Below are 144,179 nucleotides of genomic sequence, written 5' to 3'. Positions count from 1 at the left end.
ATTATGCCTGCAAATATTGGAGTGTTATCCATAATTCACGAAATAATAATAATAATAATAATAATAATAATAATAATAAGGAATGGAATGGAATGGAATAAGAATATGTTATGCCTGCAAAGGAGTGGTGACGGCCGACAGGGAGCTCTGGCATGGGCTGGTCCATGAGGTCACGAAGAGTCGGAGACGACTGAACGAATGAAGGCAAAAGTCTGATGGTGCAGATGGGACTTGCCGAAGGATCAGCCCCCGAAGAACAAAGCAGCGAGGAGGAGGAGGAGGACCCAGAAGAAGGGTCTTCTCAGAGTCTCGAGGGACTTGCTTTGCAAAAGAAAATGGTGGTTGCTCACAGCATATTATTTGAGAACACAGAAATGCTGGACCACACCAACAACCACCATGTCAGACTACACAGAGAAGCCATTGAAATCCACAGCAAAACAGCAGAGAGGAAACAACCAGGCACATCTTAACACATCTTAACAAAAGATTTTCCCAGGCTCAGCCAGGCCTTCAAATGCTAATGAAGGTGGTCAGTTGAAACATTCACACCTAGCTCCAGCAGAGAAGAGCTCTTTGCCCCACCCCAGCTATTCCACAGATATATAAACCCATTGTCCTATTTCCAACAGACCTCATTACCTCTGAGGATGCTTGCCATAGATGCAGGCGAAACGTCAGGAGAAATGCCTCTGGAACATGGCCCTATAGCCCGAAAAAACCCACAAGAACCTAGTAGCAAAATGACAGTTATGAAGTAGCAACAAAAATAACTTCATGGTTGCGGGTCACCACAACACGAGGAACTATATTAAGGGGTTGCGGCATTAGGAAGGTTGGGAACCACTGGTGTAGATGAATCGTTTGGCAGTGAGGACTCAAGGTCTTGTAATCCATAGCATTGAGTAATGGCAGACCAAGTGATGTCAAACAGCATTAAATCAACAGTAGATGCCCCTTAAGTGTAGGACATCCATTCCGTGTACAGGATTGAGAGAAAATCAAAGGTCAAATCAAATCTCTCTGATTAAATGAGTTGGGAGTTTTAAAAAAATGTAGACAGAAACTATGGAGTCAAATCACTGTGTTCTTTGGAGGCAAGAACTTGCTCATTAAGGAATCAAGGAGCATACATTCACTTCAAATTCCAGCCAGCTTTCTGTTCCAAGTGGCTGTAATCAGGTTATATATTCGTGGCAGAGCATAAGAAATGAGTAATTCATCATTGGCTCAAAACTTTACTGCAAGGTCTTGTTGCTATACGGCTGGAGTGGGAACTGTGCCGCATTCTTGACCGTCGGCTACGCTAGTTAGGACATAGTTTATAGTCCAATGATTTTTGGCAGGCTTGTCATTCCCATTCCTGCTTTACTGGGAAGTCTTAAGGCACTCGGTGATTTTGATGCACTGAAAAAATCCTCATTCTTGATCTAATGTGGTAACATGGAAATCATGCAAATTCCACATCAATGGATAGAGCAAAAAACATTGGGATGTCTCTGTAGTGGAGGAAACATGTAATTTTTTTATTGGAACCTGCCAGGGTACAGTTCCATCTTGTCTCCTGCATATGTCATCAGCTGGGGATCCTTCCCCCCCAGCACCAAGCACCACTCTGAGTCAGACTGAAGAGAGAGGGGGCCAGGGGACAGTTCCATCTTGTCTCTTGCATATGTCATCAGTTGGGGACCCCCCCCCCCCCCCGCACCAACTGCTGCTCTGGACCAGAGTGAAGAAAGAAGGGGCCAGGGGACAGTTCCATGTTGTCTCCTGCATATGTCATAAGTTGGGGACCCCTCCCCCCAACAGTCGCTGTGGGCCAGACTGAAGAGAGAGGGGGCCAGGGGACAGTTCCACCGTGTCTCCTGCATATGTCATCAGTTGGGGACCCCCTTCCTCCAACACCAACCGCTGCTCTGAGCCAGAGTGAAGAGAGAGGGGAGAAGGGGACAGTTCCATCTTGTCACCTGCATATGTAATCAGTTGGGGACCCCTCCCCCCAACACCAACCATTGCTGTGGGCCAGAGTGAAGAGAGAGGGGGCCAGGGAGCAGTTCCACCTTGTCTCCTGCATATGTCATCAATTGGGGACCCCTCCCCCCAACACCAACCGCCGCTCTGGGCCAGAGTGAAGAGAAAGGGGGCCAGGAGACAGTCCCATGTTGTCTCCTGCATATGTCATCAGATGGGGACCCTTCCCCCCAGCACCAACCGCCACTCTGGGCCAGAGTGGAGAGAGAGGGGGCCAAGGGAGAGTTCCATGTTGTCTCCTGCATATGTCATCACTTGGGGACCCCTCCCCCAAGCACCAACCGTCGCTCTGAGCCAGAGTGAAGAGAGAGGGGGCCAGAAGACAGTTCCACTTTGTCTTCTGTACTATGCAAATAATATAATATAATATAATATAATATAATATAATATAATATAATATAATATAATATAATATATTGTATATACATATAATATGTATAATATTATAATGTAATACAATATAAAACTATTAATTATAATATGATATTATAATTATATATATTATATTACATGTAATATTACTGATAATATTACAATATAATGGTGTAGTGCAATATAGTAATGTATAATACTGATATTGTACTATGCTAATAATATAATATATTGTGCCTGGTGTGTGTGTGTGTGTGTGTGTGTGTGTGTGTGTATATATATATATATATATATATATATATATATTGTAAGCTGCTCTGAGTCCCCTTCAGGGTGAGAAGGGCAGTATATAAATGTCGTAAATCTATGTATATAATAAAAGTCAGTGTCTGTATGCGGAGGGAGGACAGGAGGTGTATGTGGCAGCGTTCTGATTGGCTGCCACTGTGGTACAATTTGCATATGGTCCCTGATTGGCCAACCTCAACATTCTGAAGTAGCAAAGGAAATAGGAAAGGGGCCTAAAGCTGTTAGGAATGGTTGGTGTTGAAGTCCAAAACACCTTGTGGTCCCCAACAATGACAGAACAAGACCAAACCTGGCACACAGACCCACTCTACATTCTGGTGCATTTTTAGCGAGGATGGACCATGTATGATGGGACTTGCAGTAGTTTAACTCACTTCCTTAGAGCACTGTGGCCCACACCAATAACGGATCAGGACCAAACTTGGTGCGGTTTAGGGCAGGATGGGCCATGAATGATGGGATTTGCAGTACCTTCACCCAATTCACTTCCCACAGAACATTGTAGCCCCTACGAATCACAGACCAGGCCCAAACTTGGCACACAGAGTGCTCATCCTGATGCAGTTCTAAGGGGGATGGACCATGGATGATGGGACTTGTAGTACCTTTACTCACTTACTGAAACCACTGCGACTCTCATCCAATGACTGATCAAGACCAAACTTGGCACACAGAGCCTTCATGACTCACTCTACATCCTGCTACAGTTTGTAGGAGGATGGACCATAGATGATGGGACTTGCAGTACCTTTACTCACTTACTGAAACCACTGCGACCCTCATCCAATGACTGATCAAGACCAAACTTGGCACACAGAGCCTTCATGACCCACTCTACATCCTGCTGCAGTTTGTAGGAGGATGGACCATGGATGATGGGACTTCAAGTACCTTCACTCACTTCCTGAAAACAATGCAACTGTCATCCAATGACCAATAAAGACCAAACTTGGCATACAGAACCCCTGTTACCCACTTTCTCTAATAACCTGGGCAGCGCTGGGTCCCCAAGCTAGTAAATAAATAAAATCTAGAATGAAATTGTTCCCAAATGAAAGCATTCCTTGGGTAGTGGGCAGTATGTTGTTTGGGGAGGACATTGCCACTGATTGGGCTACATGTTCGTGGTACCCGCTGTAACGTGATATGTCTTTGGAGGGAGGGCCTTTCGTGGCTCTTCAGCACTGTGGGTTATAGCTGTTTGTGGAGGTGGGAGGCTGTCTATGTAAGTGGACACCCGCCACATACATATATACACATTTTCACTTTTATTATGTGCATAGAGTTGTAATGATTTTGTGCTTGAAACAAATCTGTGTATGTTGAACCATCAGAAAGCGAAGGTGCCACTCCCAAAATTATCTGGATTTCAAAATTCCAGATGAGGGATGTTCAACCTGCAGCAACAGAATGCAGTACTCAGAATGCATCTCTCCCAAAGAGGAGGGTAATGCACTGGGTAGAGTGAGAGGACAGCAATTTCCGACACCTCTCCTCCAACTGGCTTCTCCAGTCACAATAAATTAGCTTGCTTTCTTTGCCAATTCCATTATGAAACTTGGCACCATGGTCTTTTTTAATAAAGTGACTATGAGAGGATGGAGGTTGATAAAAGAGGTGTCACTTCTAATCATGGTTAATGACGTTGAAAACTTGATGTCCTGCCTGGAGCTTAAGTGAAGGGTTAGTTAGTCGCCATCATTCATGGTGCTGATAACAGTGGCATGGAATGAATATACAGAGATATATATGTACATACTTGGACTGTGCAAAAATGTTGTTTGTGCCTCTCATGTTGTATTGGCCATGATGGTCTGCACTCTGGTTACATCCTGTATAGACTACTGCTATGCGCTCTACGTGGGGTTGCCTTTGGAGACTGTTCGGAAGCTTTTTGGTTGCTCTTTGTAGGTGAACTATAACTCCCAAATGTCAATGTCTATTTTCCCCAAACTTTACCAGTGTTCACATTTGGGCATATGGAGTATTTGTGCCATTTTTGGTCCAGATCTATAATTGTTTGAGTCCAGAGTACTCTCTGGATGTAGAAGAACTACAACTCCAAAACTCAAGGTCAATTCCCATCAAAACCTTCCAGTATTTTCTGTTGGTCATGGGAGTTCTGTGTGCCAAGTTTGGTTCAATTCCATCATTGCTGGAGTCCAGAATGCTCTTTGATTGTAGGTGAACTATAAATCCCAGCAACCACAACTCCCAAATGTCAAGGTCTGTTTCCCTCAAACTTTAACAGACTCAAATATCCTGTGTCCAATGAATTATCCTATTAGAGTCCCCCTTAGGGGTGAGAAAAGTGGTATAGAAATACTGTAAATAAATATTAGACTCTAATAGTTGTAAAAGTTGGTAATGAATTTGTGAATTATTAAAATAATCATCTTCATTGATAATTGAAATGATAACATATCATCTATTTTTCCCAAACTCCAGCAATGCTAACTTTTGGGCATATTGAGTATCAATGCCAAGGTTGGTCCAGATCCATCACTGTTTGATTCCACAGTCCTCTCTGGATGTAAGTGAACTACAACTCCAAAAGTCAAGGTTAATGCCCACCAAACCCTTCCAGTATTTTCTGTTGGTCATGGGAGTTCTATGTGCCAAGATTGGTTCGATTCCATCGTTGGTGGAGTTCAGTATGCTCTTAGATTGTAGATGAACTATAAATCCCAGCAACGGCAACTCCCAAATGCCAGTGTCTGTTTTCCCCAAACTCCACTAGTGTTCACATTTGGGCATATAGAGTATTTGTGCCAAGTTTGGTCCAGATCTATCATTGTTTGAGTCCAGAGTACTCTCTGGATGTAGATGAACTACAACTCCAAAACTCAAGGTCAATTCCCACCAAAGCCTTCCAGTAGTTTCTGTTGGTCATTGGAGTTCTGTGTACCAAGTTTGGTTCAGTTCCATCACTGGTGGAGTTCAGAATGCTATTTGATTGTACGTGAACTATCAATCCCAGCAACTACAACTCCCAAAGGACAAAATCAATCCCCCCCCCCCCCAAACCCCACCAGTGTTCCAATTTGGGCAAATTGGGTATTTGTGCCAAATTTAGTCCAGTGAATGAAAATACATCCTTGTGCAGGTACAGCTGTACCAGGAGCTCCAATTTTGTTTGCTTTCCATTGAATGTTTGTTGTAGTCCTAAGTTTCAAGGACTCTGCAGAGAAGTGGCTTCTTTTGGCTGCAGTCATAGGGCAAGCCACCTGTCAATTATAGTTAGGTTCCCTGGTCCTGCCCCCTTTTGGGTTTTGGAGGGAATAGGAGCCTTTTTGGGTGAATCCACATAGAGAAGCTTTCTATGCAGGACATAATACCAAGAGCTCCTGTAGAAAGCTTCGTCTTCTACGGCTTGGCCGGGGAGATATACAGCCCACAGTTTGGCCGGGGTTATACAGCCTTACAGCTCCTTTGCTGAGGGAATCCAATCTCACAGCACTTCAGCCAGCCATCTCTGAAACCTGAACTCCTTTTCCCCCTGGAAGTCTACAAAGCTCTGCTTGGTAAGGGTCACTCGCGGAAGCCAGAAGCAGTTGGTACCGGGTGCAGGGGCTCCACGCCAACAGAGGCAAAGACAGACTGCCCAGATTAGAAGTTAAGGATTTCCCCATTAGTTAATGTACAGTTTATGAAGATAGTGCCTGTTCCCTGTGGACAAGATTGAGAGAGAGAGCCAACAGACTATTAAGAAAGCCTTAAAGTACCTGTTCGTTTTCATTAATAAAGAGCATACAACTCCTCTGTTGCACCAGCTCCACTGGCTACCAATTTGCTACCGGGCACAATTCAAAGTGCTGGCATTGGCCTATAAAGCCCTAAACGGTTCTGGCCCAAGTTACCTATCTGAACGCATCTCTGCCTACGAACCCACTAGGACTTTAAGATCTTCTGGAGAGGCCCTGCTCTCGATCTCGCCTGCAAGGCACGTTTGGTGGGGACGAGGGACAGGGCCTTCTCAGTGGTGGCCCTCAGCTGTGGAACGCCCTTCCTACGGACATTAGATGGCCCCCCTCATTAATGGTATTTCGGAGAAAAGTGAAAACCTGGTTATTTGAACAGGCGTTTGGATAGGCAGTGCAATGAATATAGGAAAACGGAACTACGGATGACAAGCTGGATCATGATTCTAGTTATGAGATGCTAATGAGTTGTTTACTGATGTGTAATTACTTCGTATATTATTGTGTTAATTGTTTTTAAATGCTTTGTATGATGCTAGCATTGAATTTTTGCTCCTGCTGTTGTTAGCCTATGGGCTGAGAAACTGCGGTAGACAAATAAAATAAATAAATAAAGAACTTTGTTGAACCTTTAAGCAATCTAAAGACACCGTTTTAAGGAAATCCAAGGGCCTTTAGTCTGAGGCAGCCCCGGCGTCCCATTGGGCACACAGAAGTTATGTCCTGTCTACAGTCTTATGCACAGGCCCAGCGTGCGACAGCACAATCTTGCATATCAGATATTTACATTACAATTCATGTTGTTCATTCGTTCAGGCGTCTCTGACTCTTCGTGACCTCATGGACCAGCCCACGCCAGAGCTCCCTGTCGGCCGTCACCACCCCCAGCTCCTTCAAGGTCAGTCCAGTCACTTCAAGGATGCCATCCATCCATCTTGCCCTTGGTCGGCCCCTCTTCCTTTTGCCTTCCACTTTCCCCAGCATCATTCCCTTCTCCAGGCTTTCCTGTCTCCTCATGATGTGGCCAAAGGACTTCAACTTTGTCTCTAGTATCTTTCCCTCTAACGAGCAGCCGGGCTTTCTTTCCTGGAGGATGGACTGGTTGGATCTTCTCGCAGTCCAAGGCACTCTCAGAACTTTCCTCCAGCTCCACAGTTCAAAAGTGCCTCTCTTCCTTGGCTCAGCCTTCCCTAAGGTCCAGCTCTCACCTTCGTAGGTGACTACAGGGAATACCATGGCTTTGACTATGCGGATCTTTGTTGCCAGTGTGATGTCTCTACTCTTTACTATTTTATCGAGACTGGACATTGCTCTCCTCCCAAGAAGGAAGCGTCTTCTGATTTCCTGGCCACAGTCTGCATCTGCAGTCATCTTTGCGCCTAGAAATACAAACCCTGTCACGGCCTCCACATTTTCTCCCTCTATTTTCCAGTTGTCAATCATTCTTGTTGCCATAATCTTGGTTTTTTTGACATTTAGCTGCAACCCGGCTTTTGCGCTTTCTTCTTTCACCTTGATTAGAAGGCTCCTCAGCTCCTCCTCGCTTTCGGCCATTAGAGTGGTGTCATCTGCATATCTGAGGTTGTTCATGTTTCTTCCAGCCATTTTCACCCCAGCTTTGCATTCCTCATGCCCCGCACGTCGCATTACAATTCATAACATGAGCAAAATTACAGTTATGAAGTAGCAATGATAATAATGTTATGGTTGGGGGTCACCACAACATGAGGAACTGCATTAAGGGGTTGTGGCATTAGGAAGGTTGAGAACCACTGGTCTAGCCTTTTGTGAGCTTTCTTGTACACAGCTGAGTCTTTCCCGTGCAATGGTCCATGCCCTTCCACATATTGAAACAGAGCTTGTAAATGCCTTGCATTCTCTCTGCCTTTCATTGGTAATTATTAAATGCAAAGTTAGAGATCCGAGGAGAGTTTACTTTCCTGCCTGCCTATTTTCCTCATTTTCTTTGTCCAGGGGAAAATTAAATATATGTTAATTGAAAGTAAGCAAATCATTCTGAAAGAGGTTTTACGAAACAGGTCGTTCATGAATCATGCCGCGGTTTGCATGTGACTAAACTATAGATTCTGTGAGAGAGAATGTAAGTGCCTGCCTATAAAAAAGGAATGGAAGGATAAAATAAACGAATGGATGCAATAAAAAGGGAAGGCAATATTAAGCCAGGGCGTAATTTATAACAACAGCAATTTGTGAAATGAAAATCGTGTCTTGTGTGAATTTGTGGAATAATATACGCAATTGCCAACATTTTTATTTTTTACTAGCCGTCCCCTGCCACGCGTTCCTGTGGCCCACATGGGGGTTCTGTGTGGGAGGTTTGGCCCAATTCTATCATTGGTGGGGTTCAGAATGCTCTGTGATTGTAGGAGAACTATAAATCCCAGCAACTACAACTCCTGAATGTCAAGATTCTATTTTCCCCAAACTTCCACCAGTGTTCACATTTGGGCATCTTGAGTATTCCTACTGGTCCTACTGGTCAGTCGTAAGGCCGAACAGGGTATAGGGTTACAGCCTGTGCTGGACGGGGTGACACTCCCCCTGAAGACGCAGGTTCGCAGCTTGGGAGTGATCCTGGACTCATCGCTGAGCCTGGAACCCCAGGTCTCAGCGGTGGCCGGGAGAGCTTTTGCGCAATTAAAACTTGTGCACCCGTACCTCGGGAAGTCTGATCTGGCCACGGTGGTCCACGCTCTTGTTACATTCCGAATAGACTACTGCAATGTGCTCTATGTGGGGTTGCCCTTGAAGACTGTTCGGAAACTTCAACTAGTCCAGCGAGCGGCAGCCAGATTGCTCACCGGAGCGACATACAGGGAGCATACCACCCCCCTGCTGTGCCAGCTCCACTGGCTGCCGATTCAGTTCCGAGCACAATTCAAGGTGCTGGTTTTGACCTACAAAACCTTGTACGGTTCCGGTCCAGTGTATCTGTCCGAACGTATCTCCCTCTACGTCCCACCCCGGAGTCTGAGATCATCTGGGGAGGCCCTGCTATCGACCCCACCACTGTCACAAGTGAGGCTGGTGGGGACGAGGAGCAGGGCTTTCTCAGTGGTGGCCCCTCACCTGTGGAACTCACTCCCGGGGGAAATCAGGGCATCACCATCCCTCCTCGCCTTTAGGAGAAGGGTGAAGACTTGGTTATGGGACCAGGCCTTTGGGCAGTCCGGCAACTAAATCAGACAATCAGGCGAGTAAGACCAGCAGGATTGATGAAGTGGAACGTAAAACTAGATCTATGAGTAGCGAACGCTGACCATGTAAGAGGAGAAATTGGGTTTGTATTTGGTTTTATTGATTTTATTGATTTTATGGTTATAATGTATATCTGTTGTTAACTGTGTATTGATGTAACTCTGTGTTTGATTGTTTTTATGATTCAGGCAGCCAGATTGCTCCTTTGTGCCTTTGCTTTTGTAAGCCGCCCTGAGTCCCCTTCGGGGTGAGAAGGGCGGGACAAAAGAACCCCAAAATAAATAAATAAATAAATAAATATTCGTGTGGAGCAGTGATTCTCAACCTTTCTCCTGCCGTGACCCCTTAGTGCAGTTCCTCCTGTTGTGGTGACCCCCAACCATAACATTATTTTCGTTGGTACTTCATAACTGTAATTTTGCAACTGTTATGAATTGTTGCCTTCGGGCTGAAATGGGCGGGATAGAAATAACGTAAATAAATAAATAAATAATGTAAATATCTGATACGCAGGATATATTTTCATTCTTTGGACCAAATTTGGCACAAATGCCTCCACATAAGGACCCCACAAAATGCCCAATACGCCCAAATTTGATTACTGGTGGGGTTGGGGGGATTGATTTTGTCATTTAGGAGTTGTAGTTGTTGGGATTTTAAGTTCACCTACAACCAAATGATGGAATTGAACCAAACTTGGCACACAGAACTGGGAGGGTCTGGTGGGCATTGACCTTGAGTTTTTGGAGTTGCCGTTCACCTATATCCAGAGAGCACCGTGGACTCAAACCATGATGGATCTGGACCAAACTTGGCATGAATACTCAATATGCCCAAATGTGAACACTGGAGGAGTTTGGGGAAAATAGACCTGCATATTTCGGAGTTGTAGTTTCTTGGATTTATAGTTCACCCACAATGAAATAACATTCTGAACCCCACCAACGATAGAATTGGACCAAACTTCCCACACAGGACCCCCGTGGCCAACAAAAAATATTATGTTTTCTGATGCTCTTTGGCGACCCCCCTGATACCCCCTTGCGACCCCCACAGAGGTCCCAACCCCCAGGTTGAGAAACACTGGTGTAGAGTTTAGTCCAGATCCATCTGTTTGAGTCCACAATGTGAAAATTGCCTCTTTTGTATTGTATCTTAAAAGAGAAGACCTGGGGGAACGGGCCATTTTTGAGGGGAAGAATTAGGACTTAAAAGCCAAGTGTCACATATGTAACACTTCCCATTGAGGGATCTCGACACGATGGTGTCGGAGTGTATATCAGAGAGCAGGGACATGTCCAATGTTTTCCTATACTATTTGTCATGGTAAATCTTTGGATGTAGGTGAACTACAACTCCAAAACCAAAGGACACTGCCCACCAAACCCTTCCAGTATTTTCTGTTGGTCACGGGAGAACTGTGTACCAAGTTTGGTTCAATTCCATCGTTGGTGGGTTCAGAACGCTCTTTGGTTGTTGGTGAACTATAAATCCCAGCAACTACAACTCCCAAATGACAAAATCATATTTTTTTTAGTGAAGGACATACCTTGGGTTGTTAGTAGGGCTGGGCGGTTTCGTTTCGTTAATTCGTAATTCGTTAATAATTCGTTAATTTTTTTTAATTACAAAACGATAACGAACCATTCTGGAGCAATTTTTTAAAAAAATGAATTTTTAAATAGTTTTGTAAATGCTTCGTATTTTGTTATTGTATTCGTTTCGTTATTGTTTTGAGGTCGTTTCGTTATTATTTCCGCATGTCTGGGGCAAGTTTTATGGTTGTTTTTTGTTTAATTAGTGAAAAAAAATTATAATATCACACCAACAGTCAACAACAGAGGGAGAGGGAAGCTTCAGAAGTTTTTGGAGGTTTTTTTAGCGTATTTCGCGGTCGCGTCCGCCATTAACGAATCGATTCGTTATTGTTTCGGAAATCAATTCGTTAATGTTTTGTAATTTTTTTCACATTTACGAAATTTCGTAAATATCAAACTTTTTAAAAGGAAAATTTTGTAATTATTTTAAATAACAAAACGCAAAACCCCCCAAAAAATGAATCGATTTTAGAAACAAATTTTTCCGTTGTTACCCAGGCCTAGTTGTTAGGTGTCTTGTGTCCAAATTTGGTTTCAATTCGTCCAGTGGTTTTTGAGTTCTGTTAATCCCACAAATGAACATTACCTTTTTATTTATATAGATGAAAAAATATTTAATAAAGTTTGCAAAATTCATATACACTTTGCATTGTAAGCCTTACAAACATATGTGTTTATGAAGCAAAATGTGTTCTGTTGGGCTAACAGAATGTAAACATTAACAACAATATGCAACGACAATACTATTGATAGCATCTCTACTTTTGTACCATGCTTCCTTCTCCGTTACATAAAATTATTTTTATTAAGGAGTAATGGGATATGATAATGGGATAGAATATGGAAGGCAATGTCTTTATTGATCTATAATCCTCTTCTATAACTCAATTCCTTCATGGCTACATAAAACGATATTGCCATATGCTGTTTATAGCAAGAGAACTACCTTTCCCGCATTATTGAACCCAATGTATCTCGAAAAAGATCTGATATAAATCACTTTTTGAAGAAAAAGGAATCCTATTGACCCTGAACCTTCTGGCAAAATCATTTTTGCTGACATTATTTATGTTTTCCCTCGTTGACCTTTCTCCATAGTTTTCCTGCAAGTGGCAAAAGACAGATGACTGCTCCAGAAATGCAGAGCTTAGGATGCTGTCATATTGGTCTGTCTAGAAAGAAAGAAAGAAAGAAAGAAAGAAAGAAAGAAAGAAAGAAAGAAAGCAGGGCATATTGCAGTGTCTTATCTGCAATTAATACTGCATTATTTTATTTTATTTTATTAATTATTTAATTATTTCCAGTATTTATATTCCGCCCTTCTCACCCCGCAGGGGACTCAGGGCGGATTACAGTGAACACATATATGGCAAACATTCAATGCCAATTTTTGACATACAAACATATACAGACATAGTAAAGGTAAAGGTAGTCCCCTGACATTAAGTCCAGTCATGTCTGACTCTGGGGTGTGGTGCTCATCTCCATTTCTAAGCCGAAGAGCCAGCGTTGTCCGTAGACACCTCCAAGGTCATGTGGCTGGCATGACTGCATGGAGCGCCGTTACCTTCCCGCCGGAGCGGTACCTATTGATCTACTCACATTTGCATGTTTTCGAACTGCTAGGTTGGCAGAAGCTAGGGCTGACAGCGGAAGCTCATGCCGCTCCCCGGAATCGAACCTGTGACCTTTTGATCAACAAGTTGAGCAGCTCAGTGCTTTAACCCACTGCTCCACCGGGGGCTACACAGAGGCTATTTAAGTTTTTCTGGCCACCAGGGGAGCTGTCTCATTCATCGTCCATCTGCGATGCTGATGAAGTACTTCCGCATTCCCCTCATGCTTCCCCGCTGGAATGCTCTGCTGGAGTTTCTTTATGGCCTCATAAATCATAAATTTAGCCTCCCCACACTTTAAGGTGGTACCTAATTTTCCTACTTGACAGATGCAACTGTCTTTCGGGTTGCAAAGATCGACAACAGGCTACACAATTGGTTGGAAACCCACTCCAATCCGGGCTGGCTTCGAACTCATGACCTTTTGGTCAGAGTGATCTTAATGCAGCTGACACTCAGCCAGCTGTGCCACAATCCCGGTGCATTATTCACAATAAATACACATAGTTGCCCCATTGAGCAAGGGAAATTCAGCATGCAGACAAACTTCTCATTTCCCAGCTTTGGTGGATCGGAGACAGGCGGCAGATCAACAATTGGGTCACACCGTTTACAGAAAAACCCACACACACAGATAGATATCTACAGAAAAACTCCAACCATCACCCAAGTCAGGGATGTAGCCGGGGGGGGGGGGGAGGCTTCAGCCCCCCCCCTCCCCGAAATTCTCATGGTGGTTCGCGAAAAGGCCTTTCTGGTGGATTATTTAAACTGTTATGTTTATTCATATCATGATCTGATCACCCTACTCAATATATCCCATATGCATGGGGGTATTGGGGTAACGATACAAAAGGTTTGCTAGGGTAGACCCTCTTTCACTCGGACTCAGCCCCCCCTCGAAACAAACTCAGCCCCCCCCCCCCCCCCGAATTGAAATCCTGGCAACAGGCCTGATCAGAGATATATATCCTTCTGTGTAATTTATGTTTCGATTATGTTTTGGATGTTTCTAGATAAATCTTTGCAAAAACTTGGTACATGAAACTCAGAGCACTTGAAAGCCAGACTGTGATAAAATAACAATGATGACCCCAACTTTTAGGCATCTTTTAGTTAAATTATCTTCTGATCCAGAAAGCAGGGCACAATCCTACCTGGGCGTTTTAGTCACACAAAACAAGAAAGCCAGACCGTGATAAAATAACAACGTTGACTCGACTGAGGCAACTTTCAGGCATCTTTTAGTTAAATTATCTTCTGATCTAGAAAACTAGACACAATCCTATCTGGGCCTTTTAGTCACACAAAACGAGCATTGTATTATTTTTTAAACAGTGGCAAATATGCTGTCAAATAATAATATAATGATATACTTTATTTATATTCAGTTTTGTATTCCCGGAGGGATTCAGAGTGGATTACAATACACATATACTGCAACCGTTCAATGCCTTTTTATGCACACAGTGAACAACGACATAACACCAAGGCAGGAACACGTCTGACCTTAAACACCAGCTTGGTAAAATCAGCAAACAGTTTATTGAAGATTATACGTAGGCAAAGCAGTAAAAAAAGGGGGGGGGGCAAAAACAGTGCAGTTCCAATATGAGAAATAGTCCATAAGCTTCAAAGGAAAACAAGATTCATGAGTACATAAAAATCCATGAACCTAAGCATATGAATCCATGAAACAAGACAGCAGGAAAATCTCATAGACAAATCTTGAGCTTGGCAAAAACTTGGTACATGAAACTCAGAGCACTTGAAAGCCATACCATGATAAAATAACAACGTTGACCCGACTGAGGCAACACTCTCCCATGAATCATTATAAAGCTTTCCCAGATCCCAAAACTGAAAGGAAAGTATTCTTCTTGAACTTCTGACTAGATAAAGGTTTGTTATCTCTCTTTTGTTGTAGCCAAATGGATCACATCAGCCACTAAAGACTTTGCCTCTGTTTACTAAAGCTTTCATTATCTTCATCCTCATTGACTCCTGCCCCTGACAAAGTATCGTCACACAGTTGTTCTGAGAAAAGTGGCGAAGGGCCTCTCTCAAGATTGTGGCCTTGTGAATGTTTCTGAGATAGCTCAGGCCTCTCTTCTGAACTCAACTCAGACCCAAGCAAACCCTCATCCCCAGGCCCATCATCAGGAACATCATCCCCATTCCCATCATGAACATCAACATGTACATTAGGCACAATCACAGGCTGAACAGGCTGACATACAACACAGACAAAGGTAAAGGGGTTCTCCTTTTTCCATCTCCGGCATCTGGAGGCAATGCTCAACTCTGGCCATGGGGAGGTGCTATTGCTCAATTTTTCCATGCTGAGGAGCCTGTTGTCCATGGACATCTCCAATTGTGTTGCTGGCATGTCTGCATATCTGCATGGGGCACCCTTTTACCTTCCCACCAAGGCGGTACTTATTGATTTACTCGCATCGTATTCTTTCGAACTGCTAGGTCAGCAGGCGCTAGGACTGACAGTCAAGAGCTCACCTGACTTGTGGCTTTGAACTGCCAACCTTCTGGTTAGCAGCTTTTCTGCAGTTATGGGTTTAACGCGCTGTGCTACCATTGTCTTATTTCTCTCTTATTTCTCATCCAAGACTGAAACCTCCCTCCTAAAAATATATCATAGCCACAGCTTTTATAATTGATGGAGGCAGAGTCTCTTCCTTCTTGGGTTTTTGAAAGGCTTAAATTTAGTAGCACTCTTCTTCCATCTAAAGAGCATTTAGCTGTTGTGAGAATAGGAGAGAGGTCTTCAGCGGAAGGATTATTTGCAGGCAGAATGGAATAAGATTGGAGTAGCCTTTCTTTTTGTGTCCTCCCAAGTGAATGCCATCACCAAAGAGACTGAAATATATCTCGAGGAAAAGAAAATCCATTCTGGCTTCCATCTTTTAAATAAATAATGAGGTGCTTCAATTCCCTTCCTTCCATTGCTTCTGTGTAGGGCAGGGGTTCCTTGTGCTGCACCTGAAGATGAGCTGGAAATGGAGTTTTTAAATTGGATGTGCAAGTTTTAATGGAACGAGGAGCAGAAGCAGAAGAATGGCTTCCATCCTAGATTTCATGTGTTTCCTCCAATAGAAAGCTCTGGCATGGGTGGTCCACGAGGTCACAAAGAGTCAGAAGCGACTGAATGAATAAACAACAAAGTGTAATGGGGACAATGCATTGTCGAAGGCTTTCATGGCTGGAAGAATCTGCGAAGCCCATCTCCTCCAAGATGAACTGAACCACCTCAACTGGGCTCTCCAGGCCAAGGGAGACTCCACCTCAGACATCAGAAGAGCTGCAAGACCACCGAGAAGAAGCCACGAGAGTGAAGATGAAGATCCACCCAGAGGAAAAGTGTTCCTGCCATACATCAAGGGAACCACTGACTGCATAGGGAAGCTGATGAGGAAACACAACATACAAACAATCTACAAACCCACCAAGAAAATCCAACAAATGCTCCGTTCAGCAAAGGACAAGAGGGATCCTCTCCCCTCTGCAGGAGTCTACCATTGTATTCCATGCAGCTGTGGACAAGAAGTCTCCATAGGGATCCCCAAACGCAGCAGCAGCATTGCCGAGACACGAATCAAGGAACATGAAAGGCACTGCAGACTACTTCAACCAGAGAAGTCAGCCATAGCAGAGCACCTGATGAACCAGCCTGGACACAGCATTTTATTGGAGAACACAGAAATGCTGGACCACACCAACAACCACCACGTCAGACTACACAGAGAAGCCATTGAAATCCACAAGCATGTGGACAATTTCAACAGAAAGGAAGAGACCATGAAAATGAACAAAATCTGGCTACCAGTATTAAAAAACTCTAAAATTATAACAGCAAAACAACAGAGAGGAAAAAACAAGGCACAGATTAACACCTCCCAGCAACAGATTTTCCCAGGCTCAGGCAGGCCTTCAAATGCTAATGAAGGTGATCAGCTAAACATTCACACCTAACTGCAGCAGGGAAGAGCTCCTTGCCCCACCCCAGCCATTCCACAGATATATAAACCCATTTTTCCTACTTCCAACAGACCTCACAACCTCTGAGGATGCTTGCCATAGATGCAGGCGAAACGTCAGGAGAAATGCCTCTAGAACATGGCTCTATAGCCCGAAAAAACCCACAAGAACCTTGTAATGGGGACACTTGGAAGTCGAGCATGCTCCCCCCCCCCCCCCGCCTCAATAAGGGATGGTAGCTTATAGTTCTGCAAAGGGCAAGGGTACCAGATTGCACAAAGGGGTTAAGTCTTGGTCAATTTGCCAAGACACTAACAACAACAAGGACCCAATGAGGCTTTCAGGGAAGAGCCTGGCCTTGGGGTCCCAGTCCTTGGAGGAAGTTATAGTTTCCCAAGGACCAAGGACCAGCTCAATCTTGGCACTGCAGGAATCCATTCCTTGGCTCAGTGGAAATCACCAGGCTCCTTTTATGACCATTGAACTTTCTACTAGGGCTGGGCGGTTTCGTTTTGTTAATTCGTAATTCGTTAAAAATTCGTTATTTTTTGATAACGAAGCGATAACGAACCATTCTGGAGCAACTTAAAAACGAAAGAAATTTTTCAATTCGTTTCGTAATTGTTTCGGATTCGTTATGTATTCGTTTCGTTATCGTTTTGAAGTCGTTTCGTTATTATTTCCGCATGTCTGGGGCAAGTTTTATAGGTGTTTTTTGTTTAATTAGTGAAAAAAATTATAATATCACACCAACAGTCAACAACAGAGGGAGAGGGAAGCTTCAGAAGTTCCCCCTGTCCCATTTGGAGGTTTTTTAGCATATTTCGCGGTCGCGTCCGCCATTAACGAATTGATTCGTTATTGTTTCGAAATCGATTCGTTATTGTTTCATAATTTTTTTTACATTTACGAAATTTTGTAAATATCGAACTTTTTAAAAGAAAAATTTCGGAATTCTTTTTAAAATCGAAACGCAAAAACCCCCCCAAAACGAATCGATTTTAGAAACAATTTTTTTCCGTTGTTACCCATTTTTTCCGTTGTTACACATAATTTTTGGCTCTAATGAACTCATTTTTACATATGAATTTCCCCAGTTTGAACTATGGACACATGCTTTATTAAAATTATTATTTTAATCAATTTCTCTGGCGGGTGGGGGGAGGGAGGGGAGGCTTGATATGAATTTCTTGTGATTCCTATATTTCCCCATGTATTCTTCCCTCGTATTTTCTGACCTGACTCTGAACTCCTTGCTCCCTCCCCCCCCCCCCCTTGGGGGAAATCAATCAAGAAACTGCCAGCTGTACGGAAAGGACAATTAGCAGTCACAAAGAACTTTTGTCATGATACTCGTGCATGGAAAGAAGAAAGCCTTTTGTTGCGTCTCGGAGTCGGCCCACCTGATGAAAGCATTTCTCTTGGCATCTTTAATCACATCACACTGGGGGGGGGGGGTGCAAGGACACTAGGAAAGTCTCTTCCCCTCCAAAACTGTTTTCATTCAAGGTTCTACATAGCAAACATCCACCCCAGTGTCTTCATTGTGTCATATCTGATGGCGACAGGAAAGACTGGATAAAGCAATCAACAGACCCATCAAAACACAATAGACTGGGCATCCTTTGCAGGCCGGATTTCTTGGACTCAGGATCATGAAATTCATTAATCCGCTCACAAACCCATTGTTTCTTCTTCGTCCCGCCTCCCCTTCTCCTGATTCGCCAGAGCGCTGAGGCAGTAGGAGCTTTCTGATTGGCTCCTGCACAGCGGAGGAGCTCTGTAATTGGCTTTGGTGCAGGGCAGACAGCCAAGCCTCCTCCCACCTGTTATCGCGTCAGCCAATCCCCTTCGATCAGGGAGGAGGGCGGAGAGTGGGAATTTTGAAACTTCTGAGCCTGTTTTTCCTATAAAAATGCCTCTGATTTCTGTAACCACATGCTCTGTAGGCGAATGATTGCTACATTGCATCCTTTTCAGCTGAATTGCTAATAAAACACCTCGGTGCCGCTTCTTCAACTTTGGTGAGATTTATTGGAATTTTTAAAGAAGTAAAAGTTGCTGAAATCAGGCTTCTCCTAGCTCGCCAAAGTAGCAATCCCTCTTTGGTGGGGTCTCAGAGTCCCTCCTCCTGGGGAAGACCCTCCTAAAGTTCCTATCAACTTCAGTCTCATTCATAGGATCACCATATCAACACAACATCCAACTCTATCACTCCTTTCCACCAGATGCTAAGGAGGCTATCCAAGTCCTGAAGAGGTGCTTGGCTGTTGTGACGGTCTGGATGAGTGCAAGCAAATTGAAGTTGAATTCAGACAAGACAGAGGTCCTCCTGGTCAGTCGCAAGGCCGAACAGGGTATAGGGTCACAACCTGTGCTGGATGGAGTTACACTCCCCTTGAATGCACAGGTTCGCAGCTTGGATTCATCACTGAGTCTGGAATCTCAGGTTGCAGCGGTGGCCAGGGGAGCATTTGCACAATTAAAACTTGTGCGCCAGCTGCGTCCGTATCTTGGGAAGTCAGACTTGGCCACGGTGGTCCACACTCTCGTTACGTCTAGGATAGACTACCACAATGCACTCTATGTGGGGTTGCCTTTGAAGACTGCTTGGAAGCTTCAAGTAGTCCAACAGGAGGCAGCCAGGTTAATAACTGTGGCGGCATCCAGGGAGCATACAACTCCCATGTTACGCCAGCTCCACTGGCTGCCAGTTAAAGTGCTGGCTTTGGCCTATAAAGCTCTAAATGGCCCTGGCCCAAATTACCTGTCTGAATGCATCTCTCCCTATGAACCATTGTGGAGATTAAGATCCTGCTTTTCGTCCAGCCATTGTCACAGGACGATTAGTGGGGACAAGAGACAGGGCCTTCTCGGTGATTGCTCCCCGGCTATGGAACTCCCTTCCTGGTGAGATCGGTCGGCCCCCTCCCTCCTGTCCTTTAGAAGGAGGGTCAAAACTTGGCTGTGGGACCAAGCTTTTGGGACAGAGCAATAAAGCAGCAATAGGAAACATGACCACGCCAATTAGATTTGACGCGGATAACTAGGACGGTTTTAAATGGTGTATTTTAATATTTTGATAAATGTTTTTTAATGTTTATGTATGTGTATGTGAATTTGTGTCCTGGCATTGAATGTTTGCCATGTATATGCTGTGCTCCTCCCTGAGTCCCCTTTGGGGTGAGAAGGGCGGAATATAAATATAATAAATAAATAAATAAATAAATAAATAAATAGTCTAAGGTGACTTAATGACAATGAATAGGACAACACTATCCATAGCAATACAAATGAAGACGTAACTATTTTTACAAGGAAAAGATGCCAAGAAATGAGGCATGCTCTTGTTACATCCCGAATAGATTACTGCAACGCACTCTACGTGGGGCTGCCTTTGAAGACTGTTCGGAAACTCCCACTAGTCCAATGGGTTGCATCCAGATTACTAACTGGAGCAACATACAGGGAGCATACCACCCCCTTGTTATGGCAGCTCCACAGGCTGCTGGTCCACTTCTGAACTCAATTCAAAGTGCTGGTGTTGACCTATAAAGCCCTCTACGGTTCTGGGCCATCTTACTTGTCCAAACGCATCTCCCTCTACGTCCCACCTCGCAACTTAAGATCATCCAGGGAGGCCCTGCTCTCGCTCCCGCCAGCGTCACAAATGCATCTGGTGGGGATGAGAGACAGGGCCTTCTCGGCTGTGGGCCCCCACCTGTGGAACTCGCTTCCCAACGAGGTAAGATCAGCTTCATCCCTCCTGTTGTTTAGGAAGAAATTGAAATTGTGGTTCTGGGACCAGGCTTTTGGACAGCAGGCGTAAATAGCACTTTGGATATGGAATTCGACTGGCATGGTGATACGGCTGTTAATACTGTTTTATTGTTCTGATTAATGTTCTATTTATTGTTTTTATTGTTGTTATATTGCTTTGTTATATGTAGTGGCATTGAATTGTTTGCCAAATGTAAGCCATCCTGAGTCGCCCTTCGGGGTTTGAGAAGGACGGGATAGAAATGTTATAGAGCTGGAATTTAGGGGTCTTTGCCAGGAGGCAGAGACTAATCGGACTCTTTAAAGAGTTCGTTACCCTGACGAGACAGAGAGAAGCACCCAATCCCTGATTTTTTCCCAATAAAAGGTCTCACCAAGTTGAAGGAAGCACCACCGAGATGTTTTATTTGCAATTCAGCTGAAAAGGATGCAATGCTGCAATCATTCGCCAAGCAGAGCATGTGGTTACAAAAATAAAGGCAATTTTATAGAAAATACAGAGTTGTGAGTTTCAAAATCTCTCCCCCCCCCCCCCCCGCCCAGCTCGAAGGGGATTGGCTGACGTGGAAACAGCTGGGCGGAGGCTTGGCCATTCCCAATGCATCAGAGCCAATCACAGGGCTTTCGCAGGACACCAGAGCCTATCAGGGGGCTCCTGCTGCCTTGACGCTCCAGCGAATCAGAAGGAAGGGAGGCGAGATGAAGGGAGACAATGCATTCTGGAGTGGATTATGGAGTTTTAATGTCCTTAGGCTTATCGAGGCTGGGGGTCGGCCTGCCAGAGAAGCCACTTTATTGTCCTGAGATGGGTCTGTGATAAGCATTGATGGCTTAATCTGGGTTTTCCTCTTACAATCAGATAGGGCACAAAGGGGAAACTTTTGTGAATGTGCTTAGTGGAAAGATTTGAAAGAAAAACAGCTTGGAAGAAACGAGGACTTTCCTAAGGTCATATTCCCCCCATTGTTATACAGGGTTAGTCAAAATGAATAGGCCAATAATAATAATAATTGTAGCCGAATGGGCCTATTCATTTTGACTAACCCTGTATGATTAAAAAGTCTGCCAAACAGAAATCCTAATGGTGGCCCAACTCCAAAGTCAAAAGGATTTCCTTTACTATTGTCCATGCAAAGAATGTCCAAAGATAAGGGTCTTTTCGCTGATTGCTTTTCCAATGATCGCTGATTGCTTTTCCAGAAGCAGGGCAGCTTCCTTGTAGCTTTCCCCCCCAAGGAGAGGGGAAGGGAGCAAAAGGGTCAGGGCAAGGTCAAATACATGAAGGGAAATATAGAAATACAGAAACTATGAAAATATAGAAATCATAATACAGAGAGTAAACCCAACTACTTTCCCCCAGTGTCCATAGTTCATATTATTCATAGGAAGGTCCATAAAGGGAAATATATATCCATGAGGGGGAAAGAGAGTCCGTTGTTTGTGAGATGGGGAACCATCAGGAGCCCATGTGTGCCTCAGATGGGAAAATTCAAATACTTTTGTGGCATGATTTCCAGTAATAAATTGGTTACTTTCTGCTGTTTATCAATAGTTAGTTTATCAATGTAATAGATAGATAGTAGGGCTGGGCGGTTTCGTTTTGTTAATTCGTAATTCGTTAATAATTCGTTAATTTTTTTAATTACAAAACGATAACGAACCATTCTGGAGCAATTTTTTTAAAAAAACGAATTTTTAAATAGTTTTGTAAATGCTTCGTATTTCGTTATTGTATTCGTTTCGTTATTGTTTTGAGGTCGTTTCGTTATTATTTCCGCATGTCTGGGCCAGTTTTATGGTTTAATTAGTGGAAAAAAAATTATAATATCACACCAACAGTCAACAACAGAGAGAGAGGGAAGCTTCAGAAGTTTTTGGAGGTTTTTTAGCATATTTCGCGGTCGCGTCCGCCATTAACGAATCGATTCGTTAATGTTTTGTAATTTTTTTCACATTTACGAAATTTCGTAAATATCGAACTTTTTAAAAGGAAAATTTTGTAATTATTTTAAATAACGAAACGCAAAACCCCCCAAAAAACGAATCGATTTTAGAAACAAATTTTTCCGTTGTTACCCAGGCCTAATAGATAGTTTATCAATATGAAAATAGGGCATAAAGCCTTGATTAAATGATACGCACCAAACTGATCAAAGCTTAAACCTTATTATCCAGCCTGGCGTCCTTGCCCTTAGCAAAACTATAAGTTACTATCTCTTATGGGGGGGGGGGGGGGTGTCATGTTCGACTTCAGAAATACTGGAAACAAACAAACAAACACATTGTTTTCTGGTGGAAAAGTTGGGAGAATTAGTGAAAATATTCATGGAAACTTTCTGAATGTTTCAGCTTCAACTCTCTGTTTCCAAATGACTTCTCTGGATATACATTGGGCCCCATGAGGTTTTGGATCAGTAGTTCCTTTTTTCCATAACAGAAAGAAGGCATAACAATGCCTCAATTGTTCTGATTGTTCTGATTCGAACTTTTTATAACAGTAACCAAGAGAGTACAGCCTTGCAGTGGGTCTGAATGAAAATCGGTGAGTCTTCCCCTTCCACTTTTTATTCTGCTTGTGCTTTTCTTAGAAGCTTTTCTTATATATATATATATATATTCTGCCTGGGATGCACTCTGTATCATTAATATTTCATCTCTGTTTTCCCCTCTGCTCCGTTCTACAGGGCCCGCCTGATGCTGGCATGATAATTTTTAGCAAATTGCAGAAGCATCTCAAGGATCAGGTGATCACTAGATGAATCAGACAGAAGGGCTCAGCTGAGGACAGAAGGTTTTTAAAAACCTGCTCACATTGAAGAGAAGAGTGCGGTGTCCCAGCTCCCTCCAGAGTTGGAGGATAGTTTACCAAGGTTAGAATGAAGAAGGAAATTGAGGCAGCTTCTTGATTGCTGCATTCTAAAATTCTAAATACTAGGCTTGGGCGATCAAGAAAAAAATTGGTTCTAAACTCGTTTCGTTTCTTGGGTGCTCTAGCGTTTCGAAATTCTGAGGACTTCCGAAATTTAAGATTTCAAAATTTTGAAATTTCTGAAATTTTGTAAATTACGAATCGATTCATTAATGGCGGACGTGATTGCGCAATATGCTAAAAAAAAACCCTCCAAATGGGACGGGGGAACTTCTGAAGCTTCCCTCTCCCTCTGTTGTTGACTGTTGGTGTGATAAAACACACAACAACTATATTATATTATATTAGATTATAATATTATTATATTATATTGTTGTATATTATATTATATTATTGTATATTATATTATATTATATTATATTATTATATATTATTATTATATATTATTATTATAATATAATATAATATAATATATATAATATAATATAATATAATATAATATAATAATTTATTATATTATATTATATATATTATATATATTATATTATTATAAAGGAGCCCCCGGTGGCGCAGTGGGTTAAAGCACTGAGCTGCTGAGCTGTTGATCGAAAGGTCGCAGGTTCGATTCCAGGGAGCGGCGTGAGCTTCCGCTATCAGCCCTAGCTTCTGCCAACCTAGCAGTTCGAAAACATGCAAATGTGAGTAGATCAATAGGTACTGCTCCGGCGGGAAGGTAACGGCGCTCCATGCAGTCATGCCGGCCACATGACCTTGGAGGTGTCTACGGACAACGCTGGCTCTTCGGCTTAGAAATGGAGATGAGCACCACACCCCAGAGTCAGACATGACTGGACTTAATGTCAGGGGACTACCTTTACCTTTACCTATATTATTATAATATTATTATATTATATTGTTGTATATTATATTACTATTATATATTATATTATATATTATATATTATTATATTATAATATAATATATTATATTATAATATACAATTATAATATAATATAATAATAATATAGTAATATAATATATAATAATATAATATAATATACAATACTATAATAATGTCTTGATGTTCTGCCATTGTCGTTATTTTTGCTTTTGTTGATTTGCTTAGTTATTGTGGAGTTATGTTATTTTGTTCATTGTCTGATTTGCTTTGTTATTGTGATGTTACGTTCTTATTGTATTGTGTTTTGAGGCTTCGGCCTGTGTAAGCCGCATCGAGTCCTCTGGGAGATGCTAGCGGGGTACAAATAAAGTTAATAATAATAATAATTATTATTATTATATTATAATTGTATATTATATTATATTATATTATATTATATTATATTATATACTAGCTGTACCTGGCAACGCATTAAGTGGCATAGAGTGAGGGTATGAAAAATAAAGTAATGAGAAATTTTGGGTTAATTACGAAATAATTACGAAATAATTACGAAAATTGGAAAAAATTGTTTTGATTCTTAAATACACCTCACACTATTCCTGCATGGCTCGATATTGGATCGTAAGCTAATTTAAATACGAATCAATAACGAATTACTAAATTAACGAACTGGATCACCCAAGCCTATTAAATACCCTGCAAAATTGTTAGTGTGAATGTCTAACCACTAGATTCAATCAGTTTATTTTATATTTAGATAAAGACTGCTACAGACAGCTATAGTACTTTTGGGTCCGTCAGCCATTCTGGCTAATGTTCATTTGGAAGAGCCTGAAAGTCGGAAAAAAACTTCCAAATTTTGACTTTTGAAGCATTTTTGAACCATGCAGGAAAGGTGAGGGGGCAGATCCAAATTTGAAATACCATTATTTAAAAATATTCCATAATGTTTGGATGTCTCCCAAGGTTATTGTAATTTTCACCACCATTAAGCAACTTTGGCAAAGCTAGTAGTAGTAATTTTATTGATTAGCCCTTAGGCCATATCACAATAAGAAACAGAACAACAAGGCCTGACAAGACCTGATCACACTCCACGTAGAAAGTTAAAATAAGACACTTATAATAATACAGTAAATACATATGATAAGACATGATAAAACTGATAAACTGATCAAGCTGAGTATATACATCATATTTCATTATCACCCCTACAATTTACCCCAATCAGCCCTACATATGTGGTTCTCAGACGTATTGTTTTGCTTAAGTACAGAGCTGTTTTATACGTTATTTTTGGGTCTTGGCCACACATAAAATATGTTGTTCTGATGTGAGGATCCCAATGTCCGTTTGATATATGGACCAAGGTGGAAGTCTCTCACCTTTTGATGCAATTTCCAAAGGCCTGGTCCCACAACCACATCTTTACTTTCCTCCTGAAGGAGAGGAGGGATGTTGATGCCCTAATCTCTCCCAGGAGTGAGTTCCACAGGTGAAGGGCCACCACCGAGAAGGCTCTGCTCCTCGTCCCCACCAACCTCACTTGTGACAGTGGTGGGGTCGAGAGCAGCCCCCTCCCCCAGATGATCTCAGACTCCGGGGTGGGACGTAGAGGGAGATACGTTTGGACAGATACACTGGACCGGAACCATACAGGGTTTTGTAGGTCAAACTTTATTTATTTATTTATTTGCTTTACTTCTATACCGCCTTTCTCAGCCGTAATGGCGACTCAAGGCGGTTTACATAGTAAAGGTTATCACAACAATATCAAAGAAGACAATTAAAAACACATGATACAAGATATACAGATCAAAAACAATCATTATCATAAGCCTCAGCAAACAAATCAGAATCAGAATCCGTAAACATAATCCTATACCAATTCCTATGTTCGGTTGTACCATCTTCATGTATTCATTGCACTATTTAGCCAAACGCTTGTTTGTAAAGCCAAGTCTTGACCTTCCTCCAGAATGCCAGCAGTGAAGGGGCCTGTCTGATGTCCACAGGTAGGGCATTCCACAGCCGAGGGGCCACCACCGAGAAGGCCCTGTCCCTTGTCCCCGCCAACCGCGCCTGCGATGCAGGCGGGACCGAGAGCAGGGCCTCCCTAGACGATCTTAATGTCCTAGTCGGTTCATAGGTGGAGATGCGTTCGGAGAGGTAAGTAGTAACCAACTCCAAGAATCATTTCACCAGCTCGGGATATGGCAAGTCTATCTGGGCAATTCTGGAAGCTATATTAAAATGTCAATTTCCCCTGCTCTGAATAGAGAGTTCACCAGTTCCAGAAAAGTCTGAGTGGGTACATGAGAGCTTTAAATGACTTGAGTGGATTTTAATTGATTTGGGTTCAAAACGTGTCTTTCGGAAGCATTCCCTGGTGGATCCAAGATGGATTGCACCAATTTGACAGTTTCCTGTTGTGGTCTTCTCCTTCCCTGTTGTACCAAGGAAGGTCAAACAATTGTATTGGCTCTTCAGAAGCAGAGAGAGAAAAAGAAGGAGAGAATGCCACTGAAACATTTCCTTCTATTCCACAGTGACCTCTGTGGATGTATTGATCAATACCCCAACCTTTGCTTCCTTCCCCTTAGACCTTGGAAAGCTGAGGTCATGTGTACACAGGGAATTACCGATGGATTTTGTGTCAGTTACAGCTTGTCAATATCCTGCCCATTCTTTGGAAGATTGGTATAAAAACAATAGTCCTTGCTGGTTTTCCCATTGCCTTGGCCTTTAGGTTTATAAGCAGCATAGAATGTGGTCAATAAATCAACAATTAATCACTGAGGCTCTTTATTTACCAATAAAGGGTTGAGGATTGTGCTGGGTAAGTATTCCAAATTACAAAATGATGGTGCATTTGGAAATCTCTTCAAGATGGGCGAAAAGGTAATTTAGCTTCCTGGGAGTCCATGTCCTTGAGATGTCCATAGCATCACATAACCATAAATTATCTCTGTGATTTTGAGTCTAAGGGGGAAAACACCATTTGCCCTCCATCTCAAACCAACTGTTCATAAGAGAAAAACGTCCTTAACCCTAAACCAGTATGACCATGCTAACTGGTGGATTCTGGGAGTTGTGGTATGAAAAAGAAACTATTTAAGTATTTATCTCAAAGTAGCCAATTGTAGATGGAACTGAAAATGTTCAATTTATTGGGTTGCTGTAGGTTTTTTCGGGCTATATGGCCATGGTCTAGAGGCATTCTCTCCTGACGTTTCGCCTGCATCTATGGCAAGCATCCTCAGAGGTAGTGAGGTGAGGATGCTTGCCATAGATGCAGGCGAAATGTCAGGAGAGAATGCCTCTAGACCATGGCCATATAGCCCGAAAAAACTTACAACAACCCATAAACTCATAGTGTTGGAAAAGAACTCATGGGTCCTAACCCTAACCCTAACCCAGTCCAACCCCCTGCCAAGAAGCAGGAAAATTGCATTCAAATCACCACATAACCATTTACCATCTAGCACAAAATGCCAAGATGAGTGTGGGGTCTGTGGAAAAAATCACCCAAGCCCATCTTCACATGCATAAGGTATCCACTTGCTAAGTCCCACTACTGCTCGCACCTTTCCAGAAGCAGGAATGAGTCAAATGCTCTCAGGCTCTCAGGAGATAGTGACTCTGAGGAAGCTTGCCATAGATGCAGGCGAAACGTCAGGAGAGAATGCCTCTAGACCATGGCCATGTAGCCCGAATAAACCTACAACAATCCAGTGATTCTGGCCATGAAAGCCTTCGACGATACATTGTTCAATTTATTTCTTATTTATTTATTTACTACATAGAATCCTAGAATCATAGAGTTGGAAGAGACCTCCTGGGCCATCCAGTCCAACCCCATTCTGCCAAGAAGCAGGAATATTGCATTCAAATCACCCCTGACAGATGGCCATCCAGCCTCTGTTTAAAAGCTTCCAAAGAAGGAGCCTCCACCACACTCCGGGGCAGAGAGTTCCACTGCTGAACGACTCTCACAGTCAGGAAGTTCTTCCTCATGTTCAGATGGAATCTCCTTTCTTGTAGTTTGAAGCCATTGTTCCCTTGCGTCCTAGTCTCCAGGGAAGCAGAAAAAAACTTGCTCCCTCCTCCCTGTGGCTTCCTCTCACATATTTATGTATGGCTATCATATCTCCTATCAGCCTTCTCTTCTTCAGAGTAAACACAACATAAATAGACAGACACTCAGAGGCTATTTAACATTCCAGCTTCTGGCCACCAGGGGAGCTGTCGTTTCATCATCCATTTGTGTCACTGCTGAAGTACTTCCTCATTCTTGGCATACTTCCTGGAGATTTTTATGGCCTCATAAACCAGTTAAATTAGAATCCCCATATAAGTGGTACCTAAATTTCCTACTTGACAGATGCAACTGTCTTTTGGGCTGCATATGTTGACAACAAGCTACACAATTTTGGTCAGAAGCTCACTCTGACCTGGGCTGGCTTCGAACTCATCGCCTTTCGGTCAGTAGTGATCTTAATGCAGCTGACTCCCAACCAACTGTGCCACAGTCCCGGTGTTATTGCATGCAGGTACTTTGTGCTTGGTGTTCATACAGTGTTTCCTGAATATTAGTGTTTGATCTAAGGTGATGTTCAGATATTTAGGATGGGAATAGCGTTCGAACTCTTGGCCTTCCTAGGTAATTTTCAATTTCCTGTTGGCTTCATGGTTACATAGATGGAAAGCACACACTTGTGTCTTGGCAGGGTTAGGCTTTAGGTGGTTATCTTTGAAATGGCTGGAGAGATCTTTCAGGGTATTAGTAAGTTGGTTTTCGACTGTTTCAGAATCTTTTGCTTGTGGTGTGAGGCCAAGGTCATCAGCATATATAAGGCTATTTGTGAGTGGTGGCTGTGGTTGGTCATAAATACGTTAAACAAGATTGATGCAAAAACATTGCCTTGGGGTAAACTATTCTTTGGAGCCTCCATCTACTTTTCCTTCCTTGAAATGCCAATCTTGCTAATCTTACTTCATTTCTGGTTATCCTACTTTGTTGTTGTTCATTCGTTCAGTCGTCTCCGACTCTTCGTGACCTCATGGACCAGCCTACGCCAGAGCTCCCTGTCGGCCGTTACCACCCCCAGCTCCCTCAAGGTCAGTCCAGTCACTTCAAGGATGCCATCCATCCATCTTGCCCTTGGTCGGCCCCTCTTCCTTTTGCCTTCCACTTTCCCCAGCATTATTGTCTTCTCTAGGCTTTCCTGTCTCCTCATGATGTGACCAAAGTACTTCAACTTTGTCTCTAGTATCTTTCCCTCCAGTGAGCAGTCGGGCTTTATTTCCTGGAGGATGGACTGGTTGGATCTTCTCGCAGTCCAAGGCACTCTCAGAACTTTCCTCCAACACCACAGTTCAAAAGCATCTATCTTCCTTCGCTCAGCCTTCCCTAAGGTCCAGCTCTCACATCCGTAGGTTACTACAGGGAATACCATGGCTTTGACTAGGCGGATCTTTGTTGCCAGTCTGATGTCTCTACTCTTTACTATTCTATCGAGACTGGACATTGCTCTCCTCCCAAGAAGGAAGCGTCTCCTGATTTCCTGGCCACAGTCTGCATCTGCAGTAATCTTTGCACCTAGACATACAAAGTCTGTTACGGCCTCCACGGTTTCTCCCTCTATTTTCCAGTTGTCAATCATTCTTGTTGCCATAATCTTGGTTTTTTTGACGTTTAGCTGCAACCCGGCTTTTGCGCTTTCTTCTTTCACCTTGATTAGAAGGCTTCTCAGCTCCTCCTCGCTTTCGGCCATCAGAGTGGTGTCATCTGCATATCTGAGGTTGTTAATGTTTCTTCCAGCAATTTTCACCCCAGCTTTGCATTCATCCAGCCCCGCACATCGCATGATGTGTTCTGCATACAAGTTAAAAAGGTTGGGTGAGAGGATGCAGCCTTGCCGGACGCCTTTCCCAATCTTGAACCAGTCTGTTCCTCCGTGGTCAGTTCTGACTGTTGCTACTTGGTCCTTGTACAGATTCCTCAGGAGAGAGACAAGGTGGCTTGGGATGCCCATCCCACTAAGAACTTGCCACAATTTATTATGATCCACACAGTCAAAGGCTTTAGAATAGTCAATGAAGCAGAAGTAGATGTTTTTCTGAAACTCCCTGCCTTTCTCCATTATCCAGCGGATATTGGCAATTTGGTCTCTCGTTCCTCTGCCTTTTCTAAACCCAGCTTGAACATCTGGCAACTCTCGCTCCATGTATTGCTGGAGTCTTCCTTGCAGGATCTTGAGCATTACCTTACTGGCATGAGAAATAAGGGCCACTGTACGGAAGTTTGAGCAGTCTTTCGCATTTCCCTTTTTTGGTATGGGGATATAAGTTGATTTTTTCCAGTCTGATGGCCATTCTTGTGTTTTCCATATTTGCTGGCATATGGCATGCATCACCTTGACAGCATCATCTTTTAAGATTTTAAACAGTTCAGCTGGGATTCCGTCGTCTCCTGCTGCCTTGTTGTTAGCAATGCTTCTTAAGGCCCATTCAACCTCACTCCTCAGGATGTCTGGTTCTAATTCATTCACCACACCGTCAAAACTATCCTCAATATTATTATCCTTCCTATACAGATCTTCCGTATAGTCTCGCCACCTTCTCTTGATCTCTTCAGCTTCTGTTAGGTCCCTGCCATCTTTGTTTCTTATCATACCAATTTTTGCCTGAAATTTACCTCCAATGTTTCTAATTTTCTGGAAGAGGTCTCTTGTCCTTCCTATTCTGTTGTCTTCTTCCACTTCCATGCATTGCTTATTTAAAAATAGTTCCTTATCTCTTCTGGCTAACCTCTGGAATTGCGCATTTAACTGGGCATATCTCCCCTTATCCCTGTTTTCTTTTGCTTTCCTCCTTTCTTGGGCTACTTCCAGTGTCTCAGTAGACAACCATTTTGCCTTCTTGGTTTTCTTTTTCTTTGGGACGTACTTTGTTGCCGCCTCCTGAACAATGTCTCGGACTTCTGTCCATAGTTCTTCTGGGACTCTGTTTACTAAATCTAGTCCTTCAAATCTGTTCTTCACTTCCACTGTATATTCGCTAGGAATGTTAGTGAGATCATATCTAACTGGTCTGTGTATTTTCCCTGATCTCTTTAGTTTTATTCTAAATTGGGCAATAAGAAGTTCGTGATCTGAGCTACAGTCAGCCCCAGGTCTTGTTTTCACCGACTGGATGGATGTCCGCCACCTTTGGCTGCAAAGGATGTAGTCAATCTGATTTCGGTGTTGACCGTCTGGTGAGGTCCATGTGTAAAGCCGTCTTTTAGGTTGTTGGAAGAGAGTATTCGTTATACACAGCGAGTTTTCCTGGCAAAATTCTATCAGCCTGCGTCCCGCTTCATTTTGTTCTCCCAGACCATGCTTGCCTGTGATCCCTGTTGTCATTTGACTTCCCACCTTGGCATTCCAGTCTCCTGTAATGAAAATAATGTCTCTTTTTGGTGTATTATCCAGTAGTTCCTGCAGATCCTCATAGAACTGATCTACTTCTGCTTCTTCAGCAGCTGTGGTTGGGGCATATATTTGGATCACTGTAATGTTGAAAGGCTTTCCTTGCACTCGAATTGAGATCATTCTGTCATTTTTTGGGTTGTATCCAAGCACCGCCTTAGCGAATTTCTTATTAATTATGAAGGCTACTCCATTTCTTCGATGTTCCTCTTGTCCGCAGTAGTAGATCTGGTGGTCATCTGATGTGAAGTGGCCCATTCCAGTCCATTTCAGTTCGCTGACCCCCAGAATGTCTATCTTTAGTCTTGACATCTCACCAATAACAACATCCAATTTGCCCTGGCTCATAGATATTACATTCCAGGTTCCTATGGTGTGTTGATCTTTAGAGCATCGGATTCGTCGTTCACCTCCAGTACCGTCGGCCGCTAGCCTTCCTTTCGGCTTTGAGCTAGCTGCGTCATCACATCTGGGGCTAGTTGAACTTATCCTCTGCTCCTCCCCAGTAGCATTTTGGCCATCTTCCGACCTGGGAGTCCCATCTTCCAATGGCATACCGACATATCTCTGGTTGTACTGGTCCATTTAGTTTTCTTGGCAAGGATACTGGAGTGGTTTGCCATTGCCTTCCTCAGGGATCACGCTTGGTCTGACCTCTCTGCCACAACCGTCCCGTCTTGGGTGTCCCTTCACGGTTTCGCTCATGACATCATTGAGGTGCTCAAGCTCCAGCGCCCCGACAAGGCGGTGATCCTTTGCTGGAGGGTTATCCTACTACCTTTCAGTTATTTATTTATTTATCGTGTCATCAGCAACCATACCATTGTGTTACATTTCTAACAGAACAAAACAAACAGATTAAAAAACACAGAATTTGCAAGCTTGGTAGTTGATTAAAAGTACTTTGACCAGTATCTGGCCCTTGGAGTGCCTCTGGTGTTGCCGCAAGGAGGTCCTCCCTTGTGCATGTGGCAGGGCTCAGGTTGCATTGCAGCAGGTGGTCAGTGGTTTGCTCTCCTCCACACTCACATGTCATGGGTTCCACTTTGTGGCCCCATTTCTTAAGGTTGGCTCTGTATCTCGTGGTGCCAGAGCACAGTCTGTTCAGTGCCTTCCAAGTCGCCCAGTCTTCTGTGTGCCCAGGGGGAGTCTCTCATTTGGTATCACCCACAGATTGAGGTGCCGGGTTTGAGCCTGCCACTTTTGGACTCTTGCTTGCTGAGGTGTTCCAGCGAGTGTCTCTGCAGATCTAAGAGAACTACTTCATGATTTAAGTCGTTGTCCTGCTGGCTAATACCCAAACAGGGGATGAGCTGGAGATGTCACTGCCTTGGTCCTTTCACTTTTGGCTGCTACTTCCCAGCGGATGTCAGGTGGTGCAATCCCGGCTAAGCAGTGTAATTTCTCCAGTGGTGTACGGCGCATACACCCCATGATAATGCGGCATGTCTCATTAAGAGCCACATCCACTGTTTTAGCATGGTGAGATGTGTTCCATACCGGGCATGCGTACTCAGCAGCAGTGTAGCATAGCGCAACTGTGTCTGGTTGTGATCCCCAGGTTGTGCCAGTCAGCTTTCGTGTGATATTGTTTCTAGCGCCCACTTTTTGCTTGATGTTCAGGCAGTGCTTCTTGTAGGTCAGAGCACGGTCCAGAGAGACTCCCAGGTATTTGGGTGTGCTGCAATGCTCCAGTGGGATTCCTTCCCAGGTGATCCTCAGAGCTCAGGATGCTTGTCTGTTCTTGAGATGAAAGGCACATGTCTGTGTTTTAGATGGGTTGGGGATCAGTTGGTTTTCCCTGTAATAGGCAGTAAGAGCACCTAGAGCTTCGGAGAGCTTTTGTGATCTTTCAGTTTAAGTTTAAGGATAATGTAAATTACCAAATGAGAACGCTTCCCAGGCTTCAGTTTGCCTGAACATATCATTTCTATAGATGATGCCCTATTAGAAGAAATGGCCTTTACCGATCGATCGCTTTTGGTGCCAGACAGTCTGATAGTCTTGCATTAGTAGGTTAAAGCTGACGTGGTTAATGTATGTGTCTGCAACAGGAAATGTACCGAAATTCATAATTAATTCAGGGTAACAGTGAAACTCCTGCAATTTTCAGGTTGGATTTGTCTTTTTGCAAGCGAACTTAGTACTGCCTTTCTCCCCCTGGTGGCATGTTCCATCAACAATGGGAGAAAAGATAAACTGGAGGGACACTAAAAGATTTCATTAAGATCTGTGATTGAAGAATAAGAGAAGTGTTCTCTCAGATTAAAAATATAGGAACATGAAAGGCACTGCAGACTAATCCAACCAGAGAAGTCAGCCATAGCAGAGCACCTGATGAACCAAACTGGACAGAGCATATTATTTGAGAACACAGAAATGCTGGACCACTCCAACAACCACCATGTCAGACTACACAGAGAAGCCATTGAAATCCACAAGAAGCATGTGGACAATTTCAACAGAAAGGAGAAAACAATGAAAATGAACAAAATCTGGCTACCAGTATTTAAAAAACTCTAAAATTACAACAGCAAAACAGCAGAGAGGAAACAACCAGGCACATCTTAACACCTCTCAACAAAAGATTTTCCCAGGCTCAGGCAGGCCTTCAAATGCTAATGAAGGTGGTCAGTTGAAACATTCACACCTAGCTCCAGCAGAGAAGAGCTCTTTGCCCCACCCCAGCCATTCCACAGATATATAAACCTATTGTCCTAATTCCAACAGACCTCACTACCTCTGAGGATGCTTGCCATAGATGCAGGCGAAACGTCAGGAGAAATGCCTCTAGAACATGGCCCTATAGCCCGAAAAAAACCACAAGAACCTAAAAATATAGTGTTTTTATTTGCAGTTTTTCCACTTTTGCGGGGGTCCTGCACCCCTCACTAGGAGAATGTGGAGAGCTGACTGTACACCCCTTTGATCACTGTCTGTCACTTTCAAAAGTACTGCAATATTTTCCATATGCTGACATTTATCCATCAGTTTTGAAGGCAGTGCATCCATCCTGTCTGGCCACAGATTTTGCTGAGACAAGGATGTCTGGCGTTGCAAGAATGACACTATCACTTTGGAACTGGAAATATCTGCTAGCAGCAAATTTTGGTGGCATCTCTAACCTTGATAGAGTAAATGTTAAAACCTATATGAATGAATGGAACTTTATTTATAGCCCACCCTTTAATATTTCTATTTGTTTGCATATTATTGTTTGGCATTGGATGTTTGCCACTGTGTATACGTCCTCAGGGGACTCAGGGTGGCTTACAATGAATGCACAGTGGCAAACATTCCATGCCAAACAATAATATGCAAACAAATAGAAAAAAATTAAATAAATTACAAAACAACTCAAGTAAACCAAAATGTGACACAAAACACATAATTACAAACATATTAAATCCTTAAAATCTCATTAAAGGTTTTCTAGAATTAGGTTAAACTTGTGGAGGGGTGTGGATATGAATTCTGCTAAAGGATACCAGGTTAAAACATACCCCCAATTGTCCCCATTTGAAAGAGAAAGAACCATAGCAGACACCATGGGACTCATCAACCAGAGGTTCCCAGAAGACATCACGGCTCTGTTTCACCATTGCCTCACCACCAGCTACTTTCAGTGGGACAATGAGTTCTACAAACAGAAAGATGGAGTAGCTATGGGGAGCCCTCTCAGCCCGGTCATAGCTAATTTCTACATGGAACACTTTGAAAAACAAGCCCTGGAGACAGCAACCAAAAAGCCCACGACATGGTTCAGATATGTGGATGACACCTTCACCATTTGAGGCCATGGAGAAGAAGAACTCAACAGGTTCCTGGACCATCTTAACAGCATCCACCCAAACATCCAATTCACAATGGAAAAAGAAAATGAAGGAAGACGGCCTTTCATAGATGTCCTAGTCATCCGCAAACCAGATCAACAATTGGGTCACACCGTTTACAGAAAACCCACACACACGGATAGATATCTACATCAAAACTCCAACCATCACCCAAGTCAACAAAGAAGCACCATTAAAGCCTTGGCAGACCGTGCAAAAAGAATCTGCAAAGCCCACCTCCTCCAAGATGAACTGAACCACCTCAACTGGGCTCTCCAGGCCAAGGGAGACTCCACCTCAGACATCAGAAGAGCTGCAAGACCACCGAGAAGAAGCCACGAGAGTCAAGACGAAGACCCACCCAGAGGGAAAGTGTTCCTGCCATACATCAAGGGAACCACTGACCGCAGAGGGAAGCTGAGGAGGAAACACAACATACAAACTATCTACAGACCAAGAAAATCCAACAAATGCTACGTACAGCAAAGGACAAGAGGGACCTTCTCACTTCTGCAGGAGTCTACCGTATACCATGCAGGTGTGGACAAGTCTACATAGGGACCACCAAACGCAGTCGCATTGCCCAAACACGAATCAAGGAACATGGAAGGCACTGCAGACTCCTTCAACCAGAGAAATCAGCCATAGCAGAGCACCTGATGAACCAACCTGGACACAGCAGATAATTTGAGAACACAGAAATGCTGGACCACTCTCACAACCACCATGTCAGACTACACAGAGAAGCCATTGAAATCCACAAGCATGTGGACAATTTCAACAGAAAGGAGGAAACCATGAAAATGAACAAAATCTGGCTACCAGTATTAAAAAACTCTTATATTACAACAGCACAACAACAGAGAGGAAACAAACAAGGACATCTAATCACCTCTCAATAAAGGTTTGCTCTATGCACTGCCAAGCCATTATATGCTAATCAAGGTGGTCAGTTGAAACATTCACACCTAGCTCTAGCAGACAAGAGTCCTCTGTCTCACCCTGGTCATTCCACAGATATATAAACCCATTGTCCTAGTTCCAACAGACCTCACTACCTCTGAGGATGCTTGCCATAGATGCAGGCGAAACGTCAGGAGAGAATGCCTCTAAACCATGGCCATACAGCCCAAAAAAACCTACAACAACCCAGTGATTCTGGCCATGAAAGCCTTCGACAATACAATGCCCCCAATTGTCCCCATTTGAAAGAGAAAGAACAATACTGAAACTTCTTTGGAAGAGGAATCTATATAACTGGTGCCCCTTTTGGACTAAATGCAATGATACAGAATGAGGGACGAGTGGCTCGAGAGCAGGACGTGTGAAAAAGATCTTGGAGTCCTCATGGACAACAAGTTAAACATGAGCCAACAATGTGATGCGGTGGCAAAAAAGCCAATTGCACGTTGGCCTGCATCAAGAGGAGCCTAGTGTCTAGATCTAGGGAAGTGATGCTACCCATGCTCTATTCTGCCTTGGTTAGACCACACCTGGAATATTGTGTCCAATTCTGGGCACCACAATTGAAGAGAATGTGGAATGTGTCCAGAGGAGGGGGACTAAAATGATCAAGCCGCTCCTCCCTATGAGGAGCGGCTTAAAGAGCTGGACATGTTTAGCCTGAAGAAGAAAAGCCTGAGAGGAGATATGATAGCCATGTATAAATATGTGAGAGGAAGTCACAGGGAGGAGGGAGCAAGCTTGTTTTCTGCTTCCTTGGCGACTAGGACACAATGGAGCCATGGCTTCAAGCTACAAGAAAGGAAATTCCGTCTGAACATTAGGAATAACTTCCTGACTGTGAGAGCTTTTCAGCAGTGGAACTCTCTGCCGCAGAGTGTGGCGGAGGCTCCTTCTTTGGAAGCTTTTAAACAGAGGTTGGATGGCCATCTGTCGGGAGTGCTTTAAATGGAATATTCCTGCTTCTTGGCAGAATGGGGTTGGACTGGATGGCCCAGGAGGTCTCTTCCAACTCTGTGAGTCTATGATTCTGTTCTTCTAGCACAAACATGAGAGCAGGGTTTGCTAACTCTTGGCTCTGATGTTACTTTGAGAACTTACTGTGAAATGGAGTGAGTAAAACAAAACGTTAAAGTGATCGAAAACTGAGTTATAATAGGATGGTACTCAGGATCCCGCAGCACTATTCCAGGTATGGATAGCTTTCTCCATCCATTCTTCCATATAGTAACTTCACAAAGTCTGAAAGTTATTAAGTGAAAAGGGGAACATCAACATTTGCTTTTGAGATGCACTTATGGTCCTTGAACAGTAGATGTCAGGTTTGCATCAGGGATTCACTTTTCTGAAACTGCATTTCACTCATTCTTGAGTTATTACCAAAAAAGAAAAGTCTCTCCATAAGTGCCTCTCAGAACCTTGGTCCATCACAATTTCCAACTTTGTGAAATTCTGGAATTGTGTTCTACCCAGTACAATTGCAGTTTCTTTTTGGCATTTCCAAGCAACATAAGGAAAGATGGAGCATCAATGGGAATTTTTCTCCATACTCTCTGGAATAAAATGTCTTTTTAGAATTATTATTGGGTTAATGGAGTCCCCGATAGCACAGTGGGTTAAACCACTGAGCTGCCAAACTTGGTGACCGAAAGGTTGCAGGTTCGAATCTGGGGAGCAGCGTGAGCTTCCGCTGTCAGCCCCAGCTTCTGCCAACCCATTATTTATTTATTTATTTATTTATTTCGTGTACTTCTACCCTGCCCTTCTCAATCCCCGAGGGGGGACTCAGGGCGGCTTACAAACAGGCACAATTCGATGCCTACACAATAATACAAAAACATATAAAAACAGCAGTTAAACAGTTATAACAATTAAAACAAGTAAAAGCAATCAATATATATCACAATCAATAAACCAATCTCATGCTCAGCGTTCGCCAACTCAGAGTCCATACTTCATTCCACATTGTCTATTCCTATCCGTCGTCGTAGTCCTTTATTTATCTGCCAGATTGCCCAAACGTCTGGTCTCAAATCCATGTTTTTAATTTCCTTCTAAAGGAAAGGAGGGATGTTGCTGATCTAATTTCCCTGAGGAGTGAATTCCATAGGTGAGGGGCCACCACTGAGAAGGCCCTGCTCCTCGTCCCCGCCAATCTCACTTGTGATAAAGGTGGGGCTGAGAGCAGGGCCTCCCCAGAAGATCTTAAACTCCAAGGTGGGATGTAGAGGGAGATGCGTTCAGACAGATACGCTGGGCCGGAGCTGTATAGGGTTTTGTAGGTCAAAACCAGCACTTTGAATTGTGCTCGGAACTGGATTGGCAGCCAGTGGAGCTGACATAGCAGAGGGGTGGTATGCTCCCTGTATGACGCTCTGGTGAGTACTCTGGCTGCCTCCCGCTGGGCTAATTGAAGTTTCCGAACAGTCTTCAAAGGCAACCCCACGTAGAGTGCGTTGCAGTAATCTAATCGGGATGTAACAAGAGCGTGGACCACTGTGGCCAGATCCGACTTCCCAAGGTACGGACGCAGCTGGCACACAAGTTTTAATTGTGCAAAAGCTCTCCCGGCCACCGCCGAGACCTGGGCTTCCAGGCTCAGCGATGAGTCCAGGATCACTCCCAAGCTGTGAACCTGCGTCTTCAGGGGGAGTGTAACCCCATCTAACACAGGCTGTTTGAAAACATGCAAATGTGAGTAGATCAGTAGGTACCACTCTGGCAGGAAGGTAATGGCGTTATATGCAGTCATGCTGGCCACATGACCTTGGAGGTGTCTACAGACAATGCCAGCTCTTCAGCTTAGAAATAGAGATAAGCACCACCTCTAGAGTCAGACGCGACTGGACTTAATGTCAGGGGACAACCTTTACCTTTACCTTTTAAAGTGGATGAAGGGGCAAAAACTGCCAAACCCTCCACAATTACCCAATCTTAGTGCAGAAGGTAGCGTTTTAGTTACTTTTAAATGGACTTTAGAGGTATTTTGGCCCAACCCACACAGCTGTATAAAATCTACATTGAACTAGATTATATGACAGTGTGGACTCAGATAACCCAGTTCAAAGGGTTGTGGCGCAGCTGGTTGGGGAGTCCACTGCATTAAAATCACTACTGACCAAAAGGTCATGAGTTCAAAGCCAGCCTGGGTTGGAGTAAGTTCCCAACCATTTGTCTAGCTTGCAGTTGTCCTTTGCAGCCCGAAAGACTGTTGCATCTGTCAAGTAGGAAATTTAGATACCACTTATGCAGGGAGGTTAATTTAACTAATTTACAATGCCATAAAACTCTCCAGCAGCATGCAAAAGAATGAGGAAGTACTCCATCGGTGTCACAAGGGGATGGTGAAGCGACAGCTCCCCTGGTGGCCGGAATTCAAAAAGCATACCCTCATGAAGCTGGAAAGTTAAATAGCCTCTGTGTGTCTGTCTACATATGTTGTGTGTCTATGGCACTGAATTTTTGCCATGTATATGTGCATTGTGATCCGCCCTGAGTCCTCTGCGGGGTGAGAAGGGCAGAATATAAATACTGTAAATAAATAAATGTTCTGAGTTATATGTCTCTGTGCAAGGGCCATATGACCAGGTGGGAGCTAGCACCCCCAGTTTCCTCTTTTGAACAGGAATTAATACCAAGCTCTTGAGTTACTAATCTTTGGTAAGTCATGATTGTTCTTAGATGCCTTCAGATGGCTCAGTATACAATCAAAAAAGACACAAATAATCTTTTTTCAGGAAAAGTCTTCACTTTATATAAGAATATTTTAAATACAGATGTCATTGTAAATACACATTCTCAATAGATAACAAAATAACACATTTTGAGTCTCTGCTTATCAAATGCAAAGTGACATATATATATAAATAGTGACCATATTTTCATTTTTGCGGACCACTGGTGGTTTGCGGACCACAGGTTGTGAACCACTGGTTTAAACAGAAAATAAGTGCAGGCTGTTGGAACTCCAAAATCCATCAGGTGGGAAAATCAAAGGGACACAGCTCCATAAGGATAGTATCTTTAACTTAACCCAACACGGAAGTACCATTTCATGACCTTGATTTTTTTTTGACCTCTGATAATGTTTGTCGAGCTGTTTTTTCACAGCTCGTTGCTCTATAAATATATGTCAACCCTTTCACTATTGTCCTTTTCAAACAGCAGTAGTTCCTAAAATCTGGACCTCCAGGTGTTTTAGACTTGAGCTCTCAGAAGTAGGGCTGGGCGGTTTCGTTCGTTAATTTCATAATCCGTTATTAATTCGTTATTTTTTTTTATAACGAAGCCATATTGAACCATTCTGGAGCAACTAAAAATCGAAACGAATTTTTCAATTCGTTTCGTAATTGTTTCGTAATCGTTTCGTAATTGTTTCGAAATCGTTTCGTAATTGTTTCGTTATTATTTCCATATGTCTGGTGCAAGTTTTATAGCTGTTATTTGTTTTATCAGTGATAAAAAAATAAATTATCACACCAGCAGTCAACAACAGAGGGAGAGGGAAGCTTCAGAAGTTCCCCCTGTCCCATTTGGAGGTTTTTTTAGCGTATTGCGCAATCGCGTCCGCCATTAACGAATCGTAATTGTTTCGTATTTGTTTCGTAATTTCTGAAATATCGTAAATATCAAACTTTTTTAGAGAAAAATTTCGGAATTCTTTTAAAAAACAAAACGCAAAAAACCCCTAAAAACGAATCGAGTTTAGAAACAAATTTTTCCGTGGTTGCCCAGCCCTACTCAGAAGTCCTAACTGTTGCCCAAATCAGCTAGGGCCTTAGGATCCCATCTACACTGACATATAATGCAGTTTCACAATGCAATTAAACTTAGCTGAGCTGCATTATATGAATGGGCTTGTTTGATTTAAAAAATGGTTCAAAACTCATTTCAATTGTAGAGGGCGCTGGTGGTTCGATTCTAAAGTCAGTTCTGATTTTTTTCTTTAAAAAATGTTCAAAACTTTTTGAAACTTCCGAGACTTCCAAATCCTTCAGGGTTTGAAAATGTTGCTTCCTGTTTCATTGGGTGGTCTTTACTTTGAAAGTAGTTATACTCCAGAAAGGGGGAGGGGGGAGCAAAGGGAGGGAATTCATCCACTCTGTTTTGAAATGCTTCTCTGGTTTAAGACAGAAGTAGGAAGGAAAGGAAGGGGGATTCATCCACTCTGCTTTAAAACGCTTCTCTAACTCAAGAAAGAAGGCTGGGGAAAGGAAGGGGGAGGAATTCATCCACTCTGCTTTAAAACACTTCTCTAGCTCAAGACAGAAGCTGGGGGAAAGGAAGGGGGAATTCATCCACTCTACTTTAAAATGCTTCTCTGGTTTAAGACAGAAGCAGTAGGGAAGGGAAGGGAGATTCATCCACTCTGCTTTAAAATGCTTCTCTGGTTTAAGACAGAAGCAGGAGGGAAGGGAAGGGAGATTCATCCACTCTGCTTTAAAATGCTTCTCTGGTTTAAGACAGAAGCAGGAGGGAAAGGAAGGGAGATTCATCCACTCTGCTTTAAAACGCTTCTCTAGCTCAAGAAAGAAGGCTGGGGAAAGGAAGGGGGAGGAATTCATCCACTCTGCTTTAAAACACTTCTCTAGCTCAAGACAGAAGCTGGGGGAAAGGAAGGGGGAATTCATCCACTCTACTTTAAAATGCTTCTCTGGTTTAAGACAGAAGCAGTAGGGAAGGGAAGGGAGATTCATCCACTCTGCTTTAAAATGCTTCTCTGGTTTAAGACAGAAGCAGTAGGGAAGGGAAGGGAGATTCATCCACTCTACTTTAAAATGCTTCTCTGGTTTAAGACAGAAGCAGTAGGGAAGGGAAGGGAGATTCATCCACTCTACTTTAAAATGCTTCTCTGGTTTAAGACAGAAGCAGTAGGGAAGGGAAGGGAGATTCATCCACTCTGCTTTAAAATGCTTCTCTGGTTTAAGACAGAAGCAGTAGGGAAGGGAAGGGAGATTCATCCACTCTGCTTTAAAATGCTTCTCTGGTTTAAGACAGAAGCAGTAGGGAAGGGAAGGGAGATTCATCCACTCTGCTTTAAAATGCTTCTCTGGTTTAAGACAGAAGCAGGAGGGAAAGGAAGAGGGATTCATCCACTCTGCTTTAAAACGCTTCTCTAGCTCAAGACAGAAGCCAGGGGAAAGGTAGGGGGAACTCATCCACTCTGCTTTAAAAATGCTTCTCTGGCTCAAGACAGAAGCCAGGGGAAAGGAAGGGAGGAATTCATCCACTCTGCTTTAAAACGCTTCTCTGACTCAAGAAAGAAGCCAGGGGAAAGGAAGGGGGAATTCCACTCTGCTTTAAAATGCTTCTCTGGCTCAAGACAGAAGCTGGGGGAAAGGAAGGGGGGATTCATCCACTCTGCTTTAAAACACTTCTCTGGCTCAAGACAGAAGCTGGGGAAATGAAGGGGGGAAATCATCCACTCTGCTTTGAAATGCTTCTCTGGCTCAAGACAGAAGCTGGGGAATTCATCCACTCTGCTTTAAAATGCTTCTCTGGCTCAAGACAAAAGCTGGGGGAAAGGAAGGGGGGATTCATCCACTCTGCTTTAAAACACTTCTCTGACTCAAGACAGAAGCCAGGGGAAAGGAAGGGGGAATTCCACTCTGCTTTAAAATGCTTCTCTGGCTCAAGACAGAAGCTGGGGAATTCATCCACTCTGCTTTAAAATGCTTCTCTGGCTCAAGACAGAAGCTGGGGGAAAGGAAGGGGGATTCATCCACTCTGCTTTAAAACACTTCTCTGGCTCAAGACAGAAGCTGGGGAAATGAAGGGGGGAAATCATCCACTCTGCTTTGAAATGCTTCTCTACCTCAAGACAGAAGCCGGGAGAAAGGAAAGGGGGAATTCATCCACTCTGCTTTAAAATGCTTCTCTGGCTCAAGACAGAGACGGGGGAAAGGAATGGGAGGGAATTCATCCACTATGGTTTAAAACGAGTTCTCTGGGGGATCTAACTCACTTACTGATTCGTAACAGAAATGGCAGAAAAAGCTTTGGAAGGGCAAAGAGACTTCCGGTTTCCCTAAAAACTTAAAAATCACTACAAAAAGAATATCTTTCTGAATTTATTCCAAATTACGAAGATTCTGACCGAACCTAACCATGCCTAGAATCTATGCTGCCATTATGATGCAGTTCAGTTCAGATAAACTGCATTACACTGCATGGCAGTGCAGATGGGGTCTGAGAATTAAAATTAAAATCTCCTGGAGTATCAAAGTTGGGAGTCACTATCATAGAGTCACTTACATTCAGATAACATACCCCAACCTATACAACCTGTTCAATATATATATATTCCAGATACATTCTAAAAGTATATACTCTAACACAAATATATGAAATCCAAGGACAACCCGGGCTATTCAAGTGCTAGCAAGGACATTCCCTACCACGTAAGGTTGCCAACTGACCACCTGACCTCCCTTTCAAGTCCTATCAGTTTGTCAGAAATGTCAACTATTAATTTATATACCTCAAGCTTCAAGTTCAAACCTGATCTGCCATAATTAGACAGATTTGGCAGTTTGCAGAGAAGCACAAGCTTTGATTTAAGTACACACGCAGATCAACTTGTTATTAAAGGCTCAGAAGCAGGAAGGAAGAAGGCAACCCGTTGATATTGCACATCGTGGCAGTTGCTTTGCTGTAAATAATAAGGTGCGAGACATTTCGTATTGGAAATGGCACAAGTGGCATAAAGCAGTGGTTTCGAAAAGTGAAAAGGGTCAAAGGTGAAGATCAAAGGGATCCATTGTCACCTTTTTTCATACATGGCTCGGTCACCCTCTCACACCATGAAAAAAAAAAGATTAAAAATACAGTGGTCAGAAATGCCCTGCTCCCAATCAGGTTCCATTTTGAGCAATCTCGTAAAACCTCAGATCTCGTGGTAGTTGCAGACAATGCAAACCAAGCTTGTGGAATAATAGGTTTACAATTGCTCAGTTTATAAAACATGTGTTGTTCCAGCAGGAACTCTCTGATCACATCTCCCATGGATGTGATGGAAGCAAGATGATGGTTCCTTATCAGGTCCAGGTTACAATACTCAATGCAAACACGGTGAGTCTGTTTACGGATATGCCATCCAACCTATTGAAAGAAATCAGCCAGTCTGTTTCTTTGGAGCAGGCAGGAAAATGCAAATGCTTCATTGAAAGCAAAAAATAGGAGGAACGAATGTGGTCCTTCCTGTTGCTTCATACCTTCGGGTTGCTTGGGGGTTTCAGTGCCTAAGACAAAAGGGAAGAGAGAGGCCAAGCTTAAACAACTGGTAGCATGACAATGCATTAGACTTCAATTAGACTTAAATTAGTGTTTCTTAACTCGGGGGTCAGGAAAAGAGACAGAAATGACCTGAAAGGAAGGAACTTTGAACATGAGCCAGCAAGCGTGTTCAGAGCTTCTACCTCTTATCTTACTTTACTCCCATGTTTACAACTGAAAAACAGCTGCAATGGGAGCCATCAAAGGTTTCTTGTCCTGCTCAACCATCAACTTTGCTCCTTACCTGTGGTGGAGGTGGAGGTGCCGCTTTGGACTTGAATTGAAGAGTTGGAACTGTCTTCTGTGCTGTGGCCTGTAAGAGATGTATTTAACGGATCACATCAGCCAGCTCATTCATAGATTACAACAGTGGTTCTCAACCTGTGTGCCCCCAGGTGTTTTGGCCTACAACTCCCAGAAATCCCAGCCAGTTGAAGGCCAAAAGATCTAGGAGCCCACAGGTTGAGGACCACTGGATTATAAACAACCCACAAAAGTCCATTCATAATGAAATGCCAAGACTGTACCCCCTTAGATTTCAACTAAGTCATGAAAGGCATTCATCAAAAAACTGAGTGAAAATAACACTGGTTACACAGAAAAGAATTATGTTGGAAGAAAAGCTTTGGAAATGTCAGGTCTCTACGACATGGGGTAAATTTTTCACATAAGATACCATTTTCACGTGAAACACTGAAACAAAAAAAACAACATTACTTATGTTCGGGCCCAGACTATTTGAGGAACCATATCTCCATATACAAACCATCTTCACTGTTGTGATCTGCAACTCAGTCCCATCCCCATCTCAAGCATGGCTGGTGGGAGCAAGAGAGGGGGCCTTCTCTGTGGTCGCTCCCCGCCTCTGGAACTCCCTCCCAAAAGAACTAAAAACCGCCTCCTCGCCTTTAAATTTTTTGCTAAAAACCCACCTATGCACTCTGGCGTATGGAGAGGAGGAAGACTAACACATCTTGACATACATCATTGTCTAGATACGTTCAATCTCATCTAGATACTGGAATTAGCCTGTTGGTTGTTGAAAACCACCCCACCTCTCTATAAGGTTTTATCTGTTAGTTTTAGATGTTTTATCCTGTGCTAATATTATACTATGTAATTGTGTCTGTTTGGGTTACTTAAGTTTTTATTTTTTGTTTAATTTTTGCTTGTTATTAGTTTGAAGTTAGGCTGTTTTATATTATTTGGTGTGTTGTGTTTTGTGTATGTCTTCTCATTGGCACTGAATGTTTGCTGTATATGCTGGAAACCGCCCCAAATTCCTTCGGGGAGATAGGGCGGTCTACAATAATAATAATAATAATAATAATAATTATTATTATTATTATTATTATTATTATTATTATTTTATGAAAAACCGAGGTGGTAGCATCTTCAAATGAGGATTATATTGCTTTTGTTGTCATGAATAAATAGTCCATATTGAAGATGTATTTATTTATTTATTTATTTCAAGCATAAATAAATAAAAAGGGGGGACTCAGGGCGGCTTACAGCTGGCACAATTCGATGCCACTACATAACAAATAATACATACAACAATTACCTATGAATAATACACTAAATTAGTTTAAAATTTGTTTAAAAATAGAAAACACAATGATAAAAGTACAATAATACTGGCTGTCTAGCTTTATCTAGAAACGAATTTAGTGAAAAAAACACAATTGGACGCCTATCCATAGTCCATTTTCCATAGCCTTATCATCATTGTCATTTTCAATTATCTGCAAGCTACCCAAAGGCATGGTCCCATAACCACATTTTCAATTTCCTCCTGAAGGAGAGAAGGGATGTTGTTGAGCTGATTTAGCTGGGGGGCGAGTTCCACAGGCAGGGAGGGCACCACCGAGAAGGCCCTGTCCCTCGTTCCCGCCAAGTGTGTTTGCGCCAAAGGAAGGGCCAAGAGCAGGGCCTCCCCAGAAGATCTTAAACTTTGAGGTGGGACATAGAGGGATGTACAAGAGGATTGGGTGAATTCAATTTCATTTTTGCACTTTACCACAACACACTCAATCAAATAGAAAAAATCCAACTGTCTTAGATAAAGGATTCCCCTTGGCATTAAGTCTATTTGTGTCCAAGTCTGGGGGTGTGTGTGTGCTCATCTCCATTTCTAAGCCAAAGAGCAGGCATTGTCCATAGACACCTCCAAGGTCATATGGCAAGCCTGACTGCATGGAGCACCGTTAACTTCCTGCCAGAGTGGTACCTATTGATCTACTCACATTTGCATGTTTTCTGACTGCTAGGCAGGCAGAAGCTGGGCCTAACAGCAGGAGCTCACTCTGCTCCCTGGATTTGATCTGCCAACCTTTTGGTCAGCGAGTTCAGCAGCTCAGCGGTTTAACCCACTGCGCCACTAGGGCCATGTCTTAGCAATAGGAAAAAGACTGAATTACTATCAGACCCTTAGATATGCAGATGACACCTTAGATATGCAGATGACACCACTTTGATGGCTGAAAGCGAGGAGGAGCTGAGGAGCCTTCTAACCAAGGTGAAAGAAGAAAACGCAAAATCTGGGTTGCAGTTAAATATTAAAAAAAACCAAGATTATGGCAACAAGAATGATTGACAACTGGGAAATAGAGGGAGAAAATGTGGAGGCCATGACAGACTTTGTATTTCTAGGCGCAAAGATGACTGCAGATGCAGACTGTGGCCAGGAAATCAGGAGACATTTCCTTCTTGGGAGGAGAGCAATGTCCAATCTCAGTAAGATAGTGAAGACTAGAGACATCACACTGGCAATGAAGATCCACATAGTTAAAGCCATGGTATTCCCCATAGTCACCTATGGATGTGAGAGCTGGACCTTAGGGAAGGCTGAGCGAAGGAAGAGAGATGCTTTTGAACTTGGGTGCTGGAGGAAAGTTCTGAGAGTGCCTTGGACTGCGAGAAGATCCAACCAGTCCATCCTCCAGGAAATAAAGCCCGAGTGCTCACTGGAGGGAAGGATATTAAAAGCAAAGATGAAGTCCTTTGGCCACATCATGAGGAGACAGGAAAGCTTGGAGAAGACAATGATGCTGGTGAAAATGGAAGGAAAAAGGAAGAGGGGCCGACCAAGGGCAAGATGGATGGCATCCTTGAAGTGATTGGATTGACCTTGAAAGAGCTGGGGATGGTGATGGCCAACAGGGAGCTCTTGTGTGGGCTGGTCCATGAGGTCACAAAAAGTCGGAAACGACTGAACGAATAAACAACTATCAGACACAGGAGAATACAGAAAGCAGTGAAAGGAACTGCCCAGACAATTCTGTGGGTTCACGGCTCATTTCAAACATCCCTCAAATTGAATACAGTTTCCCTACTTGAGTCAGATTGTTGGGTACACACACCTTGAACCCTATTGTACCATTGTTCAACTCTTTTTGTTCTTGGAAAGTCAGGACACTAGCTGGAAAGCTTTGCATCTACTCATATAATCAAAGAGTTGGAAGAGACCTCCTGGGCCATCCAGTCCAACCCCATTCTGCCAAGAAGTAGGAATATTGCATTCAAATCACCCCTGACAGATGGCCATCCAGCCTCTGCTTAAAAGTTTCCAAAGAAGGAGCCTCCACCACACTCCAGGGCAGAGAGTTCCACTGCTGAATGGCTCTCACAGTCAGGAACTTCTTCCTAATGTTCAGATGGAATCTCCTCTCTTGTAGTTTGAAGCCATTGTTCCATTGCGTCCTAGTCTCCAAGGAAGCAGAAAACAAGCTTGCTCCCTCCTCCTCCCTGTGGCTTCCTCACATATTTATACATGACTATCATAACTCCTCTCAGCCTTCTCTTCTTCAGGCTAAACATGCCCAGCTCCTTAAGCTGCTCCTCATAGGGCTTGTTCTCCAGACCTGTGATCATTTTAGTCACTCTCCTCTGGACACATTCCAGCTTGTCAATATCTCTCTTGAATTGTGGTGCCCAGAATTGGACACAATATTCCAGAGCGGAATAGAGCATGGGGAGCATGACTTCCCTAGATCTAGACACTAGGCTCCTATTGATGCAGGCCAAAATCCCATTGGCTTTTTTTGCCACCACATCACATTATTGGTTATATCTGCAGAGCATTCAGCTAGAAAAGAGCCAAGTTAAGAAGCGGACTTACCGTATTGCCAGAGACATGAGATGAAGCTGGCTTGGCAGTTGGAACTGGAGGCGGAGGAATATTTGGCTTTACGATGGGCTGGAACGAAAGGAGAGAGGAGCTTATCGAGATGCATTTGCACATGGTGATCACAACACATTTTGGTGTGGAAAGTGAAGACCAGAGAAGCCCCTTTTCGAGAGATATCAAGCAAGGCAAGAACATAGTGCTCCCAGGTTTTCAAAGGAAGAGATATTAAAAATTTAAGACAAACAAAGCTGACAATTGAGAAGTATTGTCAAGTTTGGATCCTGGGATAAAAGGGCAGTGTAGATCCAGCCTGTTTGCGTTTAATACTGACAAGTTTTAAGATTACAGTTTTGGGACTACACTTATATAACTCTGCCAGCTGAGTAGCTGTATTGAAATAAGTATTATTCCTACAGTCTTTGAATTTCCTAATCCAAGCCTCACCGAAATGGTCGGATGGCTTTCCCTAGAAAAAATAATTCTAAACAAAGTGGAACTTTTACCCAAATGACCTCACAACCTCTGAGGATGCTTGCCATAGATGGAGGTGAAACATCAGGAGAGAATGCTTCTAGAGCAGTGTTTCTCAACCTGGGGGTCGGGACCCCTGGGGGGGTCGTGAGGGGGTGTCAGAGGGGTCGCCAAAGACTATCAGAAAACACAGTATTTCCTGTTGGCCATGTGTAAGAAGTTTGGCCCAGTTCTATCATTGGCAGGGTTCAAAATGCTCTTTGATTATAGGCGAACAATAAATCCCAGCAACTACAACTCCCAAATGTCAAGGTCTATTTTCCCCAAACTCCACCAGTGTTCACATTGGGGCATATTGAGTATTCATGGCACGTTTGGTCCAGATCCATCATTGTTTGAGTCCACAGTGCTCTCTGGATGTAGGTGAACTACAACTCCAAAACTCAAGGTCAATGTCCAGCAAACCCTTCCAGTATTTTCTGTTGGTTTTAGGAGTTCTATGTGCCAAGATTGGTTCAATTCCATCATTGGTGGAGTCCAAAATGCTCATTTATTGTAGGTGAACTATAAATCCCAGCAACTACAACTCCCAAATGACAAAAATCAATCTCCCCCACAACCTCACCAGTATTCAAATTTGGGTGTATCAGGTATTTGTGACAAATGTGGTCCAGTGAATGAAAATGCACCCTGCATATCAGATATTTACATTACGATTCGTAACAGTAGCAAAATTACAGTTAGGAAGTAGCAACGTAAACAATGTTATGGTTGGGGGGTCACCACAACCTGAGGAACTGTATTAAGGGGTCGTGGCATTAGGAAGGTTGAGGACCACTGTTCTAGAGCATGTCCATACAGCCCGAAAACCTTACAACAACCCAGTTTTACCCAAAAGTTCTTCAAACACGTTATCAGACTCACCGTTTTTGCATTTTGATAAAAAGTTGGGGTATGGCTGGATTGTTCACTTGGCATGTTCTGAGAAAAAAAATGAAACAAAGAGGAGCATTGGATTAACATTACTTCCAAGGGTGATTATTTCCATACAATCTCATATCATCGAAGGTACTATAATCTCTATTTCATAACATCACATCTTTTTTGGTAGGTGATTTTATCTAAACCCTTGACACAGGCTAAAAATTGAAATGCTATATATTACAGATAATGGTTTATCTCCTCTTCTTCCCGATCTCTGAAGATCACCTGGGAAGGAATCCCACTGGAGCATTGCAGCGCACCCAAATACCTGGGAGTCACTCTGGACTGTGCTCTGACCTACAAGAAGCACTGCCTGAACATCAAGCAAAAAGTGGGCGCTAGAAACAACATCATACGAAAGCTGACTGGCACAACCTGGGGATCACAACCAGATACAGTGAAGACATCTGCCCTTGCGCTATGCTACTCTGCTGCTGAGTATGCATGCCCAGTGTGGAACACATCTCACCACACTAAAGCAGTGGATGTGGCTCTTAATGAGACATGCTGCATTATCACGGGGTGCCTGCGCCCTACACCACTGGAAAAATTACACTGTCTAGCCGGTATTGCACCACCTGACATCCGCCGGGAAGTAGCAGCTAATAGTGAAAGGACCAAGGCAGAGACATCTCCAGCTCATCCCCTGTTTGGGTATCAGCCAGCACGTCAACGACTTAAATCTAGAAATAGTTTTCTAAGATCTACAGAGACACTCGCTGGAACACCTCAGCAAGCGAGAGTCCAAAAGTGGCAGGCTCAAACCCAGAACCTCAACCAATGGCTGATACCAAACGAGAGACTCCCTCCTGGGCACACAGAGGACTGGGCGACCTGGAAGGCACTGAACAGACTGCGCTCTGGCACCACGAGATGCAGAGCCAACCTTCAGAAATGGGGCTACAAAGTGGAATCCTTGACATGCGAGTGTGGAGAAGAGCCAACCACTGACCACCTGCTGCAATGCACCCTGAGCCCTGCCACATGCACAAGGGAGGACCTTCTTGCAGCAACACCAGAAGCACTCCAAGGGGCCAGATACTGGTCAAAGGACATTTAATCAACTCTCATACTCACAAACTTTGTAAACTGCTTGTTTGCTTTGTTCTGTTAGAAATGTAATATAATTTGACTGGTTGTTCTGACACGACAAATAAATAAATAAATAAAATCTCCTCTTTGGGATTTTCTAGTTTTCCCTATGCAGGTCTTGTGTCTGTGTGTTTGTGTATATGAGAGAGATTTTTAAAGCAGTTCATTATATAATTAATGGAACATTCACCTGAATTGACAGATACAGATACATCTTAAATGCAAACATAATTTTCATAATATACTAGCCGTCCCCTGCCACGCGTTGCTGTGGCCAACATGGGGGTTCTGTGTGGGAGGTTTGGTTCAATTCCATCGTTGGTGGGGTTTAGAATGCTCTGTGATTGTAAGTGAACTATAAATCCCAGCAACTACAACTCCCAAATGTCAAGATTCTATTTTCCCCAAACTCTACCAGTGTTCAAACTTGGGCATATTGAGTATTTGTGCCAAGTTTGATCCCGATCCATCATTGTTTGTGTTCACAGTGATCTCTGGATGTAGGTGAACTACAACTCCAAAACTAAAGGACACTGCCCATCAAACCCTTCCAGTATTTTCTGTTGGTCATGGGAGAACTGCGTGTCAAGCTTGCTTCAGTTCCATCGTTGGTGGGGTTCAGAATGCTCTTTGATTATAGGTGAACTATAAATCCCAGCAAGTACAACTCCCAAATGTCAAAATCATTTTTTGAGTGAAGGACATACATTGGGTTGTTAGTTGTCTTGTGTCCAAATTTGGTGTCAATTCGTCCAGTGGTTTTTGTGTTCTGTTAATCCCACAAACAAACATTTTGTCATTTGGGAGTTGTAGTTGCTGGGATTTATAGTTCACCTACACTCAAAGAGCATTCTGAACCCCACCAATGACAGAATTGAACCCAACTTGGCAGACAGTTCTCCCATGACTAACAGAAAATACTGGAAGGGTTTGGTGGGCAGTGTCCTTTAGTTTCGGAGTTGTAGTTCACCTACATCCAGGCAGCACTATGGACTCAAACAGTAATGGATCTGGACCAAACTCTACATGAATACTCAATATGCCCAAATGTGGTGAAGTTTGGGGAAAATTGAATCTTGACATTTGGGAGTTGTAGTTGCTGGGATTTGTAGTTCACCTACAATCACAGAGCATTCTGAACCCCGCCAACGATAGAATTGGGCCAAACCTCCCACACAGAACCCCCATGTGGGCCACAGCAACGCGTGGCAGGGGACGGCTAGTAAAGTTTAATAATAATAATAATGATAATTAATTAATTAAATAAATACTACTTACAATGCAAACTGGTGGTTTGTTTGCTTGGGGTGGAGGTGGTGGGAGAAGAGATCTAGAAGAGCTGACCTGAAAAACAGAAAACACAAATCCATGAGAACATTCCCAGATATTAGTTTAAAAACAATCGCTGAAATACTACATCCCAAACCTGATGGAAACATCATTCAACCATACTCGAATCTCCAGCAAAATGGATCTGTTTCTCCTCATGCAGCCAATGCCCAGTGAAATAGCCAGGGAAGGGGGCAGTGACAATCAGGGCAAAATGATCAAAATGTGAATAATTTGCTGTCATTCATACAAAATAATTATTTAGATTCACTCATCTGCAACAGATTGCTAGTTAGGACTTTATCACATGAGATAGGCAAACTGGCATTGCACCTGGAACATTACTTTTGATGACAGTCTATCACATGATGGTGTTGTGTTGTTGTTTATTGATTCAGTCGCTTTTGACTCTTCGTGACTTCATGGACCAGCCCACGCCAGAGCTCCCTGTTGGCCGTCACCACCCCCAGCTCCTTCAAAGTCAATCCAGTCACTTCAAGGATGCCATCCATGCACCTTGCCCTTGACTGGCCCCTCTTCCTTTTTCCTTCCACTTTCCCCAGCATAATTCCCTTCTCTAGGCTTTCCTGTCTCCTCATGATGTGGCCAAAGGACTTCCACTTTGTCTCTACTCTCCTTCCTTCCAATGAGCAGCCGGGCTTTCTTTTCTGGAGGATGGACTGGTTGGATCTTCTCGCTGTCCAAGGCACTCTCAGAATTAAATAAATTAAATTAAATAAATTAAATAAAGCCCGACTGCTCATTGAAGGGAAGAATAGTAGAGGCCAAGATGAAGTCCTTTGGCCACATCATGAGAAGACAGGAAAGCTTGGAGAAGACAATAATGCTGGGGGAAATGGAAGGAAAAAGGAAGAGGGACCAACCAAGGGCAAGATGGATGGATGGTATCCTTGAAGTGACTGGTTTGACTCTGAAGGAGCTGTGGGTGGCCACCGTCGACAGGGAGCTCTGCCATGGGATGGTCCGTGAGGTCACAAAGAGTCAGAAGGAACTGAACGAATGAACAACTACATGTGTGTGTGTGTGTGTGTGTATATATATATAGAGAGAGAGAGATGTATATTTCCAATAGGTTGCAGTGTTGTTTTTGGAGCTTGTGTAGGTGCAACCCAAATTAATTGCACATTCATTTTATTCCTAGTGAATAAATGACACATGTTAGGGCTGGGCAACCACGGAAAAATTTGTTTCTAAACTCGATTCATTTTTAGGGGGTTTTTGTGTTTTGTTTTTTAAAAGAATTCCGAAATTTTTCTTTAAAAAAGTCCGAAATTTACAAAATTTCGGAAATTACTAAACAATTTTGAAACAATAACGAATCGATTCATTAATGGCGGACGTGATTGCGCAATACGCTAAAAAAAACCTCCAAATGGGACAGGGGGAACTTCTGAAGCTTCCCTCTCCCTCTGTTGTTGACTGTTGGTGTGATAAAACACACAACAACTATAAAACTTGCACCAGACATACGGAAATAATTACGAAACAATTTCGAAACGATTTCGAAACAATTACGAAACAATTACGAAATGAGTTTAAAAATTCGTTTCGATTTTTAGTTGCTCCTGAATGGTTCAATATCGGATCGTAAGCTACTTTAAATACGAATTATTAACGAATTACGAAATTAACGAACGAAACCGCCCAGCCCTATTATCAGGTTCTTGTGTTTGGTGTCTATTGCTCATAGGTTCATGGTGGTTGTTACCTCTGGAGGTCCAGGAACAGGAGCGGTAGGCTGCCTTCTCTTCTGTTCTTGACCAGAGAAGCCCAAATTTGAAGCTCCAGGTGCACTTTTGTGGATGCTGCCAGGAAAGAATTAAGCATTAGCATGAAGGTAGTCTTCTATGTTACGAATGTTTAAGTCTTGACCACAGAAAAGCAATAAAAAAAGGGAGACAACAGAGGATGAATCAGGACGGGTCCTGCCAAATTGGAGTAGTCAGAAGGTATACAGGAAATGTTTACAGAGGGCTAAATAGGACCATCCTTGCCAAATCTGGGCAGTTGCAGGCTATGGAAGAAAGAGAAATCGGAAACAAGGCCACCAGAAGGCCTCCTGAGAATTCACTTCTACTGTCCCTTGTCTCTACTTTAGGATTTAGGAATACCGAGACCTCATGCCTTGCTTTCTTTTCCCCTTCTTAAAGCTCTCCTTTATTTTCACCTTCATGATTCCTTTAGATTGCGAGTCTCACCATGTTGTATATGGAAACAGAAGCTGCTCTGAGGACATTTTCCAACTCTAGAGCAGGCAGGAAATGCTGCAACTTAATAATAATAATAATAATAATAATAATAATAATAAATATTATTATAAATATTAATAATATATTGTTGAAGCCTTTCATGGCCGGAATCACTGGGTTGTTGTAGGTTTTTTCGGGCTATATGACCATGTTCTAGAGGCATTTTCTCCTGAAGTTTCGCCTGCATCTATGGCAAGCATCCTCAGAGGTAGAGTTCTGTTGGAACTAGGAAAAAGGGGGTTATATATCTGTGGAATAATGACCAAAGTGGGACAAAGGACTCTTGTCTGTTGGAGCTAGGTGTGAATGTTTCAACTGACTACTAATATTATCTATATTATTAATGTAATATATTATCAACAAACAAGGACATCTCACCTCTCAACAAAAGATTGCTCCAGGCACCCCCAGGCAATCAAATGCATTGAATTTTGCCATGACTTATGTGTAAACCGCTTTGAGTCCCCCTCGGGGTGAGAAATGCGGTATACAAATATTGTAAGTAAATAAATAAAAATAAAAGTATGGATTTTTGATGTTGCAGAATTGACGAGAAGCAACTGGAAAAGCTTACATGATATGAGGATTTAAAGACAGAACTGCAAAGACTCTGGCACAAACCAGTCAAGGGGGTGCCAGTGGTGATCAACACACTGGGTGCAGTGCCTCAAGACCTTGGCCTACACTTAAACACAATCAGCACTGACAAAATTACCATCTGCCAGCTGCAGAAGGCCACCTTACTGGGATCTGCACACATTATTCGCCGAAACATCACACTTGGGAAGTGTGCGACATGTGATCCAATACAAACGTCTGCATAGTTATCTTGTTTGCTGTGTACTAATCTTGTTGTGTATCAAATACTACTACTACTACTAATACTAATACTAATACTTTATTTATAGCCCGCCCTATCTCCCGGGGGGGGGGGGGTCTCTTTAGACACTTTCTGAGCGTTGAGCTAAGAAGATGTGTTCAAAAGAAGTGTAAAAGGCATACCTTTGTTTTGGTTTCTTATTGAGAATATAGTAACGGAAAAAGACTGCCGCAATGATCCCTGTGACGGTAAGGGCCACCAGCACGGTCACAATGATGATGATATCTGCAAAAACAAAGAAACTTCATTGTCTCAGGTGGCCTTTGGATTCTTCACGAAAGGCAAAAACCTGGGAGTGCATTTACAGTGTAGAATTAATGCAATTTAACCCCACTTTAACTGTCAAGACTCAATGCTATGGAATACTGGGATTCATATTTTAATGAGGCAGAAAAGATAGATAAAGACTACTTAAAATTACAGCTCCCACAAGTTCCCCATTCTTGGTTTCAAGGATTTTCTGCCATCTGCCAACTAAGATTACTTTACATGCACTTAATGTGCATTATCAGAAGAGAATATGAATCATACACAACATTTCCATATTCGTTTGAGAGGGTGTTTATGTGTGCACATGTGCGGAATCACATGCACAACACTACACACTTAATACGCTGCTTTAACTCACACGTGTTTCCAGTAGAATCCTCACAATTTGGTGGTGCCCACCCTTCTTCACACTGGCATTTCAGTTCATGGTCGCATACCTATGACAGCATGAAGCTAGCATTAGTTTCCAGAACATGAATATGCATAAGGAACACATAACACTGACTTTCCTTTCCTTTCCTTTCCTTTCCTTTCCTTTCCTTTCCTTTCCTTTCCTTTCCTTTCCTTTCCTTTCCTTTCCTTCCCTTCCCTTCCCTTCCCTTCCCTTCCCTTCCCTTCCCTTCCCTTCCCCTTCCCTTCCCTTCCCCTTCCCCTTCCCCTTCCTTCCCTTTCTTTCTTTCCTTCCTTTCCTTTCCTTCCTTCCCTTCCCTTCCCTTCTTTGCTTCCTTCCTTTAGTTCCTTCCTTCCTTTTGTTCCTCCCTCCCTCCCTCCCTCCCTCCCTCCCTTTCTTCCTTTAATTCCTTCCTTCTTTTTGTTCCTCCCTTCCTTCCCTTCCTTCCTTTCTTCCCTTTCTTTTCCTTCCCTTCCTTCCTTCCTTCCTTCCTTCCTTCCTTCCTTTCTCTTCCTTCCTTCCCTCCTTCCTTCCTTCCTTCCTTCCTTCCTTCCTTCCTTCCCTTCCCTTCCCTTCCCTTCCCTTCCCTTCCCTTCCCCTCCCTCCCTTCCTTCCTTCCTTCCTTCATTTAATTCCTTCCTTCCTTTTGTTCCTCCCTTCCATCTCTTCCTTCCCTCCCTCCTTCCCTCCCTCCTTACTTTCTTTCCATTTTTCTTCCCTTTCTTTCCTTTCCTTTCTTTCCTTTTTTCCTTCCTTCCTCCCTTCCCCTTCCTTCCTTCCTTCCTTCCTTCCTTCCTTCCTTCCTTCCTTCCTTCCTTCCTTCCTTCCTTCCTTCCTTCCTTCCTTCCTTGTAATGTAAGAGCTGGCTCTTCTATCCAACTCATGAATGAGTAAACATTTTTTCTTCTCTCTGTGTTGATTTTTTTCCCTATCCTGCCTTTTTTTTTCCAGCGCCTAACCATAAATCATGAATCATAGTTCCTAAATTACCAAGTTAGATCTAAACTCAGTTGTCCCACTTAAAGTTTAGTTTAGGCACTCTCAAAATACGTTTCACAGATAAATTGCCATAGAAAACCATGATGCAAAAACCAATTCCAAAACCTGTCTAGCAACCTGTTGAAGAGAGAAAGCCAGTTGGCCATTCCACAATGGGCAAGTGGACATTTAACTGCAAAGCAGCAGCACTCTGCTTAAATACACAGGCATTTAGATCTTGCCGGCAAAAATACAGGTGTGTGCATGCTCAGCAGCAGAGAAACAGGTATTCAGAAACATCTCAAAGCAGAAAGTGAAAATACACTGACTATTATTCTTCCATAAAACTTTTGACTCACAGCATGTCCTGGGCACTGGTCAGAACAGTTGGTAGATCTGTAGGCTCTCTCAATATCCACACATCGCCCATTGTTGCAGACCTGAAAGTCAAATGCTTAAGTTGATCAACAAGAAAAAAATACAATATTTTAGTTTTACTGGGCCTTTAGCCTTCTTTGCCAAAGAATGCTGGAACCTCCAAGGAATCAAATGTAAAGTGATGTTAAAAGTAAAGGTAAAGGTTTCCCCTTGACATTAAATCTAGTCATGTCCGACTATGGGGGTTAGAGCTCATCTCTATTTCTAAGCTGGAGAGCCGGCGTTGTCCATAGACACCCTCAAGGTCATGTGGCTGGCATGACTGCATGGAGCGCCATTACCGTCCTGCCAAGGCGGTACCTATTGATCTACTTACATTTGCATGTTTTTGAACTGCTAGGTTGGCAGAAGTTGGGGCTAACAGCAGAAGCTCACCCCACTTCCTAGTTTCGAACTGCCAAATTTTCCGTCAGCAAGTTCAGCAGCTCAGCAGTTTAACCTACTACACCACCAGGGGTCCCTAAAATGAGGTTGAAGCCAATAGGAACTTTAGGAGGGTCTTCCCCAGGAGGAGGGACCCTGGGACCCCACCAAAGAGGGATCGCTACTGTGGCGAGCTCTAGAGAAGCCTGATTTCAGCAATTTTATTAAATTCAATATTCAAAATAAACCTCACCAAAGTTGAAGAAGCGGCACCAAGGTGTTTTTTATTAGTGAATCAGCTGAAAAGGATGCAATGTAGCAATCATTCGCCTACAGAGCACGCCATTACAAAGATCAGAGACATTTTTATAGGGTTTAAAGGCTTAGAAGTTTCAAAATTCCCGCCCTCCGCCCGGCTCGATGGTGATTGGCTGACACAATAACAGCTGGGAGGAGGCTTGGTTGCCCGCCCTGCGTCAGGACCAATCACAGAGCTTCTCCGCTGCGCAGGAGCCAGTGGGAGAGCTCCTACTGCCTCAGCACTCTGGCGAATCAGGAGAGAGGAGGCGGGACGAGGAAGGAACAATGGGCTTGTGAATGGATTAATGGATTTCATGTCTTAGGGCCCGGAGCCTGAAAAATCCGGTCTGCGATGGATGTCCAGCCTATTGTCTTTAAATGGATCTGTGATAAGCGTTGATTGCCTCATCCGAGTCTTCCTGTCACCATCAGATATGACACAATGAGAAGGCTGGGGTGAATGTTTGTTGTGTCAAGTTTTGAAAGGAAAACAGTTTCGGGGGAAAAACCTTACAGGAGTCTTCCTGCCCCACAGTGTGATGTGAGCAAAGATGCCAAATGAGATCCTTTGTTCAGTGGCCCAACTCCGAAACTGAACAGAAGACCTTCAGGTCATATTTCCCATGCACTAATATCATGATAAGGGTTCTTATTGTGATTGCTGATTGCTAGGCCTGGGCGGTTTCGTTTCGTTAATTCGTAATTCGTTAATAATTCGTTAATTTTTCCAATTACAAAACGATAACAAACCATTCTGGAGCAATTATTTAAAAAAACGAATTTTTAAACACGTTTTGCAAATGCTTCGTATTTCGTTATTGTATTCGTTTCGTTATTGTTCTGAGGTCGTTTCGTTATTATTTCCGCATGTCTGGGCCAGTTTTATGGTTTAATTAGTGAAAAAAAATTATAATATCACACCAACAGTCAACAACAGAGGGAGAGGGAAGCTTCAGAAGTTTTGGGAGGTTTTTTAGCGTATTTCGCGGTCGCGTCCGCCATTAACGAATCGATTCGTTATTGTTTCGGAAATCGATTCGTTAATTTTTTACCATTTACGAAATTTCGTAAATATCGAACTTTTTAAAAGGAAAATTTTGTAATTATTTTAAATATCGAAACAAAAAGAAAACCCCAAATACAAATCGATTTTAGAAACAAATTTTTCCGTTGTTACCCAGGCCTACTGATTGCCCTTTCAACAGCTGGCCGCTTCCTGACCGCGTTCCCCCAAAAGGGAGGGGAAGGGGAGAGGGGTTGGGTGCAAGGGCAAAAATAAGGAAAAATACATGGGGAAATATAGGAATCCAAAGAAATTCATATCAAGCATCCCTTCCCACCCCCTGCCTGCCAGAGAAATTGATTAAAATAATAATTTTAATAAAACATGTGTCCATAGTTCATACTGGGGAAGTTCAGGTGTGAAAATGAGTTCTTTAGAGCCAAAAAGAAATTGAAAAAAATCCAACCGTCACAAAAGGGTGCTTGATGATCTCCACTGAGCCAAGGAATGGATTCTTGCAGCGCCAAAATCAAGCTGGTCCTTAGTCCTTGGGAAACTATAACCTCCTCCAAGGACTGGGGCCCCAAGGCCAGGCTCTTCCCTGAAAGCCTCATGGGGTCCTTGTTGTTGCTAGTGTCTTGGCAAATTGACCAAAACGTAACCCCTTTGTGCAGTCTGGTACCCTTGCCCTTTGCAGAACTATAAGTTACCATCCCTTATGGGGGGGGGGGGGACATACTCGACTTCAATGTTACACTGCATTACTTCTACAATGCTGATTTACCCATAGAAAGCTGTCATATCAGACCTAAGGGCAGACTTGAGAGTTAAGTTGCTCAATGACATAGGAAGCAAAGGACACTGAATTCTCAGTGCAAAAGACATATGTTTTATTCTGGAGCCTATAGCCTAGATTTACCCCAGCCCAACTGATATACACAACATGATCCTGAAAGATGCAAATCCAAATGCCAACTAGAAGAGACCCATTGAACCAATAGTTAGAGGGAGCTGAAGCCCAAAATGCCAGGAGGATCAGAGCGTAGGAATCAGGGATGGAAAGCTATTAATCCACTAACCATTCCATCTCCACATTTTGTTCCAGGAGCAACCATTCCTCCATCTTCTTCATCTTTGTCTGGGAAAGTCGCTTTGCAGTGTTCGAAGGACACTAGGCTTCCCTTTGAAGGCATCTTGGAACCACCGGAGCAATATAACTTGCCACACTTTTGATCTCTGGGAATGAAACATCCAATTATTTTTTTTAAATAAAGTACAAAGTATTAGAAAATAAATAAAATCTGTGTTTTACTTCATTTAGAACTGACACTGTGTTTTACTTCATTTAGAACTGATCGGTATTACTTACAGTTTTCCACATGGAAGGTATGTGCCGTTCGCTTTTCTGCAATGGCCATAATAAACCCCTTTCTGGTTGACGCGGTAACAAGAATCTGTGCCCACAATCGCTTCTGCAAGAAAAAACACCCCAAAATATATATATTTATTTATGATGGTTTTAAATATCTGGAATATCTGCTAGTTCAGTTCATAAGGTAAAGGTAAAGGTAGTCCCCTGACATTAAGTCCAGTCATGTCTGACTCTGGGGTGTGGTGTTCATCTCCATTTCTAAGCCGAAGAGCCGGCGTTGTCCGTAGACACCTCCAAGGTCATGTGGCCGGCATGACTGCATGCAGTGCCGTTACCTTCCCGCCGGAGCGGTACCTATTGATCTACTCACATTTGCATGTTTTCGAACTGCTAGGTTGGCAGAAGCTAGGGCTGACAGCGGAAGCTCACGCTGCTCCCCGGAATCGAACCTGCGACCTTTCGATCAACAAGCTCAGCAGCTCAGTGCTTTAACCCACTGGGGCTCCTTAGTTCAGTTCATATTCAATTGCTAATACAATAGGTGCTTGTTACCAACCGGGGATTCTCCGCTGAGTACCAGAATCCATGGATTTTATTTATTTATTTATCGTGTCATCCGCAACCATACCATTTATTACATTTCTAACAGAACAGAACAAACAAACAGATCAAAAAACCCGCAAATTTTGCAAACTCGGTAGCTGATTAAATGTCCTTTGACCAGTCTCTGGCCCCTTGGAGTGCCTCTGGTGTTGCTGCAAGAAGGTCCTCCATCGTGCATGTGGCAGGGCTCAGGGTGCATTGCAGCAGGTGGTCAGAGGTTGGCTCTTCTCCACACTCGCATGTCGTGGATTCAGCTTTGTAGCCCCATTTCTTAAGATTGGCTCTGCATCTCGTGGTGCCAGAGCGCAGTCTGTTCAGTGCCTTCCAAGTCACCCAGTCTTCTGAGTGCCCAGGGGGGAGTCTCTCATCTGGTATCACTCACGGATTGAGGTGCTGGGTTTGAGCCTGCCACTTTTGAACTCTTGCTTGCTGGGGTGTTCCAGCGAGTGTCTCTGCAGATCTAAGAAAACTATTTCTTGATTTAAGTCGTCGACGTGCTGGCTGATACCCAAACAAGGGATGAGCTGGAGATGTCTCTGCCTTGGTCTTTCACTATTGGCTGTTACTTCCTGGCGGATGTCAGGTGGTGCAATACCAGATAAGCAGTATAATTTCTCCGGCGATGTAGGATGCAGATACCCCGTGATAATGTGGCATGTCTCATTAAGAGCCACATCCACTGTTTTAGTGTGGTGAGATGTGTTCCACACTGGGCATGCATACTCAGCAGCAGAGTAGCATAGCGCAAGGGCAAAGACTCTGGCACAAGCCAGTCAAGGGAGTCCCAGTGATGACTGAGACACTGGGTGCCATGCCTAAAGATCTTGGCCTGCACTCAAAAACAACAGCAATGTCAGCTGCAAAAGGCCACCCGACTCGGATCTGTACGCATTATTCACCGATACCTCACACAGTCCTAGACACTTGGGAAGTGTCCGACATGTGATCCATTAATAGTAATAGTAATAGTAATAATAGGAAGGGAAGGAACCCATGGGCCATCTAGTCAATCCAGCTCAGTCAAAGTGGTGGTGGGGAGTCCCCATAGGCCACAGTGGTGGCAGTGGGGCTTCACAGACTGTGCGCTTCCTAGGCAGAGGGGAATGGAGGAGAGCCATGGGGTTCCCATGGAGCCCAGTTTGAGAATCACTGGTTTGGATTATGCAATTGCCTCACCTGGTCCCCAAAGAGAATGACACTGGCTCTGGTAGGTGGGACATTGCCCCATGTAGCAGTAACCCTGTTTGTTCCTGCAGGGATGACCATTTTGTCGGAAGCGATCAGCGGGACATTGATGAGACCGGCCGGTGCACATTTCTGGCAAGTCGCAGTCATGCTTCACTGGCCGGCATACTGCTCCTGCTCGCCTAAGCTGTTGAGAAAAATGAGAGGTCATCCATTCTGTCACTATTTATCATATGCATCAGACAGACTTCATCGCACCATTTGCAATTTCCACCTCACTGGTCGTGTAACTAATTCTTTCGGAATTCCCCTGTTACACAATACAATACAAAACTTTATTACAGTCCCCTATTTTCAGAATATTGTCCTTCATTTACTGTCCTGATTTTAGGGTATTTTTAAATACTGATAGCCAAATTTTGTTCAAAATAATAGTATCATAGTATTATTAAAATTATAATAATAAGTAAATAATAATAATAATAATAATAATAATAATAATTATTATTATTATTATAAATAATTCCTCCTTTCTGTTGAAATTGTCCACAAGCTTGTAGATTTCAATGGCTTCTCTGTGTTGTTCCAGACATGAAACAATCACCTCCCAACAAAGGATTTCCCCAGGCAGGAATCATAGAATCCTAGAATCAAAGAGTTGGAAGAGACCTCATGGGCCATCCAGTCCAACCCCATTCTGCCAAGAAGCAGGAATATTGCATTCAAATCACCCCTGACAGATGGCCATCCAGCCTCTGTTTAAAAGCTTCCAAAGAAGGAGCCTCCACCACACTCCAGAGCAGAGAGTTCCACTGCTTAATGGCTCTCACAGCCAGGGAGTTCTTCCTAATGTTCAGATGGAATCTCCTCTCTTGTAGTTTGAAGCCATTGTTCCATTGCGTCCTAGTCTCCAAGGAAGCAGAAAACAAGCTTGCTCCCTCCTCGCTGTGGCTTCCTCTCACATATTTATACATGGCTATCATGTCCCCTCTCAGCCTTCTCTTCTTCAGGCTAAATATGCCCAGCTCCTTAAGCCGCTCCTCATAGGGCTTGTTCTCCAGACCCTTGATCATTTTAGTCGCCTTCCTCTGGACACATTCCAGCTTGTCAATATCTCTCTTCAATTGTGGTGCCCAGAATTGGACACAATATTCCAGGTGTGGTCTAACCAAAGCGGAATAGAGCATGGGGAGCATGACTTCCCTCGACCTAGACACTATGCTCCTATTGATGCAGACCAAAATCCCATTGGCTTTTTTTGCCGCCACATCACATTCCTGGCTCATGTTTAACTTGTTGTCCACGAGGACTCCAAGATCTTTTTCACACGTACTGCTTTCAAGCCAGGCATTCCCCATTCTGTATCTTTGCATTTTGTTTTTCCTGCCAAAGTGGAGTATCTTGCATTTGTCACTGTTGAATCAGCCAGGCCTTGAACCAGAAGGCTTTGTAATGCTAATCAAGGTGATTAATTGCAACATTCACACTTGCCTCCAGCAGACAAGAGTTCATTCTCCCACCCTAGACCTTCCACAGATACATAAACATCCCTTGACTAGTTTCCAATATATCTCAAAACCTTTGAGGATGCCTGCCATAGATGTGGGTGAAATGTCAGGAGAGAATGCTTCTGGAACATGGCTATACAACCCAGAAAACTCACATCAACCCAATATCTTTGAGCATTTGTACATTGCACCTTCTAGCAAAGAACACAAGCCTTACCTGGCACTTTTCACAACATTCCCCATATCCACATTTTGCACCCGGCTTCAGTTTACAAGTTGCGGCATCACAGCATTCGTTATTGCATTCCTTAAAGCCAAGAATAGTGTTGATTAGTTTTTCCATTCCTGCTGCTCTGTCTAATCCAACCAAGTTTTTCAGAGAACAGTTTACAAAAACAAGGTTTTTCAGTTGCATTAAGATTTGCAAAGTGCCTTGGGAACCTTCTTCGCTGAAAAGTCGGATATGAACACTATCAATAAATAAATATCAATAGCAATAACAATAACAACAATAATAATAATAATGGAACCCCTGGTGGAGCAGTGTGTTAAACCCTTGTGCCAGCAGGACTGAAGACTGACAGGTCGCAGGTTCGAATCCAGGGAGAGCGCAGATGAGCTCCCTCTGTCAGCTCCAGCTCCCCATGCGGGACATGACAGAAGCCTCCCCCAAGGATGGTAAAACATCAAAAACATCCTTGCAGACAGCCAATTCTCTCATACACAATATCCCAGAGTACTTGTAAGATATCAGTACAAACACAAAACAATCTATGCGTAATGTCAAAGTGTATTATCAAGAAAACATAAAATATTCTATTTACTAAAATCCTCAGTACAAAGCTCAATTCAGTGGTACACAGAAATCAAAAGGAGCAACCGCTCTCAAACATAACAGTTCTGGGTTTGGATAGGGATTCCACTGTGTATAGGCTTCAGGGATATATTCAATGCAAAAAGTCATATAAACAAAATAAGTATAGAGTCATGAGGCTACATGTAAGCTGAAGACAATAATGGAGATGAAGCAGTGTGAATTTACTCCTAGCAGAGTCACTTTTTGTATTAGCTACTTGGCATGATATAAGAGTCTAGAGTTGCTGAATTTATCAACTCCTGAGGAAGGGGATTGCTTTCCCCGAAACAGGGTACAAAAATACCCGGGCACCCCTGTTGAATGCCATTGGGACTTTTCTTTGAAGACTTATTTTGAGAAGCAGTGCTCCATTTTTCACTGGACTTGAGTTGGATCTTTTCCATGAAGATTGTTTTGAGAGTGACGCTTCATCTCCATTATTGTCTTCAGCTTACATGTAGCCTCATGACTCTATACTTATTTTGTTTATATGACTTTTTGCATTGAATATATCCCTGAAGCCTATACACAGTGGAATCCCTATCCAAACCCAGAACTGTTATGTTTGAGAGCGGTTGCTCCTTTTGATTTCTGTGTACCACTGAATTGAGCTTTGTACTGGGGATTTTAGTAAATAGAATATTTTATGTTTTCTTGATAATACACTTTGACATTACGCATAGATTGTTTTGTGTTTGAGCCAATTCTCTCATACCAGAAGCGACTTACAGTTTCTAAAGTCGCTCCTGACACGAAAATAATAATAATAATAATAATAATAATAATAATAATCGAACCCTTGGTGGAGCAGTGTGTTAAACCCTTGTGCCAGCAGGATTGAAGACCAACAGGTTGTTGGTTCGAATCTGGGGAGAACGTGGATGAGCTCCCTCTGTCAGCTCCAGCTCCCCATGCGAGGACATGAGAGAAGCCTCCCACAAGGATGGTAAAACATCAAAAACGTCCTTGCAGACAGCCAATTCTCTCATACCAGAAGCGACTTGCAGTTTCTAAAGTCACTCCTGACACGAAAATAATAATAATAATAATAATAATAATAATAATCGAACCCTTGGTGGAGCAGTGTGTTAAACCTTTGTGCCAGCAGGACTGAAGACCGACAGGTTGCTGGTTCGAATCTGGGGAGAACGTGGATGAGCTCCCTCTGTCAGCTCCAGCTCCCCATGCGGGGACATGAGAGAAGCCTCCCCCAAGGATGGTAAAACATCAAAAACGTCCTTGCAGACAGCCAATTCTCTCATACCAGAAGCGACTTGCAGTTTCTAAAGTCACTCCTGACACGAAAATAATAATAATAATAATAATAATAATAATAATAATAATGGAACCCTTGGTGGAGCAGTGTGTTAAACCCTTGTGCCAGCAGGATTGAAGACCGACAGGTTGCTGGTTCGAATCTGGGGAGAACGTGGATGAGCTCCCTCTGTCAGCTCCAGCTCCCCATGCGGGGACATGAGAGAAGCCTCCCACAAGGATGGTAAAACATCAAAAACATCTGGGCGTCTCCTGGGAAACATCCTTGCAGACGGCCAATTCTCTCACACCAGAAGCGACTTGCAGTTTCTAAAGTCACTCCTAACATGAAAATAATAATAATAATAACAACAACAACAACACTATTTATACCCTCCCTCTATCTCCCCAAGGGGACTCGGGGTGGCCCAACAGTTACAACAAAGCAAGTATACAACGTAGACTAATATAATATAAATATAATAAAGGAAAAATACAAAATAGACACAAGATACAATATAAAATCACACTAATTGATCAAGGTGGGCAGGGCCAGTTACAAAGACTAAATTTTTTAAAACCCTAGGTGAGATAAACAGTGTAGTGTATCTGGAAAGATGTGGATGTAACAGATGCTTTTAAGATTTTACAGATTAACCTTTGAATACCTGCGTGTTCACAGATACCTGTTTAGATGCTTTGCTGATGTGTCCACACTCCTTTATTTGTAATCCTTTTGTTTGCCCACCCATTTCTAACACTGGACCTCTACAGAACTAAAAATCCTGGCAAAACACAAAAACTTCCTCCACCTGGCTGGGTTTGTGGAACAAGAACAATAACACAAAGATACCTTTGGAGAGCCGCAGTCACATTCCTCTCCCTCCTCCACGAAGTTATTCCCACAAACTGGGGTTGCGATGATCTCCTTGGGCGATGGCATATTAATGATGCAATCTGGGGATCGGTCCATCATGTACTTCTGGAAATCCTGGAGACTACAGGAACTGAAATCCCGGGGGGTTTTATAGCTGCACATATAGAACAATATACAGATATTATAGCAATGCCAGGTTTTGATAAAAGTCTTTAATTATTGGCTAAGGATTCTTCAAATGGACCCAGGGAGATGCCCTAAACCAGTGTTTCTCAACCTTCCCAATGCCACGACCCCTTAATAAAGTTCCTCATGTTGTGGTGACCCCCAACCATAACATTATTTTCGTTGTATTGTCAAAGGCTTTAATGGCTGGAATCACTGGGTTGTTGTAGGTTTTTTCAGGCTATATAGCCATATTCTAGAGCAGGGGTCCTCAAACATTTTAAACCAGGGGCCAGTTCACTGTCCCTCAGACCGTTGGAGGGCCGGACTATAGTTTTTTTAAAAAAAAATCCATTAAAAAAATTCCTATGTACATGGCACATATCTTATTTTGCTGTGTGGAAGGGGGTTCGTTCTAGTCCTCTTTAGGCAGTAATTCCAGGAGCAGGGAATGGGAAATCTTCCTATTTCTAGTCTGAACAAAATCTGGCTACCAGTATTAAAAAAACTCTAAAATTATAACGGTAAATAAAGAACAACACTCAAACACAGGGGAACTCCAGACAAGAAACAATCAGGGCCAGCTAATCACCTCTCAACAAAGGATTCTCCCTAAAAACTGTCAGGCTATGAAATGGTCATCAAGGTGGTCAATTGAAACATTCATACCGACCTCCAACAGACAAGAGTTCTTTCTCCCACCCTGGTTCTACCACAATTTTTCTGGTTAAAGGTTTTCCTCTGACATTAAGTCCAGTCGTGTCTGACTCTGGGGTGTGGTGCTCATCTGCATTTTTAAGTCGAAGAGCCGGTGTTGTCCGTAGACACCTCCAAGGTCATGTGGCCGGCATGACTGCATGGAGCACCAGAGCAGCCTCCCTTGGCTGGCTCACGCTGCCCATCAGGCCTGACGGATAGCGTGAGCCTACCAGGGGAGGAGCAGCCCCGTGTGGCCTACTTGTGAGTAAAGCACCTCGCAAGGTGCTTTACGCGTGAGTAGGCCACATGGAGCAGCGGCCCTTGGCTGGCTCACGCTGTCCATCGGGCCTGACGGATAGCGTGAACCTGCCAAGTGGGGAGCACTGTGGGGGGGGGGCGCTGCTCCTCTGCGGGCCGGATAAGGTCCCTTGGTGGGCTGGAAGTGGCCCGCGGGCCGTACTTTGGGGATACCTGGTCTAGAGGCATTCTCTCCTGACATTTCGCCTGCAGCTATGGTAAGCATCCTCAGAGGTAGTGAGGTCTGTTGGAACTAGGAAAAAGGGTTTATATATCTGTGGAATGACCAGGGTGGGACAAAGGACTCTTCTCTGCTGGAGCTAGGTGTGAATGTTACATACACTGTAATTTTGCTCCTGTTATGAATCGTAATGTCAATATCTGATATGCAGGATGCATTTTCATTCACTGGACCAAATTTGGCACAAATACCTGATACGCCCAAATTTGAATATTGGTGGGGTTATGCGGGATTGATTTTGTCAATTGGGAGTTGTAGTTGCTGGGATTTATAGTCCATCTGAAGATCACCTGGGAAGGAATCCCACTGGAGCATTACAGCGCACCCAAATAGCTGGGAGTCACTCTGGACCGTGCTCTTACCTACAAGAAGCACTGCCTGAACATCAAGCAAAAAGTGGGTGCTAGAAACAATACCATATGAAAGCTGACTGGCACAACCTGGGGATCACAACCAGACACAGTGAAGACATCTGCCCTTGCGCTATGCTACTCTGTTGCTGAGTATGCATGCCCAGTGTGGAACACATCTCACCACACTAAAACAGTGGATGTGGCTCTTAATGAGACATGCCACATTATCACGGGGTGTCTGTACTCTGCTTCTATGCTTCAAGTCTCCTGCTTTGACAAAAAGGGATTGTCTGTGCCCTACATCACTGGAGAAATTGCACTGTCTAGTCAGTATAGCAGCCAATAGTGAAAGGACCAAGGCAGAGACATCTCCAGCTCATCCCCTGTTTGGGTATCAGCCAGCACGCCAACGACTTAAATCTAGAAATAGTTTTCTAAGATCTACAGAGACACTCGCTGGAACACCTCAGCAAGCAAGAGCTACTGAACTTGCTAACCAAAAGGTCGGCAGTTTGAATCCAGGTAGCGGAGTGAGCTCCCGCTGTTAGCCCCAGCTTCAGCCAACCTAGCTGCTCAGAACATGTAAATGTAAGTAGATCAATAGGTACCACCTCGGCAGGAAGGTAATGGCGCTCCATGCGGTCATGCCGACCACATGACCTTGGAGGTGTCTATGGACAACACTGGCTCTTTGGCTTAGAAATGGAGATGAGCACCACCCCTGAGAGTCGGTCATGACTGGACTTAATGTCAGGGGGAAACCTTTACCGTTACTTATGATAAATTTAGTGAACGGTTCCCCTAACCAATTTACCCAGAGTAAAAATTAAGAGGCTACTGCAATATTTCTCTATATATTGGAGCCTTGCAGCCTTGAGAATAGCTCTTTGCCACATTCAAAGGACAGCTGTCACATCACATTGCCCATGACTATATAATATGTTGGTACACATGGTCTTTTTTTGGTCCCTGAATCTTTTGTCTGATGCTAAAATAATGCCAGCTTTTAATTTATTCAGTGAATCAGTTAAGCATATTTGCTGCCCAGAGGGAAATGTCTTTGGCACTCCAAACCCAATGATATAGCTTTCTGAGTTGGACAATGTATTAAGCATTGTCGAAGGCTTTCATGGCTGGAATCAATAGGGTCTTGTGGGTTTTTTTGGGCTATATATCCGATGTTCTAGAGGCATGCCTCTAGAACATGGCCATATAGCCTGAAAAAACCCACAAGAACCTAATGTATTAAGCAGCTGCATGGAAGAAAATAACAGTTGTTATCAGATGCAGTTGGTTATGCAGTTTCTTTACCTGAGTTGACCGGCCATGATGCACGACTCTGAGCTGCACTTACAAAAACTTGTGTCATGATTCATTCCAAAGTTATGGCCCATCTCATGGGCCATGGTTGCACCGATAGCAATTGGGCTGGTGTTGTGATCCTGCATACATACAAACACACACAAAGATACCATCATAAGAATGCTAAAAAATGTAAATAAAATAGGTAAATTATGACTCCAGAGCCAAAAGGTTTAATTTAATTTAGTTGTTTTTAACTTTGGTAAATAAGAATATGCTATGCCATACATATGAGGGGTATTTTTTAAGTAAGGTCCGTTTTGTTGTACACACTAGTAGTTCGCTCAGTTTCCACTCTGTAGCTAACCTGTACGGTTCTGTTCTGTGCTTTCAAAATGTTTAAGACTATCAACTCCCCCTCCGCATGTGAGGTTCGCTCAGTGATACGGTTTTTGTCAGCAAGGAACCTGCCTGCTGCGGAAATCCATCGACAGATTTGTGAAGTGTACGGTGAGATGGTTATGAGTGAAAGCAAAGTGCGTAAGTGGGTACGACAATTCAAAGATGGTCGTGACAACGTCCATGATGAGGACCGCTCCGGTTGCCCTTCTTGGATTACAGACAATTTGATTTGATCGCACACTCAAATCTTTGGTTTTTGTAGTCCTCTGTTAGGAGTTTCGGGACCCAACGGGAGCACAGTTTCCTAAACTTTAGGTGTTCAGAAACAATGTTGTAAAGCACTGATCTCGACACGTCAGGAAATTCGTTTGAGAGACCTGTTATTGTGAAACGCCTGTTCTCATGAATCCTCGCTTCAACTGAAGCCACCAAATCGTCTGTAATCAAAGAAGGGTGACCAGAGCGGTCCTCATCATGGACGTTGTCACGGCCATCTTGGAATTGTCGTACCCACTTACGCACTTTGCTTTCACTCATCACAATATCACCGTACACTTCACAAATCTGTCGATGGATTTCTGCAGCAGGCAGGTTCCTTGCTGACAAAAACCGTATCACTGAGCGAACCTCACATGCGGAGGGTGAGTTGATAGTCTTAAACATTTTTAAAGCACAGAACAGAACCGTACAGGTGAGCTACAGAGCGGAAACTGAGCACAGTTGTTCCCCAGGCATGCCGGTACATGACACACGTGCTTGTTGCAGTATGCGCGCGAACTACTAGTGTCTACAACAAAACGGACCTTACTTAAAAAATACCCCTCGTATTTGGCAGTAAACACAAATCCAATTGTTCCTACTTTCATTGAAAACATGCTATTCTATAAGCCTTTGTTTAATGATCGCAGTTCCACAAACCTGAACAACTCCCAAGGAATGTTGAGGATTGCACATGGTTCCCACATAGGCCAATCCCACTGTAGGTCCATTAAAATCTATATCCCTGTAAGAAAGACAAAAGATTATGGAGTAATCACTCATTCTCGCATAATGTTATAATATATGCCGCTTGGCAGTGGCATGTTTGTCTGCCCGGCTCTTCTCCAGTACCCAGGAAGGCAGTGGCCCACTCCAGAGGAAGGAGAGAAACACATTGCAGTCGAGGACGCTTGGTCAAGTACACTTGACTCTTCTCAGGGCCCCAGGAAGTCAGTGGAAGAGGAGGAAGACAAACAGGCCACTGCCGAGTGCTCTCCAGAGAGCGATTGACAGAGGCATGTCTCTGCTTTGGCCCTTCCGGATTCCGCAGAATGCCGTCCTGGGCCCGGTCCTGTTCAACATCTTTATTAATGACTTAGATGAAGGGCTAGAAGGCAGGATAATCAAGTTTGCAGATGACACCAAATTGGGAGGGAGAGCCAATACTCCAGAGGACAGGAGCAGGATTCAAAACAATCTTGACAGATTAGAGAGATGATGGGCCAAAACTAACAAAATGAAGTTCAACGGGGACAAATGCAAGATACTCCACTTAGGCAGGAAAAAAACAAAATGCAAAGATACAGAATGGGGGACAATGCCTGGCTTGAGAGCAGTACGTGTGAAAAAGATCTTGGAGTCCTCGTGGACAACAAGTTAAACATGAGCCAGGAATGTGATGTGGCGGCAAAAAAAGCCAATGGGATTTTGGCCTGTCTCAATAGGAGCATAGTGTCTAGATCTAGGGAAGTCATGCTCCCCATGCTCTATTCCGCTTTGGTTAGACCACACCTGGAATATTGTGTCCAATTCTGGGCACCACAATTCAAGAGAGATATTGACAAGCTGGAATGTGTCCAGAGGAGGGTGACTAAAATGATCCAGGGTCTGGAGAACAAGCCCTATGAGGAGCGGCCTAAGGAGCTGGGCATGTTTAGCCTGAAGAAGAGAAGGCTGAGAGGAGATATGATAGCCATGTATAAATATGTGAGAGGAAGCCACAGGGAGGAGGGAGCAAGCTTGTTTTCTGCTTCCTTGGAGACTAGGACATGGAGCAATGGCTTCAAACTACAAGAAAGGCTATTCCATCTGAACATGAGGAAGAACTTCCTGACTGTGAGAGCCGTTCAGCAGTGGAACTCTCTGCCCCAGAGTGTGGTGGAGGCTCCTTCTTTGGAAGTTTTTAAACAGAGGCTGGATGGCCATCTGTCAGGGGTGATTTGAATGCAATATTCCTGCTTCTTGGCAGAATGGGGTTGGACTGGATGGCCCAGGAGGTCTCTTCCGACTCTTTGATTCTATGATTCTATGATTCTCTCAGTTTGGGGATGCAACAGGCCACCGTATCTGCCTACTGAAGGGGAGGCTGAAGCAAACAGGGGCTGGGGCCAAGAGCCCAAAGGGTTGCATACTGCCCACGGGCCTCAGTTTGCTCATGCCTGGTGTAGATGCATCCTGAACTTTTCACCTGGTTGCATCAGTTCTTTAGTACTACAACGGAGGTACTTACGTCAGTAATTGAGCATTGTCGTTCTGTTTCCGTTTCAAGAGAACTTCCTGTCTCCAGGCTGAAAACCGATCCAAAGTGACGCCTGCCGATGAATCCACAACAATCTTATCCCCGTCGGACCAAATTTCTAAGCCAGTCAATGCAACGTGAATGTTTATGGCTTTGTAAACCTGCGAGGAAGACAATCCACGGTCAGGACACAAAAGGACCTTGAGATATACTTCAGCTTCAGGAGCTTGCATTCCTTCTATGGGTCGGTGCCAGAGGCAAAATAATGGAACCGGTCAATATTGATCCATTTTTGCTTAAAGCTATTACAGTTTGCAACATTAATTTTGTTCCTAACTCATAAATGTCATTTCCTAATCAATCTATATAAATAAAAATGTAATGTTCATTTGTGGGATTAACAAAACTCAAAAACCACTGGACGAAATGACACGAAATTTGGACACAACACTCCTAACAGACCAATGAATGTCCATCACTCATAACCCCCCCCCCCTCCCCAAAAAAGTGGAAAGGACTTAAAACCTCCCAAAAGATAAATGACAAAAAATTTAATGACATACAGAAAAAGGGAATGAAGAGGGAGGGAAGGAAGGAGAAAAAGAGAGAAGGAAACATGGAAGCAAAAAGCGAAGGAAGGAAGGAAAGAGGTAGAGAAGGAAGAAAGGAGAGAAAGAGGAAAAGAAGAGGGATGGAAAGAAATGGGTAGAGAAAGAGGAAGGGGAGAAGGAAAGAAAAAAAGAAAAGGAAGGAAAGAGGGAGCAAAGGAAGAAGAGAAAGAAAGAGAGAGGAAAGGAAGGAAGGAAGGAAGGAAGGAAGGAAGGAAGGAAGGAAGGAAGGAAGGAAGGAAGGACAAAAGGAAGGATGGAAGCAAAAAGCAAAGGAAGGAAGGAAAGAGGTAGTGAAGGAAGAAAGAGAAAGGGAAGGAAAAGGGAGGGAGGGAGGAAAGAGGTAGAGAAGGAAGAAAGGAGAGAAAGAGGAAAAGAAGAGGGATGGAAAGAAATGGGTAGAGAAAGAAGGAAGGAAAGAAGGAAAGAAAAAAAGAAAAGGAAGGAAAGAGGGAGCAAAGGAAGAAGAGAAAGAAAGAGAGAAGGAAGGAAGGACAAAAGGAAGGATGGAAGCAAAAAGCAAAGGAAGGAAGGAAAGGGGTAGAGAAGGAAGAAAGAGAAAGGGAAGGAAAAGGGAGGGAGGGAGGAAAGAGGTAGAGAAGGAAGAAAGGAGAGAAAGAGGAAAAGAAGAGGGATGGAAAGAAATGGGTAGAGAAAGAAGGAAGGAGAGAAGGAAAGAAAAAAGAAAAGGAAGGAAAGCGGGCAAGAAGAAGAGAAAGAAAGAGAGAGAGGGAAGGAAGGAAAGACAAAAGGAAGGATGGAAGCAAAAAGCAAAGGAAGGAAGGAAAGGGGTAGAGAAGGAAGAAAGAGAAAGGGAAGGAAAAGGAAAAGGGAGGAAGGAAGGAAAGAAGTAGAGAAGGAAGGAAGGAAGGAAAGAAGGAATGAAGAAAAGGGAAGGAGGGAAAGAAGGAGAGAAAGAGGGAGGGAAGGTTGCCCACAGCAATGCGTGGCAGGTACAGCTAGTCTATATAAATAAAGATGTAATGTTCATTTGTGGGATTAACGTATCTCAAAAACCAATGGACGAATTGACACCAAATTTGGACACAATACACGTATCAGGCCAGTGAGTGACCATCACTCATAAAAACACTGAAAATCACAGCGGAAGGGACTTAAAAAGTAAAAAAAAAAAAAAGCAAAAAGACGCTACAGCACAAATGCAAAAACGACTCCAGCCGGCAAACAAAACACACAATAGCATATCCACACTCTCTTCCGGACTACATCTCCCAGCATCCCCTAGACCAGGCCCTTTAGGAGAGGAGGATGATCCAAATGCTCTGCTTCCAAGAGGCAAGCTTTCTTCTCCTTGGATTTCTTTGAGAGCATCCCAATCCCGGCATATTTCTAATTTCCTATTCCTGGACTGCAACTCCCAGCAATCCTCCCGATAGATAAGGTAGATCGATTGGATAGAGAGAGATAGGTAAAAATAGATATATTGATCAGGAGGACTGCTGGGAGTTGCAGTCCAAGAATAGGTAGAGAAGGAAGAAAGGGGAGAAATAGGGAAGAAAAGGGAAGGAACGGAAGAGGAAGGAAGGAAGGAAGGAAAGAAGGAGAGAAGGAAAGAAGGAAGGAAGGAAGGAAGGAAGGAAGGAAGGAAGGAAGGAAGGAAGGAGAGAAGGAGAGAAGAAAGGAAGGAAGGAAAGAGGGAAGGAAGGAGAGAAAGAGGGAGGGAACGTTGGCTACAGCAATGCGTGGCAGGTACAGCTAGTTCTATCATTTTGCAGGACATCCTGCAGTGCATTTTTCTATAGTTTTTCAATCAATATCTCATCAAATCTCAACTAATTCCACAGAGTTTGTGGCAGACACAAAACTACTTACTACTTTCAAAGTAAGGATTGCACAAGTAAACAGGAAATAACACTTTCAAACCAGGAACAGGATTCTTTTCGAAATCCATTATTTAGCAATCTTTAGCATAATATCTTACCAAGTTTATGTAATTGACTATTTCAAACACCCTTGTCTTTACGCCCGTCATATTGCGGCTGTACTTCCTGAACTGCAAAGAAAAAGAGGAACACAACACATTAGGACATGACTAGGACATGGTAGACAAGTTGTGAAGATATGAAGACACCCAATGCAAGTGAAACATATATATAGCAAAGTGTTATGCTTATGTCAGCTGTCTATGTGTCCATGTGTCTTATCATTTTTCTGGGCATCTATCTTTGCACGTGCACACATATTTCAATATATTAGAATGTATTTTTTGTTCTCCATAATGTATTCTAACCAGCACACTGCAAACAACATTCTTTTCTGCACCAGGTTAATTGCCAAATCATCTCCTAGAAATGTCACTATTTGTTCTAATTCCTTTTAATCTCTTTTCGTTCAGCTCCATTAGCTGCCGCATCTGTTTGCGGATTTCATTATATTGGGTTAATACATGGAGATGAATCATTTTATTCATCATCTAATGCAACACCTTGGAATCCTTTTGCTGTAGGGCAGCTAAGAACACTTTGATATATAGTTCTGTGAAGGGAATTGTAATGCAACCATAGAAAGTCTGCAATTCAAACTTTTGCAGTGCTTGAGCTTGAAGCTCATAAACCTCTCTGGCATTCTTTGATGGCGAATTGCAACTGATGTGTTGTTCTGGAACAGCTGTTCCAGGGGCTCCAATTTTGTGTTTTGCACTGAGTGTTTGTTCATAGTCCTAAGTTGCAGGGACTTTGCAGATAGGTGGCTTCCTTTGGCTACATTCATAGGGCAAGCCACCTGTCAATAATAGTTAGGATCCCTGGTCCTGCCCTTCTCTGGGTTTTTTGGAGGGAAGGGGCCATTTTTCTGGCAGTAACACAAGGAAGCCAGTCTATAGGACGCAGATCAGCTAGTCTCGTAGGAAAGGCTTCATTCCTCAAAACCTTCTGGGGAAATAGAAACAGCGATCCAGCGTCCATCCAGTGACCATCCGGGGTCCAAACTGACTATTCAGTTCCAGGGAAACGGAAGGAAAAGGTCCCGAAGGCTGGCTGAGAGCTCACAGCCTCTCAGCCTCACAGCACCAGAGGGGAAAAACAGCCTTGAAGTTTCCACAGGACAGCATTACAGAACAATGGAACTCCAACTGCTGTATCTTCAAGCCTCAGCCGGTAAGGTCTGCTCGATACCCAGACACATGTGGATTTCGGTAGCAGCACCCACGCCGACTAGGCATAGATAGAAAGCGGCCTGGGAGGGATTATAAAGAGTTCTTCCTTATGCTGAGATAGTACAGTCAAACCATGTTAGTGCCAGTCTCTTAAAGACTTGAATGGTAAAGCCTTGAAGTTGTTTGAAGATTTGTTCCTTAATAAAGACTTTGTTGTACTTTTAAAGACTCTAAAGCCCATTACTTCTGGAAGTCTCTAACAATCTCTCTTCGGGCACCCCGGCTTCCCACTGGGTTTAAAGTGTGCGTCCTGTAGAATAAAGACATTTTGTTCGGACTCAGTGGCAACAGAACATGTGTTGATGTTGATGTAAGAGTTGAAGTTGAAGTCATTGTGGTTGGTGCTGTTGTTGTGTGCCTCTAAGTCAGTGGTTCTCAACCTCCCTAATGCCACAACCCCTTAATACAGTTCCTCATGTTGTGGTGAACCCCAACTGATGAGGAGATATTGGAAAAATAGATATTTATTTATGTAAAAAATTGTATGTACTTTAGGTAAAGGTAGTCCCCTGACATTAAGTCCAGTCATGTCTGACTCTGGGGTGTGGTGCTCATCTCCATTTCTAAGCCGAAGAGCCAGCGTTGTCCATAGACACCTCCAAGGTCATGTGGCCGGCATGACTGCATGGAGCGCCGTTACCTTCCTGCCGGAGCGGTACCTATTGATCTACTCACATTTGCATGTTTTCGAACTGCTAGGTTGGCAGAAGCTAGGACTGACAGTGGAAGCTAACGCCGCTCCCCGGAATTGAACCTGCGACCTTTCGATCAACAAGCTCAGCAGCTCGGTGCTTTAACCCACTGCGCCACCGGGGGCCCCATATATGTATGTACTTTACAAGCACTGAAATATATAGAAAAATCAGGCTCTCTCTCTGTATAGAAAGAATGCTAATGGACAAGCAAGCTGCGTCCAGGCACAGCAAGAAGGGAGCTGAAGGGGGGGGGGGGGGCATGTTATCTGTACATTCCAGGAGAGAGAGATAAGCCACAGAGGCTGGTACAAAAACACACAATAGCATATCCACACTCTCTTCCGGACTACATCTCCCAGCATCCCTTTAGGGAAGGAGCCTCCTGACAGGTCAAAAGCAGGCCCCTGATGGATGCAGGCTGCTCCTAGGAATACACAGAGACATGTTTTTTGCATGTTAGAAGATAGAATTTGATGCTAAGATGACGTAGTGAATGATGTAAATGTATATAGACGTATGTTCTTTGTTTGCTTGCATTTGGAATCTACGAAAGCCACAGTCTGTACCTATTTCATGGCTCTGGTTTGCTTTTGGATGCAAGTCTACTCCAGGACCCCAGCTGGAAATAAAATCCGTGCTTTTTTAGACCTCCGGAACTCTCTTTGTCTCTTTCCCTGAAACCTTCTCCCTGCCATTTCACAACCATAGCATTATTTCCGTTGCTACTTCATAGCTCTAATTTTGAAATATCATATCAGATATTTACATTACGATTCATACTGTTATGAATCGTAATGTAAATATCTGATATGGAGGATGTATTTTTATCCATTGGACCAAATTTGGCACAAATACCTGATACACCCAAATTTCACTGCTTAGTGGGGTTGGGGGGATATTGAGTTTGTCATTTGGGAGTTGTAGTTGCTGGGATTTATAGTTCGCCTACAATCAAAGAACATTCTGAACTTCACCAACAATGGAATTGAACCAAACTTGGCACACAGAACTTCAATGACCAACAGAAAAACTGGAAGGGTTTGGTGAGCATTGACCTTGAGTTTGGGAGTTGTAGTTTACCTACATCAAGAGAGCACTGTGGACTCAAACAATGATGGATCTGGACCAAACTTGGCATGAATACTTAATATGCCCAAATGTGAACACTGGTGGAATTTGGGGAAAATAGGCCTGTACATTGCTGGGATTCATAGTTCGCCCACAGTCAAAGAGTATTCAGAACCTCACCAACGATGGAATTGAACCAAACTTGGCACACAGACCTCCCATGACCAACAGAAAATACTGGGTTTGGTGGGCATTGGCATTGAGTTTGGGAGTTGTTGTTCACCTGCATCCAGAGAGCACTGTGAAATCAAATAATGATGGATCTGGACCAAACTTGGCATGAATACACAATATGCCGAAATGTGAACACTGGTGGAGTTTGGGGAAAATAGGCCTTTACATTTGAGATTTGTAATTTCTGGGATTTATAGTTTACCTACAATCAAAGAGCTTTCTAAACCCCACCAACAATAGAATTGGGCCAAACTTCCCACACAGAACCCTCATGGCCAACAGAAAATACTTTGGTGACCCCTCTGACACCGCGTCATGACCCCCCCCCCCCCCCCGGGATCCCGACCTTCAGGTTAAGAGACATTGCTCTAAGTTGTGTGTCTTCAAGCATTCCTAAAATGAATTTATCACAGGTTTTTCTGGTGCTGAGATTGTGCAATCATCTAGTGAATTTCTATGGCTGAGCATGGAATGGAATCCTGGTCTCCAGAGTTCAACACGAAAGCCTCTGTACCATGCTGGCTCATGGTGGCCATACGACATATTCTTTCTTATCCACTATCATCTCTGGGCAAACACGTATTGCAAGAATGCCTCAATCCCAAGAGATCCATGAAACTCATTCAACCATTTATGAGTGGGACAGAATGTACTTTGTCAACATCTCTAAACTCCCTGCCTCATAGGAAACCAGGTGAAATTACTGTGTCGGGAACAAAGAATGGGTTAAAACCATGTTTCAGGCAAGACATAGGCGAAAACAGAAGAACAGTCTTCCTCGGGGGAGTGTGCTTGCTCCATCAGTATTTACTAGGCCTGGGTAACAACGGAAAAATTTGTTTCTAAAATCGATTCGTTTTTTGGGGGTTTTTGCGTTTCGTTATTTAAAATAATTACAAAATTTTCCTTTTAAAAAGTTCGATATTTACGAAATTTTGTAAATGTGAAAAAAATTTCAAAACATTAACGAATCGATTTCCGAAACAATAACGAATCGATTCGTTAATGGCGGACGCGACCGCGAAATACGCTAAAAAATCTCCAAAACCTTCTGAAGCTTCCCTCTCCCTCTGTTCTTGACTGTTGGTGTGATATTATAATTTTTTTTCACTAATTAAACAAAAAACTTGCCCCAGACATGCGGAAATAATAACGAAATGACCTCAGAACAATAACGAAACGAATACAATAACGAAATACGAAGCATTTACAAAACGTGTTTAAAAATTCGTTTTTTAAAAAAATTGCTCCAGAATGGTTTGTTATCATTTTGTAATTTAAAAATTAACGAATTATTAACGAATTACGAATTAACGAAACGAAACCGCCCAGCCCTAGTATTTACACAAATGATCAGCCACTGCTAGAACGGACAGAGAGTTTCATCTATGCTGACGATCATGCCATCACCGCCCAAGCAGAGAGCTTTGAAATGGTTGAACAGAATTTTTCCCTGAAGCTTTAGGTGCTCTTACTGCCTATTACAGGGAAAACCAGCTGATTCCTAATCCATCTAAAATGCAGACATGTGCTTTTCATCTTAAGAATTGACAAGCATATCGAGCTCTGCGGATGACCTGCACATGAGATCCTATTTCTGTCAATTCATGTTCTTATGAGCCAACAGATGAGCTGCTGAGTTGGCATTATCCTGTAGCCATTTACATTCCAGCAATATGTCTTTGCGCTTTTCAATGACCCATGCACTGCCCCTTTCTCTTCTAGGGCAATTTCCTTAGTCAGGTATTAATTTACAAGAAAAATCATAAATGTCACTATAATAAAACTGCTCAGGTTAGGTAATTCTTAATGGCATATGGAAATCGACTTATTGCATGGTAGAACTTTGATCCTCCATACAATAGACCTCTTACATATTTTTTTTGTTGAGATAAGCATTTCAGAGACCAGTGCTATATATGGAAGTGGAATGACAATGTGGTCACAGTTGTCAGGAGGAAGGAACTAAGCCTCAAATGACATCATCCTAAGATCATTTGCCTTTCAAGTAATTTTCACAAGACTGTCTTGTGAAGAAATGCAAATTTGTATGTTGGGACATTTTAATGCATAAGTTCTCCTTTGAAAACCCAGTTTTCTTTGTGCTTCCAAACCATGTTGGTAGTCTGAATGCTTATACTATGTGAGGGCATTAGGGAAAATGTTATCTCTACGCAGATGATGTCCAAATCTGTCACTCCTTCCCACCTGTTACCAAGGAGGCTGTCCAGACCTTGAACCGGTGCTTGGTTGCTGTGTCAGACTGGATGAGAGCTAACAAATTGAAATTGAATCCAGACAAGACAGAGGTCCTCCTGGTCAGTCGTAAGGCCGAACAGGGCATAGGATTACAGCCTGTGTTAGATGGGGTTCCACTCCCCCTGAAGACGCAGGTTCGCAGCTTGGGAGTGATCCTGGACTCATCGCTGAGCCTGGAACCCCAGGTCTCGGCGGTGGCCGGGAGAGCTTTTGCAAAATTAAAACTTGTGCGCCAGCTGCGCCCGTACCTTGGGAAGTCTGAGTTGGCCACGGTGGTCCACGCTCTGGTTACATCCCGTATAGACTACTGCAACGCTCTCTACGTGGGGTTGCCTCTGAAGACTGCCTGGAAGCTACTAGTCCAACGTGCGGCAGCCAGGTTACTAACAGGAGTGGGGTACAGGGAGCATACTACTCCGCTGTTGCGCCAGCTCCACTGGCTGCCAATCGGCTTCCAAGCACAATTCAAAGTGCTGGTGCTGACCTACAAAACCCTATACGGTTCCGGCCCAGTGTATCTGTCCGAACGGATCTCCCTCTACGTCCCACCTCGGAGTTTAAGATCTTCTGGGGAGGCCCTGCTCTCGACCCCACCTCTATCACAAGTGAGGCTGGCAGGGACGAGGAGCAGGGCCTTCTTGGTGGTGGCCCCTCACCTGTGGAATTCACTCCCCGGGGAGATCAGATCGGCGACTTCCTTCTTGTCATTTAGAAAAAAAATTGAAAACTTGGATGTGGGACCAGGCATTTGGACGTTCTGGCAGCTAAAGGAAGGACCTTCAAGATGGACAGGAACTGACTGAACGGAATGGATTTTTGGAACTCTGAACACTGAGCATGAGATTAGTTTACTGATTGTGTTATGTACTGTTGATTTTAACCTTGTACGCATGTATATTTGACATAGGCATCGAATTGTGCCTTCTTTGTAAGCCGCCCTGAGTCCCCTCTCGGGGGTGAGAAGGGCGGGGTAGAAGTAATTGAAATAAATAAAAATGCTTTTACCAAGGATAGATATTGCAAAGCCCATGGGCTGAATGCAAACCCTTGGAGCAGCGTTTCTCAACCTGGGGGATGGGACCCATGGGGTGGTCATGAGGGGGGTGTCAAAAGAATGACCAAAGACCAGCAGAAAACACATATTTCTGATGGTCTTAGGAACACGGTGCTCTGGATGTAGGTGAACAACAACTCCAAAACTCAAGGGCAATGCTGACTAAACCCTTCCAGTGTTTTCTGTTGGTCATGGGAGTTCTGTGTGCCAAGTTTGGTTCAATTCCATCATTGGTGGGGTTCACCAAATCCCAGGAACTACAACTCCCAAAGGTCTATTTTCTCCAAACTCCACCAGTGTTCACATTTGGGCATATTGAGTATTCGTGCCAAGTTTGGTCCAGATCCATCATTTTTTGAGTTCAAACTTCACAGTGCTCTCTGGATGCAGGTGAACTGCAACTCCAAAATTCAAGGTCAATGCCAAACCCTTCCAGTATTTTCTGTTGCTCATGGGAGTTCTGTGAGGGAAGTCTGGCCCAATTCTATCCTTGGTGGGGTTTATAGGGCTCTTTGATTGTAGGTGAACTATAAATCCCAGCAACTACAATCCCAAAGGTCTATTTCCTCCATACGCCACCAGTTTTCACATTTGGGCAGATTGAGTATTTATGCCAAGTTTAGTCCAGATCCATCATTGTTTGAGTCCACAATGCTCTCTGGATGTAGGTGAACTACAACTCCAAAACTCAAGGTCAATGCCCACCAAATCCTTGCAGTATTTTCTGTTGCTCATGGGAGTTCTGCGTGCCAAGTTTGATTAAATTCCATTGTTGCTTGGCGTTCCGAATACTCTTTAATTGTAGGTGAACTATAAATCCCAGCAAGTACAACTCCCAAATGATGAAATCAATCCCCTCCAACCCCATCACTACTCAAATTTGGGCATATTGGATATTTGTGCCAAATTTCGTCCAGTGAATGGAAATACATCCTGCATATCAGATATTTACATTACGATTCATAACAGTTGCAAAATGACAGTTATGAAGTAGCAACAAAAGTAATTTTATGGTTGGGGGGTCACCACAACATGAGGAACTGTATTAAGGGGTCATGGCATTAGGAAGGTTGAGAACCACTGAAGAGTTTTATAATTCAGCAAATATATCCAACATGTTTACTTTAGCTTGAACTCAGAAGTGGAAATTATTTATTACTCTCATCATGGCACAATGGACTGAGAAAGGTGAGATCCAATGAAGCTAGCCTCTCCTTCGCAATGTCTGTCCACTCTCCACCCGATTTTTGCTTCTTCTGCCAGTGTATTTTCACCAGCAGACACATTTTTGCAAACAGACTTATGAGATAAACTATAGAAAACTTCCCCGTCAACAAAAGGGGATTTCTCCCGGCAGAGGGCACTTGTGCCAAATCCTTAACCAAACAGCCAGTGCTTTTTTTTTTGTGTGTTGGAAATACACTGCCTTTCTGTATAAACATTACAGACACCCAAATACCTGGGAGTCACTCTGGACCGTGCTCTGACCTACAAGAAGCACTGCCTGAATATCAAGCAAAAAGTGGGCGCTAGAAACAATATCATACGAAAGCTGACTGGCACAACCTGGGGATCACAACCAGACACAGTGAAGACATCTGCCCTTGCGCTGTGCTACTCTGCTGCTGAGTACGCATGCCCAGTGTGGAACACATCTCACCATGCTAAAACAGTGGATGTGGCTCTTAATGAGACATGCCGCATTATCACAGAGTGTCTGCACCCTACACCACTGGAGAAATTACACTGCTTAGCTGGTATCGAACCACCTGACATCTGCCGGGAAGTAGCAGCCAATAGTGAAAGGACCAAGGCACAGACATCTCCAGCTCATCCCCTGTTTGGGTATCAGCCAGCACGCCAACGACTTAAATCAAGAAAGAGTTTTCTAAGATCTACAGAGGCACTCGCTGGAACACTCCAGCAAGCGAGAGTCCAAAAGTGGCAGGCTCAAACCCAGCACCTCAATCTGTGGGTGATACCAGATGAGAGACTCCCCTCTGGGCACACAGAAGACTGGGCGACTTGGAAGGCGCTGAACAGACTGCGCTCTGGCACCACGAGATGCAGAGCCAGTCTTAAGAAATGGGGCCACAAAGTGGAATCCTCGACATGCGAGTACGGAGAGGAGCAAACCACTGACCACCTGCTGCAATGCAACCTAAGCCCTGCCACATGCACAAAGGAGGACCTCCTTGCGGCAACACCAGAGGCACTCCAAGTGGCCAGATACTGGTCAAAGGACATTTAATCAACTACCAAGCTTGCAAAATTTGTGGTTTTTAGTCTGTTTGTTTGTTTTGTTCTGTTAGAAATGTAATACAATGGTATGGTTGCTGATGACACGATAAATAAATAAATATCCTCATCATGCCACAATGGACTGGGAAAGGTTAGATCCAATGAAACTAGCCTCTCCTTCGCAACGTCTGTCCACTCTCCAACCAATATTTGCTTCTTCTGCCAGTATATTTTCACCGGCAGAGACATTTGTGCAAATAGACTTTTGAGATAAACTATAGAAAACATCCCTGTCAACAAAGGGGATTTCTGCCGGCAGAGGGCACTTGTGCCAAATCCCTAACCAACCAGTTAGTACTTTTTTGTAAAGTTGGAAATTCACTGCCTTTCTTTAAATAAAATTACAGACACATTCATGGACATACTTACCACTCTGTTGTCTACAGCGATGTAAAGTTCAACGTATTTTCTGGCCTTCAGGTAGGCTTGTTTCTAAACAGAAGAATGATACAAAGACAATCCAGATGAGGTTTCTAAGTATGGAGTGAACAAGAATGCCAGCTCACAGGATAATCAAAATTTTAGATAATAAAAACTGCAGTTTCTCAGCCCAGGCAAAGCATATAAGCGAAAGAAATACCAACTGATAAAGTAAAACATTTATTAAATTAGAGTTTATTCATTCTTAGGGGGCTGGATATGTTTAGTCTGGAGAAAAAAAGGGCAGTAAATGGCATGATAACCGTGTGTAAATGTTAAAGAAAGGATGTCATATAGTAGATGAAGCAAATTTGTTTCCTGTACCTCTAGAGCAGTATTTCTCAACCTGGGGGTCGGGAACACTGGGGGGTCATGAGGGGGTTTCAGAGAGGTCATCAAAGACCATCAGAAAACTATTTTCTGTTGGTCATTGGAGTTCTGTTTGTTAAGTTTGGTTCAATGCAATTGTTGGTGGAGTTCAGAATGCTCTTTGATTGTAGGTGAACTATAAATCCCAGCAACTACAACTCCCAAATATCAAGTCTCTTTCCCTCAAACTCCACTAGTGTTCACATTTGGGCATTTGAGTATTCGTGCTAAGCTTGATCCAGATCTATCACTGTTTCAATCCACAGTGCTCTCTGGATGTAGATGAACTACAACTCCCAAACTCAAGATCAATGCCCACCAAACTCATCCAGTATTTTCTGTTGGTCATGGGAGTTCTGTGTGCCAAGTTTGATTCAAGTCCATCGTTGGTTGAGTTCAGAATGCTCTTTGATTGTAGGTGAACTATAAATCCCAGCAACTACAACTCCTAAATGTCAAGATTCTATTTTCTCCAAACTCCACCAGTGTTCACGTTTGGGCATATTGAGTATTCATGTAGAGTTTGGTCCAGATCCATCATTGTTTGAGTCCACAGTGATCTCTGGATGTAGGTGAACTACAACTCCAAAACCAAAGGACACTGCCCAACAAACCCTTCCAGTATTTTCTGTTGGTCATGGGAGTTCTGTGTGCCAAGTTTGGTTCAAGTCCATCGTTGGTTGAGTTCAGAATGCTCTTTGATTGTAGGTGAACTATAAATCCCAGCAACTACAACTCCTAAATGTCAAGATTCTATTTTCTCCAAACTCCACCAGTGTTCACGTTTGGGCATATTGAGTATTCATGTAGAGTTTGGTCCAGATCCATCATTGTTTGAGTCCACAGTGATCTCAGGATGTAGGTGAACTACAACTCCAAAACCAAAGGACACTGCCCACCAAAGCCTTCCAGTATTTTCTGTTGGTCATGGGAGTTCTGTGTGCCAAGTTTGGTTCAAGTCCATCGTTGGTTGAGTTCAGAATGCTCTTTGATTGTAGGTGAACTATAAATCCGAGCAACTACAACTCCTAAATGTCAAGATTCTATTTTCTCCAAACTCCACCAGTGTTCACGTTTGGGCATATTGAGTATTCATGTAGAATTTGGTCCAGATCCATCATTGTTTGAGTCCACAGTGATCTCTGGATGTAGGTGAACTACAACTCCAAAACCAAAGGACACTGCCCACCAAAGCCTTCCAGTATTTTCTGTTGGTCATGGGAGAACTGTGTGCCAAGTGTGGTTCAATTTCATCGTTGGTTGAGTTCAGAATGCTCTTTGATTGTAGGTGAACTATAAATCCCAGTAACTACAACTCCCAAATGACGAAATCATTTTTTTGAGTGTGCCCAAATTTGGTGGCAATTTGTCCAGTGGTTTTTGAGTTCTGTGAATCCCACAAACGAACATTACGTTTTTATTTATATAGATTAAAAGCTGCCAAGAAGCCTGGGAGACTCTTCATATTAGAAGACATATAGGTTGTCCATTGTGGCAATGAAGGCTGTTTGGTTACGAAATCAATTATCTCATAGTGACCGTAACACCAACCAAGAGCTGCTGAGATCTTGAGGGTTCTCTTTCTTTGCTGGGAAATTGTGTCATATTTCTTCAAAACCAGTTACTAAACTTTTGCATCTCGGCATTTTGAATCTGTCTATTTGCTGAGAGGCACATATAGAAAAGATCCAAAAATAGCTCTGCAGATAAGGTTAGTTATCACAGCAGATTCTTAAGCGAATTATGAGTTTGGAAAGGAGGCAAGAGAAGGAACAGTAAAACCTCTCTAAGTGGCAGGAATGTTGAAAAATTGGTGTTTTGCACATTTAAAAAAAGGTCCTGTCCGAAAAACAATGCAAAATAAAATCTTTTTTGTTTTTCGCAAAAGTCCCAAAATATAGAAAAAAAAATACAGAAAATGTGTAGTCTTTAGGCTTGGCTAACCATGGAAAAATTTGGTTCTAAACTCGTTTTGTTTTTAGGGGGCCTTTGCGTTTCGTTTTTTTTTTTAATAATGCCGAAATTTTCCTTTTAAAAATTTCAAAATATACGAAATTTCGTATAATTACGAATCGATTTGTTAATGGCAGACGAGATTGCGCAATATGCTAAAAAAACCCTCCAAATGGGACAGGGGGAACTTCTGAAGCTTCCCTCTCCCTCCGTTGTTGACTGTTGGTGTGATAAAACACACAACAACTATAAAACTTGCACCAGACATGCGAAAATAATTACGAAATAATTACAAAATAATTACGAAATAAATTGAAAAAAATGTTTCGAATCTAATTTACTCCTCACACTATTCCTGCATGGCTCAATATTGGATCGTAAGCTAATTTAAATACGAAGTAATAACGAATTACGAAATTAACGAACGAAACCGCCCAAGCCTAGTAGTCTTACTCAACAAGGAGAACAAGTCTTTTGTTTCATAGAATCATAGAATCCTAGAGTTGGAAGAGACCTCCTGGGCCATCCAGTCCAACCCTATTCTGCCAAGAAGCAGAAAAATTGCATTCAAAGCACCCCCGACAGATGGCCATCCAGCCTCTGTTGAAAAGCTTCCAAAGAAGGAGCCTCCACCATGCTACAGGGCAGTGAGTTCCACTGCTGAACAGCTCTCACAGTCAGGAAGTTCCTCCTAATGTTCAGATGGAATCTCCTCTCTTGTAGTTTGAAGCCATTGTTCCATTGCGTCCTAGTCTCCAGGGAAGCAGAAAACAAGCTTGCTCCCTCCTCCCTATGACTTCCTCTCACATATTTACACATGGCTATTAGGCTTGGGCGGTTTCGTTCGTTAATTTCGTAATTCGTTATTAATTCGTATTTAAATTAGCTTACGATCCGATATTGAGCCATTTTGGAATAGTGTGAGGAGTAATTAAGAATCGAGACAATTTTTCCAATTTTCGTAATTATTTCGTAATTATTTTCGTAATATAATATAATAATATATAATATATAATACAATATATTATAATAATATAATATACAATAATATAATATAATAATATTATAATAATATAATATAATATAATATAGTTGTTGTTTGTTTTATCACACCAACAGTCAACAACAGAGGAAAAGGAAAGCTTCAGAAGTTCCCCCTGTCCCATTTGGAGGTTTTTTTTTAGCATATTGCGCAATCACGTCCGCCATTAACAAATCAATTTGAAATTTACGAAATTTCGTAAATTTCGAATTTTTTTAAAGAAAAATTCGGAATTCTTTAAAAAAACGAAACGCAATAGACCCCCTAAAAGCGAAACGAGTTTAGAAACAATTTTTTCCGTTGTTACCCAAGCCTAATGGCTATCATGTCTCCTCTTTAAGCTGGCTCTTTAAGCCTCCACCACACTCCAAGGCAGAGAGTTCCACTGCTGAACAGCTCTCACAGTCAGGAAGTTCCTCCTAATGTTCAAATGGAATCTCCTTTCTTGTAGTTTGAAGCCATTGTTCCATTGCATCCTAGTCTCCAGGGCACCAGAAAACAAGCTTTCTCCCTCCTCCCTATGACTTCCTCTCAATATTTACACATGGCTATCTTGTCTCCTCTTTAAGCTGCTCTTTAAGCCTCCACCACACTCCAAGGCAGAGAGTTCCTCTGCTGAACAATTCTCACAGTCAAGAAGTTCTTCCTCATGTTCAGATGGAATCTCCTTTCTTGTAGTTCGAAGCCATTGTTTCATTGCATCCTAGTCTCCAGGGAAGCAGAAAACAAGCTTTCTCTCTCCTCCCTATGACTTCTTCTCACATATTTACATATGGCTATCATGTCTCCTCTTTAAGCTGCTCTTTAAGCCGCTCCTCATTTGGCTTGTTCTCCAGAGCCTTGATCATTTTAGCCTCCTCTAGACACATTCCAGCTCTAGACACATTCCAGCTTGTCAATATCTCTCTTCAATTGTGGTTTCCTTTGGACAGGAGAGACAATAAAAAACCCCAAGATTTACACCCCGATCCTGGAAGGTTAAGACTTACTTCTGCGCTGGTGCTCATCCTGGAGGTCTTTTTCATGGGCTCATCATCCGACTGCCAGGTTGTGTTGGTTACCCCACAGACCTTGGGTGTTTCGTCTTTTGTTTCCAGACTTTCGTACCTGAAGACCGCATGAGCATCAGGCTCTGAGGCCTTCAAGGGTTCGATGATATATCGCTTCCCACGACTCTTGAAATACCCTCTGTAAAATCATCGCAAAGGATGGTGAGGATCATTTTCAGCCAAATGAATCATCTCCTTTCCTAAGCATTGGCAGTTAATATGGTACAAGCCCAACCTCCTAATTCTCCTTTCTGGAAGTACATCTGAAACACCTTGGTTGCCATAAACCCTAATTTCCATTCCTTTGCTTAATCTATGCTGATTCAGCCTCAAGTGAATAGGCAAACCCTCCAAGTCTATGAACTGGTGAGCCAACGTTTCCATCTCAGAGACCCTTCTATCTTAGAGAAAGACATTTTTGCCAGCCATTCTGTCACATAGATAGCAAATAAGAAAGATAATTGAGTTCTTCCTAAGATCTGTTTAGTTAGCAAATGGTTCATTCGTTTGTTTTGTATTCAAAGGAATGGACTACAGTAGACATTCCACTTTTGTGGTTTTTAGAGTGGGAAAAAAGTAAATAAATATTTTTTTAAGGAGAGAGAACATCTCTCTTGGAATCTCTGGATCTTCCAGGGTCAATGTATTGTCGAAGGATTTCATGGCCTTAATCACTGAGTTGTTGTGAGTTTTCCAGGCTGTGTGGCCATGTTCCAAAAGCATTCTCTCCTGACATTTCGCCTGCATCTATGGCAGGCATCCTCAGAGGTTGCGAGGACTGCTGGAAACTAGGAAAATTGGGTTTATATGATGTCCAGGGTGGGAGAAAGAACTCTTATCTGTTGGAGCTAGGTGTGAATGTTGCCACCTTGGTTAGCATTTAATGGTCTAGCAGTTTCAAGGTCTGGATTCTTACTGCCTGGGGAATCCATTGTTGGGAGGTGATTAGCTAACCCTGAGGACATCCGTAGGGATACCAAGGTGCTTGTCTATAAAGCTATTGTCCTCCCAACCCTGCTATATGCCTGCGAAACGTGGACTGTCTACAGACGTCACATGCAACTCCTGGAACGATTCCATCAGTTCTGCCTCCGGAAAATCCTGCAAATCTCTTGGGTAGACAAGTGGACAAATGTCAGCGTGCTGAAAGAAGCAAAGACCACCAGCATCGAAGCGATGGTCTTCCGCCATCAACTCTGCTGGATCGGCCACGTTGTCTGGATGCTCGGCCACCATCTCCCAAAGCAGTTGCTCTACTCCGAACTCAAGAACAGAAAACGGAATATTGGTGGGCAGGAAAAGAGATTGAAAGATGGGCTCAAAGCCAACCTTAAAAACTCTGGCATAGACACTGAGAACTGGGAAGCCCTGGCCCTTGAGCGTTCCAGCTGGAGGTCAGCTGTGACCAGCAGTGCTGTAGAATTTGAAGAGGCACGAATGGAGGGCGCAAGAGAGAAACGTGCCAAGAGGAAGGCGCATCAAGCCAACCCCAACCGGGACCGCTTTCCACCTGGAAACCAATGCCCTCACTGTGGGAGAAGATGCAGGTCAAGAATAGGGCTCCACAGTCACCTACGGACCCACCGCCAGGACACTTGGAGACCCTCATCCTCGGACTACAAGGGATCTGGAGTTTTCCTGTTGTTCTTTATTTACTGTTATAATTTTAGAATTTTTTAATACTAGTAGCCAGATTTTGTTCATTTTCATGGTTTCTGTTGAAATTGTCCACATGCCTGTGGATTTCAATGGCTTCTCTGCATAGTATGACACGGTGGTTGTGAGGGTGGTCCAGCATTTCTGTGTCCTCAAATAATACGCTGTGTCCAGGTTGGTTCCTCAGGTGCTCTGCTATGGCTGACTTCTCTGGTTGAAGGAGTCTGCAGTGCCTTTCATGTTCCTTGATTCGTGTTTGGGCATTACTGTGTTTGGTGGTCCCTATGTAGACTTGTCCACAGCTGCATGGGATATAGCCAATTGCAACATTCACACCTACCTCCAACAGACAAGAGTTCTTTCGCCCACCCTGGACAGTCTACAGATATACAAACCCTATTTTCCTAGTTTCGAACAGAGCTTGCATCTGAGGATGCCTGCCATAGATACAAGTGAAAAACCAGGAGAGAATGCTTCTGGAAACATGGCCATACCATCCGAAAAACTCACAACTTTCCAGGGTCAGTTTAAAGTCAACTTCCATTGGACATTCATAGAGTGATATTCTTGCTTGGTCCTCCAATGTGACTATATGGTCAACTTTTGGTAGAAGTTGACCAGAGTCACCCTGAAGGACCTCAACATTTCCAGAAAGGATGTATTAATCAAATCTGGAAACAATCAGATCTGCAAAAGCTAAACGTAGAAATGTGGAGGGCCAATTGTACTTCTAAAGCCCACTATGATGATGTCTTTATTGAATTGGGAACTGGTGTCGATTTGATTCTCTTGGTCAGACACTGACTATTGCTCATGCTTGCTGATTCTGAGAGTTCTCATCCAAAAGAGTAGCTTGTCCAACGTCCAGCACAGAGTCGCCATATGAGAGGCAGCACTCAGTGGTGGGCTACTTGCTTTGGATGCTAAAAATCCCATGTTCAGTCACTGGCATCTATCCTTGCAGGCTCAGGTAGCAGTAGCAGAGTCAAGTGATTGCCTCAGATCTTTGAGAGTCATGAAAGGACACCAGCTTTGCACTGACAGAAGAGAGGTGTCTGTGGAATGTTCTGCCTCAGGGATCACAAAAACATAATATGCGCCTCGATTGGTTGGGGAGGTCAGATTTCTAGTTCCACTTCAAGGAGCAAAACATCCCGAGCTGTTTCTGTCTGCTATTGCCACTAACTAGAAGAGACTGTACTGAACTTGGGGGACAGGATGGCTGACTTGATATGGGGCAGCTCCTTCTGTTCAATCAAAGGAATTATTTTATTTATTTATTTATTTATTTATTTAGAGCTTTTATAAAGCCGGGAAGTAGCAGCCAATAGTAAAAGACCAAGGCAGAGACATCTCCAGCTCATCCCCTGTTTGGGTATCAGCCAGCACGTCAACAACTTAAATCAAGAAATAGTTTTCTAAGATCCTCAGAGACACTCGTTGGAACACCTCAGCAAGCGAGAGTCCAAAAGTGGCAGGCTCAAACCCCGAACCTCAACCAGTGGCTGATGCCAAATGAGAGACTCCCCCCTGGGCACACAGAGGACTGGGCGACTTTGAAGGCACTGAACAGACTGCGCTCTGGGACCACGAGATGCAGAGCCAACCTTCAGAAATGGGGCTACAAAGTGGAATCCATGACATGCGAGTGTGGAGAAGAGCAAACCACTGACCACCTGCTGCAATGCAACCTGAGCCCTGCTACATGCACAATGGAGGACCTTCTCGCAGCAACACCAGAAGCACTCCAAGTGGCCAGATACTGGTCAAGGGACATTTAACCAACTACCATACTCGCAAATTTTGTAATTTGTTTGTTTGCTCTATTCTGTTAGAAATAATTTGACTGGTTGTTCTGACACGACAAATAAATAAATAACCCGGTCTTCTCGACCTCTGAGGAGGGACTCAGGCCGGCTAACAACAGAGAATCAATATACAAATAAAATAAAGCATAATAACACCATAGTACATTAATACATTAAAACACATTAAAATACAGATCAAGAATTACATAAACCCAATGCGTCAAGAAAAATCACAAATTCACCACCATCCGCCTTGTGGTCAACAGTGATTGATTCGATCATCAATCTGAGAATGCGAAATTCCAGAGTCAAGATTTTACCATCTTTCTGAAAGTCAGGAGGGAGGGGGCAGATCGGAGCTCTATCGGGAGAGAGTTCCACAGCCGAGGGGCCACCACCGAGAAGGCCCTGTCTCTCATCCCCACCAGCCGCGATTGCGAAGGTGGTGGGACTGAGAGCAGGGCCCCTCCAGAAGATCTTATTTATTTGTTTGTTTGTTTGTTTATTTATTTTGGTTGCTTCTACTCCGCCCTTCTCACCCCGGAGGGGACTCAGGGCGGCTTACAAAAGCAAGGCACAATTCGATGCCCGCATCACATAACAACAATAGGACAATAAACATCGGTTAACAGAACTAGCAATTCTAGCAATAACATCAATTAACAGAAAACAATAATTATTGTAAGGCAAAAACAACCATAAAACCAATAAAAGCAATAAAAACCAATACAAACCATTTCTCCTCATTGACGGTCAGCGTTTCACAATCTCATGGTTCAAATTCCAATTCCACAATTGTCAGTCCTTTCAGTCCTATCCATCTGGTTGTCCATAACTAGTTGTCAGATTGCCCAAAGGCCTGGTCCCACAACCACATCTTTACCTTCCTCCTGAAGGAGAGGAGGGATGTTGATGCCCTGATTTCCCCCCAGGAGTGAGTTCCATAGGTGAGGGGCCACCACTGAGAAGGCCCTGCTTCTCGTCCCCACCAGCCTCACTTGTGATAGCGGTGGGGTCGAGAGCAGGGCCTCCCCAGAAGATCTCAAATTCCGGGGTGGGACGTAGAGGGAGATACATTCGGACAGATACGCTGGACCGGAACCGTAAAGGGTTTTGTAGGTCAAAACAGCACCTTGAATTGTGCTCGGAACTGAACTGGCAGCCTTGATGGTTCGTAGAGGACAATCCGTTCGGACAGGTAAACTGGGCCGGAGTCGTTTAGGGATTTATAGGTCAGCACCAGCACTTTGAATTGTGCTCGGAAGCCGATTGGCAGCCAGTGGAGCTGGCGCAACAGAGGAGTAGTATGCTCCCTGTACTCCGCTCCTGTTAGTAATCTGGCTGCCGCACGTTGGACTAGTTGGAGCTTCCGGGCAGTCTTCAGAGGCAACCCCACGTAGAGAGCATTGCAGTAGTCTATACGGGATGTAACCAGAGCTTGGACCACCATGGCCAAGTCAGACTTCCCAAGTTATGGGCGCAGCTGGCGCACAAGTTTTAATTGTGCAAACGCTCCCCTGACCACCACCGAGACCTGGGGTTCCAGGCTCAGCAATGAGTCCAGGATCACTCCCAAACTGCGTCCTGGAGGCACTGTGTATCTATGTAATTTATTTTAAATATTTGTCAACAATAATAATAGCAACAACACAACTTCCAACACTATGTTTTTCACAAAGAACAGGCCGTTGACCATCTTACCTCAAACCACTGCATGCACTGATGCTTGCAGCAGAGTCGGTATCATTTGGAATCTGTCCTCCATAATAGCAGTGGTCCTGTAGGGAAACAGAGGTCTTGTAAGGTCAAATATTTCTGGAGGGTGATATGTTATTCTATAGCAGTGATTCTCAACCTGGGGGTCGGGACCCTTGGGGGGGATTGTGAGGGGGTGTCAGAGGGTCACCAAAGACCATCAGAGAACACATAATAATAATAATAATAATAATAATAATAATAATAATAATAATAGGTTGTTGTAGGTTTTTCCGGGCTATATGGCCATGTTCTGGAGGCAATTTAAACAGGCACATGAAATCACTCTCAACAAAAGATTCCCCCCAGGCACTTCCAAGCCATTGAATGCAAATCAAGGTGATCAGCTGAAACATTCACAGCTAGCCCCAGCAAACAAAAGTCCTTTGTCTCACCCTGGTCATTCCACAGATATATAAACCCATTTTTCCTAGTTCCAACAGACCTCACTACCTCTGAGGATGCTTGCCATGGATGCAGGTGAAACGTCAGGAGAAAAATTGCCTCCAGAACATGGCCATATAGCCCGGAAAAACCTACAACAACCCATGGATTCCGGCCATGAAAGCCTTCGACAATAATAATAATAATAATAATAATAATAATAATAATAATTTGTCATGTGAGGTACGACTGCAAGTCACTTCTGGTGTGAGAGAATTGGCCATCTGCAAAGACGTTGCCCAGGGGACACCCGGATTTTTTAAATGTTTTACCATCCTTGTGGGAGGCTTCTCTCATGTCTCCGCATGAGGAGCTGGAGCTGATAGAGGGAGCTCACCCACGCTCTTCCCAGACCTGCAACCTGTCGGTCTTCAGTCCTGCCGGCACAGGGGTTTAACCCACTGTGCCACCGGGGCTCAATAACAACAACAACAACAACAGGAAAAACTCAGCCACTATCAAGACCTCAAAATCGACCTGCAAAGGCTCTGGCATAAACCAGCACTGGTGGTCCCAGTGGTCATTGGCACACATTGGGTGCCGTGCCAAAATATCTCAGCTGGCATTTGGAAACAATTAACATCGACAAATTCATGATCTGTCAATTGCAAAAAGCCACCTCACTTGGATCTGCACGCATCATTCCAAAATACATCACACAGTCCTAGACGCTTGGGAAGGGTTTGACTTGTGATTTTGTGATATGAAATCCAGCATAGAGATCTCGTTTGCTGTGACATACTGTGCTTTTGTGTCAGAAGAAGAGGAAGAGGAAGAAGAAGAGGAGGAGGAAGAGGAGGAGGAGGAGGAGGAAGGGAAAATTACACAAAGCGAGGGCATAGAGATGCCAAACAGACAAACCATAAAATGCAATCAGCCTGAAGCTATAAATATCTGGGCATACTACAGTTGGACAATATCAAGCATGGGCATGTGAAAAAGGTGGTCAGCAAAGAATATGTCCAAAAAGTCAGAAAGGTTTTGAAGAGCAAATTAAATGGTGGAAATACGATCAAGGCTCTCAACCCCTGGGCCATCCCCATCATTGGATACACGGCTGGGATTGTGAACTGGACACAAGCAGAGCTGGATGATCCGGACAGAAAAACAAGAGAACTGATGACAATCCACTACGCATTACACCCGCGTAGTGATGTCGACAGACTTGACCTGCCCAGAAAATCAGGAGGAAGAGAGAAGAGGGCTTCTGCAAGTTAAACAAATGGTAGAAGAAGAGAAACACGCACTGGCTGTTCTGTCGCCGCTGGAGCCGAAATGAGGTGCTTTTAAGAGAGGATGTTAGGCTTGCATCCAGCGGGAAGCCAGGGGGCCCGAAAAGAAGCCTTTAGAGAAATTTCCCTCATTAAACAGTCTTTAGGAGGCTTGAGAAATATAACAGTTCTTTATTAATGAACAAACAGGCTTAACAGTCTATTCGCTCTTGCAATCTTGTTTACAGGAAACAGGCACTATCTTCAAAACCTTTGCTCAAAGGAAAATTCCCCTTTTTAGCTCCTCCCTGGCTGTTGTGAACCTAAACCTGACTGATTTGAGTCCACTACCGGCTGAACTGCGTCTCAGAACCGAGCAGACGTACCAACAGGCCTGTAGTCACTTAGCTGGCTTGATGAGCAGAGCTGTTATTCCCTCCGGAAGTCCTCAGGGCTGTAAAGCTGTTTCCCTGGAACCTTTTGGGAATCTGTAGAGGCTCTTAAAACTGTTCTCCCCCAGGAAGTCTTAAGAGACGAAGCCTTTGCACAGGAGGACGTTTGTGTACATCCTCTGCATTGACTTCCTTTTTGAGACTAACTGAAAAATGTCCCCTTCCCTCCAAAAAACCCAGAGAAGGGTGGGACCAGGGAACCTAACTGTTATTGACAGGTGGCTTGTCCTATGAATGCAAATTATAACAGGAAGCCACCCTGCTGCAAAATCCCAAGCCTGGGATTGCAAACCAACATTTAATTCAAAGAAATAAAATTGGAGCTCCTGGAACAGCTGTTCCAGAACACTGGCAGATTATAGGAAAGGCAGTCAAGAACCAACATCGAGGGAAGTCAAGAGTAGTAAACTGCTTAAAGTGCAAAAGACAAAGAGCGAATACCGTAAAAACACAATCCAGAGCAAAAGAGAAAACTGGCCAAAGAAGGCGGCTCTCCATGGACAGTTCCTGGGAAAAATTGAGGGCCAAATTGACAAAGAAAAAACATGGCTGTGGCTCACAAATGGAACTTTGAAAAAGGAGACAAAGGAGGGTCTGACTCTGGCAGCCCAAGAACAAGCCATTCGAACCAAGGCCATCAGAGCCAGAATTGGAAAGTTGATGGCAGATCCCAAATGTAGACTCTGCAAGGAAGCAGATGAAACAATAGAACCCATCCTCAGCTGCTGCAAGAAGATCATGCAGACAGACTCCAAGCAGAGGCACAACACCGTTGATCAGATGATTTATTGGAACTTGTGCCACAAACACCATCTGCCTGCGACAAAGAACTGGTGGGATCACAAGTCGGAAAAAGTTACAGAGAATGAACTCTCCAAACTCCTCTGGGACTTCCGGATTCAGACAGACAGAGTTTTGGAGCACAATACTCCTGACCTCACGATCATGTTAAAAAACAAACACAACATACGAACAATCTACAGACCCACCAAGAAAATCCAACAAATGCTTCATTCAGCAAAGGACAAGAGGGACCCTCTCACCTCTGCAGGAGTCTACCGGATACCATGCAGCTGTGGACAAGTCTACATAGGGACCACCAAACGCAGCGCCCAGACACGCATCAAGGAACATGAAAGGCACTGCAAACTACTCCAACCAGAGAAGTCAGCCATAGCAGAGCACCTGATGAACCAGCCTGGACACAGCAGATTATTTGAGAACACAGAAGTGCTGGACCACTCCAACAACCACCATGTCAGACTACACAGAGAAGTCATTGAAATCCACAAGAAACATGTGAACAATTTCAACAGAAAGGAAGAGACCATGAAAATGAACAAAATCTGGCTACCAGTATTAAAAAAATCTAAAATTACAACAGCAAAACAGCAGAGAGGAAACAACCAGGCACCTCAACAGAATATTTTCCCAGGCTCAGCCAGGCCTTCAAATGCTAATGAAGGTGGTCAGCTGAAACATTCACACCTAGCTTCAGCAGAGAGCTCTTTGCCCCACCCCAGTCATTCCACAGATATATAAACCCATTTTCCTATTTCCAACAGACCTCACTACCTCTGAGGATGCTTGCCATAGATGCAGGCGAAACGTCAGGAGAAATGCCTCTAGAACATGGCCCTATAGCCCAAAAAAACCTACAAGAACCTAATGTATGGATTGTTGATGTTTCAATCCTAGATGACAGCAGGATTGAAGAGAAACAAGTGGAAAAGCTGACACGATACAAGGATTTAAAGATCGAACTGCAAAGACTCTAGATGCCTCTACCTGTGTAACTGATTTTTACGGTCCATGGAAACCATCTGGAATAACCTGCAAAACATTTGCTGTAGGGGGTAATGCTTGCTGAAGCTGAAGATCACGAAATTTCATTTGGTCTGATTGCATCGTTTAAAAGCATTGTATGCTGAATAAATGTCTCCATGTCCTTTTCTCCCAGAATTCTCGCCCCAAATGCAAGTGGTGTTCATTCATTCATTCCTGAACGTGATAAACGTTTCCTTCATGAAGAAAAATGTGTTCTAAATAGTCAGTTTAGAACAATTTGTGCAATTTGATAAAAGGTTTGCAAAACAGCATATTCTAGCCCCGATTCAGTGAACACTGGTTGAACTTGAGTTCTTTAGAAATCAATGGGGTTCAAGATTGCCACGAGGAGAGGATGAATGTTGAGTCATGTTTTTCCAGTCCAAGTCACTTTCATGGGTATTCAGTGCTAAGTCAATTCTATCCAAACTGACTACTTAATATTTTTAGATGCACTAAAATATGCATCTGTTAGCAAGTTTCCCTAATATATATATATATTTGAGAATAACTATTATTGAATGAATTCAGCCACTGAGAAATATTCAGTTTGACTGGTTCACCCAACAACAACAAAACTTTATTTATATATCGCTCCATTATTATTATTATTATTATTATTATTATCTTTATTTGTACCCCGCTAGCATCTCCCGAAGGACTCGGTGCGGCTTACACAGGCCAAGGCCTCAATAAAAAACAACAGCATAACAAACACATAACTTAAAGCAAATCAAACAATAAAACAATAGCAATAAACAATAAAAACAATACACCATGATACAATAAAACTAGGGCTGGGCCAAATGTGAAGGGTACATATTAAAAAGTGCTGGGTGTGACAGATGGTATGTCGGAATTTAGAGTAAGTGCAGTGTGCAGACAATCTTAAAACTCTGATAAAGTGCTTCTGGAACATATTGCTGGAGTTCCTATTCTGGAAAGGCACATCGGAACAGCCAGGTCTTCAAGTTCTTCCTAAAGACTGCCAATGTTGGGGCTTGTCTGATGTCTTTGGGGAGGGTGTTCCAAAGTCGGGGGCTACCACAGAAAAGGCCCTGTCCCGTGTCCCCACCAAACGTGCCTGCGGCACAGGTGGAATCGCGAGCAGGGTCTCTCCAGATGAGCAAAGAGAACACGTGGGTTCATAGACGGAGATGCGGTCACACAGGTAGGCTCCATCTCTCCGAAGGGACTCACCCATCCTTTCATGCATTGCAAGAGTTATGTATGCACTTAGAATAATGTTAGCCACAATAACTACATATTATTTGTTGAGCATTCCTTATCCAGAATTCTAAAATTCTCCAAAAACCAAAGCTGTCCATATAGTCAACTGTTGTATATCAGCCAGAGGCCCTTAGGCAGTCCTTAAGGACAATTGGGTGTGGGGTGGATTGGACTAATTTTAGATGAGGATGGGCGATGAGTGACAATGTTTTGAGGGTGTTGAGCTGTTTAAGCCACTAGGCTGTAAGACCTGTAATTGTACTTCAATGCAATGTAAGTTTGATATGTTTGAAATGTTTTGATATGCCTGGCTCGAGAGCAGTACGTGTGAAAAAGATCTTGGAGTCCTTGTGGACAGCAAGTTAAACATGAGTGGCAAAAAAAGCCAATGGGATTTTGGCCTGTATCAAGAGGAGCCTAGTGTCTAGATCCAGGGAAGTCATGCTCCCCAGGCTCTATTCTGCTTTGGTTAAACCACACCTGGAATATTGTGTCCAATTCTGGGCACCACAATTCAAGAGAGATATTGACAAGCTGGAATGTGTCCAGAGGAGGGCAACTAAAATGATCAAGGGCAGGGGTCCTCAAACTAAGGCCCGGGGGCCGGATGCGGCCCTCCAAGGTCATTTACCCGGCCCTCGCTCAAGGTCAACCTAAGTCTGAACAACAACAACAATCCTATATCAAAAGCAGGCCCACACTTCTCATTGAAATACTAATAAGTTTATATTTGTTAAAATTGTTCTTAATTTTAATTATTGTATTGTTTTTAAATGTCTTTTGCAATACAAATAAGATATGAACAGTGTGCATAGGAACTTGTGTTTTTTTTTTCCAAATTATAATCCGGCCCTCCAACAGTTTGAGGGACTGTGACCTGGCCCTCTGTTTAAAAAGTTTGAGGACCCCTGATCAAGGGTCTGGAGAACAAGCCCTATGAGGAGTGGCTTAAGGAGCTGGGCATGTTTAGCCTGAAGAAGAGAAGGATGAGAGGAGACATGATAGCCATGTATAAATATGTGAGAGGAAGCCACAGGGAGGAGGAGGGAGCAAGCTTGTTTTCTGCTTCCCTGGAGACTAGGACGCAATGGGACAATGGCTTCAAACTACAAGAGAGGAGATTCCATCTGAACATGAGGAAGAACTTCCTGACTGTGAGAGCTGTTCAGCAGTGGAACTCTCTGCCCCGGAGTGTGGTGGAGGCTCCTTCTTTGGAAGCTTTTAAACATAGGCTGGATGGCCATCTGTCAGGGGTGATTTGAATGCAATATTCCCTCTTCTTGTCAGAATGGGGTTGGACTGGATGGCCCAGGAGGTCTCCTCCAACTCTATGATTCTCTGATTCTATATATCTTCCTTTCTTATTCCTGCTTTTTGTGTGCTTTTTAAATGTTTTACAACAAACTAGGGCTGGGCAACCACGGAAAAATTTGTTTCTAAACTCGATTCGTTTTTAGGGGGGTTTTGCGTTTCGTTTTTTAAAAGAATTCCGAAATTTTTCTTTAAAAAAGTTCGATATTTACAAAATTTCAGAAATTACGAAACAATTTTGAAACAATAACGAATCGGTTCGTTAATGGCGGACGTGATTGCGCAATACGCTAAAAAAAACCTCCAAATGGGACAGGGGGAACTTCTGAAGCTTCCCTCTCCCTCTGTTGTTGTGATAATTTATTTTTTTATCACTGATAAAACAAACAACAACTATAAAACTTGCACCAGACATACGGAAATAATTACGAAACAATTACGAAACAATTTCGAAACAATTACGAAACAATTACGAAACAATACGAAATAAATTGGAAAATTGTTTCGATTTTTAATTACTCCTCACAGTAGTCCTGCATGGCTCAATATCGGATCGTAAGCTAATTTAAATACGAATTAATAACGAATTACGAAATTAACAAACGAAACCGTCCAAGCCTAGTGGTCATAGGTGTTTCCAAGCCTGGGGTGCAACCTCAGCAGCCAATGGCTCAAGGACAAGCCCAAGTCCATAGATCACATTTTTCCCTTATACCGATGTAGTTATATATTAGGCCTGGGTAACAACAGAAAAATTTGTTTCTAAAATCGATTCGTTTTTTGGGGTTTTTTGCATTTCGTTATTTAAAATAATTACAAAATTTTCCTTTTAAAAAGTTCGATATTTACGAAATTTCGTAAATGTGAAAAAAATTACAAAACATTAACGAATCGATTTCCGAAACAATAACGAATCGATTCGTTAATGGCGGACGCGACCGCGAAATACGCTAAAAAACCTCCAAAACCTTCTGAAGCTTCCCTCTCCCTCTGTTCTTGACTGTTGGTGTGATATTATAATTTTTTTTTCACTAATTAAACCATAAAACTGGCCCAGACATGCGGAAATAATAACGAAACGACCTCAAAACAATAACGAAACAAATACAATATCGAAATACGAAGCATTTACAAAACGCTTTTGAAAATTCTTTTTTTTTAATAATTGCTCCAGAATGGTTCGTTATCGTTTTGTAATTGAAAAAATTAACGAATTATTAACGAATTACGAATTAACGAAACGAAACCGCCCAGCCCTATTATATATACTTTCTTTAGGCATATATGAACATACATCCACATGCATATCAGCCTACTTTGAGAGAACATCCACGTAGCTACCATCAGCAAATAAAAATAAGCCAAAGAGTACCCATAACACAAACCAAAGAAGATTCCAATGTTCTCCCAGCCAAATGAACATGAATGTGTACTGAATATAATGCTGATCAGATCACATCAGATACTCTGTGAAAAATGCTTATCCTCAAACAGAGCTGGTTCAGGCTGTGTATAAATGAGAAAAAACATCCCATGCAGGACACAAAATGCCAGCAGATATTATTTACGGAAATATGCCAAGAAAACTTTATTGAATTTCAAACAAACGTGGCCTTACAGATGATAAGGCATGGCTATTTTGGAAGAACAGAAGATCAGAGTGGAAGGAAACTGGCCGACTGACCTCAAGGCTAATGGACAGAAACTAACAAATCACAGGGAAAGATAGTAAATCGAAAGAGGGAAGAATGTGGAAGGTTCTGTCCAAGTTACAAGCCATTCTTCACACCAAACATGTCTCTGTGGAGGTCAGCAGCAACACAGAGCTATACAATCTACTGTTTACAATTAAAGGTGGTTCAGACACACAGCGATACCATTGCAAGTCATGTAACAGTCTTTAAGCTGGCGTTTCTCAACCTGGGGGTCGGGACCCTCAAGGGGGGGTCACAAGGGGGCTTTCAGAGGGGTCACCAAAGACCATCAAAAAACACAGTATTTTCTGTTGGTTCTGGGCTTTCTGTGTGGGAAGTTTGGCCCAGTTCTATAGTTTGTGGGGAATGCTCTTTGATTGTACATGAACTATAAATCCCAGAAACTACAACTCCCAAATGTCAAGGTCTATTTCCCCCAAACTCCACCAGTGTTCCCATTTGGGCATATTGTGTATTCGTGCCAACTTTGGTCCGGATCATATTTCTGATGATGTTAGGAACCCTTTTGGCAGAGGAGACTGAAGATCTCACTGCCTGTCCTTGTCTTCCTTTTTGGTATTGGTGAACTACAACTCCCAGAATAAAAAAAAAACAGCCCTGCCCATCAGTATTCAAAGTTGGCCATGTAGGTAGTGTGCCAAGTTTGGTGCAGATCTATTGTGGGCTCTTTAATTGTACATGAACTATAAATCATAGCAACTATAACTCCCAAATGGCAAGGTCTATTTTCCAAAAACTCCACCAGTGTTCACATTTGGGCATATTGAGTATTTGTGCCAAGTTTGGTGCAGATCCATTGTGGGCTGGGTTCAGAATGCTCTTTGATTGTAGCAAAACTATAAATCACAATAACTACAACTCCCAAATGGCAAGGTCTATTTCCCCCAAACTCCACATTTGGTCATATTGAGTATTTGTGCCAAGTTTGGTCCGGATCCGTCATTGTTTGAGTCCACAATGCTCTCTGGATGTAGGTGAACTACAATTCCAAAACTCAATGCCCACCAAACCCTTCCAGTACTTTCTTTTGGTCATGGGAGTTCTGTGTACCAAGTTTGGTTCAATTCCATTATCGGTGGAGTTCAGAATGCTCTTTGATTGTAGGAGAACTATAAATCGCAACAACTACAGCTCTCAAATGTCAATGTCTATTTCCCCCAAACTCCACCAGTATTCACATTTGAGCACATTGAGTATTTGTGCCAAGTTTGGTCCAAATCCATCATTGTTTGAATCCACAATGCCCTCTGGATGTAGGTGAACTACAATTCCAAAACTCAAGGTCAATGCCCGCCAAACCCTTCCAGTATTTCCTCTTGGTCATGGGAGCTCTGTGTACCAAGTTTGGTTCAATTCCATTATTGGTGGAGTTCAGAATGCTCTTTGATTGTAAGTGAACGATAAATCCCAGCAACTACAACTTCCAAATGGGAAGTTCTATTTTCCCCAAACTCCACCAGAGTTCACATATTGAGTATTCGTGCCAACTTTGGTCCAGAACCATCATTGTTTGAGTCCACAATGCTCTCTGGATGTAGGTGAACTACAACTCCAAAACTCAAGGTCAATGCCCACAAAACTCTTCCAGTAGTTTCTGTTGGTCCTGAGAGTTCTGTGTGCCAAGTTTGGTTCAATTCCATTATTGGTGGAGTTCAGAATGCTCTTTGATTGTAGGCTAACTATAAATCTCAGCAACTACAACTCCCAAATGACAAAATCCATCCCCTCAACCCCACCAGTATTGAAATATTTATTTATTTATTTATTTATTTATTTACTTTGCTTGTATACCGCAGTTTCTCAGCCCGTAGGCGAATCAACGCGGTTCACAACAGAGCAAAAAGACAGTCATATCAAAATAGCAATAACAATTTAAAACCATGAGAGCAGAATATACAAGTAATGGCACATCAATAACAACACAATAGCGTCTCGTGACTAGAATCGTGATCCAACTCATCGTCTATAATTCCGGTCCTATATTCATCATATTCATTGCACTGTTTATCTGAATGGCTGTTCGAACAGCCAGGTTTTTAATTTTTTTCAAAACACCATTAACGTCGGAGCTGATCTTATGTCCATGGGAAGGGCGTTCCACAGCCGAGGGGCCACCACAGAGAAGGCCCTGTCTCTCGTCCCCGCCAGCCGTGCTTGTGAAGCAGGCGGGATCGAGAGGAGGGCCTCCCCAGAAGATCTTAGAGTCCTGGTGAGTTCATAGGCAGAGATGCGGTCCGATAGGTAGCTTGGCCCAGAACCGTTTAGGGCTTTAAAGGCCAACGCCAGCACTTTGAATTGAGCCCGGTAGCAAATCGGCAGCCAGTGGAGCTGGTGCAGCAGAGGAGTTGTATGCTCCCTGCGCTCCGCTCCTGTTAGTATCATGGCTGCCGAGCGCTGGACTAGCTGGAGCTTCCGGGCCGTCTTCAAAGGCAACCCCACGTAGAGAGCGTTGCAGTAGTCGAGGCGGGATGTAACAAGAGCGTGGACTACCGTGGCCAAGTCAGACTTCCCAAGGTACGGGCGCAGCTGGCGCACGAGCCTAAGCTGTGCAAATGCTCCCCTGGTCACCGCCGAGACCTGGGGCTCCAGGCTCAGCGATGAGTCCAGGGTCACACCCAAGCTGCGAACCTGCGTCTTCAGGGGGAGTGCGGCCCCATCCAACACAGGCTGTAACCCTATGCCCTGTTCGGCTTTGCAACTGACCAGGAGGACCTCTGTCTTGTCTGGATTCAATTTCAATTTGTTCGCCCTCATCCAGACCGTCACAGCGGCCAAGCACCGGTTCAGGACCTGGACAGCCTCCTTAGTAGCAGGTGGGAAGGAGTGACAGAGTTGGACATCATCCGCGTACAGATGACATCGCACCCCGAAACTCCGGATGATCTCCCCCAGCGGCTTCATGTAGATGTTAAACAGCATGGGAGACAATATTGAGCCCTGAGGAACCCCGCAAGACAAAGGTTGTGGGGTTGAACAGGAGCCCCCAGTAACACCTTCTGAGACCGGTCCTCCAGGAATGACCGGAGCCACTGCAAAACAGTACCTCCGAGGCCCATCCCCGTGAGGCGTCCCAGAAGGATACCGTGGTCGACGGTATCGAAGGCCGCTGAGAGGTCCAGAAGCACCAACAGGGACACACACCCCCTGTCGAGCTCCCGGCGCAGATCATCCACTAAGGCGACCAAGGCTGTCTCGGTACCATGTCCCGGCCTAAAGCCAGACTGTGCCGGATCCAGATAATCCATGTCTACCAAGAATGCCTGGAGTTGTGAGGCCACCACATGTTCCAGGACTTTGCCCAAAAAGGGGAGATTGGAAACAGGCCGATAGTTCACGAATTGAGTGGGGTCCAGTGATGGTTTTTTCAAATATGGGCATATCGGGTATTTGTGCCAAATTTGGTGAAGTGAATAAGAATACATCCTGCATATCATATATTTACATTACGATTCATAACAGTAGCAAAATGACAGTTGTGAAGTATCAACGAAAATAATGTTCTGGTTGGGGGTCACCACAACATGAGGAATTGTATTAAGGGGTCGCGGCATTAGGAAGATTTGAGAAACACTGCTTTAAAGTCACATAATTCTTTCTCGCATGTGCAAACACAGCGATGTGTACATATACACATACAAAGAGAGAAAGAGAAGGAAGAGAGGGCTGAACATTTGAGGAAATCTTGCCAAGAAAACCTTAGATCGGTTCACCTTAGCATCAGCACAACACAAACATGACTTGAAGGCACACAACAACAACAACAACAACAACAACAACAACAACAACAAATCTGCATATCTATCAGACAAAAGGAGACCTGCTTTTTGAACTGCACAATGTATTTTGCGAGGCAGAAGATGCTCTGAACTTTACCTCAATCTGAGGACTTGTCGTGATTTCTTTGCCATCAGCGGAATAATGGGTTTCAGTGTAATCTTCGGAGAAAAGCCCCCTGGAAAGAATACAATGGGTTTGTTATTCAAGTCAGAAATTAAACTAGACCAGAGATAATTGCATAATGACTCCACAACTTTTTTCCCAATAGCATTTTGATGGTTATTTTTAGCATCTGAATAGGATATCAAAGGAGCAGGTGCAGAAAATGGAGATTTTTCTGAGTGTAACCTGTATCGTAAACATGGAATAGTCTTAACTGGTTAAAAAGTTGAAAGTACGAGGGGTATTTTTTAAATAAGGTCTGTTTTGTTGTAGACCAGTGGTCCTCAACCTTCTTAATGTCATGACCCCTTAATACAGTTCCTCATGTTGTGGTGACCCCCAAGGAAAAAAATATTGTTATTGCTACTTCATATCTGCAACTTTGCTACTGTTATTATGTAAATATCTGATATGCAGGATGTATTTTCATCACTGGACCAAATTTGAATACTGGTGGGGTTGGGGGGATTAATTTTGTCATTTGGGAGTTGTAGTTGCTGGGATTTATAGTTCACCTACAATCAAAGAGCAGGCTTTACTCCACCAACGATGGAACTGAATCAAACTTGGCACACAGAACTCCCATGGCCAACAGAAAATACTGGAAGGGTTTGGTGGACATTGACCTTGAGCTTTGGAGTTGTAGTTCACCAACATCCAGAGAGCACTGTGGACTCAAACAATGATGGATCTGGACCAAACTTGGCATGGATACTCAATATACCCAAATATGAACACTGGCGGAATTTGGTGAAAATAGTCCTTGACATTTGGGAGTTGTAGTTGCTGGGATTTATAGTTCACCTACAATCAAGAGAATTATGAACCACACCAATGATAGAATTGGGTGAAACTTCCCACACAGAACCCCCATGACCAACAGAAAATGTTGTGTTTTCTGATGGTCTTTGGCGACCCCTCTAAAACCCCCTCGCGACCCCTCCAGGGGTCCCGACCCCCAGGTTGAGAACCATTGTTGTAGACACTAGTATTTTGTGCGCATACCGCAAAGAGCGCGTGCGTCGTGTACCGGCATGCCTCGGGAACAACTGTGCTCAGGTTCCGCTCTGTAGCTCACCTGTACGGTCCTGTTCTGTGCTTTCAAAATGTTTAAGACTCTCAACACACCCTCCGCATGTGAGATTCGCTCAGTGATACGGTTTTTGTCAGCAAGGAACCTGCCTGCTGCAGAAATCCATCGACAGATTTGTGAAGTGTACGGTGATACTGTGATGAGTGAAAGCAAAGTGCGTTTGAGGACCCCTGGGGTATAGTCTTATCCAAAATTAGTGCTGTTGACTATATAGCCATCTCCAGGGACCTTCTTCCATATGCCAAAACCCTAGAAGTCAAGCCTAAGACTATGTAAACGGATGAGCAATTTGGATTGGTAGACATTGGGTTTTTAATTTATTTTTATAGTTTTATAGTTTTTATGTGTATTTATGATATGTTTTATTGTTTTTATTGAGATATGTATTCCTATATTTCTATATGGCATCTAATTGTTGCCGATCTGTATGCCGCCCTGAGCCATCTTCGGGCTGAAATGGGCAGATAAAAATGTTGTAAATAAATAAAATAAAATAAATTTGACAGTGATCATTTTCTTATTTTCCTCTTAAACTCCTGCACCAAAGAAACCCACATAGTGGAATGCTATCAACCCCCTACTGCTAGCAGGAGTAACCCACTGCAGAGCCAGATGGACCCCCTGTCTGAACCAAAGAGTAACCAAGCTCCTGGCCTCAAAACAACTACTAAGCCTACAGACTACTCTGATACCCAGGTTTCAGCGGTGACCAGGGGAGCATTCGCACAGTTAAAGCTTGTGCGCCAGCTGCGCCCGTACCTTGGGAAGTCTGACTTGGCCACGGTAGTCCACGCTCTGGTTACATCCCGTTTAGACTACTGCAGCGCTCTCCACGTGGGGTTGCCATTGAAGACGGCTCGGAAGCTTCAATTGGTCCAGCGTGTGGCAGCCATGATACTAACAGGGGCGGCACACAGGGAGCATCCAACTCCTCTGTTGCGCCAGCTCCACTGGCTACCAATCTGCTACCGGGCCCAATTCAAAGTGCTGGCTTTGGCCTATAAAGCCCTAAAGGGTTCTGCCCCAAGTTACCTATCCGATCGCATCTCCATCTATGAACCCACTAGGACTTTGAGATCTTCCGGGGAGGCCCTGCTCTCGATCCCGCCTGCAACACAGGCACGACTGGCGGGGACGAGAGACAGGGCCTTCTCGGTGGTGGCCCCTCGGCTGTGGAACGCCCTTCCCACGGACATCAGATTGGCTCCCTCCTTGTTGGTATTCCGGAGAAAGGTGAAAACATGGCTATTCGAACAGGCGTTTGAATAAGCAGTGCAATGACTTCAGGAATGGAACTACGACTGACGAGTTTGGATCATGATTCTAGTTATGAGACGCCACTTGAATGGTTATTACTGATAAATTGCTTAATTTGGTTCTGTGTTAATTATTTTTAAGTATCTGTTGATGCCGCATTGAATTTTTGCCTCGACTGTTGCTCTGTTCTTGCTTGATTGTTGTAAACCGCTATGAGTCGCCTTAGGGCTGAGAAGGGCGGTATACAAGTGAAGTAAGTAAGTAAATAAATAAATAATATTGGCTACGTCCTTGAATGCACTCTTAGAGAATTGCAATAACATTATTCAAGAGCTCCAAAAGCACCTAAGGCACAACAACACTGCATCATGGAAGCAACAACAACAATATTCCAAGCCCTGGTTCAACAAAGATTGTATCAACACCTTAAAAAGCTCTTGCTGCCTCCTATCAGGCCTTTATATCTATCACCACACCAACAGCTGCGCAAAACCTCCTCCAACAAAAGAGACGCTTCAAGAAAACACTTGCCCACAAAAAAAGGGAAGGCATAAAAAACAACTGGGCACAGCTCATCAAAGCTGTCAAAGACAAAGACTCAGCCACCTTCTGGGATATCACATCAAATGCCCAAAGCTGTGACCAACCCATTGTGGACTCTCATATCACCCCAGGGATCTGGGAGGCATACTTCCAAGAACTTTATATGGGCACCTCTGCTGGACTTAGTAAACCTTCCACTATGGCCACCTGTAGCAGCAACAGAGATCAAGAACCTGTTGGTCCAGCTAAGAGCAGGAAAGACCCCAGGAGAAGACCTTATCCCAGCAGAGGTCATCAAGAACAATCTGGAGTTTTGGACCCCTATTCTAGCCTCAGTTTTCACATGCATCGACAACCATGAGCATATCCCCAAGGACTAGGGCAGTGGTTCTCAACTTGGTTTGCAGCTTGGGAGTGATCCTGGATTCATCGCTGAGCCTGGAACCCCAGGTCTCGGCGGTGGCCGGGAGAGCTTTTGCACAATTAAAACTTGTGCACCAGTTGCGCCCGTACTTTGGGAAGTCTGATCTGGCCACAGTGGTCCACACTCTTGTTACATCCTGAATAGACTACTGCAATGCACTCTACGTGGGGTTGCCCTTGAAGACTGTTCGGAAACTTCAACTGGTCCAGCGAGCAGCAGCCAGACTACTCACCGGAGCGTCATACAGGGAGCACACCACCCCCCTGCTGTGTCAGCTCCACTGGCTGCCGGTTCAGTTCCAAGCACAATTCAAGGTGCTGGTTTTGACCTACAAAACCCTATACAGTTCCGGTCCAGTATATCTGTCCAAACGCATCTCCCTCTACGTCCCACCCCGGAGTTTGAGATCATCTGGGGAGGCCCTACTCTCGACCCCACCGCTATCACAAGTGAGGTTGGTGGGGACGAGGAGCAGGGCCTTCTCGGTGGTGGCCCCTCACCTGTGGAACTCACTCCCGGGGGAAATTAGGGCATCAACATCCCTCCTCTCCTTCAGGAGGAAAGACGTGGTTGTGGGACCAGGCCTTTGGGCAATCTGACAACTAGATAAGGACAATCAGACGATTAGGACTGACAGGACTGACAATGTGGAATCGTAATTTGGACTATGAGATAGCAAACGCTGACCATTAATGAGGAGTAATTGGGTTTGTATTGGTTTTACTGGTTTTATTGTTGTAATGCAGGAACTGTTGTTTACTTGTTAATTGTTGCTATTTGTTTACTACTGTTATATGATGCCGGCATCGAATTGTGCCTTTGTAAGCCGCCCTGAGTCCCCTTCGGGGTGAGAAGGGCAGGGTAGAAGTAACCTAAATAAATAAATAAATAAATAAATAATAAAATTGTGGGTCCCTAGATGTTTTGGCCTTCAACTCCCAGAAATCCTAACAGCTGGTAAACTGGCTGGGATTTCTGGGAGTTGTATGCCAAAACATCTGGGGACCCACAGGTTGAGAACCATTGGACAAGGGGCTTGCAATCATTGTCCCCATCTACAAAATGAAAGGGGAAAAGGATGACCCTGCAAACTACTGACCAATTGGCCTTCTCAATACAATCAGTAAATTATATGCAAGACATCTTCAATGGAAACTCCAGGACTGGTTAGCTCAAGAAAGCATACTTGCTGAAAAACAAGCTGGATTCAGGGAAGGTCAACCCACCATAGACCAATGTTGCCTGGCTGGCTATACACCTTTCTGTTTACATCTGTGAAGCGTTAAAAAGTATGCTATCACACTATAGCAGTGTTTCTCAACCTAGGGGTCAAGACAGACCCCTAAAGGGGTCGCGAGTGAGTGTCAGAGGGGTCACCAAAGACCATCAGAAAACACAGTATTTTCACCCTAAAAAAAAAGAAAACACAATATTTGCTGTTGGTCAAGGGGGTTCTGTGTGGGAAGTTTGACCCAACTCTATCATTGGTTGGGTTCAAGGGGCTCTTTGATTGTAGGTGAACTATAAATCCCAGCAGCAACAACTCCCAAATGACAAGGCCTATTTTTCCCAAACTCCACCAGTGTTTGCAGGTGGGCATATTGAGTGATTGTGCTGAGTTTGGTTCAGATTCGTCATTGTTTGAGTGGATGTAGGTGAACTACAACTCCAAAACTCAAGGTCAATAGCCGCCAAAACCTTCCAGCATTTTCTGTTGGTCATGAGAGTTTTGTGGGCCAAGTGTGGTTCAATTCCGTCGTTGGTGGAGTTCAGAATGCTCTTTGATTGTAGGTGAACTATAAATCCCAGCAACTGCAACTCCCAAATGACAAGGCCTATTTTTCCCAAACTCCACCAGTGTTTGCAGGTGGGCATATTGAGTGATTGTGCTGAGTTTGGTTCAGATTCGTCATTGTTTGAGTGGATGTAGGTGAACTACAACTCCAAAACTCAAGGTCAATGGCCGCCAAAACCTTCCAGCATTTTCTGTTGGTCATGAGAGTTTTGTGGGCCAAGTGTGGTTCAATTCTGTCATTGGTGGAGTTCAGAATGCTCTTTGATTGTAGGTGAACTATAAATCCCAGCAACAACAACTCCCAAATGACAAGGCCTATTTCTCCTAAACTCCACCAGTGTTTGCAGGTGGGCATATTGAGTGACTGTGCTGAGTTTGGTTCAGATTCGTCATTGTTTGAGTGGATGTAGGTGAACTACAATTCCAAAACTCAAGGTCAATGGCCGCCAAAACCTTCCAGTGTTTTCTGTTGGTCATGAGAGTTCTGTGGGCCAAGTGTGGTTCAATTCCGTCGTTGGTGGAGTTCAGAATGCTCTTTGATTGTAGGTGAACTATAAATCCCAGGAACTACAACTCCCAGATGACAAAATCAATTTGCCCTCAACCCCACCAGCATTCAAATTTGGGCATATTTGGTGTTTGTGCCAAATTTGGTCCAGTGAATTGCAGATATGAAGGAGCAACGAAAATAATTTTATGCTTGGGGGTCACCACAACATGAAGAACTGTACTAAGGGGTCGCGGCATTAGGAAGGTTGAGAACCACTGACTTATGGTGACCCAAAAGGAAACCTATTGTGGGTTTTTCTGAGCAACATTTGTTCAGTGGGGAGTTGGCTTTGATCTGAAGCTAGAAGAATGCAACTTCCCTAAAGTCACCCAGTGGTTTTCCATAGATGGGCAGAGTTTAAAACCTAAACCACAACACTAAAAGTGACAGATTACACATTCAGGAAATGAGTAACCAGATTTGAAGTTATTTAATGACTACCCAGAAAATGTGTGATATGAATCAACACATTCTAGAGTTGCATTTTAGTGGTTACTTGGCTGCAGTGTTTGCAAGAATGGTGCCTTTCTTGGTTTTGAATCTACAGCGAGCAGCTGACTGAGCGCAAAGTTTCCCTTTTCGCTGCAGTAGGTCCAGTTTAGCTCTTGGAACAGTAGGCCTGGGCGGTTTCGTTCGTTAATTTTGTAATTCGTTAAATATTCGTTAATTTTTAACAATTACAAAACGATTACAAAACTTATTTTTAAACCCGGAAGTGTTTTTAAATATCGAAACGGCATGCGCCAAAAAATTTTGTATTTCCGTCCATTTCGGAAATACGTAAGATGGCGGCTTGGCTAGATGCTTGCTGGGAGCTCTCCTCTCTCTCCTCTCCTTAGCCAATCAGAGCCTGAAAGAGGAGGAGGAGGAGGAGGAGGAGAGGGCGGGGAAGGCGCCGGCTGAGCAAGCGAGCGAGAGGGCGAGCGACCCTCAGCGGGAAGGCGGCCCGTCCCTCCTTCCTCACCTTTGCGGTGGGTGTGCTTCGTTCTCCCAATTCCTTAGCGGAGGGCTGGGCTAGATGGCCTTTGGGGAGCCCTTCTCCCAATTTCGCATTGCTTCGGAGGAGCCGGGCCCGACTCGGCGGCAGCGCTTGAGGGCCCGCCAGAGTGAGTGAGTGCCTGCCTTCCCTCCTTAATAATAATTTCTCCTCCCTATTCTACTAAATTAATAATTAAATTAAAAAATATTGAAAAAATATTGAAAAAATATTGAAAAAATATTGAAAAAATATTGAAAAAATATTGAAAAAATATTGAAAAAATATTGGAAAAAAAAGGGCGCCATCTTTACAAAATGTTTTGTAAATATTAACGAAATTTCGTAAATACCAAACTTTTTTAAGGGAAAATTTTGTAATTATTTTAAATATCGAAACAAAAAAAAAAACCCAAATACAAATCGATTTTAGAAACAAATTTTTGCGTTGTTACCCAGGCCTATGGAACAGTTTATTGGGAAAGAAATTCAGTTTACCTACAAACGTTCAACAGAAATTTTATAAGGAATGCCAAATCCTGACTAGTCCGACAAGTGAAAAGCCCCCACACCTGTTCAGCAGGTTGCTTATTATGTGGATACTTGCCAAGTGGCAATCATTTTCTTTATTAATATCTTGATTAGAAGTTAATACTTCAAAGGATAAAATGCTAGGATAGCAAACAAACAGCAGCAAAAAAAGAGAAGAGCAAATGTCTGGGAATAGTTAATCATCTCCTTTGTGCATGCTTTCAACTCCACTAGAAAGTTAACAATTAGAAAGTGGCTTGGTGTGAGTTTTGGGGGCTGTCTGGCCATGTTCCGGAAGCATTCTCTCCTGACGTTTCACCTGCATCTAAGACAGGCATTCTCAGAGGTTGTGAGGTCTATTGGAAACTAGGAAAATGGGGTTTATATATCTGTGGAATATCCAGAGTGAGAGAAAGAACTCTTGTCGAAGGCTTTCATGGCCAGAATCACTGGGTTGTTGTAGGTTTTTTCGGCCATGTTCTAGAGGCATTCTCTCCTGACATTTCACCTGCATCTAAGATAGGCATTCTCAGAGGTTATGAGGTCTGTTGGAAACTAGGAAAATGGGGTTTATATATCTGTGGAATATCCAGAGTGAGAGAAAGAACTCTTGTCGAAGGCTTTCATGGCCAGAATCACTGTAGGTTTTTTTGGCCATGTTCTAGAGGCATTCTCTCCTGACGTTTCACCTGCATCTAAGACAGGCATTCTCAGAGGTTGTGAGGTCTATTGGAAACTAGGAAAATTGGGTTTATATATCTGTGGAATATCCAGCGTGAGAGAAAGAACTCTTGTCGAAGGCTTTCATGGCCAGAATCACTGGGTTGTTGTAGGTTTTTTCGGCCATGTTCTAGAGGCATTCTCTCCTGACGTTTCGCCTGCATCTATGGCAAGCATCCTCAGAAGTAGTGACCTCACTATCTCTGAGAATGCTTGCCATAGATGCAGGTGAAATGTCAGGAGAGAATACCTCTAGAACATGGCCATATAGCCCGAAAAAATCTACAACAACCCAAAAGAACTCTTGTCTGTTCGAGGTAGGTGTGAATGTTGTAATTGGCCACCTTGATTACCATTTGATGGCCAAGCAGTTTCAAGGTCTATTCATACCTACCTCAAACAGACAAGAGTTCTTTCTCCTAGTTTCCAACAGACCTCACAACCTCTGAGGATGCCTGTCATAGATGCAGGTGAAATGTCAGGAGAGAATGCTTCTGGAACATAGCCATACAGCCCAGAAAACTCACAACAACCCAGTGATTCCATGAAAGCCTTCAATGGTGAATTAGAAAGTGCTCCTCAAAAACAGTATACAGATTACTGGGGACTCATACAAGCCCCTCCTTAAACATGCAAATGCAATTATTTTCTATGACTATTTGGTCTCCATAAATGACAGAGAATCATTCAGTTAACTCATATGGTGCAGATGTCTCAATTTGGTAGGAACGGTCTAGATCAGCAGTTTCCAATCTGTGTTCTGTGGACCACCTGTGGTCCAAAAGAACTAAAATATGGACTGCAGCCTCACCGTGACGGCGCGAGTGGTGCCACCTATATATAGAACTGTAAGTTGCAGGATTTGAACTGTTGTATCATGCCTGATTTTGCCTTTTTACCCTGTAAATGTATAGTTGGATTGACTGGTTATTTATAGCAGTCAATCAATGTTGTTTGCACCAGTTGAATTGCTCCTCCTGCTCAATTGTTTGACCCCACCTCTTCCTAGAGAGCAGGACAGTGCTTCCTTTTCCATTCCACCATCAAACTTTCTATCAGATGGACATGAGAGAGAGACTTGGCTCTGAAGACCTTGATTAAGTTACCTCTCAGCACCAATTCTGAGGTTCTTACCCTTGAGACTTATGCTTCATGTTCAGATCAACCTGGATGACGTTGAGAAGTCTCAAGCGCCTTCAAACCAGTTCTTTGACACCAGAGGAAGGCTTTGTGCCTTCAAAATATAGGCCATTGGAATTGGGGTTGTGATTATTCCGATATTCACAGCCATTGAGAAAGAGGGACCTGGAAAAGCTTCTCAGCTGCAAAACTCCTTGGACCCAAGACAACCAGAGACTGTAATGTATATTTTCCTTTACCCCTTTGAAACTTCCAGCTTATTGCCTTAAAGGGATAACTCTTTGTGAACAATTAAGCTTATTTTGAGTTATCTACAGTGTTTTGGTCCTTGGGAGTTCCGGTTTTCCTAAAGGAGGGCAAGAAGCAATCCCCTGGGGGAAAGATGTCACGTCCATGGCTCTTTCCCTAAGAGTTATAGCCCCCAGGCGCAACGGCACACTCACCGTTGTGACATAGTTGCAACGAGAGCGATTGGTCTGGCAAAACCCTCTTATAGTGCCAATGCTTATTAAATATGGTTTTCTGTGAACAAGTAAATGGTGACTACTGAATGGCATATATTTTGTATCAGAAACTAAAGCTGATGTGGTCTATCCAATAGGCTTGGGCGGTTTCGTTCGTTAATTTTGTAATTCGTTATTAATTCATATTTAAATTAGTTTACGATCCAATATTGAGCCATGCAGGACTACTGTGAGGAGTAATTAAAAATCGAAACAATTTTTCCAATTTATTTCGTATTGTTTCGTTATTGTTTCGAAATTGTTTCGTAATTATTTCCGTATGTCTGGTGCAAGTTTTATAGTTGTTGTTTGTTTTATCAGTGATAAAAAATAAATCATCACACCAACAGTCAACAACAGCTTCAGAAGTTCCCCCTCTCCCATTTGGAGGGTTTTTTAGCATATTGCGCAATCGCGTCCGCCATTAACGAATCGATTCGTAATTTTACGAAATTTTGTATATTTCGCACTTTTTTAAAGGAAAATTTCGGAATTATTTAAAAAAACGAAACGCAAGGGCCCCCCTAAAAACGAAACGAGTTTAGAACCAAATTTTTCCGTGGTTACCCAAGCCTACTATCCAACACAATTTTTGGAATCAGCACCCCAAATAACCAAACTAAATCTAAAGTTGACCAAAGTCTGATTCGTAACCCTTTTGGTACTACTGTTGGAGAGTGGACCCTGGTCAAAGTGGTCCCTGGTCAAAAAATGTTGGGAACCACTGGTCTAGATAAATCCTTTGTAGACCCACTTTTTCAATGCTTTTAAAATGTCCCTCCTCTCCTCTTGGTTCAAAGCTTACTTCAATTGCTGCAAACTGAGTTTAAAAATGCAAAAACATTTTGCATTCAACTAACTCAGCAAAATCATATCCTTCCCAGGAGGCACAGGCAAGATGAAACTGCTGCAGCCTCCCCTTAGATGCTCTGTTCCTCCTTATTACTACATTTTGCAATTTTTACCATATACTGATACTACTTTTGCAGCGTGTGTTCCAGTTTTCAACTGTGAAACTTACTTGTTTTTTTCTAAGTGAAGAAGCACTTTCTCTCCTTTCATTTGGAATTCATATTGTACCGTATCGTCATACTTGTCCTGTAATTAGAAGTGAGAGAATGTGGATGAATAACTTAAGAGGGTTTATTTTTTAATGAAACTCGGTAACAAAGTCATTTGTAAATTCAAAACTTAGGTTCTGTTTGCTCATTGTGTTTGGATTGTCACCCACCAGAATATAATAATAATAATAATAATAATAATAATAACAACAACAATAACAACAACAACAAGATCGAACTGCAAAGACTCTGGCACAAGCCAGTCAAGGTGGTCCAAGTGGTGATCGGCACACTGGGTGCAGTGCCTAAAGACCTTGGCCTGCACTTAAAAACAATCAGCGCTGACAAAATTACCATCTGACAGCTGCAGAAGGCCACCTTACTGGGATCTGCACACATTATTCACTGATTCATCACACAGTCCTAAACACTTGGGAAGTGTCCAATATGTGATCCAATATAACAGCCAGCAGAGTGATCTTGTTCGCTGTGGACTCATCTTGTTGTGTTTCAAATAATAATGATAACAACAACAACAACAACAACAACAAGATTGAACTGCAAAGACTCTGGAACAAGCCAGTCAAGGTGGTCCCAGTGGTGATTGGCACACTGGGTGCAGTGCCTAAAGACCTTGGCCTGCACTTAAACACAATCAGCGCTGACAAAATTACCATCTGACAGCTGCAGAAGGCCACCTTACTGGGATCTGCACACATTATTCACTGATTCATCACACAGTCCTAAACACTTGGGAAGTGTCCAATATGTGATCCAATATAACAGCCAGCAGAGTGATCTTGTTCGCTGTGGACTCATCTTGTTGTGTTTCAAATAATAATGATAACAACAACAACAACAACAACAACAACAAGATCGAACTGCAAAGACTCTGGAACAAGCCAGTCAAGGTGGTCCCAGTGGTGATTGGCACACTGGGTGCAGTGCCTAAAGACCTTGGCCTGCACTTAAAAACAATCAGCGCTGACAAAATTACCACCTGCCAGCTGCAGAAGGCCACCTTACTGGGATCTGCACACATTATTCACTGATTCATCACACAGTCCTAAACACTTGGGAAGTGTCCAATGTGTGATCCAATACAACAGCAAGCAGAGTGATCTTGTTCGCTGTGGACTCATCTTTTGTGTTTCAAATAATAATGATAACAACAACAACAACAACAACAGTAAAATTGAACTGCAAAGACTCTGGCACAAGCAAGTCAAGGTGGTCCAAGTGGTGATCGGCACACTGGGTACAGTGCCTAAAGACCTTGGCCTGCACTTAAACACAATCGGCACTGACAAAATTGCCACCTGCCAGCTGCAGAAGGCCACCTTACTGGGATCTGCACACATTATTCACTGATACATCACACAGTCCTAGACACTTGGGAAGTGTCCACCGTGTGATCCAATACAACAGCCAGCAGAGTGATCTTGTTCGCTGTGGACTCATCTTGTTGTGTTTCTAATAATAATAATAATAATAATAATAATAATAATAATAATAATAATAACATCACACAGTCCTAAACACTTGGGAAAGATCCGACGTGTGATCCAATACAACAGCCAGCAGAGTAATCTTGTTCGCTGTTGACTCATCTTGTTGTGTTTATAATAATAATAATAATAATAATAATAGCAGCAACAACCTTCTAGTGGCACACTAGTTCAAACTGCTGAGCTGCCGAAATTGCTGACCGAAAGATTGGCTGTACAAATCCGGGGAGTAGCGTGAGCTCTCACTGTTACCCCCAGCTTTTGCCAACCTAGCAGTTCAAAAACATGCAAGTGTGAGCAGATCAATAGGTACTGCTTCTGCAGGAAGGTAACTGCGCTCCATGCATTCATGCTGGCCACATGACCTTGGAGGTGTCTACGGACAATGCTGGCTCTTTGGCTTAGAAATGGAGATGAACACCACCACCCCAGAGTTGGACACAACTAAATTTAATATCAGGGGAAACCTTTACCTTTAATAATAATAATACACTTTATTTATATTTCACTTTATCTCCCCGGAAGGGCAGAGCTGATTACAATATACACATACGAGGCAAACGTTCAATGTCTTTTACACACAGTGATCAGCAACATATAACACAGCCTTCCCCTTTTTCCCATTTCCGGCGTCTGGAGGTGATGCTCAACTCCGGCCATGGGGAGGTGCTCTGGTTCCATTTATTCATGCTGAGGAGCCTGTTGCCCATAGACATCTCCAATTGTGTTGCCGGCATGTCTGCATATCTGCATGGGGTGCCCTTTTACCTTCCCACCGGGGTGGTACCTATTGATCTACTCACATTGCATGCTTTTGAACTGCTAAGTTGGCAGAAGCTAGGGCTGTCAGTCGGGAGCTCACCCTGACCCGCGGATTCAAACTGCCAATCTTCCAGTCAGCAGATTTCCTGCACCTAGTGGTTTAACTCACTGTGTCTACCACAGTCCTAATATACTGCGAGGAATGGATCTTTGTCATCATCTCTAGTAGGAGAAGGAGAAGGTTAGGAGGCATCTCAGCAAGAAATGGGGGCATCTCACAAGAAAGTAATATAATTGGACTTTCCAAAAATTATATATATATATATATATATATATATATATTAGCTGTGTTAAAGGTTTTGTTGAAGGATTTCATGGCCGGAATCACTGGGTTGTTGTAGGTTTTTTCGGGCTGTATGGCCATGGTCTAGAGGCATTCTCTCCTGATGTTTCGCCTGCATCTAAGGCAAGCATCCTCAGAGGTAGTGAAGTCTGTTGGAAGTAGGAAAATGGATTTATATATCTGTGAAATGACCAGGGTGGGACAAAGGACTCTTGTCTGCTGGAGCTAGGGGGTGAATGTTTCAACTGACCACCTTGATTAGCATATAATGGCCTGACTGTGCCTGGAGCAAACTTTTGTTGAGAGGTAATTAGATGTCCCTGCCTGCTTCCTCTCTGTTGTAGCTGGATCTATAATGATAGGTCACATCTTGATGAAGAAACATGTTGTTCTTACCTTCTTCTGGGGGTTCTGAATTCCTCCAACATCTCTTTTGTGCAACGCATGGAGTTTTTGTGGATACACAACTTCAAAGTCCTTCAGTTCCTTCAGTGAGCTACCTTCAGGATGAAGGGAAAAAAATGTTTTGTTAAAGGTAAAGTTTTCCCATGTTGCAAGATGTTCATTTAGCAATCCAGCATAGATCCCTCTCCTGCTGAAATAAAGGGCACGTGAAGAGGCAATGATATCTTTTCGCACTTTTTTTTCTAGCTTTCATGTTCAAAATGCAATAAATTCAGGAGTGGGGAAAGGGATAGAAGGAACAGTATCTTGTCCTCCCCAGTGGGCTCAATCAAAAGCAAACTGGAATGTCTCCCCTTGCGTATCTTTTCTTCCTCAGTTATAACTTTTGCCAACTTGACCATTTCTTTAATTATTTATTGACAGTTTTTCTATTCCACCCTTCTCACCCCACAGGAGACTCTGGTAGAATTACAATGCACATATACATGGCAAGCATTCAATGCCATTTAGACATACAACATATATAGACAGACACAGAGGCAATTTAACATTCCAGCTTCTCCGGCTTCATGAGGGTATGCTCGATTCTGGCCACAGGGGGAGCTGCCACTTCACCGTCCACTTGTGACACTGAGAAAGAGGAAGGTGCGTCAAGTCATGGAGTACTTTCTCATTCTTACACTCACTCCTGGAAGGTTTTATGGCAAAAGAGAAAAATATGCCAAGAGTAAGGCACATCAAGTCATGGAGTGCTTCCTCATTCTTACACACGCTGCTGGAAGGTTTTATGGCAAAAGAGAGAAATATGCCAAGAGGAAGGCACATCAAGTCATGGAGTACTTTCTCATTCTTACACACACTCCTGGAAGGTTTTATGGCAAAAGAGAAAAATATGCCAAGAGTAAGGCACATCAAGTCATGGAGTGCTTCCTCATTCTTACACACGCTGCTGGAAGGTTTTATGGCAAAAGAGAGAAATATGCCAAGAGGAAGGCACATCAAGTCATGGAGTACTTTCTCATTCTTACACACGCTGCTGGAAGGTTTTATAGCAAAAGAGAGAAACGTGACAAAAGGAAGGCACGTCAAGCCAAAAAGGCAAAAGAGAGAAAGGTGCCAAGAGAAAGGCACATCAAGCCAGAAAGACAAAAGAGAGAAATGTGCCAAGAGGAAAGTGAGTCAAGTCATGAAGTACTTCCTCATTCTTACACACACTCCTGGAAGGTTTTATGGCAAAAGAGAGAAATGTGCCAAGAGGAATGCATGTCAAGTCATGGAGTGCTTCCTCATTCTTACACACGCTGCTGGAAGGTTTTAAAGCAAAAGAGAGAAACGTGCCAAAAGGAAGGCACGTCAAGCCAAAAAGGCAAAAGAGAGAAAGGTGCCAAGAAGAAGGTGGCATGTCAAGTCATGGAGTACTTCCTCATTCTTACACATTCTGCTGGAAGGTTTTATGGCAAAAGAAAGAAATGTGCCAAGAGAAAGGCACGTCAAGCCAAAACGGCAAAAGAGAGAAACGTGCCAAGAGGAAGGCACATCAAGTCATGGAGTACTTTCTCATTCTTACACATACTGCTGGAAGGTTTTATGGCAAAAGAGAGAAATGTGCCAAATGGAATGCACGCTAAGCCAACCCCGACAAGGACCGCTTTCCACCTGGAAACCAATGCCCTCACTGTGGGAGAACATGCAGATCAAGAATAGGGCTACACTTGGATAATGAGGGATCGCCTAAGTAAGTAAGTACCACTTCACAGTCCACTTGTGACACTGAGTCCTTGATGGAGTACTTCCTCATTCTTACACATGCTGCTGGAAGGTTTTATGGTGTCATAAATTAGTTAAATTAGCCTCCCCGCATAAAGCGGTACCTAAACTTCCTACTTGAGAGATGCAACTGTCTTTCAGGCTGTGTAGGTCAACAGCAAGCTAGACTATTAATGGTCAGGAGCTTATTCCAATTTGAACTTATGACCTCTTGGTCAGTAGTGATTTAATGCATCTGGCTACTAACTAACTGCACCACAGCCCGGTCCTATTAGCAACACCAGACCATAATCTGGTGTTGCTAATAATCACAGACTGTTTTTAAAAATCACAGAATGGATTTCAGTCCCGAATACAAGTGAAACTGACATGGGTTAAACCACTGATATGTACAGGCCAGCTCATGCCTGCATTAATTTGCAATTTATTTACTCTCTTCATATGTGGCCAAGGTAAAGTCTCTCTCTCTCTCTCTCTCTCTCTCTCTCTCTGCACCCAAGGTCTGCATCAAAAAAGCTCCAAAATTCAACAGAAGTGGGACAAATAAGGAAATAGACTGTACATGAGTAAAGCCTGACATAATAAGTTAAAAGGCTGACTAATAAATTATGCTGGGAGTGGAGATAATGAAGTTAGTGATTGGGTTATGAATCACCCTCAGCTTATAATGCTTTATTATGTGAAATATGCTTTGTAGTCTTCTCCGTTGGCATTACCCCCCTCTCCCATCGGGGGAATAATAATAAATTATTATTATTATTATTATTATTATTATTATTATTATTGTAACAACCACTTTCAAAGGCTGGGAGCATGTTGTTTCTAAGCACCCACCAGAAGCACGCACACATATAAACACAAGAGTGCATGTAATATCTGAGATCCTAGACTCCAGACTTTATCACACCATCCCACTACTCTGTATTGTTGCACATAATGAATATGTGCTGTTGTGCACTCTCAATATTGCACCTCTTTTTGGTTGACCAGTCTGCTGTTCTGCAATCAGTCTTCTCCACAACCGCTGTAACCTCACCTTCCTGCACCATTCCATATTATTATTATTATTATTATTATTATTATTATTATTTGAAACACAACAAGATGAGTCCACAGCCAGACCTCACTACCTCTGAGGATGCTTGCCATAGATGCAGGCGAAATGTCAGGAGAAGAATTGCCTCCAGAACATGGCCATATAGCCTGGAAAAACCTACAACAACCCAGTGATTCCGGCCATGAAAGCCTTCGACAATACTCTGCTGACTGTTGTATTGGATCACACGTTGGACCCTTCCCAAGTGTCTAGGACTGTGTGATGTATCGGCGAATAATGCGTGCAGATCCCAGTAAGGTGGCCTTTTGCAGCTGTCAGATGGTAATTTTGTCAGCTCCGATTGTGTTTAAGTGCAGGCCAAGGTCTTTAGGCACTGCACCCTGTGTGCCGATCACCACTGGGATCACCTTGACTGGCTTGTGCCACAGTCTTTGCAGTTTGATCTTTAAATCCTCATATCGTGTCATTATTATTATTATTATTATTATTATTATTATTTTGACCGACAGGTCAGTGGTTCAAAGCCATGGAAAGTGGGTTGAGTTCCCTCTGTCAGCTCCAGCTTCCCATGCAGGGACATGAGGGAAGCCTCCCACAAGGATGGTAAAACATCAAAACTCCGGGCGTCCCCTGGGCAACGTCCTTGCAGACGACCAATTCTCTCACACCAGAAGCAACATGTAGTTTTTCAAGTCTCTCCAGACATGGAATATTATTATTATTATTATTATTATTATTATTATTATTAGGTTGTTGTAGGGTTTTTTTTTTTTTGGGTTATATAGCCATGTTCTAAAGGCATTTTCTCCTGACGTTTCGCCTGCATCTATGGCAAGCATCTATCAACCACCATGTCAGACTACACAGAGAAGCCATTGAAATACACAGGCATATGGACAATTTCAACAGAAAGGAGGAAACCATGAAAATGAACAAAATCTGGCTACCAGTATTAAAAAAACTCTAAAATTACAACAGCAAAACAACAGACAGGAAGCAGGCAGGGACATCTAATTACCTCTCAACAAAAGTTTGCTCCAGGCACTGCCAGGCAATCAAATGCTAATCAAGGTGGTCAGTTGAAACATTCACACCTAGCTCCAGCAGACAAGAGTCCTTTGTCCCACCCTGGTCATTCCACAGATATATAGATCCTTTTCCCTACTTCCAACAGACCTCACTACCTCTGAGAATGCTTGCCATAGATGCAGGCGAAACGTCAGGAGAGAATGCCTCTAGACCATGGCCATACAGCCTGAAAAAACCTACAACAACCCTTTGTTAAAGGTTGCTTTAAATATAGTAAACAGATGTGTTCTTTCTCCATTGATGTGTTAATTTATTTCAAAATTAATTTGTGTTGCGTTTGGGCAAGTATTTGCTTATATTCGCACTGCAGAATTCTCGCCCTGCCAAGTTCTACTCTTGTTTTGCTTGGATCATGTGTGGACATGCTTCACATTGGCAATAGAAGTCATCCATTCATTGACAACACCCCAGACGTAACACTAGCCTCAGGCTATGAAACTTTAATACGACTGAGTAATCGACTGCCAGTAATTTTTCACTAGAGACAACTATAACTCATGGTTACATAATTGCAAGCAAATTAGGGAGTGAATTAGACCAAAATATCACTCAGCGTAAGGAAATATTGTAAATATGCCACAACACAAATATACAATTGATCTCTGCTGTATTGTAACCTGAAAGAAGGGTCAAATACGTGTCTATCCGTGTGCCATTCTATGATGCCATATTTCCAAAAGGATAAAAACAAACTGAAATGTGGGTTGTTGTAGGTTTTTCTGGGCTATATGGCCATGTTCTGGAGGCAATTTTTTCTCCTGACGTTTCGCCTGCATCTATGGCAAGCATCCTCAGAGGTAGTGATGTCTGTTGGAAGTAGGAAAAATGAGTTTATACATCTGTGGAGTGACCAGGGTGAGACAAAGGACTCTTGTCTGCTGGAGCTAGGTGTGAATGTTTCAGCTGATCACCTTGATTAGCATTCAATGGCTTGGAAGTGCCTGGGGGGAATCTTTTGTTGAGAGTGATTTTATGTTTCCCCTCTGTTGTTTTGCTGTTGTAATTTTTGAGTTTTTTAATACTGGTAGGCAGATTTTGTTCATTTTCATGGTCTCCTCCTTTCTGTTGAAATTGTCCCCATGCTTGTGGATTTCAATGGCTTCTCTGTGTAGTCTGACATGGTGGTTGTGAGAGTGGTCCAGCATTTCTGTGTTCTCAAATAATATGCTGTGTCCAGGCTGGTACATCAGGTGCTCTGCTATGGCTGACTTCTCTGGTTGGAGTAGTTTGCAGCAGTGCCTTTCATGTTCCTTGAGTGCTGGACCACTCTCACAACCCCCATGTCAGACTACACAGAGAAGCCATTGAAATCCACAAGCATGTCGACAATTTCAACAGAAAGGTGGGAGGATTTGCCGTATGTTTCCAAAAAGGAAGAGAAGGACAGGCGGAGAGATCTTCATCCTTCTCTGCCAAAGGGGTTCCTAAGACCATCAGAAATATATGCTTTCTGATGGTCTTTGGTGACCCCTCTGAAACCCCCTCACAACCCCCCCCCCAGGGGCCCCGACCCCCAGGTTGAGAAATGCTCTTCTAGTGGTAGGTATGAACAAAATATATCCATCAATTCTGTAACCACTATCCACAGCTTTAAAATATTTTCAAAAATTCCAAACAGCAAACCTCAATTTTAGCATTTTGTGTAAGGGATATCCTTTTACCATGTCATTTTTTATAATGGGAAGGAGCTGCAGTGGTGCAGCAGGTTAAACTGCTAAGCTGCTGGACTTGGTAACCGGAAGGTCAGCAGTTCAAATCCGCAGGATGGGGTGAGCTCCTGTTGTAAGCCCCAGCTTCTGTCAAACTAGCAGTTCAAAAACATGCAAATGTGAGTAGATCAATAGATACCGCTTTGGTGGGAAGGTAACGGTGCTCCATGCAGTCATGCCGGCTACATGACCTAGCTGGTGTCTAAGGACAACACTGGCTCTCCGGCTTAGAAATGGAGATCGGGATGACCTCTCAGAGTCGGACTCGACTAGACTTGATATCAAGGGGAAACCTTTACCTTTACTATTATATAACAGGACTTGAGCATCCAAGAGTTTTCCATCATGTGGCAGGAGAAAAATCAAAAGGAATTAACTCCCCAAAGTACAATCAAAACCGAACAGCAAATTCTATTTGACTTTCTTCCATTATTATTTTTTTGGCATGACTAAGAGGCTACCTTTTAAAAAATGGATTGTTTTGTCTGCGTGGGTTGGCAGCAACCTATTTCGGGCCTGCCAACTTGAAGGTAAGTTATTCAAGAGCAGAACAGTGGAACAGAACATGCCAATCGCTAGAAGACAACTTGATTTGCACAGTACAGGATGTGGGTAGGGCTGCTGCACCACAAGCTTTTGAAGGATGCAGCTAGAGTGATCACACACTTCCACCTATGAAATGAGCCATTATTGCTGTGTGCTTGTGTTTTAGCTGTTTTCTGCTGATACTGAATGCAGGACCTGGGGCACATCTACACTGACGTGTTATCCCAAGATGGGGTGAGAATCAAGTCCAGGGCGACTGCATGATAAACAGAGCTGATTCCGGTTCACGGCCCAAAGGAGCCATGCCATTTTGTTGACTTTCACCACCAAAGGACCAAGGCAATTACATCTCTGGCTCACCCCCTGTTTGGATACCAGCCAGCATGCCAACAATGGTTTTCTAAGATCTACAGAGACACTCGCTAGAACACCTCAGCAAGCGAGAGTCCAGAAGTGGCAGGCTCAAACCCAGAACCTCAATCAATGACTGATATCCATGACAGACACCCCCTGGGCGGACAGAAGGCTGGGCAACTTAATGTCCTGCGCCCTACACCACTGGAGAAATTACACTGCTTCGCCGGTATTGCACCACTTGACATCCGCTAGGAAGTAGCAGCCAATAGTGAAAGGACCAAGGCAGAGACATCTCCAGCTCATCCCCTGTTTGGGTACCAGCCAACACGTCAATGACTTAAATCAAGAAATAGTTTTCTAAGATCTACAGAGACACTCATTGGAACACCCCAGCAAACGAGAGTCCAAAAGTGGCAGGCTCAAACCCAGAACCTCAACCAATGGCTGATACCAAATGAGAGACTCCCTCCTGGGCAGACAGAAGGCTGAGCAACTTGGAAGGTGCTGAACAGACTCTGCTCTGGCACCACGAGATGCAGAGCCAACCTCAAGAAATGGGGCCACAAAGTGGAATCCACGACACGCGAGTGTGGAGCAGAGCAAACCACTGACCACCTGCTGCAATGCAACCTGAGCCCTGCCATATGCACAATGGAGGACCTTCTTGCAGCAACACCAGAGGCACTCCAAGTGACCAGATACTGGTCAAAGGACATTTAATAGAATACCAAGTTTACAAACTTTCCAGCTTGTCAATATCTCTCTTGAATTGTGGTGCCCAGAATTGGACACAGTATTCCAGGTGTGGTCTAACCAAGGCAGAATAGAGCATGGGGAGCATGACTTCCCTGGATGTAGACACTATGCTCCTATTGATGCAGGCCAAAATCCCATTGGCTTTTTTTGCCGCCACATCACATTGTTGGCTCATGTTTAACTTGTTGTCCATGAGGACTCCAAGATCTTTTTCACACGTACTGCTCTCGAGCCAGGCATCGTCCTCCATTCTGTATCTTTATATTTTGTTTTTCCTGCCTAAGTGGAGTATCTTGCATTTGTCCCTGTTGAACTTCATTTTGTTAATTTTTTCCCAACATCTCTCTAATCTGTCAAGATCGTCTTGAATCCTGCTCCTGTCCTCTGGAGTCTTGGCTCTCCCTCCCAATTTGGTGTCGTCTGCAAACTTGATGATCATGCCTTCTAACCCTTCATCTAAGTCATTAATAAAGATGTTGAACAGGACCGGGCACTTAATGTCAATTCCCAAAATTCCCTGGTACTTGTGATCTCAACATCTTAACAAGTAGCAAGCTTTCTATAATGACAGTGCTCCTATTATACCTTTGCCTTTAGAAATGACACTCCCACGTGAAGTCACACATTTGTCTGTAGACTTTATGAATCTACAAGGGAATTCCCCTGTGCAAATCCATGAAGATTTATTTCCCTGGCATTTGGAATATCATTCCCATGACTAGAAGTGATTTCAGTTATGAGCTAAATATAGAGAAAAGGCTCGAGAATTGTTGTCTCAGCTCATACCATTTTCAAGAAATATACTCGAGTATAAGCCTAGTTTTTCAACCCTTTTTTCAGGCTGAAAAGGCTTCCCTCGTCTTATACACAAATTAGGGTTATTTTACTCTATTATTATTATTATTATTAGCAGCAGTAGTAGTAGTAGTAGTAGTAATAGTAGTAGTATTATATTTATTATTTTACTCTATTTTTATTATTACATATACATTAGGGAAAGGTAAAGGTAGTCCCCTGACATTAAGTCCAGTCATGTCTGACTCTGTGGGGTGGTGCTCATCTCCATTTCTAAGCCGAAGAGCCAGCGTTGTCCATAGACACCTCCAAGGTCATGTGGCAGGCATGACTGCATGGAGCGCCGTTACCTTCCCGCCGGAGCGGTACCTATTGATCTACTCACATTTGCATGTTTTCGAACTGCTAGGTTGGCAGAAGCTAGGGCTGACAGCGGAAGCTCACGCCGCTCCCCGGAATCGAACCTGCGACTTTTCAATCAACAAGCTCAACAGCTCAGTGCTTTAACCCAATTTTACTCTATTATTATTTGTGTTACATTTATATTTTACTGTATTATTATTATTATTACATTTATTATTTTACTCCCTTTATTATTATTGGAAGGACACGTAAGCACATTTACATTGAAGAAAGTTAATGGTTTAATCAGAGTTGGACAGTATTATCTTAAATTACAGTTTTATGCAAGTATTCTAAAAACATTTAACTTATTGATGCCTCAATTCATGTAATTTTATTGTTATCTATTTTTATTTACCAGTAGCTGCTGCATTTCCCACCCTCGGCTTATACTTGAGTCAATACGTTTTTCCCAGATTTTTTTTTTTGTGTCAAAATTAGGTTCCTCGGCTTATATTCGGGTCGGCTTATACTTGAGTATATACGGTAAGTCCTAACGTAATGGTGAAGATTCAAAAACAGATCTATCCAATCAAAACACAAGAGGAGAAAGTTTTGCAAAGTGTTGTTTTTGGACTATTACTTCCAGGACCTCTGGCCTTGATTGCTGGAAAATTCTTGGAGCTGTTGTCCAAACGTGTAACTTTCCTAAAAGAGAGCAACCCCAGCCATAAACAAACTTGGCTTCTGGAACTGTCTATGTGACAGCTCTGTTCTAATCATCTCACTGGTCACCTTTTTGAACAGATCCCCCAGCATTTGTGATAGCTGGAGGATCTGGGAGCTGCTGTCTCAAAATGTAACTTTGCACAAAAAAAGCAACCACAACCATATGCAAATCTTCATGAACAAGTGATGGGACGTTCCTGCTCTCCTAACATCTCATAGGTACGCCATTGTCTCTAGTGTTTGCTTCCAAAAGCAATAGCTCCGTACTTCGCCATGGTTGGCTCAGTTCTTTGACTATGCTTCCATATGTAGCTTTTTCTGTTTGGTGGGTTGTTGTCACTTCCCTTCTCCTTCCTTCCTTCCTTCCTTCCATCCTTCTTCCCTTCCTCCCTCCCTCCCTCCCTTCCTTCTTCCCTCCCTCCCTCCCTCCCTCCATTCCTTCCTTCTTCCCTTTCTTCCTTCCTTCCTTCTTTCCATCCTTCTTCCCTTCCTCCCTCCCTCCCTTCCTTCTTCCCTCCCTCCCTCCCTCCCTCCATTCCTTCCTTCTTCCCTTTCTTCCTTCCTTCCTTCCATCCTTCTTCCCTTCCTCCCTCCCTCCCTTCCTTCTTCCCTTCCTTCCTTCTTCCCTTCCTTCTTCCCTCCCTCCCTCCCTCCATTCCTTCCTTCTTCCCTTCCTTCCTTCCTTCCTTCCTTCCTTCCTTCCTTCCTTCCTTCTTCCCTTCCTTCTTTCCTTCCTTCTTCCCTCCCTCCCTCCATTCCTTCCTTCTTCCCTTCCTTCCTTCCTTCCTTCCTTCTTCCCTTCCATCCTTCCTTCTCTTCCTTCCTTCTTCCCTTCCTTCCTTCCTTCCTTCCTTCCTTCCTTTCTTCTTTCCTTCCTTCCTTCTTCCCTTCATTCCTTCCTTCCATCCTTCCTTCCTCTTCCTTTCCTCCCCTTTTCTTCCCTTCCTTCCTTCCTTCCTTCCTTCCTTCCTTCCTTCCTTCCTCCCTTCTTCCCTCCCTCCCTCCATCCCTTCCTTCTTCCCTTCCTTCCTTCCTTCCTTCCCTCCCTCCCTCCCTCCCTCCCTCCCTCCCTTCCTTCCTTCCTTCTTCCCTTCCTTTTTCTTCCCTTCCTTCTCGTCCTTCCTTCTTCCCTTCGTTCCGTCTTCCTTCCTTCCTTCTTTCCTTCCTTCCTTCCTTCCTTCCTTCCTTCCTTCCTTCCTTCCTTATTTCCTCACTCTCTCCATTGTCAGTCATCCGGATCCTATGAGCTACTTCAGCTGAGCAGCCTGAAGCCTTTTGAAAGAGATGACTGTGTGTCTGTGTCTAGAATGCCATCTTCCTCAATGTCCCATAAGAGGAAACAAATCACCAAGAAAAGAGAATAAAAAGAGGATATATTTTCCAAAACAAAAAATGTGGTCAAAAAGAGGTAGTGGTTTTTATAAGAATTTCCACCTCTAACATTAGAATGCAATGTCTCCAAATGCACATTTAGAAATAATTCCTTTTGTTGAACTTAAGACAAAAGATGTCTCGCCAGGTGAGAGGAAAGCCAGGTGACTTAACTCTCTCTTGTCCAGATACTAACCACAGAGGAGCCAGTTCCTGCCTTGAGAAGGGTGCATTTCACTGTAGAACAGTCTTTCTCAACCTGGGGGTCAAGACCCTTGGGGGGGGGTCACCAGGGGGTTTCAGAGGGCTTGGCAAAGACCATCAGAAACACATATTTCTGATGGTTTTAGAAACCTCTTTGACATAGTCGTTTGGATCCACAGTGCTGTCTGGATGTAGGTGAACTACATCTCCCCTAAATCACTGTCAATTCAACACAATTCCCTCTGGTATTTAATTATAAACAATTAAAACAATCAATTATACCTCATAATCAATAAAACCAGTCTAATGCTCAATGTTCGCCAGCTCAAAATACACATTGTCAAATCCTATCAATTCTAGTCTTCATTGTCCTTTCTCTATCTGCCAGATTACCCAAAAGCCTGGTCCCATATCCATGTTTTTAGTTTCCTTCTAAAGGAGAGGAGGGATGTCGATGACCTAATTTCCCCAGGGAGTGAATTCCACAGGTGAGGGGCCACCACCGAGAAGGCCCTGCTCCTCGTCCCCACCAATCTCACTTGTGATAGAGGCGGGGCCGAGAGCAGGGACTTCCCAGAAGATCTTAAACTCCAAGGCAGGACATAGAAGGAGATACGTTCGGACAGATACGCTGGGCTGGAGCCGTATAGGGTTTTGTAGGTCAAAACCAGCACTTTGAATTGTGCTCGGAACTGGATCGGCAGCCAGTGGAGCTGGCGTAACAGAGAAGTGGTATGCTCTCTGTATGATGCTCCAGTGAGTAATCTGGACTAATTGAAGTTTCCGAACAGTCTTCAAAGGCAACCCCATGTAGAGTGCGTCGCAGTAATCTATTAGGGATGTAACAAGTTCGACACCACTTGAAATGCTATGCCTCAATGTTATGGAATCATGGAAGCTGTAGTTATTCAAGGCCTTTAGCCTTCTGGTGCCTCACTAAAATACAGTTCCCATGGCTCAATGCTATGGAATCATCATTGTTAAAGTGGGGTCAAACTGCATTCATTCTGCAATGCAGAAACACTCTAAAACAGTGGTTCTCAACCTTCCTAATACCGTGACCCCTTAATCCAGTCCCTCATGTTGTGGTGACCCCCAACCATAATATTGTTTCCGTTGCTACTTCATAACAGTCATTTTACTACTGTTATAAATCACAATGTAAATAACTGATATGCAGGATGCATTTTCATTCACTGGACCAAACTGGGCACAAACACCCAATACACCCAAATGTGAATGCTAGTGGGGTTGGGGGAGGATTGATTTTGTAATTTGGGAGTTGTAGTTGCTGGGATTTATAGTTCACTTATAATCAAAGAGCATTCTGAACTCCACCAGCGATGGATTTGAACCAAACTTGGCTCCCATGACCAATGGAGATCACTGGAAGGGTTTGATGGGCATTGACCTTGAGTTTGGGAGTTGTAGTTCACCTATATCTAGAGAGCACTGTGGACTCATGCAATGGTAGATCTGGACCAAACTTGGCACAAATACTCAATATGCCCAAATATGAACACTGGTGGAGTCTGAGGAAAATAGATCTTGACATTTGGGAGTTGTAGTTACTGGGATTTATAGTTCATTACAATAAAAGAGCATTCTGAACTCCACCAAGGACTGAATTGAAACAGTCTTGGCACACAGAACTCCTATGACCAACAGTAAATACTGGAAAGGTTTGATAGGCATTGACCTTGAGTTTTGGACTCCACCAACAAGAGAATTGGCTCAAACTTCCCACATGGAATCCCCATAACCATCAGAAAATACTGTGTTTTCTTATGGTCTTCGGCGACCCCTCTGACACCCCGTCGTGACCCCCTCAGGGGTCCCGACCCCCAGGTTGAGAAACACTGCTCTAAAACATATGATCTAATATCTCAAGTGCGTTTTATGTTGCAGGATGAATAACACTGAAGGAGAGAAGGAAAAGCAATGGGAATACAGCTTAAATTAGCCATGCATTGTGGGGAGGTGAATGTGGATTGTGGAGATCTCCATTTTAGAGTACCTGTTGGTGACCCAAAGAGAGGTGCAAGATAGATTCAGGCCAGTGCTCGAATTGAGGGAGCATTTCCCCCACCAGAAAACCCAGGAATCTCTGCCCTGCCAACTTGTGTGTGTGACAAATGGTGCAATTATAGCTCATAATAAAAGCAGACTCTTCCTTATTATTGGACATATTCCTCTGCTCAGCCTGCTAAGAAATGCCAGAGCTTGCACAAACAGGCCTTTGCAGGTACACGGATAAGTGGCCACGCATGAGTACACAAATACACATGTAGAGGAATACGCATACACACATATAAGCAGTGGTACATAGAGAGTAGGAAAGGAAAACAGAGGCAAGCATATACATGAATGCACAAGAGACGTGTCCTTGTATGTGCACACTTACAATCTTCCATGCATGAAATTGCATAGAGTGACAGATATATCACAGATAACCTCTCCCCCCAGCACAAAATGCTGCTCTGGGCCAGAGTTAAGAAAGAGGGGGCCAGGGAACAGTTCCATCTTGTCTCCTGCATATGTCATCAGTTGGGGACCCCTCTCCCCAGCACCAAATGCCGCTCTGGGCCAGCGTGAAGAGAGAGGGGCCACGGGACAGTTCCATATAATGTAGATAGACTTGGACAGAATTTTGTATAACCTACTTATTGGACAGAATTTTGTATAATTTACTTACTAGACAGAATTTTGTATAATTTACTTATCGGACAGAATTTTGTATAATCTACTTCTTGGACAGAATTTTGTATAATTTAGTTACTGGATAGAATTTTGTATGATTTAGTTACTGGACAGAATTTTGTATAATCTACTTACTGGATAGAATTTTGTATAACCTACTTATTGGACAGAATTTTGTATAATTTACTTACTGGATAGAATTTTGCATAACATACTTCTTGGACAGAATTTTGTATAATCTACTTATTGGACAGAATTTTGTATAATCTAATTATTGGACAGAATTTTGTATAATCTACTTATTGGACAGAATTTTGTATAATCTAATTACTGGACAGAATTTTGTATAATCTAATTACTGGACAGAATTTTGTATAATCTAATTACTGGACAGAATTTTGTACAATCTAATTATTGGACAGAATTTTGTATAATCTACTTAGTGGACAGAATTTTGTATAATCTACTTAGTGGACAGAATTTTGTATAATCTACTTACTGGACAGAATTTTGTATAATTTACTTACTGGACAGAATTTTGTATAAATTAAACAGAATTTTGTTTTCTGGGAATACAGCCTGGAAAACTCACAAGAACCCAGTGACTGGCCATGAAAGCTTTCTGTATGTTTAATCTGACACTCCCAAAATTTTAATCTCAATTTTTTTCCGACCCATTGAATAATATCCAGTATCAAGAAAATAACTCATGTATTAACCCAGATAAAGTCTGGAACAGTGACTGTAGAAACTGATACTCGGCAGGTACTTGTTAATCATTGAAGGACAAAAACTATTGGAACAATTCAAGTGCGGTATCTGGAGTACTGATAGAAAGGGATTTTTCCCCTTTTAGAAAAGGCGCCTTACCTTGATGCTGGAGAAGCACGAAGCACAAAACCAGAAAGTGCGCTTTGATCATTTTGGGTGGGTTTCGTCAAGCCAACAAGGTAGACTTTCGCTTTCAAGAACGGACGAGCCGACTCAAGCTGTCCTCCCTTTGAGTGAGAAGCGAAGAATGAGTCCGTCGGTTTTATTCTTGTTCTTACATGAGGAAGTATTTACAAAAGGAGTTGCACAACTTCCAATTTGCAACTTTGGGGCAGGACTTGGAGCTGACTGATCCACTGCCACTCAAAAGGTGATTTCCTTGCAAAGCGTTTCCCAAAGCTGGGAATTAGTTGGCTGGGTCTAAGGTGTACTTTGGCCCTGAGACTTAACATGAGTGTATCTTCCTTATTTATGTTCTTCTTTTCAGTGGAAGGAGCTTTTGAACATTGAGAAAAGTGAGGGACAGGACAGGTAAAGGACACCAGTTCCTAGGACATTCTGAGAAATGCTTTAATCAAAGTAAAGCAATGCTTATTGACATTATCAGTGCTTATTGGCTTAGAAAATTCATATAGTGAAGACACAAGTGACAATTTGGGGACTACAGCAGTGTTTCTCAACCTGGAGGGGGGTCATGATGGGGATGTCAGAGGGGTTGCCAAAGACCATCAGGAACACAATATTTTCTGTTGGTCATGGGGGTTCTGTGTGGGAAGTTTGACCCAATTCCATCGCTGGTGAGGTTCAGAATGCTCTTTGATTGTAGGTGTACTATAAATCCCAGCAATTACAACTCTCAAATGTCAAGGTCTATTCTCCCCAAACTCTGCCAGTGCTCACATTTGGGCATATTGAGTATTCATTCCAAGTTTGGTCCAGATCCATCATTGTTTGAGTCCACAGTGCTCTCTGGATATAGGTGAACTACAACTCCAAATCTCAAGATCAATGCCACCAAACCCTTCCAGTATTTTCTGTTAGTCATGGGAGTTCTTTGTGCTAAGTTTGGTTCATTTGTTCAGTTTCATCGTTGGTGAATTTCATAATGCTCTTTGGTTGTAGGTGTACTATTAATCCCAGCAACTACAACTCCCAAATGACAAAAACAATGCCCTCCAACCCCATCAATATTTGGGCATATTGGGCATTTGTGCTAAATTTGGTCCAGTGAAAATAATTTTATGGTTGGGGTCACCACAACATGAGGAACTGTATTAAGGGGTCACGGCATCAGGAAGGTTGAGAATCACTGGGTTAAACCCTTGTGCCGACTGGACTGAAGACTGACAGGTTGGAAGTTCGAATCCAGGGAGAGCGTGGATGAGCTCCTTCTGTCAGCTCCAGCTCCCCATGCGGGGACATGAGAGAAGCCTCCCACAAGGATGATAAAACATCAAAACATCCAGGCACCCCCTAGGCAACATCCTTGCAGGTGGCCAATTCTCTCACACAAGAAGCGACTTGCAGTTTCTCAAGTCACTCCTGACACACCAAAAAAAATAATAAATTAAGATTGATTTACCACTGATTAAGGGAGATATGCCAACCATCTGTAGACCATATTTCACAACAAAAGTGATGATTATCTCACTCTTTCATGGTCCATGAGGTCACGAAGACTCGGAAGCGGCTGAACAACTAAACAACAGCAACCACTCTCTTCCATTTGTAGAGCCTAAGGCATAATAATAATAATAATAATAATAATAATAATAATAATAATAATAATAAGGCTGGATAATGGAGAAAGGCAGGGAGTTTCAGAAAAACATCTACTTCTGCTTCATTGACTCTTCTAAAGCCTTTGACTGTGTGGATCATAATAAATTGTGGCAAGTTCTTGGTGGGATGGGCATCCCAAGCCCCCTTCCCTCTCTCCTGAGGAATCTGTACAAGGACCAAGGAGCAACAGTCAGAACTGACCACGGAGGAACAGACTGGTTCAAGATTGGGAAAGGCGTCCGGCAAGGCTGCATCCTCTCACCCAACCTTTTTAACTTGTATGCAGAACACATCATGCGATGTGCGGGGCTGGATGAATGCAAAGCTGGGGTGAAAATTGCTGGAAGAAACATTAACAACCTCAGATATGCAGATGACACCACCCTGATGGCCGAAAGCGAGGAGGAGCTGAGGAGCCTTCTAATCAAGGTGAAAGAAGAAAGCGCAAAAGCTGGGTTGCAGCTAAATGTCAAAAAAACCAAGATTATGGCAACAAGAATGATTGACAACTGGAAAATAGAGGGAGAAACCGTGGAGGCCATGACAGACTTTGTATTTCTAGGTGCAAAGATGACTGCAGATGCAGACTGTAGCCAGGAAATCAGAAGACACTTCCTTCTTGGGAGGAGAGCAATGTCCAGTCTCGATAAAATAGTGAAGAGTAGAGACATCAGACTGGCAACAAAGATCCGCCTAGTCCAAGCCATGGTATTCCCTGTAGTCACCTACGGATGGGAGAGCTGGACCTTAGGGATGGCTGAGCGAAGGAAGATCGATGCTTTTGAGCTGTGGTGTTGGAGGAAAGTGCTGAGAGTGCCTTGGACTGCGAGAAGATCCAACCAGTCCATCCTCCAGGAAATAAAGCCCGACTGCTCACTGGAGGGAAGGAGACTAGAGACAAAGTGGAAGTCCTTTGGCCACATCATGAGGAGACAGCAAAGCCTAGACAAGACAATTATGCTGGGGAAAGTGGAAGGCAAAAGGAAGAGGGGCCGACCAAGGGCAAGATGGATGGATGGCATCCTTGAAGTGACTGGACTGACCTTGAGGGAGCTGGGGGTGGTAACGGCCGACAGGGAGCTCTGGCGTAGGCTGGTCCATGAGGTCACGAAGAGTCGGAGATGACTGAACGAATGAACAACAACAACAAGGCATAATAAATGCAATTGTTGCTCCACGCTTAGTGCTCACTCCATAAAGATCTCCTGATACCTTAGGCCTCTTCTACACTGCAATATAAAATCCAGATTATCTCCTTTGAATTGGATAATATGGCAGTTTAGATGGGGCGTGAGTCGACTGGGAAGGACAAGGTTCTGCCTTTCTCCTCCTCTCTCCCTTCCAAATTAATTGAGACGCCGACGATTTTTGCACTTTGACCTCAGGTTGCTTCAAACACTTTCCCAAATAATCCAGAGTAAACTGCTCTGCTGCAACATGGGAGTATTCTTGGATCCAATGTAAAAAGCAGATGTACAAGTGGGACGGCAGAGAAAGAATAGGTATTCTCGTGACCGAATTCAGAGATGATACTGTAGCCCAGTGGTTCTCAACCTTCCTAATGCCATGACCCATTAATACAGTTCCTCACGTTGTGGTGACCCTCAACCAGAAATTATTTTCGTTGCTACTTCATAACTGTCATTTTGCTTCTGTTATGAGTCGTCACGTAAATATCTGAGATGCAGGAGGTATTTTCATTCACTGGACCAAATTTGGCACAAATACCCAATATGCCCACATTTGAATACTGGTGGGGTTTGGGGAAGGGGGTTGATTTTGTCATTTGGGAGTTGTAATTGCTGGGATTTATAGTCCACCTACAAACAAAGAGCATTCCGAACTCCACCAACAATGGAATTGGAACAAACTTGGCACACAGAACTCCCATGACCAACAGAAAATACTGGAAGGGGTTGGTGGGCATTGAACTTGAGTTTTGGAGTTGTAGTTCACCTACATCCAGAGAGCTCTGTGGACTCAAATCAGTGATAGATCTGGACCGAACTTGGCAGAAATCCTCAATATGTCCAAATGTGAACACTGGTGGGGTTTGGGGAAAGTAAACATTGACATTTGGGAGTTTAGTTGCTGGGATTTATAGTTCACCTACAATCAGAAATCCTCAATATGCCCAAATGTGAACACTGGTGGGGTTTGGGGAAAGTAAACATTGACATTTGGGAGTTTAGTTGCTGGGATTTATAGTTCACCTGCAATCAGAAATCCTCAATATGCCCAAATGTGAACACTGGTGGGGTTTGGGGAAAGTAAACATTGACATTTGGGAGTTTAGTTGCTGGGATTTATAGTTCACCTACAATCAGAAATCCTCAATATGCCCAAATGTGAACACTGGTGGGGTTTGGGGAAAGTAAACATTGACATTTGGCAGTTTAGTTGCTGGGATTTATAGTTCACCTACAATCAGAAATCCTCAATATGCCCAAATGTGAACACTGGTGGGGTTTGGGGAAAGTAAACATTGACATTTAGGAGTTTAGTTGCTGGGATTTATAGTTCACCTACAATCAGAAATCCTCAATATGTCCAAATGTGAACACTGGTGGGGTTTGGGGAAAGTAAACATTAACATTTGGGAGTTTAGTTGCTGGGATTTATAGTTCACCTACAATCAGAAATCCTCAATATGCCCAAATGTGAACACTGGTGGGGTTTGGGGAAAGTAAACATTGACATTTGGGAGTTTAGTTGCTGGGATTTATAGTTCACCTACAATCAGAAATCCTCAATATGCCCAAATGTGAACACTGGTGGGGTTTGGGGAAAGTAAACATTGACATTTGGGAGTTTAGTTGCTGGGATTTATAGTTCACCTACAATCAGAAATCCTCAATATGCCCAAATGTGAACACTGGTGGGGTTTGGGGAAAGTAAACATTGACATTTGGGAGTTTAGTTGCTGGGATTTATAGTTCACCTACAACCAGAGTATTCTGAATCCCACCAACGATAGAATTTGGCCAAACTCCCTACACAGAACCCCATGACCAACAAAAATCACTGTCTTTTCTGTTGGTTGCTGATGAACAGAAAATATTGACAAACAGAAAATATTGTGTTTTCTGATGGTCTTTGGCGACCCCTCTCGCGATCCCCCCAGGGGTCCTGACCCACAGGTTGAGAAAGCCTGGTTTAACCCACTGCACTACCGGTGGCTCAACCTTTAATAAAATACCATAAGATCTTCATTGTACGTATATGAAAAGTGAGGTTGTTTTGGTTTCTTGCTTTTGCTGAATCAGACTCCACGCAGCCGCCTTTGTGGAATTTCTCATCTCTTAAACATGAGGCTGAGTTTAAGATGCCATTGCTTTGCGCTCACCCAACAGCTTTGACGGAGAGGGAATGTTTTGAACGTCGGCCGAGTCACCAGCGCAGTGAATCATATGAAATGTCCTCACTTCCCAGCTCCTCTTTTGTTTCTACTTGTGTTTGCAACCCGGGTTGTTTACAAACTCAAAAGCAAGGTGCTTGAGAAAGAATCAATGAAATCCACATCCAGATGAAAAGATCATGAATCCTCTTTGAAGACAGACAGGCCAGAGTTCTGGCCGACATATTCATATGAAAGGAATGTCAGGATTACATCTCTTGACATGCCTAATACCTGTTCAAATAAAATAGTCTAAAAGCACCGGACTTTATTAGTTGTCGCAGGTATGGGCTTTGGGATGCTGATGGATCACTTGATTATGAGGATTGGATGTAGAGATGCTGGTCAAGTCTCCCAAAAAATAATATTTACATATTAGGTTCTTGTAGGTTTTTCCGGGCTATACGGCCATGTTCTGGAGGCAATTTTTCTCCTGACGTTTCGCCTGCATCTATGGCAAGCATCCTCAGAGGTAGTGAGGTCTGTTGGAAATAGGAAAATGGGTTTATATTAGGGCTGGGTGGTTTCGTTTCGTTAATTCATAATTCGTTAATAATTCGTTAATTTTTTCAATTACAAAACGATAACGAACCATTCTGGAGCAATTATTAAAAAAAACGAATTTTCAAAAACGTTTTGTAAATGCTTCGTATTTCAATATTGTATTCGTTTCATTATTGTTTTGAGGTCGTTTCGTTATTATTTCCGCATGTCTGGGCCAGTTTTATGGTTTAATTAGTGAAAAGAAATTATAATATCACACCAACAGTCAACAACAGAGGGAGAGGGAAGCTTCAGAAGGTTTTGGAGGTTTTTTAGCGTATTTCGCGGTCGCGTCCGCCATTAACGAATCGATTCGTTATTGTTTCGGAAATCGATTCGTTAATTTTTTACCATTTACGAAATTTCATAAATATCGAACTTTTTAAAAGGAAAATTTTGTAATTATTTTAAATATCGAAACAAAAAAAAACCCCAAATACAAATCGATTTTAGAAACAATTTTTTCCGTTGTTACCCAGGCCTAGTTTATATATCTGTGGAATGGCTGGGGTGGGGCAAAGAGCTCTTCTCTGCTGAAGCTAGGTGTGAATGTTTCAACTGACCACCTTCATTAGCATTTGAAGGCCTGGCTGAGCCTGGGAAAATGTTCTGTTGAGAGGTGTTAAGATGTGCCTGGTTGTTTCCTCTCTGCTGTTTTGCTGTTGTAATTTTAGAGTTTTTTAATACTGCTAGCCAGATTTTGTTCATTTTCACTTTCTGTTGAAATTGTCCACATGCTTGTGGATTTCAGTGGCTTCTCTGTGTAGTCTGACATGGTGGTTGTTGGAGTGTTCCAGCATTTTTGTGTTCTCAAATAATATGCTGTGTCCAGGCTGGTTCATCAGGTGCAAAAATGCTGGACCACTCCAACAACCACCATGTCAGACTACACAGAGAAGCCATTGAAATCCACAAGCATGTGGACAATTTCAACAGAAAGTGAAAATGAACAAAATCTGGCTACCAGTATTAAAAAACTCTAAAATTACAACAGCAAAACAGCAGAGAGGAAACAACCAGGCACATCTTAACACCTCTCAACAGGCTGACTTCTCTGGTTGAAGTAGTCTGCAGTGCCTTTCATGTTCCTTGATCCGTGTGTTGGGCAATGCTGCGTTTGGTGGTCCCTCTGTAGACTTGTCCACTAGGCCTGGGAGGTTTCGTTCGTTAATTTTGTAATTCGTTAAATATTCGTTAATTTTAGCAATTACAAAACGATTACAAAAGTTATTTTTAAACCCGAAAGTGTTTTTAAATATCGAAACGGCATGCGCCAAAAAAATTTGTATTTCCGTCCATTTCGGAAATACGTAAGATGGCTTGGCTAGATGCTTGCTGGGAGCTCTCCTCTCTCTCCTCTCCTTAGCCAGTCAGAGCCTGAAAGAGGAGGAGGAGAGGGCGGGGAAGGCGCCGGCTGAGCAAGCGAGCGAGAGGGCGAGCGACCCTCAGCGGGAAGGCGGCCCGTCCCTCCTTTCTCACCTTTGCGGTGGGTGTGCTTCGTTCTCCCAATTCCTTAGCGGAGGGCTGGGCTAGATGGCCTTTGGGGAGCCCTTCTCCCAATTTCGCATTGCTTCGGAGCAGCCAGGCCCGACTCGGCGGCAGCGCTTGAGGGCCCGCCAGAGTGAGTGCCTGCCTTCCCTCCTTAATAATAATTTCTCCTCCCTATTCTACTAAATTAATAATTAAATTAAAAATATTGAAAAAATATTGAAAAAATATTGAAAAAATATTGAAAAAATATTGAAAAAATATTGAAAAAATATTGAAAAAATATTGAAAAAAAAGGGCGCCATCTTTACAAAATGTTTTGTAAATATTAACGAAATTTCGTAAATACCGAACTTTTTTAAGGGAAAATTTTGTAATTATTTTAAATATCGAAACAAAAAAAAACCCCCAAATACAAATCGATTTTAGAAACAAATTTTTGCGTTGTTACCCAGGCCTATTGTCCACAGCTGCATGGTATACGGTAGACTCCTGCAGAGGTGAGAGGATCCCTCTTGTCCTTTGCTGATTTACATATTGTTTACTTTAATGATACCCATTTGTCACTTTGCTTTACTTATCATTTTGAGTTATGTATTGTCGAAGGCTTTCATGGCCAGAATCACTGGATTGTTGTAGGTTTTTTCGGGCTGTATGGCCATGGTCTAGAGGCATTCTCTCCTAACGTTTCGCCTGCATCTATGCCAAGCATCCTCAGAGGTTGTGAGGTCTGTTGGAACTAGGAAAAAGGATTTATATATCTGTGGAATGACCAGGGTGGGGCAAAGGACTCTTGTCTGCTGGAGCTAGGTGTGAATGTTTCAACTGACCACCTTGATTAGCATACAATGGGCTGACAGTGCCTGGAGCAAACTTTTGTTGAGAGGTGATTAGATGTCCTTGTTTGTTTCCTCTCTGTTGTTTTGCTGTTGTAATTTTAGAGTTTTTTTAATACTGGTAGTCACTTTTTGTTCATTTTCATGGTTTTCTCCTTTCTGTTGAAATTGTCCACATGCTTGTGGATTTCAATGGCTTCTCTGTGTAGTCTGAGATAGTGGTTGTAGCAACAAAAATAATTTTATGGTTGGGAGTCACCACAACATGAGGAACTTTATTAAGAGGTCGAGGCATTACAAAGATTGAGAACCACTATTCTAGACTGTAAGAGAACAGGGAGACATGTCTGCCTCAGCACTTTTTTACTTTGTGCAAGACAAAAACCTGAAGAAGTATTATCTTTGAGAAATATTTTTTCCCTCGGAAATGTGTTTGTACTTTTATTGTGCTTTGGAGATAATATCAATACATTACACATTACACATTATGGGCTTTGGGATGCTGATGGGTCAGATTTGAGTCATAGGACTTTATTGTATAAACATGCTTCCTCTTCATCTTGGAAAGAAGTGACAAGTGGAGTGCCGCAGGGTTCCGTCCTGGGCCCGGTCCTGTTCAACATCTTTATTAATGACTTAGATGAAGGGCTAGAAGGCATGATCATCAAGTTTGCAGACGACACCAAATTGGGAGGGAGAGCCAATACTCCAGAGGACAGGAGCAGAATTCAAAACGATCTTGACAGATTAGAGAGATGATGGGCCAAAACTAACAAAATGAAGTTCAACAGTGACAAATGCAAGATACTCCACTTTGGCAGAAAAAATGAAATGCAAAGATACAGAATGGGGGACGCCTGGCTCGAGAGCAGTACGTGTGAAAAAGATCTTGGAGTCCTCGTGGACAACAAGTTAAACATGAGCCAACAATGTGATGTGGCGGCAAAAAAAGCCAATGGGATTTTGGCCTGTATCAATAGGAACATACTGTCTAGATCTAAGGAAATAATGCTACCCCTCTATTCTGCTTTGGTTAGACCACACCTGGAATATTGTGTCCAATTCTGGGCAGCACAATTCAAGAGAGATATTGACAAGCTGGAATGTGTCCAGAGGAGGGCCACTAAAATGATCAAGGGTCTGGAGAACAACCCCTATGAGGAGCGGCTTAGGGAACTGGGCATGTTTAGCCTGAAGAAGAGAAGGCTGAGAGGAGATATGATAGCCATGTATAAATATGTGAGAGGAAGCCACAGGGAGGAGGAGGGAGCAAGCTTGTTTTCTGCTTCCTTGGAGACTAGGACGC

The 144,179-nt window shown here is 43.2% G+C and overlaps 1 protein-coding gene across 1 annotated transcript; it reads right to left on the bottom strand.

The window, feature by feature from the left end:
• Window positions 1–42,628: 42,628 nt before the first annotated feature.
• Window positions 42,629–135,094, bottom strand: ADAM28 (ADAM metallopeptidase domain 28). The gene is made up of 25 exons (XM_067470670.1): window positions 134,927–135,094; window positions 120,626–120,729; window positions 117,577–117,653; window positions 106,959–107,037; window positions 94,842–94,918; window positions 89,617–89,815; window positions 85,213–85,275; window positions 76,000–76,071; window positions 73,441–73,610; window positions 71,871–71,955; window positions 70,560–70,690; window positions 67,470–67,647; window positions 64,724–64,813; window positions 62,990–63,185; window positions 61,208–61,310; window positions 60,918–61,074; window positions 58,094–58,174; window positions 56,724–56,802; window positions 56,218–56,320; window positions 54,675–54,771; window positions 52,895–52,960; window positions 50,465–50,521; window positions 49,061–49,138; window positions 45,182–45,250; window positions 42,629–44,903 (listed from the first exon to the last, which is right to left on the bottom strand). Exons 1-25 carry the CDS (start codon window positions 134,976–134,978, stop codon window positions 44,871–44,873), a joined length of 2,496 nt encoding a protein of 831 aa, XP_067326771.1. The 5' UTR covers window positions 134,979–135,094; the 3' UTR covers window positions 42,629–44,870.
• Between the last annotated feature and the right edge of the window lie 9,085 nt (window positions 135,095–144,179).

The sequence above is a fragment of the Anolis sagrei genome, chromosome 7 (assembly GCF_037176765.1).
Source record: "Anolis sagrei isolate rAnoSag1 chromosome 7, rAnoSag1.mat, whole genome shotgun sequence".
Taxonomy (NCBI): Eukaryota; Metazoa; Chordata; class Lepidosauria; order Squamata; family Dactyloidae; genus Anolis; species Anolis sagrei.
This window is presented reverse-complemented; position numbering and strand designations above follow the sequence as displayed.

Excerpts from the sequence above, each read along its gene's own strand:
- ADAM28 (XM_067470670.1), bottom strand. The coding sequence starts at position 134,978 with ATGATCAAAGCGCACTTTCTGGTTTTGTGCTTCGTGCTTCTCCAGCAT. Across the intron at positions 71,956-73,440 it reads GACAATGCTCAATTACTGAC|GGATATAGATTTTAATGGAC; the intron begins GTAAGTACCTCC and ends TCTTTCTTACAG. Across the intron at positions 64,814-67,469 it reads GTGACTGCGGCTCTCCAAAG|GAATGCAATAACGAATGCTG; the intron begins GTATCTTTGTGT and ends CTTGGCTTTAAG.